Genomic DNA, 144,179 nt, shown 5'->3' with positions numbered 1-144,179 from the left:
GTCATTGGAAAGCAGGTTTAACAAACACATGGGCAGGGTTCTTGTTGAACTTCACAGCTTTCCAAAATTTCCCAAGTTCTCTCAGTGTTCATGGTCGCTGTGCAATAAGTATGAGGCAACGCTGACATGACCGGTGAACCAACTTGGTTCTCTTCCATCAGCAATCTTGTCATAGGATTTGAACACTTTATTTTCTGCACAAAATTAGACATGGTCTGGGGGATACTTTATGCTGCATCGAATAGGCCATTTGTCTGTAGCATTGGCCTCTCATCACGAAGCTGTGTCCGAAGTAAGAATACACCCAACCTCTGTATGACGCTATGTCTATGTGAGGGCAGGAGGCCGATGCAGATCTTGGTATCTTCTATTGAGTTTTGCTATGAACGTAAAATTTCTTTAAAAAACAAAAATCTTAAAAATAAAAAGAATATATCAGGGTCACTATTGTTGTGATAAAAGTGGATGCTGGTGGCCCCAGTCTGAGCTCTTGTTTCCACTTTGCTATTCAGTTTCTTTTTTTCAAATGAGGCCAAAAAGAGTTGTTTAATGCCAAGTGAATAACTGCCTATGCTGAAAATCCTGGAGTCAGCTGGGAAAAATTCTCAGCTCCTTGGAAATGACCACATTATATAAGTTGAAGGTTCATTTGAAACCAATATTGTCTGTTGATCCTGAGGGGGTGGGGGCCTCTTCCTAGAGGGAGAGATGAGGGAATTTCTTATTGGGACCCTACCATATTCACAATAAGTTTAGGGACAAAGATTCATAGGCATAGCTTTCTTCCCAAACAAAGACTTCTAAGGCAGCATGCTGGCAAGGTTTGTTGTTGCATTTTCTGTGGGAGCAAGGTCGGGGTTCCTGGGTCTCAAGTATTGACTTCAAGGTTCGAAGAGTCTTCCTTGGGATGGAGGAATGGAAGGAACTGCTATTTCTTGAGCTCCTATAATATGTCGGACCACTACTGCAATCAGTGCTTCCTGTATATTATCTGAGAGGCGTAGATAACATCATCCTTACCTGTGCTGCCCAAAATTCCTCCAAGAAAAGACCAGATTTTGTTGGTTTGTTTCGGGGGGAGTTGTTTTTTGGTTTTCTTTTTTCTTTCTCCATGTTGTCACATTTTGGTCCATATCCCATTCAATGAGACGAGCCGAGGATCCCATGTTTGGGTGCTCCAGCAATAGCCAATGGCTAAACAGTTTCTAAACACGTGCTCCCCATTTTTCTACTCACTTCATCGGGAGAGTTCTACGTCAGCATAGTCTGTGCAGCACGCTTCTTTGAGCAGCAGGACATGCACATCTCTGCGAAACTATGCCCCCTGCCAGTGGAAACTTCAGGGTAACTCCAGGACCTCGGGTTTACATACAGAAACTATTAAAAAGTCTGTGACAGTAATTATGTCAAAGTTACTAGATCTCAAATGAGTTATCCATGAAAAGAGAACTGAAGGAAGGATAACCCTTCACTTCCCTAAGTTCTCCTCTACTGGTTCTACTCAAACTACTCAGGCCGTTTAGCCCCAACCCCTCCAGGACAAACCTGAACTCGCGGTGATGGTCTTTCTCACTTCGTTCCCATCCTGTTCCCTGCTGCAGCTGCCCCTTACTCACCCCTTCCCAGTTACTCCCTTAGTTTAGAGCATGGAATTCAGGGGGTGAGGAGAGGAGCAGCATCAGAACAATGAAATAAATTAAAGAGTCCAAGAGCCCTCAGGAATCCAAACACTGCAAAATTATTATGTTTAATGTAAAAATTGAACTTAAAATAATTCTGCTCTGTGTTTAATAACAACAGGTATGGCTAAACGAAGCCAAGTTAGCTAGGTCCTCTCAGCCAGGCAGCCTGGCTTCTCTTAGCGAAAAGATAAAGCAAATGAGAGCTCTTGAAGGTTAATAGAATCTATCACCTCCTAAAGAATGCAAACTGTATAAATATTCAGGTTTTAAAATAAAATCCCCCCAAAGCCAGCATTGCAAAATGAGGTCAGCTTGGTCTGGCAGGGCCTGTTAGCTGTCTTTCGTGCAGTGTGGCGGTGTGTCGTGTGACCAGAACGTCCATGACATATAGACACAGTCTTTGCCTCTAGATTGTATACTGAAACCGTGAAAGCAGAACTCCCATAGCTCAAGTTTATAGAAATACATGACAATGTTTGAAATAGCTTAGCTGAGACTCAAACAGTCTGACATCACAACCAGTGGGGAAGATGATGGAAATTTCTTAATTTCTTTGGAAAATTGAAAAAAATAAAAGCAAATTCTTTTCAGGTGTTCAATTGGCCACCCAAGTGCTGCTCTTGGGCTGCCATTCTTTTTTGGTATTATAAAATTCACACAGAACTACAGAGACTCTGCTTAACATGTCAGCCATGTCTTATAATTCTGTGTATCAGACTGTGCTGATTATTTTCCATTTGCTGCCCCCTGTTCCAATTCATTCTCTGTCATTGTCTGCTTTGCCCTGTGCCCTAGGAGACTGACCCCAAAGGACTGTATACCTGGGCTCCCCTCTGACTTCCCACTGAATTTGGCCAAGGGGATCCACCAGCAGGAGACCTGAGGGCAGGAAGAGGGAGCGGTCAGGTTCTCTTCCCCATAGGTAGTCCTCTTCCATGCTTCCAGCGCTCTCCACGTTCTGCCTCACAATTCTCTCCTACTGTCCCTTTTTGGCCAAGGGCCAGCCTCTGGCCCATGGGCGACTCATCTTCTCATTCTCTTAATCCTGCCCAGGGTCCCATCTGTTTCTGATTGGTCCCTGTATGATAATCAGACCTGCCTCTTAACTTTAAACTCCAAGAGCTTCTCAGTTGGGTTATCACAACACTGTAGTGACTATGTGGAGAATAAATGAGGCAAGTTCATACCATTAAGATTAAAAAACTGATACTTTCCATCTTTCAAGAGTTTTTTTTTCTTATTGCTTCCCATCACCTTTTGATGGTAAACGGAAACAGTGCTTTGTTATTTATTTTCTTTTTCCTTTTTCTGGACTAATTTACCTTTAATCTTCATCATCTCACTTGTTTTTCATAGCAAAGTCCAACATTTATAACCTATATGTCACATGTTCAAGCACATACTGTATAGGTGGATCGATAAGTGTTTCCTGAGTTCCTAAGGCCACTGTTGGGTTTGGGGGACTTGGGCAGCTTTTTCATTTACAGCAGGCTCTCTTGGGGAGATGCTGTCTTTCAGGGTTTCCCTGCCCATGTCCTTGTACCACCTTCACCATTCTCCTCTAGTGCAGGTAATATAGGAGGATAATGGGACGTTTATGTGTCCTCATGGCAGTGCTTCAAGAGACCTCGGATCCACAGTGGTCTCTGCCCTGGGCTGACTGAGCTGGTCAGCACCCACATCCCAGTGGCCACTCGTGTAGGTCCAATCCCATCTGGCCTTTTGGGACAGTATGCTGCACTTATTGTTGACATTATGGGTTTGGCCTTTGGTCATAAACTTTCTGTATTCTGTTCTGGCCGCTCTGCTGATCTACTAGAATTTTCAGCTCCTGTCCCCTAATCAGAACTTACAGGACTTCTAACACACACCACACCATATTCCTATATGGAAAGACCAAAGTCTACCTGGAGCTCATTTGCAGAAATGCCTACTGCAGGTCATGGGCTCCAATTTGGTCTGGCACCCAATTAAACATTTAAACAACTATTTGAAAGGGAGCTTAAAATGGCCCCAGTGTGTGGCTAGAGAAATGAGAAACAAGCTACCCTGCAATGGGGTAAGCCCAACATTCATCTTTTTTTTTTTTTTTCGTATTAATACTGACAAGGATTTTGAACTCAAAGGAATGGTCAAGACTCATGTTCCTGACTTCTTGTTCCTCTCCTTCCCTTTCCAACTCTTCCACCTGTGCCCAGGTTCATTCTTTACTTCCTCCAGAGGCAGAGGGGGAACCTCTCTCATAGAGTATTGAGTTTTATCTACATATGAGTTACAGTACAACTTCATATTTGAATTTCCAAAGTCTTCTTTGAATAAGTCAGAGAAACTTTTGGCAGTCAGTAATCCTTCTTATTTTTCAACAAAGACTGGCTTTCAAGATGATCATTTCTCTAGGAAGCAGAACTTACAGCTGTGTTTCTTAGTTCTTCCCTCCTTCCCTCCCCACTTCTCCTTCTTTCTTTCTTTCTTTCTTTCTTTCTTTCTTTCTTTCTTTCTTTCTTTCTTTCTTTCTTTCTTTCTTTCTTTCTTTCTTTCTTTCTTTCTTTCCTTTCTTTCTTTCTTTCTCTCTTTCTTTCTCTCTTTCTAAGATTTTAATTGAAAATATAGTTATCATACAATATTATATTAGTTTCAATTGTACACAATAGTTATTCAGCATTTATATACCTAAAGAAATGATCACCAGCAACCATTTGACACCACACCGTGCTATCACAATATTATTGACCACATTCCCTGTGCTATACATTACATCCTCATGGCTTCTTTGGTTTGTACCTGGAAATTTAGACCACATATTGCCCTTCACCTCCCCCCCCTTTTAATTTTTCATTATTGACATTCAATATCATTTGATATTTATTTCTGATGTACAGCATGTAGTTAGACATTTATATAATTTAAGAAGTAATACCCCAGACTAAACTAATACCCACCTGGCACTATACATAGTTATTACCATATTATTGACTATATTTCCTATGCTTTACTTTATATCCCCATGATTATTTTGTATCAACTTGTATTTCTTAATCCCTTCGCCTTTTTTACCCTGCCCCCAACCTTCCTCCCATCTATCACTCTGATGAATCCAGTACCCACCTGAGACCATACGTGGTTATTACATTATTATTGACTATATTCTTTATGCTATACCCTGAATCCCCATGACTACTGTGTAACAACCAACTTGTACTTCTTAATCTCTTCCCTTTTTCCATTCATCCTCAACTCCCCTCTCATCTGATAACCATCAATATGTTCTCTGTATCTGTGAGTCTGTTTCTGATTTGTTTGTTTATTTTGTTCTTTAAATTTCACATATAAGTGAAATCACATTGCATCTGTCTTTCTCTGTCTGACACACTCCACCCAGCACAATACCTTCCAGGTACATCCCTGCCCCTGCAGATGGCAAGAGCCCATTCCCCTCCATGGTTGAGCAATATTCCATTGTATATATGTACTATCTCCTCTTTATCCATTCTTCCATTGACAGATACCCAGGCTGCCTTCACACCTTAGCCATTGTAAACAATGCTGCAAAGAACATATGGATACAAACATCTCCTGAAGTAGTGTTTTGGGTTTTTTTGGATAAATACCCTGAAGTGGGATTACTGGGTCCTTATTTGTCTCTTGTTATAGCCTTTGTTTTAAAGTATGTTTTGTCTGGTATAAGTATTGATACCCCAGATTTTTTTGTTTCCATTTTCATGAAATATCTTTTCCCATCCCTTTAATTTCCGTTTCTGTGTGTGTCTTTCAATCTGAAGTGAGTCTCTTGTAGGCAGCATATGTACAGGTTTTGTTTTCTTATCCATTCAGTCACCCTATGTGTTTGACTGGAGCATTTAATCCACTCACATTGAAAGCAATTGTTGATAGATATGTAGTTATTGCTATTTTATCATTCATATGTTTGGTCTTTTTTTTTCCATCTTAAAGAAGTACCTTTAACATTTCTTGTAAACTGGTTTGGTGGTAATGAACTTCTTTAGCTTTTTCTTGTCTGGGAAGCTCTTTATCTCTCCTTCAATTCTAAATGATAGCTTTGCTGGGTAGAATAATTTTGATTATTGGTCCTTGATTTTAATCACTTTGAATATTTCTTGCCAATCCCTTCTGGCCTGCAAAGTTTCTATTGAGCAATCAGCTGATGGTCTTATGGGACTCCCTCATAGGTAACTAACTGCTTTTTTCTTGCTGCTTTTAGGATTCTTTCTTTGTCTTTAACCATTGACGTTTTAATTATGATGTGTCTTGGTATGGGCCTGTTTGGAGTCAACTTTTTTGGTACTCCCTGTGCTTCCTGGGCTTATATGTCTATTTCCTTCAGCAGATTAGGAACGTTTTCAGTCATTATTTCTTCAAATAGATTCTCAATCCCTTCCTTTCTCTCTTCTCCTTCTGTACCCCTATGATGTGAATGCTGTTATGCTTGATGTTGTCCCAGAGGCCTCTTAAACTATCTTCATTTTTTAAGATATTCTTTTTCTTTTCACTGTTCCAGTTGGGTGTTTTCTGCTACCTTCTCTTCCAAATCGCTGCTTCAATCCTCTGCGTCATCTAGTGTGCTGGTGTTTTCTTCCACTGTATGTTTCATTTCAGTTATTGTATTCTTCAATTCTGACAGGTTCTTTTTTTATGGTACCTATGTCCTTTTTTTGCTGCTGTCTCTTTGTTGAAGTTCTCACTAAGTTCCTTGAGCATCCTTATAACCATTGTTTTGAACTCTATCTGGTAGGTTGCTTGCCTCCATTTTGTTAAGTTCTTTTTCTGGAGTTTTCTCCTGTTCTTTCATTTGGGACATATTTCTTTGTTTTCTCATTTTGTATGCCTCTCTGTGTTTGTTTCTCTGTATTAGGTTGGGCTATTATGTCTCCCAGTCTTGCCAGGTGACCCAGTGTTGCAATCTCTCTGATAACCTGCACCAAATGCTCCAGGAGTGTCCCTTGTGTGCGTTGTGTGTGCCGTCCTATTATAGTTGAGACTTGATTGCTGTTGGTATGTCAGTAGGTGGGATTGACTCTTAGGCTGACTGGCTGTGGGGTTTGGCCATGTCCACAGCTTACAGACTGCTGTTTAGGAGGTTTAACCCATGGAACTTGATTCTCCCTAGCATGCTCTGGTGCCTGCTGAGACTACTGTTTGTGTGTGTCACTTGAGCTAGTTGGGCTGTGCTCTGCTGTGGTCTGAAGCCAACTTCCAAGTTTGTTGGTTCTGGGGCCTCTGGGAGGGGATTCAGTGCAGGCCCAGGTCATCGACTGCCTGTGACTGGACAGAGAGTACCTGGTAGGAGTTACAACGTGATTCACAGTTGGTCACTCCCTGTGCTGTACCTGGAGGCATGTGGGAAAGACCACACTGCAAAACAAGGCCTGCTGCCACCTACTGGCTTCCATAAGTTTCAGCCTCTGATAAAGCCTAATGTGGTAGGCGAGTTGGGTGAGGCAAGGTCTCAGTAAATCAGCAGAGTGGAGCAGCAGAGCTTCACCAGGCCAATGAGATTTAGAATTGGAAATAAGCTAGGCTCAACACAGGAAAGATGGTGCCCGCCTGCCGGCTGTGTGGGAGAAGGGCCCTGCACAGAGAAAATTGGGACTGTCCCTATAGTCCTCATCCAGAAGTTACAAAACTTTAAGTCTCTCCCTATATGTCTCTGGTGCCCCCAGTGTCAGCATCCCTCCACCAGAGTTCAGGGTGAGCACCTGCACAGGCCTTTAAGAGGATGTCTGGCTTTCTTGCTGTTTTCCATCCCAACTGAACGGACAAAATCCCCAGTTTTTCACAGCCAGAAATTATGGGGGTTCCTCTTCCTGGCACCAGTACTCCAGGCTTCTTTCCTTCCTTCCTTCCTTCCTTCCTTCCTTCCTTCCTTCCTTCCTTCCTTCCTTCCTTCCTTCCTCCTCTTTCTTTCTTCCCCCTCATTCTTTTCCCCTTTCTGTCTTCTCTCTCTCTCTCTCTCTCTCTCTCTCTCTCTCTCTCTCTCTCTCTCTCTCAGATGTTGATTGAATGCCCACTACACCCACTCTATGCCTATTTCATTTGCAGTAGAAAATAGTGTCCATTGTAGAAGTTAGAAATTGGCCTTACACATATGCTGGGTGTATTCCACCAAAATTGAAACTACTGTCAGAAGTTTTATAGGATTTTCTTTTTCTTATAGACCCAGATCCTGTGTTTTACTCAATCACTACTTATAGTCACTGTGTTTCCCCTAAATTGGATTTGGATTTGATTGCTATGTTTGTTTAGCTAGTTGGTTAGAAGCCAAAGTCATAGTTTTCATTCAACTTTAATTGGAGCTTATAAATGTTTTCATTATATATAGACACACAGATTTTAAAAATGTGTGTTTAGGTCCAAGAGATGAAAGAAGAGATGATCATTAGAATCTTCTGGGGTGGGGAGGAACAATATAAATATAGAATGTTATGGCAGTAAATTTGTGTGTCATCATCATAGAAAAGTGACAGCACTGCTCATTGTTTTGGTGGTGAATTGATAGCCTTCCCCCTTCCTCTTCTTCCTTTGGCTACTGCTGGATTTCAGACCCTCAATCTCTTACCTGCCTCCTTACTTCTCCCTCTGCCATCCTCCTATCATTCCCTGCCAATCTATGTTCTGCTGTGCAATGAAAATCATCTGGGGAGGAGGATGGACCTAATTTTAGAATTTATTTTGGCTCTTAGAAGTAGCAATTTGAAAACTCCAACCACATTTTTTGAAGCTAAGGGGGTCGCTGTTAGAGATTGGTGACTCAGTAATGAAGCATTTCTTTTTCCATGTAATTCTTCAGGGATACAATATAAAGGGGGTAAAGGGGGTGAGGAAAAAGATAAGCAAAGGACTTTTCTTGTTCTGCGCAATGATAAAGAAGACTAACCCCATCATGAGTGATATAGCCTTGGAAACTAAAGAGCACGTAGGAAAATATGTCTTCACACTTTCAGATTAAACAAGTGCTGAAAAATTCAGCTGCTCACAGGGGCCAGACAGGTAAAGTGAGGAAGTGTTGTGGGCTGTTTGTAGGAGATGATGGAGATAGGCAGACTAGGAAGAGCCTGACGTATCCAAAGAGAACGCCACTATTCAGCTCCAGCCAATGGAAATTTTCCACTTTTTCCCCCTCAAAAGCTAGAAATATAAATTTTTATGTGAAACCTGATAATTTTTGCATTCTAAATTCTGTGTGTTGGATTAGCCCTGCGATTTCCAGGTTATGACTTCTGACACAGACTGTATTATACCTGAGATGTGGTGGTACTGGTGGTGGATGAGTGTGTGTGTGTGTGTGTGTGTGTGTGTGTGTGTGTGTGTGATTAAATAGCTACCTTCTGGATAATTAGAGGGTTATAAGAAAATCTGTAAGTCACATTGGAGATGAAAAGACTAGAAATGCTCCCTCTATTTCTAAATACTCCTTGGAAAAGTTCCTTCATCCCTGCCCATTCCCCTCCCCCACATATATACACACATCAAGGACAGACTATTCTGTGGGACATGGAATGTCAAGTCTGTGGGATGTCCTGCTCCCACCCCCTTAGGGCACTTTCTAGGTTATGTAACTCAGGTTTGGAGAAATGTACCACTGGAGAGCAGGCCATGATTTCTGGGTTATAACTAACTCAGGTGGACATAGGGTGGTGTTTCTGGAAAGCGTGATATAAAGTTTCACATTGGAGATTAGAATAAGGAATTATTTTTGCAGAGAACGGTCCACATGAGGATTGAGGAGCAAGGGCAGGAAATAAAGCCTCAGGAAGCTTCTCATTTGGGTTACAAAAAAACCCTCATATAAACATACATTTTTATAGTTTTAGTCTAACTGGGGGGAGACCAATACTTAAAAAACAATTTCCCCAATGAATGAAATAACTGCAGAATGAGGGCCTAAGATTGTGTGTGGACAAAAGAGAGTGACCTAGACTGGGGTTTGGAGGGCAGGCATCAGAGAAGGCCTCCCCATGTGGTGGAAGGAGATCTAAAGGATGGGTGGGACAGCCCTGGGACAGGGGAAGAGGCCGTGGGAAAGTATTCCAGGTGGAGGGACCACCAAGTGCAAAGCTTGTGCTGTGAGGAAACCTGGGTATTCCAGGAACTGATCGATTGGAGTGGAGTGGGTGATGAGTCAGGAGCAAGGTGGAGCCCAGAAAGAGATGAACTTGAGAGAAGGCAGAAGTTCATGGGGCAGGGATTTTCATCCCCTCAACACAAAGAGAAGTCCAGGAGAGGTTTTTAAGTAAGGCGGGCTCATAGTCAAAACTGCTATTAGAAAAGATCATCTTGGCTTCAGTGCAGAAAACAGATTAGAGCAGGAATAGTGTGGATAGATTGAAGACTTAGAAAGTTTCTTTAGGCTAATATTTTTTGAATTCTTATCATGTGACAGACACTGTTCTAAATTATTTGCAGCATCAATATATTAAATCCTCACAAAGCTCTGTGAGGTAGATATTATTATCACCTGCATTTTACAGATGAAGAAACTAAGGCACTAAAAGAGTAACTTTCCCAAGGTCACACAGCCGGTTAAATGCTTGGATTAGGGGAGTATCAGTGGAGAAGTTGAGAAGGGAGCACACCTGAGAGATAGATATTCAGGACCTAAGATCTGTAGGATTTGATGAATGGGAAGTGGAGTATGCATACCGGGCATTACCAATTAGGATTCTGGGTTCCTGGCTTATGCTGGTGCATGGATGGTAGAAACATTACTTAAAATTGAATAACCGAAGAGGCCCAGGTCACACAGGTAAGAGAAAGAGGCAGACTCTAATCTGGGTATTGTAATTTCAGGGTCTGTGCTTTTAACACTACAATATACTGCATCTTTTTCTAACTATGTTGCAAGCAAACAGCATAATTATAATCCTTGTTAGAAAAATGTTTTTCTCCCAAAGTCATCTTGGACCACCAGCTGCGAGTCATTGCTTTCTGTGTGATAGTGTAAGACTTTATTAATAATATAGCTCTCACAAAGGGCTAATATGGGCCCACGTTTACCTGGCCATTGGATGTGTGACTTTGAACTTAACTCTCCTCTATGCCTAAGTTTCCTCATCTCTATATAATTTTACCTTCCTCTGGGATTTTTGTAAGGATTAATTGAATTTATCATCTATCTATCTATCTGTCTGTCTATCTTTCTATCTATCTTTCTATCACCTATCTAAATATGTCTTAAATAAGATCTGGTATATAGTAAATGCTATGTAAGTGCTTGCTATTATTATTTCTGTTGTTATTATTGTTAATAATATTAACAATTTTTTACTCTGGTTGTGGTGGTTTCTTTAATACCACTCCCTCCCCATCTTTCATTTCCCAAGAATTATGTTAACATTTGTTCCTTGTACTCCCTCCCCCTCAACTCTGGATATTGTTTGTAAACTTCTGTGAGATTGCTTGTAAACTTCTGCATGTTGGTCATCAACAGTCTAAATGCCCTGAGGGAGGTCTTACGTTGTGGCTGCAGTTCACATCTAATTTGTTAAGCTATTTCAAGTGCCTTGAATCTGTCTTCACTTAGAATCTAAGGGAATGGTCATTTCTCCCTGGTTTCAGAATTAATGCGAATATGGGGCTGTTACATCAGTTTTATCCATTAAGTTCTGGATAAATGTCTCCTCTTTTGTGTCTTTTAATCATAAATCCATTTGTTTATTGATTCAATAGGTGAAATCAAGCAGCATTCTTTATATGTAAGCACGAGGCCCTGTATTGGGCAGATTAGAGGTGGGTCAAGATACAATCCTAAATCTCATTGACACAATAATACTGTACACACATGGAGAACATGAAGAAATACTTCAGAATAAAAGAACAAGGATGACACTTTTCTCCACATCCTCGCCAAAACTTGTTGTTTGTTGATGTATTGATGATGGCCATTCTGACAGGTGTGAGGTGGTATCTCATTGTGGTTTTAACTTGCATTTCTCTGAGGAGTAGTGACGTTGAGCATCTTTTCATATATCTATTGCCCATCTGTATGTCTTTTTTGGAGAAAAGTCTCTTCAAGTCCTCTGCCCACTTGCTAATGGGTTTGTTTGGCTTTTTGGTGTTGAGTTGTATGAGTTTTTAGAGATTGTTAGATATTAATCCCTTATCAGATATATCATTGGTGAATATCTTCTTGCATTCAGTAGGATGTCTTTTCGTTTTGTTGATGGTTTCCTTTGCTATGCAAAACCTTTTTGGTAACACTTGTACACTGTTGGTGGGGGATTGCGAACTGGTGCAGCCATTATGGAAAGCAGTATGGAAGTTCCTCAAAAAATTAAAAACAAAGCTACTTTATGACCCAGCAATTCTACTCCTGAGTATTTATCCAAAGAAATCTAAAACACTAATTTGATATATGCACCCCTATGTTCACTGAAGCACTATTTACAATAGCGAAGATATGGAAATAACTCAAATACCCATCAATAGGCAATTGGATAAAGAAGATGTGGTACATATATAAAATGGAATATTACTCAGCCATAAAAAAGAATGAAATCTTACCATTTGTGACAACATGGATGGACCTAGAGGGTATTATGCTAAGTGATATAAGTCAGACTGAGAAAGAAAAATACTGTATGATCTCACTTATATGTGGAATCTAAAGAATAAAATAAATGAACAAACAAAATAGAAAAAGACCCACAGATAAAGAGAACAACTGATGGTTACTAGATGGAAGGGGGTTTGGAGGCTGGGTGAGAAAGATGAAGGGATTAAGAAATACAAATTGGTACTTATAAAAGAGTCATAGGGATGTAAAGTACAGTATGGGGAATATAGTCAATAATATTGCCAAAACCATGTGTGGTATTAGATGGGTAGTAGACTTACTGGGGACCACTTCATAAATTATATAAATAACTGTCTAACTGCTACATTGTACACCTGAAACTGTTATAAAATAACATTGAATGTCAACTATAATTTTAAAAAGTAGTCATATGGATATATAGTATAGCATTAAGGATTATAGTTAATAATATTCTAATAACTATGTACAGTTTCAGATGAGTAATAGACTTTTTAGGATTATTACTTTGTAAAGTATATAAATGTCTAATCACTGTGTTGTTTTGTACACCTGAAACTAATAAGTAAAAGGAAAATTTAAAAGTTAAAAAGGGTGATATCTGATAAGCAGAAGATTTAAAAAATTGACAAAGTTCAATTTTAAAATTTTTCTTATGGTTCATACTTATTGTGTCATTACTAATAAATATTGATCTATCTCAAGGTAAAAAAAACCACAAAAAACAAAAAAGAACAAGGATGTCACAATTTGAAACATTTGTCTCTTCCTTTTGGTTTTTCAAATACAGAATTAGAATAAGAATAATAATTAGCTGGCATCTCTTGGGATCCCTCTGTGTCAGGCAGTATGATAAATTCTTTGCATATGTTATCTAATTAGACTCCCTCCCTCAAATAAAGGGCTATGATGTAGACATTTTTATTATCCCCACTCTACAGCTGAGAAAACAAGGCTTACAGATATTAAGGGGCTTTTCCAAGGTTGCATGGTGTTGGAATAATTGAAGCATGAATTTGAATATCATCTTTGAAGCCAGCAAAGTTGTTTTTGTCACTTTTTGTTTCTTTTCCCTCCCTGCCTCTCTCCCTTCCTTCCTTCCTTCCTTCCTTCCTTCCTTCCTTCCTTCCTTCCTTCCTTCCTTCCTTCCTTCCTTATTCCTTCCTCCCTCCCTCCCTCCCTCCCTCCCTCCCTCCCTCCCTCCCTCCCTCCCTTTCTCCCTTCCTTCCTTCCTTCCTTCCTTCCTTCCTTCCTTCCTTCCTTCCTTCCTTCCTTCCTTCCTTCTTTCCTTTTTTCTCTCTTTCTCTCTTTCTTTCTTTTGTTTCAGGCATACAGAACAACATAGTGATCAGACATTTATATAACTCACAAAATGCTAACCCCAGCAAGTCTAGAACCCACCCGACACTGTACATAGTCATTAGAACATTATTGATTATATTCCCCATGCCGTGCTACTCATCCCAGTGACTATTTTTTTTTTTAAATATGGTTGACATTCAATATTATTTTATATTAGTTTCAGGTGTATAGCATAGTGGTTAGACATTTATATAATTTATGAAGTGATTCCCCCAGTAAATCTAGTATCCATCTGACACTATACACATTTTTACTTTCTTTATTACTACTCTTCTCTATCACCAATTCACCAATGGTGAATTTCTTTGACAGCTTCTATTTTAGTTCTCTCAGGGTATCTTTTATTTTCACAATACTTGTTTCTCCATAAAATGATTTCTTCACCATTCAATTATTTAACATATATTCATTACATATTTACTCTGAGTGAATAAGTTTCTAAGAGTTCATCTGTTTATTAGAAATGATCTAAATAGGTAGGTAAAAGTCCTTTGATTTACTTAATTTAAATGAATTCTGGTAACTGCTAGGAAAATGTGGCTGCTTAGAAACAGTGTTGCAAACTTTCCTCTCCCATTCCAATAAAAGAGCAAAACATAAGTTTTTGAAAATAGGAAAAAAATACTCTTTTCATTTTTCAAATGAAAGAGTGATTATAGTCTTACATCCATAATCTTGGAAAGTGTCATCTAGAAACAGAGAAATGGACCACTGTAAGAATCATCACATGACATCAACACCTTAACCATTTTTTGCCAAAAATTCTACAACAAATTCTTCTCTCTCAAAGGATTTAAAGTAGACAAGAAACCCAGGAAGCAAGGGAGAATGTGAGAAACAATGTGAGAAAACAAGATGAAATGAAAAATGAAAACTTCAAAATTAAGGAAACACATGGAGAATCCAAAAAAAAAAAAAAGAGGCCACTAGAAAATAATAATTAGATGACAGCCAGAAAAAAAAATATACATAGCTAAAATTGATTGAGTAAAATGAAGAAAAGTCTTGAAATAATGACACAAAATATGAAAAGAGATAAAAATTAGACACTAGATAATAAATGTGTAGGACAGATGATGATTTAACATATGGAGAATAGAAAAATGCACTATGAAAATATTCATAGATATAAGGAAAAGTATTGAAGTTGAAAGGTTTAAATCTACACATGAAAGGGCATACTATGTTCTAAGGGAAAAAATTTAAAACAATTACTAATGAAACAGCCTAAGAATTTTCTGAACTTCAAGGATAGAGAAAGAATTCTGTTAAGTATCCAGCCACAAGAAGTAAGTCACTTTATGAAGGAAAAAGGAAAAAAATACCCGTGCGGTCTCATAATCTTTGTAAAAATAGTCACTATCAGGTGATAGTGGAACCACATCTGTATGATTCTAAATAAAAAATAGAAGAGGGTTGGAATTTGGAAGCCCAGCTAAGTTGCCATTCAAACATAAAAGGCAATTCTTGCATGTCCACATAATCAGGGACTCAGAGAATACAATTCACACATATTGCATGGAATGTACTTATACTAGAAAACTATTCGTTTATCTAAAATTCAAATTTCACTGGGAGCTTTGTATTTTTGTTTGCTAAATCTGGCAACCTTAATATGAATCCTATTTGAACAATCTGTCTTATGAGGACATTTGGCCCTTTAAGTGCTAAATCTAAGAAAGGAAAAGGAAATAAAAACATAAATCTGGTCTATGAAAGCACTAGTATGAACACTCACTCTACTCAAATATAGATTTAAGGGGGAAAAGGTGAGAATTACGGTTTCAGAAAAAAAAATATAAACATTACTAACCTTGAAAGAAAATATACTCTACATATATATGAGTATATGCATACATATGTTAAAATTCTCAGCTGTTCTGACAGAAATTGAGAGGAGGAGGAATGAAGCTGTGAGAAATAGTAAATGAACGAATTTCCTTATCTTACATGGTAAAAAGCTAATAGAGGCTGCTCTATTTTAAAGTTGATAAATAAAGAGTTGGAGTTTGAGGGAAGTCACATCTTATGATTGGGTTGGGTTCCTCAGCCAGCACAAGTACAGACATGACTTTGGCTGCAGAAAATCAAGCCAAGTTCAATCTGACTTCAACAATGAATGAGACTTGTTGACTCACATAACTGCAGGGTCAGACTTTGTGTGCATTGTGACTGGCTTGACTCAGGGGCTCAACTATGTTTTCAAGGACTGTGCCTTCCTTCTTTGACATCTGCTTCATAAGGCAGTGGAGAGATGCAGGGCATGGCTGCAAAATGCCTGCCAACAGCATCTGAGATAATCTGCTTCCTTCCTTACCCAAAACTAAAGCTCTAGAGAGAATGTCATTCCTTTCAGTTCTTTCAAAAAGAGTGAGGAACTGTTTTTCCTCCAGAAACTCTCAGAAAAACAACAACAAAAACCCTCTTTGTATCTAATTTGCATCAATTGGGTTATGTGTACCATTTCTCATAATGAAAGGGACTGTTGATACTGATCGTTTTAGGTGTAAATCACATGGCCTACTCCTAGAACGAGGAGTGGAGACAACTTTCCCCAGACCTGAACTGTGTTGAGAGTGGGTTCACAAATGAAAATTAAGATTGTTGCTATGAGAATGGGAAACACACTTTAAGGAAACAGCCACAATGTCCACTGTAATCGCCCATAATCAAGATTGTTTTGAAAATCTGCAAGGAAGGTATCTTGTTGGAAATCAAACTATTGTATCCTGATAAGTTCATCTCAGCAAATTTTCTCACCAGCCTTAAAATATGATTTTTTTTTCTTTCTTAACATCTAAGTGGGGTTGTTTGCCCGCTTTTAGTGACCATGTTATGTAAACAATGCATACACAAAAATACTAGCCCCAATTCCTGCGTGATGGGAACAGTAGATTGTCATCTCCTATTTCATGTGCCTTCTGGAGCATATGATCACTGAGTACAAGAGTGGGAAGAATGACTTTCACTATCTAAATGATTATTCATCTTTCTCTCTTCTAAGAGCATGCCTAATAAAAAATATTTAAGGTGAACACACTGAAAATATATTTGCTAACTAAAGTTATAACCACCACAGGAACTAGGGGGGAAAAAGAGTATAAACCTTACAAATTATCAGAAAGGAAGGTTTGTTTGTTTTATTTGTTTGTTTTTACAAAAGAAAAAACAGAGAACACAAAGCAAAAAGATACTAAATTAAGAAAAAAAAGTAAGAAAACATTAAAACCAAGGTTGAATGTGAAGTAAAAAATGTAAAGTAACAAAAAGAGTGGTACTTTATCATGACAGCTGTCATAAATCCAAATGCCACAGGACAACATACATAGGCAACACCTGCAGAAAGAAAAGGAGCAACAGAAACACATAATAACACATAGTAACTTTCCCTCACCCCCTTCAACACATGACATAGCTTTAGACAGAGAAGGAAGTGTATAATCTGAACAACGTAACAAGGGTAATGTAATAAATGTAGAACAAACTCCAGACCCTGATAAAACAGAAAATAGACAATTTTTTTCCAGTACCATGATGATATAATAAGACATTAAAAAACTCAACAAATTCTAATAAGTAGGAATGATATTATCAGAAACTTATTAAGTAATAGGTCTCTAACAATATTAAAGAGACCTCATTCTCTTTACATTTCAATAAAGCATAAAAGAGCAAAAATAGAGTCAAGCAAAACAAAAATTCCAAGTACTTGGAAATACAAAGAAAAAGTAAAGAAAAAAACTCTTAAGCTACTTTTGGGTCAATGAGAAAATTGAATTATATGTATATATCATAATTATAAATTTTTAAATAAAATAACTACAAAAACTAGGGGAGACAATAGTATCATGGAAAAAACATTAACAGTCTTGAGTATATCATAAAAAAATAGAATGATAATAAGTAAATTAGGCATCCAGATCATGGAATTGAGGGAAAAATCTGGGTCTAATACAATCTATGGCAGGCAGTTAAAAAATTAACCAGATAAATCTATATTAATTAAGGAAAATGAGAGAAAGCACAAACAGGCAAACTTAGAAATGAGACAGTGAAACAAATACAGATAAAGACAATGTTAATAAAAACATAAGAAGATACGTTTTCAACCACAGGCAAAATTTTAAAACCTGAAATAAATAATTATTTTTTCTCTAGGAAAATATAAATGACCAAAATTGACACCAGAAGAGAGAGAAAACGCAAATAGAATCAATATTCACAGAAAATTTAAAAGTTTTCAAAATTAAAATGTTGCGTCAAGCTCAGATGGTTTCACAAGGGAATTCTCTGTAACTTTCAATGAATAGAAAAAAACGGTGCTCTTATTGTTTCAGAACATAGAGAATAGAACAAAGAGAACAAAGAAAAATATAGGTTAAATATTTTTTTTAAAAGACATCATGACATGATAAACACACAATCTCTAGAAGTAATATCAATTATGTTGAAGCAAAATTCTAATAATATATTAACAAATATAACTCACTAATAAATTCATAGAATATCACAACCAAGTGCATTTTATTCTAGGAAAATAAGGATGTTTCCATATTAGAGAATTCATTGCACAGAATCAGCATTTTAACTGGTCAATGGGGAAAAACATATGAGTAATCAATGCCTAAAACATATTTGATAAGGTCTACATATATTTTTAACAAAGCTTTTTAGTAAAATAACAGTAGAGGGATAATGTTTTGTCATTACACACACACACACACACACACACACACACACACACACACACAGAGGCACGCATGCACACATGCTGAAATTCAGCCAAATGCTTAACAGAAAAGCTGTAGAAATATGTCCGTTTTCATGGAGTTTGAGGTCAAGAACAGAAATGAGACTTTCACTTTTACTCCCTTTTCTTAGCATTGCTCCAGAAACTCTAGCCAATAAAATTAAACAAGAAATCGAAAGCATGAGGAGACACTTGGAAAGAAGAAAACAAAGCTGCTATTTGAAAACTGGATACCTGGAAAACACAAAGAAAATCAAAATATTAAATATTTTTATTATTATGAATATTAAGACAATTTGGATATATCCAAATCAAAGATTTTCCTTTATGCATATGATAGCTTTTTAGAAGATATACAGATTTTAATTACAATGACAGTAACAAAGCAAGAACAGTCTTTCCTATGTTCAAGTGGACTTTGAAGATGATCACATCCTTTCTCTGGCAATCACCTTTCTGTTCTCTAGCTATGAGCTTGTTATTATTTCTTAGATTCTACATAAAAATGAGATCATGTGCTATTTGTCTTTTTCTGTCTGACTTATTTCACTAAGCATGATACCCTCAAGGTCTGTCCGTGTTGTTACAAATGGCAAGACTTCCTTAATTTTTATGGCTGAATAATATTACATTGCAGATATATACCACATTTTCTAATTCATTTGTGCATTGATAAACACTTAAGTTGCTTCTGTATCTTGGCTACAGTAAATAGTGCTGCAATGAACATGGGAGTGTATATATATTTTCAAGCTAGTGTTTTCATTTTTTTTCAGATAAATACCCATAAGTAGAGTTGCTGGATCATATGATAGTTCTATTTTAAAATTTTTGAGAAACCTGCATGCTATTTTCCATGGAGGCTGTACCAATTTACATTCCCACCAACAGTACACAAGGGTTACCTTTTCTTCACATCCTCACCAGGATTTATTTTTCTTTTTTATAATAGCCATTCTAACAGATTACTATAGCTTTGTAATATAGTTTGAAACCAGGGAGTGTGGTTCCTCCAGTTTCAGGTATGAGGTGATATCTCACTGTGGTTTTGATTTGTATTTCCCTGATGATTAGGGAAAGACAAACCAAAACCACAATGAGTATCCTTTCATGTACCTATTGGCCATGTCTTCTTTGGAAAAATGTGTATTGAAATATATCTTCTGCCCATTTTTAATTTTTTTTGTTACTGAGTGGTATGAGTTCTTTATATATTTTGGGTATTAACCCCTTATTAGATATATTATTTGAATGTATTTCCTACTATTCAGTAGGATGCATTTTCAATTTTTTGATCATTTCCTTTGCTATGAAGAAGCTTTTTAGTTTGATTTAGTCCCACTTCTTTAATATTGCCTTTGGTTTTTTTTTGTGTGTGTGTTTTTTGTTTGTTTGTTTGTTTGTTTGCTTGCTTGCTTGCTTTTAGTGTCAAATCAAAAAAGTCACTGCCAAGACTGGTTGGCAAGAAGCTTACTGGCTATGTTTTCTTCTAGAAGTTTTGTGGTTTTAGGTGTCACATTCCAGTCTTTAATCCATTTTGAGTTCATTTTTGTGCATGGTGACAGATAGTGGTCTAATTTCATTCTTTTGCATGTGGCTGTCGGTTTTCCCATCATCATTTATTGAAGAGAATTTCTTGCCCCATAGTATATTCTTGGCTCCTTTGTCATAAATTTATTTACCATGTATGTATGGGTTTAATTTGGTCCCTCTAATCTATTCCATTGATATATGTGTCTATTTTTATGCCAACACCAGTGTCATACTGTTTTGATTACTAAGCTTTGTAATATAGTTTGAAACCAGGGAGTGTGGTTCCTCCAGTTTCTTTTTCTTTCTTTCTTTCCTTCTTTCCTTCTTTCTTTCTTTCTTTCTTTCTTTCTTTCTTTCTTTCTTTCTTTCTTTCTTTCTTTCTTTCTTTCTTTCTTTCTTTCTTTCTTTCTTTCTTTCTTTCTTTCTTTCTTTCTTTCTTTCCTTCCTTCCTTCCTTCCTTCCTTCCTTCCTTCCTTCCTTCCTTCCTTCCTTCCTTCCTTCCTTCCTTCCTTCCTTCCTTCTTTCTTCTCTCTCTCTCTCTCTCTCTCTCTCTCTCTCTCTCTCTCTCTCTCTCTCTCTCTCTCTCTCTCATTGACGAACATTAGGGAAGAGTGTGTTTTTCCACGGCCCATCAGCTCCAAATCAAGTCATAGTCCTTCAATCTAGTTGTGGAGGACACAGCTCAGCTTTAAGTCCAGTCGCTGTTTTCAATCTTAGTTGCAGGAGGCGCAGCCCACCATCCCATGTCGGAATTGAACCAGCAACCTTGTTGTTGAGAGCTCGTGCTCTAACCACCTGAGCTATCCAGCTGCCTCCGTACTTCTTTCTTAAGATTGCTTTGGCTATTTGGGGTCTTTTGTGGTTCCATACCAGATTTTAGGATTATTTGTTCGATTTCAGTGAAAAATGCTATTAGAATTTTGACACAGATTCCATTGAATCTGTAGATTGCTTTTAGTAGTATGGATATTTTAACAATATTAGTTCTAAAAAAAAAAACAACAAAAAAAACCAATATTAGTTCTTCCAACGCTTGAGCATGGAGTCTCTTTCCATTTATTTGTGTCTTCTTCCATTTCTTTCATTAGTGTTTCATAATTTTCAGTGTACAGGGCTTTTATTTCCTTGGTTAAATTTATTCCTAGGTATTTTAATCTTTTTGATACAATTGTAAGTGAGATTGTTTTCTTAATTTCTCTTTCTTAATTTTCTAAATTTCTGTCTCTTTCATTACTAGTGTACAGAAATGCAACAGATTTTTGTAAATTGATTTTGTTTCCTGCACTTTTAGTGACTTTGTTTATTAGTTCTAACCGTTTTTTAGTGAAGTCTTTAGGGTTTTCTATATATAATATCATGTCATCTGCAAATAGTGACAGTTTTACTTTCTCCTTTCTGATTTGGATATCTTTTATTTCTTTTTCTTGCTTCATTGCTGTGGCTTCCAATACTATGTTAAATAAAAGTGATGGAGTGAACATTCTTGTCTTGCTCCTCATCTTAGAGGAAAAGTTTTCATTTTTTTACTGTTGCATATAATGTTAACTGTGGCTTGTCATATGTGACCTATGTTATGTTGAGGTATATTCCCTCTATTCTGACTTTGTTGAGAGTTTTTATCATAAATGGTTGTTAAATTTTGTCAAATGTTTTTTCTGTATCTATTGAGATAATTGTATGATTTTTGTTAATGTGATTTATCAATTGTGGATGTTAAATCATCCTTGCATTCCTGGAATAAACTCCACTTAACCATGGTATATGAGCCTTTTACTGCACTGATGAGTTTGGCTTGCTAATATTTGTTGAGGATTTTTGCATCTATGTTTGTCAGGAACATTGGCTTGTAATTTTTTTGTCTTGTGGTGTCCTTGTCTGGTTTCGGCATCAGTGTAATGCTGGCCTCACAAAATGAGTTTGGAAATGTTCCTGTTCTTCAGTTTTTTGAAAGAATTTGAGAAGGGTTGGTATTAATTATTTTTAAAGGTAGAACTCACCAGTGAAGCTGTCTGGTCCTAGATTTTTGTTTTTTGGAAAGCTCTTGATTACTGGTTCATTCTCCTTATATTAATTTAGATTTTCAATTTCCTTATAGTAATTCAGATATTCTATTTCTTCATGAGTCATTCTTGGTATGTTGTGAGCTTCTAGGAATTTATCTTTTTCTTGTAGGTTGTCAAATTTGTTGATGTAGAATTTTTCATAGTAGTCTCTTATGATTCTTTGTATTTCTGTGGTATCAGTTGTAATGTCTCTTCTTCATTTTTTTATTTTCTATTTGATTCCTCTCTCTTTTTTTTTTCTTGGTGAGTCCAGCTAAAGTTTGTCAGTTTTATTTATCTTTTCAAAGAAACAGCTCTTAGTTTTATTGATCTTTTGTATTGTCTTTTAGTCTTTATTTCATTTATTTCTACTCAGATCTTTGTAATTTCTTTTTTTCTACTAACTTTGGGCTTTGTTTATTCTTCTTTTTCTAGTTCCTTGAGGTGTAAAGTTAGGTTGTTTGAGATTTTTCTTCATGTAGGTATTGATTGCTATGAAATTTCCTTTTAGAACTGCTTTTGCTGCTTCCCATAATTTAGATGTCTTGTATTTACTTTTTTTTTTTTTTTTGGCTCACGGTACTTTTTATTTCAATTTTGATTTCTTTGTTGACCCATTGGTTATTCAATAGCATGTGGTTTATCTCCACATATTTTTTAATTTTCCAGTTTTCTTCTTGTAATTGATTTGTAGTTTCACACCAGTGCAATAGAAAAATATGCTTGATACAATTTCAGTCTTCCTAAATTTATTAAGGTTTGTTTTATGGCCTAACATATGATCTATCCTGGAAAATGTTCCTTCTGCACTTGAGAAAAATGTGTTACATTGCTGTTGGGTGGACTGCTCTGTATATATCTGTTAAATGTATCCAGTCTAGCGTGTCATGTAAGGCTAATGTTTCCTTGTTGATTTTCTGTCTGGATGAGCTATGATATACATTGATGTCAGTCCCCTAGTATTACTGTTGCCATATATTTCTTGAGCATATTTTCGTATGATTTTTTGCCATCTGTATATGTTATTTGGTGAGGTGTCTATTAAAGTCTTTGATCCATTTTTTAGTCATGTGGCTTGTTTTCTCATTGTTGAGTTTTAACAGTTTTTTTAATATATATTTTAAGTAACAGTCCTTTTTTCAGATATGCCTTTTGAAAATATTTTCTTCCAGTCTGTGGTTTGTCTTTTCATTCTCTTGACACTGTCTCACAGAGTAGAATTTTTAAAATTTTAATAAAGTCCAGCTAATCAATTCTTTCTTCTATGGACTATGGCTTTGGTGTTGTATCTGAAAAGTCATCACCAAACCCAAGGTCATCTAGATTTTGTCCTGTGTTATCTTCTGGGAGGTTTGTAGTTTTACATTCAGGTTTGGTTCACTTTGAATTTATTTTTTTCTAAAAAGTTTAAGGTTTGTGTCCAGGCTCATATTATTTTATTTTATTTTACTTCATGTAGGTGTATAGTTTTTTTCCAGAACTATTATCAAAAAGACTATATTTTCTTCATTGCATTGCTTTGACTCTGTTATGAAAGATCAGTTTAATATGTTTATGTTGGTCTATTTCTGGGCTCTCTATTCTATTCCATTTATTTGTCTCTACTTTCACCACTACCACACCTGTCCTTATTACTATAGCTGTCTAGTAAGTCTTGAAGTCAGGTATTTTCAGTCTTCCAACATTGTTCTTTTCTTTACATATTGTGTTGGCTGTTCTGGATCTTTTGTATCTCTAAATAAACTTCAGAATCAGTTTGTGATTTTATGAGTATCAATACTTATAAAATAACTTGCTGAATTTTGATTGGGATCATGTTGAATCTACAGATCAAGGTGTGTAGAACTGACATACTAACAATATTGATTCTTCCTAGTCATGAATGTGAGATAGTTGTCCATTTATTTAGTTCTTTAATTTTCTTCATCAGAGTTTTATGGTTTTCTCATATAGATATCATACATATTTCGTTAGATTTATAATGAAGTATTTCATTTTAGGGATGCTAATTGTGTTTTTATTTTTAAATTTCATGCATTGATTGCTCGTATATGGGAAAATGATTGACTTGTACATTAACCTTGATACTATAACCTTACTATAATTACTTACTAGTTCCAAAAGTTTTTGTCAATTCTTCTGGATTTTCTACACAGACAACTATGTCATCAGTGAACAAAGACCATTTTATTTTTCCCATCCCAATAAAAAGTAATGATATGCAATGACCTACAACCAAGATTACTCTAACTTGCAAAGCTATCATGGAGAATGGAAGGACAGATAAAGGAACTTCCCAGAAAAGAAAAAGCTAAAGGAGTTCATTATCACCAAACCAGTATTACAGGAAATGTTAGAGGGATTTTTTAAAGATTAAAACAAAGGTAAAAAATATGAATTATAAAATGGCAATAATTACATACCTATCAACAGTTACTTTAAATATAAATGGATTAATGTTCCAATCAAAAGATAGGGTGGCTGGATGAATAAGAAAATAAGACCTTTATATGTGCTGCCTGCAAGAGACTCACTTCTGATCAAAAGACACACACTGAAATTATACAGATAGAAAAAGACATTTCATGCAAATGGAAACAAAGAAACAAAAAAGCTAGAGTAGTAATACTTATACCAGACAAAATGGACTTTAAAACAAAGGCTATAATGAGAGACAAAGAAGGACCCAGTATTCTCACTTCTGGATATTTATCTGAAGAAACCCAAAACACTACTTTGAAGGGACACATGCATCCATATGTTCATTGTAACATTGTTTACAATGGCCAAGATATGGAGGCAACATGAGTGTCCATCAATAGATGAATGGATAAAGAAGAGGTGGTACATATATACAATGCAATATCACTCAATCACAAAAAGGAATGAAATCTTGCCATCTGCAACAACATAGATTGGTCTAGAGGGTCTGATGAGTGGAGTAAGTCAGACAGAGAAAGACAAACACCATATGATTTCAGTTATATGTGGAATCTAAATCATAAAATAAATGAATAAACAAAACAGAAACAAACGCATAGATAGAGAACATCTTGATGTTGCCCACTGGTAGTGGTGTTGGAAGGGTGGGTGAAAAGGGGAAAGGGATTAAGAAGTAGAATTTATAGTTACAAAGTAGTTATAGAGTTGTAAAGCATAGCTTAAGGAATATAGTTAATAATATTGTGATAACTATGTATGTTGTCAGATGAGTACTAGATTCATTGGTGTGATCACTTTGTAAGTTATATAAATATCTAGTCACCATGTTGTACACCTGAAACTAATATAATATTGTATGTCAACTGTAATTGAAAAAAAAAAAAAAACACACATATGCTCTCTCTCTCTCTCTCTCTCTCTCTCTCTCTCTCTCTCTCTCACACACACACACACACACACACAAACACACACACACACACAAATGGTTTGTACATGCTACTGGTGGCATTTTGCAACAACGCAGTGGACCTCTGAGCTGGGAACAAGTTTATACTGAAGACGTGAATGCCACCTACTTCCCTAGAAGAACCAGAATAACTAAAACTGGGCAAAGGAGAAGCTCATTTGGGAATCTGACTCATGAAAACTGTCCTCCTCTGACGTACGCAATAATCCTATTACACTGTGTTGGTTGATATTTAATGCAAGTTTTGTTTACTTTTCATATCTGGTTGTTATTACCACTCATGGAATTATCAATAACATACTTTCACTAAAGTGCTACAGAAATCTTCGTGCTTTAACCCATTTATTTTACAGACAATTAAATAGAACCTTCGAGGGACAAAGATTTGGCTCAAAGTGCCTTAATCTTTTATTTTCAATGGGCTTAGACTATAGTCAGATGTAAATTTGCCATCCTTCCAAATAGCCCTGATTTGAAGCAAAGTGATAAGAGAAATCAGAGACCAGCAGAGAGAAAAACAGCCACAGCAGGGTATAGGCAAGGAGTTAGAGAATTTAGTGTTTTATAAACTTTAGATTCCCAGCAGCTACACTATAATTCTGTCTTGGGAGTCCATTCTAAGGAAGTCATTTTGGTGACTTGGACGAGATCCATGGGAGATGTGCCTTGACATCTAATTTGTAAGTGTGTTATAGTGAGATGCCATTAAGTTTCTCACAGCCTCTGGAATGTGGGGAGGGAGGATGTGTTTATTTTATAATTCCACAGTTAATGCTTCTGGTGGCTAGAGGCTTCCATTTATTCATTCACTCATTCATTCAAACATATTTGATGAATGTCCATATCCGTTTTGTACAACACACTGTGTTAGATGTTTTGCATTTAAAATTGAATAATTCAAGCCTTGCATTAAAACATTAAGGTAAAGAAATACGTTATTGACTGTGAACTAAGGAGGATTGCTTTTTAAACTGGCTTGTTTCACACTGATTTAGAACCCCAGCAAACTGGAAAAAAAAAAGTGTTGTTTTGCCTAGAAATTCAGTACCCACTTACAATCATCGAGAAAGAACTTTAATCTAGCAATTCCTTTTCCAGGGATTTATCCTAAGGTTATACTTGCATATGTCCAAAAAGATATATGTACAGGATTGTTTTTTCACCATTGCTTTTATTAAAAATATTAAAGATAACTGAAATATTAAGTAATAGAGAACAGGTCAAATAATGGATACACAATGAAAAAAAATAGGCAGATGTGAAAGAGAATCAGCATACTTCTTATGTATGATAGGGAGTTATCCCTAAAAGATATAGATACTATCTATCTTCTCTAACTTTACATATTGAACATTTTCAAATAGAAAAGTTATAGGAATATGAAAATATATGTATAATTTTTATTTAGACTCAGCAATTGTTAATTACAGGCATTTTGTGTGGAATCACTTGAAAATAAATTGTAGACATCAAGATATTCATTCCTGAATACAAAGCCACACCACCAAACACCTGAGAAATTTAGCATTGAAACAATAGTCTCATCTAATATCCTATTCACATTGTCTTGGTAATCATAAAAATATTCTTTATGGCCTTTTTGGGGGATCCAGTGTTTACAATTTGGTTTGCATGTCTCTTTTGCTTCTATTTACCTGTTAGGTCTACTTGCCTTTTGTTTTTCATGACAATGATATTTTTTGAAGAATGCTAGTCAGTTGTCTTGTAGAAATTGTTGTAATCTGGATTTATCTGATTGTTTCCTCTCAATGAGATTCAGATGAAACATTTTTGTCAAGAAGAGGCTCTTTTTTTTTAATGGACAATATCTTTATTTTTTTAAATAGTTTTATTTTATTTTATTTTATTTTTACATCCCTCACACCGTGAACCACCCTCCCCCTATCCACCACCACCCCGACCTCACACCGAGCCATCACATTATACACATAAAATTGTAGTTGGCATTCATTAATGTCCAGCCTCTGGTGTACAATGCCATGACCAGGCATCCACAGCATCCCTGATGTGGTCTCCCAAACAGGACACATGTCCATCGGACACCCAACAAAATCCCCAAACACTATTGAATAAGTTCCCCAAAGTAATTCTCAAAAAACCCTGAGGCCATCCTGTGGTCACCAGCCGCCCCCCAATCCCTTCACCCTTCCCCCCATCCCCAAACCTCTCCCCCTCGCCCATCTAACAACTCTCGGTTTTTTGTGTCCCCAAAACTGTTTCTGATTAGTTCATACATATATTCTTTCCTTTAGATTCCGCATATAAGTGAGATCATATGGTACTTGTCTTTCTCTGTCTGACTTATTTCACTTAACATAATGCTCTTAATGATGCTGAGTTTGCTCCCTTGGTTCAGGTAGTGGCTGCCACTTCTCCCTTGTAGTTCTTTTTGTATTTAAGAACATATCTGTTATGGGCTGAATTGTGGTCCCCCAAAATTCATATGCTGAAGCCCTAACCCAAGCACCTCAGAATGTGAGTGTGTTTATAGACAGGGTCTTTAAAAAGGTAATGAAAGATAAATCAAGTCCTATGGGTAGACTCTAATCCAATCTGACCTGTATCTTTACAAGAAGAAAAAATGTGAACACGTAAAGAGATACCAAGGGCATATCTGCACAGAGAGAAGCTCACATAAAGATGCAGCAAGAAGGTGGCTGTCTGCAAACCAAGGAGAGAGGCTGTCACATGGGGGCTAAGGCCTCAACATATGATTTGGGGGGCACAAACAGTCCACCATATCATTTTAATCCAACAGCACAAGATTCATTCTCATTCTTCTCATAGTTTTATCTCCCTCTCTCACATGAGAACCCATGATTCTCAGCTACATCAATTTGTTTATTTTTCTTTATTCTACAGTACACTCAAAATAGTTTCAGAATAACTACCCCTGCACCACTACCAAACACAAATAAACTAAGTAAATTCAGATTTTTTTTTTTACAGTTCTTTTCGTCTCTAAAACATATCCCCCTAAGTGTGCAGAGTCAGAATATACTGGGTTCAAAAGGTACTGAAATGCCTTCTGTTTCACTTTCTCTGTACTTACATAATAACAATTTGAAATGGAGTTATTTCGTTGGTTTTTTTATGTGTTTAATTTTAAAAGATTTGCTTTCAAGCTCTATTTGAAGGTGCAGACTAGTTTGAACAGTAGGTTAGTATCTGAATTAAAAGGAGGAAAATTAAAATATTTATTTATGTGCATTTCCAAAATAAGTATGTATAGCAGAATATGCTAGGAATTGATCATTGATTCTGGGAAGGGGAATTGGGTGGTTGAGGCAGGAACTGGGTGAGATTTTTCACTGTGTACTGCTTTGTACTTTTACAATTTTGAGTGCAAAAACTAATCTACCCTTTTTTCTTCCATCCATTTCCGTCACGCACCGTCACCCAAATGCCTTGGTGTCTTCTTGTAGGCACAACACATAGGATTCCATAGGATCCCAAGAAAGTCCCAATGACACTTACCTTGAGTCCCTAACTGTCTCTTCAATCAGTGAATCACCCAAACGCAGAGGCTGCATTTCCCAACCCATTTGAATCACCTCCCCAGGACGTTTCCATGAGCCACCAGGACACATACTTGAGCAGTGTCTCGATGTACTTGTTAAGTCCCTTAGGAATTTTTTTAATGATTCAGTGCATTCTCTCTCTGAGCTGCATTTTGTCACTTTCAACATTCAACAGATGTATCTGGCTCATGTGCAGGTTTTGATTCTCATAGATGAAAAATTCTTCATTATTTTTTGTTCTGCCTGGTACTAGGGAGATTTTCAGTTAATCTCTCTCTCTCTCTCTCTCTCTCTCTCTCTCTCTCTCTCTCTCACTCACTTTTTATTTCTCTAATCTTCTGTGTTGCCCAGTTGAACCCCAGGTGCCACAGTAATCTCTTCAGGACGGTAACACCTCTGGAAGCTTGGTGTCACTGACTAAGTGGAGCAAAATTCAAAATAATAACAATCTGTGGGCATCATTATTGCAACGGCTTCCTTGGTCACAGGTTCTTAGTTAAAATGATGTGAATTATTTTTTCCTTTAACTACCCTGTGTAGTCACTGCTCTAATGAGAACTTGTTAGTTTTTGTGTGTCTGTGCACCTGCTTGTGTGGTACTGTAATGGTGATTGCTTACTACTTGCCATTCTAGAACTCAGGTATCCAAGTTATTTTAGAAACACAGAGAAGTAAAAGCCAGAAACCTTTCAGGGGGTGAAAGATAATTGCTAGTAGCCTGGATGGAAGCAGAGGTGGCAGAAGAACTGGGTAGTGGTGTGATGTAAACAGAAAGAACCCTTTATCAAGAATCAGGTCACCTTTATTTGCCACCTGGCTTTCATCATTTTACTTTTTCATTAATTCACACGTACCTTCACTCCATTGTTCAACAAATATTTATTATCTACTATGTGCAAAACCCTCTTTTGCATGACCTTACCCAAGCCACTTAACCTCTAAGACATGTGTTCATTTTTAAAAACAAAATTGATTTTTAGAGCAGTTTTAGGTTCACAGGAAAATTAAGTCAAAAGATACAGGATTTTTCATGGATCCCCTGCTCCCTCCCCAAACCTCCCCCATTATCAACGTCCCCCAAATGTTGGTATATTGGAACTTACACGGTCACGTTATTATCACTCAAAGTGCATAGTTTACTTCACGGTTCCCTTTTTGTGTTGTATAGTCTATGGATTTGGAAAAATGTATAATAATATTTTTCAACTGTTATAGTATCATACAGAGTAGTTTCTCTGCCTTAAACATCCTTTATGCTCCACCTATTCATTCTTTTCACCCCATCCCTAACCCCTGGCAACCAATGATCATTTCATTTCCATAATTTTGCCTTTATCAGAATGTCATATAGCTGGAGCCATACAATATGAGCCTTTTCATACTAGCTTTTTCATTTAGTAATATGCATTTAAGGTTTCTCCATGTGTTTTCATGATATAATAGCTCATTTCTTTTAGTGATGAATATTATTCCCTTATCTTGATATACCACAGTTTATTTATGCCTTCATTTACTGAAGGACACCTTGGTTGCTTCCAAGATTTGGAAATTATGCATAAAGCTGCTATAATCATCCGTGTGTAGGTTTTTGCATCAACATTTGGGTAAATACCAAGTTTTCAGCTTATTTGGGTAAATAACAAGGAGTGCAATCGCAGGATCGCATGGTAACCGTATGTATAGTTTTATGAGAACCTGCACAACTGTCTTCCAAGCAGCTGTTCTAGATTGCATCCCCACTAGCAATGGACAAGACTGCCTCGTTAGCATTTTGTTGTGTTTGAATTTTGACCATTCTAATGGCATGTGCGCTACATATCTCGTTGTTGTTTTAATTTGCTGTTCCCTAATGACATATGATGTTTAGCATCTTTTCACATGTTTATTTGCTATCTGTATACCTTCTTTGTGAGTATCTTTTAAGGTCTTTGGCTTGTTGTTTAATTAAGTTGTTTGCTTTTTTATTTTTGAGTTTTAAGAGTTCTTTGTATATTTCAGGTAACAGTTCTTTTTTAGGTTTGTCTTTTGCAAATATTTTCTTTCAGTCTGTGGCTTGTCTCTCATTATCTTGAAAGTGTCCTTTGTATAGCAGAAAATTTGAATTTGAATTAAATTCAGCTTACCAATTTTTTCTTTTGTGGACATGTATTTATTTTTTTAATGAGGCCAGTATTACTTAGTATGTCTGACAGATGTGTGATAGCTGTAGTATGAAAGTGTTTTATTTATTCTTTAAGACACATGGTGGTGGTGCATGTTTCTACCCTCTCAAATTTTAGCATGGGTATATGCTTTATTTTAGTCACTGAAGTATGATATGCTGTTGTCCAGTATGCGTTTCAAAGACCAACATGCATTTCTCTTTTCTTTCTGTCATAGATACTGGCAATATGCCATAGAGTGGATGCTGCTTGAGTTTGGGTCTCAGAGTAAGAAAGATCTTGAAACATCTACAATGGATATATAGCATGGGCAAGAAATCAACTTGCTATTTTAGGTCACTGAGAATTTCTAGATGTTTGTTACCGCCACACCCCAACCTATCCAGTCTGCTACAAAGTGTCAGGAAGATATGATAACTTCAAAGCTCGTTGCATACTGTCAAGTGAGGGAGGGAGACTCAGTTCACAAGTAAATTAAGCTTGGGCCCATGTTAGTAGACAAAGACTAACACTGCAGCATCGCTCACTCCTGACACAAGATAAGTAGCACAAAGGAAAAGGAATAGGACTGGGGTCATCTGGGGCTGTCTCCGAATGGTGGTCCTGACAATTTGGGTCATCTCAGTGTATATAGATAATACTGACTTCCTTGGGTGGTTCACAATCTAATGCCTTAGGGCATGATATAGCATGGAAATAAACTGGTTCCAAGAGAAAAGGTTCGTGGAAGTTCTGTTTTTTTCTATCTTTAGAAATGGGATGTTTTTCATCCCAAAGAGGCTCTGTCAAGCTTGAGTAAGTGAAAATGAAGAACCATGGCCTGAAACTACCTTTACTGTGTTGCAGGTTCCAAGGAGCTCACTGTTGGGCAGGTGTGTTTCTGAGAGTAATGAGGATAGGAAGAGAGAACATATTCATCAAGCACATATTATGTGCCAGGCATCATAATAGGAGATGCCATTTATACATACACACATACACACACACACACACACACACACAAACACCCACACCCACACACCACATATTCTTGTATCTTAATACTAAACCCTTCAGTTCTTAGGAAAATGAGACTCAACACAGTTAAACACTTGTTACAAGTCTTATCTAGTAAACTATCATGTAAGATTCAAATCCAAGTCTGAGTGATTCTAATTCCTGAGCTGTTTGCATTATCCCATTCTTCCTTCCATATGAGTTGTTTAATTGGGCCTAAAAAGTGAGGGTACTAAAATGGAAATTTAAATCATTAGGAGAGGCCCAGAGAAATTAATTCCTCAAAGTTTAAATAATTAATATACTGCTTTCCAGGACATTGTTTCGATTCCGAATCTAGGGGTTAGAATTTGCCTCCCCAGAACTGAATGCTAAACAAGGATGACAGCATTGGAACCAGCCTCCAGATGTTGTAGAGAAACTCCTGGCAAACTGAAGTATGATAATGAGTAGGACAAACGTGTACACGACTTTTGGGTGGTTTTTCTGCAGTGTGTGAAGTTATTTTCTGTGACCTCTAGGGACCATGATGGTTGAGGAACACCCAATCAAAGTTAAGACTGGCTCTCCTATTTCTTGGGAGACTATGTATGACCATATTATTTAACAAAAAAGGGACTAGACTAAACTGTATTCACTCATAAAGATAATCATACAAACTTCTGCTACACTTCTTGGACAGTGTGCCAGTAAGCATTCTTCAGGGTCAGGTTGGTTCAACAAAGTGTTGCCTGATTTAAAAAATAATAAAATTGAGAGGTGGGGGAAAGGGCCTGCTGATAGTAAATTCATTTGTTAGGCCAATAAGCAAATCCATTAAACAAAATAACAACAACTGGGCAGACTCATAAGTTTGGAGCCTCTGAGTGGCTTCTAACTTCTCAGTGTTATGTAAATGCTCATCAGTTAAACTGAGGGCTGAGAGATAGAAACCAACAACCACAAACAGAAACCTTTTGGAAGAGCTTAAAGATTTAGCAGTGGCACATCTCCAATTTTCCATCTTTTATTCAACTCCTTTGAACTCCCACTAATTTCCAGGCAACACTTTGGAATTCCATTTTTAGCTTCGCCTCTTGAATTATTATTTTTTTCCCCTTTAGTGTACAAATCTGTGCATGGAGATAGCCTCTCTTTTTCATTAATTTTTTTTTTATTATTGAATCATATTCACTGCCAAAATGATTTAAAAATAAAGACTGATTTGAAGAAGAAAATGAAAGTAATCTCTAACCCCATCATTCAGGGAGACAATCACTGTTGAGGTTTTGGTGTATTTCCAGTCAGGATTTTTTCTAAATGTGTACTTTTTTTCTTCTTTTTGTTTTTACATGGCTGGGAGTGTGCTGCTCTGAGAATGAGTCTCCTGGGGCGGGGGCAGTCAGGAGCACAGACTTCTCGGATGGGCCTGCATTCATGATCTGGCTCTGTCACTTAGCGATTTATGGGGCACAGGGCAAATTAGCTATAAGGCTCTGTTTCCTCAATAGTGTATCAGGGATAATATTGGTACTGACTGCTTATCTGTATTTGGAGAGATAAATGATACAACATAGCTCAAATCTTTAGATAAGTGACTGGCACTTACTAAATATTGAATAAGTGTTAGCTAATGTCACTTTTTTGCTTTTTGGCCTTAATGTTATATTGTAAACATTTTTTCATGTTATTATTTTTTTTCACAATCATAATTTTTAGTGGTTGCTTGAAATTATATTTTAAGGATATACTATAATTTAATTATTCCTCTCTTATTGAATATATTTTAAATTTTTCTTGGAGTTCTGCTTATTATACTGCAATGAAAATCCTAATAGACAAATCATTCTTTGCCGGTACCATTTATCATGTTCTTAAGATTGTTTCCTGTAAGTGGAATAACAAGGGGGGAGGAATTGAACAATTTCAAGGTTATTAATACTTATTGAGGAGTTACACCTGTTTGCACTCTCACCATGGCTCTGTTAGTAGGGCCACCTCACTCTCAAGGTCAATCTTGAGTATTATCACGCAACTTCATTTTTTTTTTTTAAATTCAGACTATATGTTAAACCGTCTTTACATTTTATATATTTTGAGTTTTGTAGAGGAGGTTCTATTTAATTTGCAGTCACATTTATTTATATTTAGATGAATTTTTATATAGTGGCTATTGGTGCACATCATTCAATCTTTTATACTCTGATTTTACCATCTTTGGGCTCTTTAATTTTCTTTGTCACTCAAACAGTTAAGCTGTGTCTTCAAGTTTTTTTCCAAAAAGGTTTTATAGATGGTATTATTTTCTAAGCATGTTGTTGTTTCCTTGCCTGAAAGAAAACTTGAGTGGGCATAAAGTTCAAGGGCTGGAACCACCCAAAATAAGGTAGAAACAGAAAGAGAAAAAAAGAAAACGTATAAGCAAATAGTTTTTTGTCTTTTGTTTTTCTTCTCAAGAGCTAACAGAATCTATAGAACTCTAGAATAGAATGCTCCACTTCCTAGAGTGGAGGAACTGTTCTAGAGTCTGCACTGTCCAATATGGCAGCCACCAGCCTCCAGCTACTGAGCACTTAAAATACGGCTAATGCAACCACAGAACTGAATTTGAATTTTTTTATGTGAAATCAATTTAAATGTAAGTACACATGGCTAGTGGCGTCTGTATTGGGCAGCACAATTCTAAAAATACAGAGCAGAAGGAAACCTTAGAGGCTCACACCAATTTTGCGGCCTTAGCACATCTTGGTCTCAGTTTCCCCACCTATGAAATGACATAATTTTCTCAGGGCTACGTAATAAGTTAATGTCAGAGATTATACCAGAATTTCAAGTAATTCTCAGCTTAGTGTTGTTTCCTTCATGTCTTGGTGAAGTTGAATACGGTGATACCTTGGTTCTCAAACATAAGTTGCTCCGGAAGACCATTTGAGTTCTGAAACATTGGAAAACAGCCGACAGCTAGGCCTCAAGATCTTGCACTCAGTGGAAGCCTTGTGACATGTTGGAGTTCCGGAGGCGTGTTCCAAAACTGAAACATTTACTTCCGGGTTTATGGCGTTCGTAAATCGAAATGTTCGTCAACGGAGATGTTCAAAAACCGAAGTACTACTGTAGTTTAAACTTTGAGCTATGCTACCCAAGATGGTAAGTTAAATTAATTGTTTTTACCTGATTCCCATGCCTTTTAAGCTAATAGCTTTGGTTTACCTAACACCCCTACATAAAATAGCATTCTAATTGTTGCTTATTCCTATATCCTGCTTAATTTCTCTTTTCTTATCACTACCTGAAATTATGTAAAATATTTATGTGATCACACATTTATTTGTCTCCCCTCTAGGAGGTCAGTTCCATGGAAGCAGGCATTTTGCTTATCACTGTGTCATAGTCTAAAAAGGGCTCTATGCATGGTAGTTACTCAGTACCTCTTTGTTGAGTGAGTGGTTGAGTGAAAAGAAATCTATTGAAATTCAATAGATTTGAATTTGAGTGGGGGAGATTTGCAGTTGAGTGGAAGGAGAGGAGGAGGAAGCTGCTTTATCCAATCACATAGATTTTTTTAGTTTTCGGTTAACCATGTAGTTTAAATTGAGATTCTATCTTTTTGAGCTCTGTACTGTTGGGTAGGCATGCTGTTATGCAAAGACATTTCCACCCCAATTAAATTACTAGTTCTAGAGAACAGCTGCACTCTTATTGTTTTATTGCTCCCACTACACTTGGCTCAACCTTCAGAGAAGGTTAATGTGTTCATCTTAAGGGATAACCAAGGCCCGGTCCAGCCCAGAAAGACCTTTCATTTCCTGAAACAATTTATATGAATCTATAAAATGGAGAAGTACTACCTGCACCATAGTATTGACACGAGACTATCAGAGATAACACAGGAAAACCATCCAGTATAATGCCTGTCAATATGCATTGCCTTCTCTCCTCCCCATTCTAACCCTAAAATGTTAGACTCATGTAAATGGAGGAACAGTGCTTCAAATCCAGATTTTCTGTCTCAAAATACTGTGCTCTTTTGATCACACCAGGCTTAGTCCCCAGCCTGTCTGCCTGTTGGTTACCCAACATAACTGAGTTGTGTGTGTGTGTGTGTGTGTGTGTGTGTGTGTGTGTGTGTGCATGGTGGTGGTGGTGGTGGCGGTGTGTAGAGGAGAGGTTGAAGATTGATGACATTGATGTTCAAGGACTGCCCCAGGCCAAGTCTTCCGAATCCTGTCCAGCTTGCCTGGATGCGTGCAGGTCAAGCGGTCCTGAGTAGGCAGGCTGTGATCAGCCCGACCCAGCACCTTGCCTCATCTAGCTGCATATCTACTCTGAGAGTGTATCAGTGCCGCGGAGGCCTTACAATGAAACCCTTCACAATGGAGTGCCTGGATTTTATTGAGAAAAGCCAATCCCCTCCCATCTGTCATTTGGCACTTAGCACTGTAGTTATTCTAGATGAGTGAACTCTTGTGTTATATTTTCCAATAGCAAAACTGGGGTCACCAAGCTGCCTGCTGTTTTAGCCGAATCCAGATGGGGTTTTCCTATAAACAAGTGCACATGGAATATTTATGCCGCCCGTGGCACCTGACGCCTTAATACTTAGGACTTCTATGTAGTAGCTACTCTTCCTATAAGTCACTTTAGCACACTAAGTAAATATTTTAATATAGCCATGTCACTGTTTATTATAGAATGGCTTGGACCCAGATCTTGCCTAATGCTTGGTTAAAAAGTCAGTTTATACCATCCTTTAAAGTGAATCAAAGAATGCATAAACGCCACGTTTTTGTTACTCAGAACTCTGTTTACTTTACTTTTCTGTAAACCTTGTGAAATGCTTGCTTACAAAAAGCTGACAGATGCCAGATTTGCTCATTAACTGTAGGTGTTTTCCAAGTCAGGAAGGTGAGGTGTGAATGTGGGAGGTGGGATTTCTTCTCCAAGGCCATCTCCCAGTGTCCACTGCCCAGGAGGCCTGCTCTCTTGCCTGGGGATCTTGACCCGTACGTACCAGGCAGTGAATGGAAGAAAAACCAAGTCAGATCCTTGGCTCCTAAATCAAGCCTGCCCTCTGCCTTGGAACAATAAAGGCCACGGGAGCCGCCTGAGACTTGGAAGGACTTTAAATAACTAGAGTCCGATCCTCCACCTTAATGAGGCACCTATTTAAAACAAGTGATAATATACCTTGTGTGAAAACCTTGTGATATTTACCAGTTCTTAGTAGCATTTAATTTCTAAGCGTCACCCTGAAGCTTGGGACATTTCTTACAGGCTTGGCTTTTTTGATAGGTGCTTTTAGTTGCCTGAGAGGTTTAATGTTTATGGTCTTGGTTAAATAGAAAAGTGTGTAATAGATAAATCAGTGCATGATATAAAGTCAATTGTAATTTTTATATTAAAAATCAATGTTTCATGAAATAAAATTATGAATCAGTTAGCAACTTGGTCTAAGAAATGAACAGAGACACACTCTCCAGCAAAGTTTAAAGGAATAAAACCTTTTAAGAATGAAGTAGTGACTCCTTCTCAGTGTGTTGTCAATCATTTCCTTGAGACAGGGTCTATCCCAAGAGCTATTCATAAAAGGTTCCATGAGGCTTCTCTGGATTAATGGAAGAGCAGATATATCCTGGTGGTAAATTCCACTGGATACTTGATTTTTTTCAGTACAAGATGTCATTGTTGACTTGTTAAACTCTTTTCATGAACACTTAAAATACATCTTCATGGAAGTTCTGTTTATATAGAAATAATGTTTATTGCTTGATAGCATTTGAGTAGTCAGAATAATGATGTCCCCCCAAAGATGTCCAGGTCTTAATGCCCCAAATCTGTGAGTATGTTAAATTACATGACCCAGATGAATTATAGTTGCAGATGGAATTAAGGTTGCTCATCGGTTGACCTTAAAACAGGGAGATTGTCCTGGATTATCTAGCTATATTTCTCTGGAAATAAGACCTAGCTGAACAATCAGCATTAACGTGTCTTTTGGAGCAAAAAATTAATATAAGACCCGGACTTATTTTACTATAAGACCTGGTCTTATACAACATATTATATTATATTATAAATCAATTATATTATAATATGTAATATAATATATTATTATAATAATATAATATAATAGTGGGTCTTATATTAATTTTTGCTCCAAATGATGCATTAAAGCTGATTGTCTGGCTAAGTCTTATTTTCGGGGAAACACAGTAGGTGGGCCCAGTGCAATCACAAATGTCCCTAAGTGGAAGAGTGAGGCAGAAATCAGAGATTGGAGTGATGCAATGTGAGAAGGACTCAACCTATTGTTGATGGCTTTGAAGATGGAGGAGGGGGACACAAGCCAATCAATGTAGGTGTCCTCTTGATGGTGGAAAAGATAAGAAAACAAATTCTTCCCTGGAGCCTCTAGAAAGGAACTGCACCCTTCCCAGCATTTTGATTTTAGCCAAGTAAGACGCATGTAGGACTTCCATTCTAGAGAACTATAAGATGATGAATTTATGTTAAGTTGCTAAATTTGTGGAAATTTGTTACAGCAGCAATAAAATACTAATACACCATATTAGGAATAGCCATGCAAAAAATTTTTTTTTAAATATCAAAATGTATGCAAAATGAAATAAAAATTACCTTTTTTGACCATGCACAGAGACTTAATATACCTCTAATTCTGTTTTACATTGCACAAATTATTTTGAAGAATATAGAATCACATTGTTACCTCATCTGCTTTTATCACTTAGCATTATCTTGTGAGCATCTTTCCATACCTTTAAGTGTTATAGAAAACATATTCCATTTTATAGATATCCCACAATTTACCTAACAATCACCTACATTTTGTTTCTGTGACAAGCACATTTGTATATCTCTGATTATTTTCTTAGTAAAAATTCCTGGAATTAAAATTACTGCATCAAAAATGTATGAATGTTAGTTTTTAAAATATGTTACTATATTGTTCTCCAGAAAGATTACATTAATTTACATCTCACAAGCAAAATTTGATTATATCTGCTTTTCCTCCTCTTAACAAAAACTAGATATTATCAATTTTTTAAATTGCTGTGCTGAAAGCTGAAAAAGATTCTTTAATTTGCATTTCTTTGAGACAGTTGAAGCTGAACTGTTTCTATATCATAAGCTATTTGTGTTCCTTATTTTATAAATTGCCTGCTTATGTCTTTTTGTTTTGAGGAAGTTGAGTTTTCATATTGATTCATAAAAGCTATTTATTAAAGATATTAACCCATTGCCTCTACTATATAGTAAAAATAATTTTTTCCTGACTGTTATTTTCCTTTTATTCACTGATGTTATTTGATCTTTGTATATGTGCACACATACCTAAATATATACATATATTATGTACATACACACTTTCATAAATATGTTACTGGAAATCCCACACCACAATCCTAGAGAAAACCACTGTTATTTTTTGATATCTATTTGAACAGATTTTTTCCCCCACAAAATAATATATGTATATATTTATGTAAAATACAATCATATTATATATACTGCTCAGTGATCTGTTTTTAACACTGGACACTCTGGTTTTTAATGTAAATATACCTTGATCATTATTTCTGACAATTGTATTATATTCAAATGTATGAATATGACTTATTAGCATTAACAAATCCTACCTTAAAAAACATTTAGGCTACCTTTGATTTTGTAAGATTATTAACAATAAAGAAGCTCTCAGCACACTGGGGTAAGCAGAGAAGAGAAACAGCAAGTAATAAGAGCTAATGTGTAGGTGCCAGGCACACATCTTAGCACTTTATATATACTCAGCCATTTAATCCTCTACACATCCCATTCTGTTATTTGGATGGGGCAAGAACCATATCTTCCTCCTCAGATAAGTAAGCAAAAGCACAGACAGGTAAAGTAACTTGTCCAAGATGTCTCTGGGTGGCAGAGAAAGCCCCCTGTGTTTCCATTCCTCGACTTACTCTAGAAGAACAATAAGTCCCAGATGTCTATGCTCTTAGCCTTGAACTTGAATTGCCCCAGTAAGAAACGTCCTAGGGCAGAGGACTACCATAGCCCTCGAATACAACATCGGATATTCAGCATTAGGTTCTTCCCTGCTCTGTGCTCTAATTACCTTCAAATAGCCTCAAGCAGTCAGTAAAATAAATCCATACAACAGTTTACATGAGTGGTGTACCGTAGAAAAATGAGATGGTGTGTTCTTATTTGGGGGAGAAAGAAAGCAGAGGTTGTTGCTACAGTATGGAAATGTAGCTGGGGATGGGGGAGGGCACGAAGGGGTATCAGCAAGGGACTGTAGGCAACACACCTACTCCAGGTTATCTGGATATTTAAAATTCAGATAAAGAGCACAGAATATTGGAAGATGTGAAGTACTGAGAAAATCATTGCAATGGGGCATACAGAAGTTTCCTCCTGGTGATCTTTGGAGCTATAAAAGTGATACATGCTTCCTTGACACCTTCAGACAACATGCTCATAATTAAACCACCTTAGATCCTGATCATTAGATCCATCTGTTCTTCCACATTACCTGCATAGGGCCTCAGATAAAACTAGGGTGATACCAGCTGAGGTAATAGATTTTAATTTTATCTTCTTGGTTTTTTTTTTCCTTCCTTTGTATACAGCCCCTCTTTAGCTCATGCATATCACTTTTCATCTCTTGTTTTTATATTTTCACTTCAGTCTATTATCTCCTTCTGGTTGTTGACCTTTTTACATGGAAGCCATGTGTCCTTGTTCTCTTTTGAGTTGGGGAGATAGAATATTGGTGGCAAAAAGAGCAATCATTTTCCTGCCTCAACAGTACATTGTCCCAGGGCTCCAGAATTGGCTGTACAGTTCTCTAGCTGCAACGACAAATTTCACTTATGAAGCTTAAGCTTCGAGGCCCTCAATCGCACCAGCTCGTTCCATGGTCCTGGAGAAGGCATTAGAAGACTGTTCACATTCTCATGTTTTTGTAAAATTTGCACGAGTGTGATATTTAGATGACGATCAGTTACGACTCACCATCACTTTCCATTCCAACTTATCATGTATCATTGCATGTAGGGTGGCCATGGCATTGCCACTGGAATTTGGAGATTTGGGGAGGGGGAGTTATTTAGTTTGAATTTAATAGCATGTGTTGACGTGTTCTTCAGTCCGTTCTATGAGTTAAGTTACTGCTAGCTGTCTTGGTGTAGGAGTGGTGTCTAAGGAAACTGCTATGGCCACTGTGACTACTCACTCTTGCTTGAGACAGCTGGGTTCAGGGCCAGAGAGCACCTCACAGCACAATATGACTACGTTACCTAGAACCTGAAGATTTAAATGTATGGAACCAGAGCTAGTCTGTGGAAAGTTCCTCTATATCTTACAATGTGAAGGACAGACGTCACATAGATTTCCCAAATTTACAATAATGCTCGCTATTTACATGGTATTACCAAATGTTCCTGGGGAGCTAAAAGAACGTTTCACTTGTCATTATTTGAACAGGTGATTAAAGAGAGCACAGACAAGAAATGTAGAGAAAGTACTATGGAATAATATTAGGCAGTTGATTATTAAAAGTACTATGCAACAATTGGATTTGGGTGATGTTTATTGTATTTCTCAGTTTTTTAAATTTCCTGTGATTTGTTTTCTCTCTCTACCAAAATCTCATTTGTATCTAATTTTGTAATCTTTTACCTAATGAGGGTCCAAAAAGTATGTAAGTTCTGGCCCTGAGAAAATCTAGATCTTCTCTTATTTAGTGGGTTGAGTTCTTCCATCTCTGAGTCAGGACCACATTTTGTGGGATTTCCAATTCTCTCATATCCTTTTGAGTTACACTCAGATTCATAAAGCAAAGTTAAGTTACACTCTAAAATGAGGCCTGCACAAGTTTTTCTCAACCCAGCGCCATCTGTCTTGTAATAAATCCAATTCCTCCCGTATCTTGGCATTAAATTCTCTATTTGTTTTCTTTGTCAACATTACTGTGAAGTTTTTTTGTGTGTTTGAGTCTTGTTGCAATTTTAGTGAAAAGCTCAGAGATGCTGCATGGGAGGATGTTACTTAGATATCCTTTGAAACCAGAAGCCTCAGTGAACTCTTAAATTTTAGTTGAAACATGCCTAGACATCTTTGAAAGTTGTGTCCAGTGTCTGGTAGCAACAGTGTTTCATAGGAAGACATTTGTTCTGATTACCCAGATTGTTCTCTTAATTTGGCCTGTGGTATCCTTTTCATATATCTGGTTGTTTTCTTGTCAACCTGATAAAGCATGGAAGCTGGGAAGGAACACATGCTTATCCCATATGGGACTTTGAAACAAATTCTTTCAGAGGCTGATGTGACTTCTGGTTAAATAGTTCTGGTCCAGATGGAACAACAAAGGAAAGTTATAGGTTTAGGACAGTTTAGGATTCAGGTTTGTGATAGTTTTGACTTCACTAATTCAGAGACCTAGCAACCTGGAGGAGAATGAAGGTTGCCAAAGCCGTGGAAAGCTTCTCAGGAAGTTTTACCTCTCTTCCAGAGAATCACTTTCTTGCATTTGCTGAGGTGGTCACAAGTTTCCTGGGACAGAGATCCAACCTTTGCTAGGTAAGCATAGTCTCTCTTTTTCTGGCATGTCAACCAGGGTTAAGAGTAAGGAGAGATAAGTAGCATTATGAGCTTTCCAATCAGGGTCACCTTCAGTGCCGGGTAACTGGCGATATATCCCAGATGTGTCCCTTGGCTGTCCCCTAGTTACACTTGGCCTTCAGCACACGCCCTCCAAGTCATGACGCTTTCAGTATTTCTGCCGTGGTCTCTCCCCTTGTCTTTCATAAATGCAGCAGGAGTTTATGTGTCAGATTGGCTTTTGTTTCAATATAGTCTCGTACTCACCAAGCTTCTAATAGCAATTCCTCAAAGTTTCTGCCATGTATTGAGATTTCCTTCATTTCCAGTGCTTATTCTCTGAGTTATTCATTTGAAAAGCTTTTATTGAGCACCTACTATGTACCAGCCTCTTGTTAAAATGCTTGGGATGCAGAGATAAAGTAAAAGGGGAAAATAAGTTCTTGCCATCCTTATATGCTAGTAGAGAAAAGAGACAACAAACAGTAAGTGTTTACTGTATTTATTCATCCTAAGATATTTTTACATTTAAACATCTCTGAAATTGGGATGTATTTTACAACAGACAAAATGGTGTAACTGCTGCCTGAGAGCTCTCACTGCCTGTGTAACTACTCACTGCCTAGTGTAACTACTGCCTGCTGTAGCTCTCACTGCCTACATGAGTGCAAATTTGGCCCACACTATTGTATTGCATCAGTTCAACTGACTTATCAGTCAGCATGTTTGCTGGTGCTACACGTATTGAATTTAATTATCTTTTAAAACATCTTCAAAATATTACATTTCAATTTGGCTTTGAAACAAAATTATTGTGTGAATCTAGTGGCATAGTGATGGAGCATACATTTGGCATTAGAGAAGCAAATATTCGTTGTTGGAGAACTGGATGCAATTCCATCTTGCAAACAATAACTCACTTTACAGAGCCTAAAGAAAAAACATGTCCATAAGTAGATGATGCCTAGTGTAAAGTCAAACAATGCTACTGAATGCAGGAGAAATTGCCAAATCCTCCAACACAAATGAAAATTTCCCCAGCAATGCAAGTCTTGTGCAATGGATTCTTATATTTTTCATGACTCCCTTTGAAACATGACGCCATCATTCATTGCCAGTGGGTTTTACAATTTTTCCTTATTAGAGGTATGTAAATTAACGGTGCTTTAGATTTGATGATGTTTTACATCTGATGTAGTTCAGTAATAAGATGTCAGGTAGTGACAGCTGCTATAAAGAAAAGCAGAAAAAGACAGAGAAAGAAGTTGTGAGAACATCGAGGGGCATGGCCATTTTAGATGGAGCAGTAAAGGAATCCTCTTTGAGATGACCTGAGAATAGAGATTGGCATAGATTAGGGAAGAAGTCATGGATCAATCTTAGAAAAAAGGATTCAGTATAAGACTAAAGTAAGAACACAGTTGGAATGTTCAAGGAAGAGCAGAAAGGTCTCCTGGGAATGACTTGGAGAGAATTCAGAGATGAGGTTGGGGTAAGGAGGTAGATCACATGGGGCCCAGAAAGCCGTGATGGGGAGTCTGGATTTTATTCTGAGTGTAGTGGGAAACCACTTAAGAATTTTGAGCAGGAGAGTGACATTATTAGATACATGTTTAAAAAACAGTGCTGGCTGCCATTAAAAATTGACTGTAGGAGGGCAGGGTGGACTCACAGTTACAAGTTAGAAGAGGATTCAAGAAAAAATAGAAGGTGAGAAAGTGGAGACAGATTTTGTATCTCAAACTCAGCAATGAACTTGAACAGACATGGGTCAGTAGCACAAGCAGGGCATGGAGTCTAGAGATGGATGGTTTGGGTTTTCTTTTTTAGATTACTCTTTTGAGATGGTAGGCATCAAGGTGAAGGTGGATGCCGTGGATGGTGACAGTTGTGTCATGCTTCATACAGGAGGAATTGCAGATTGGTGTCGTCCTCCCTGTGTACCATGGGGTCTTTTCACTCGAAATAGGAAAGGGTTTTGGAAGGCATCTGGGATTCTATTTCTTTTTTTAGGATGCAAGAGCAATGTATATATTTCAAGCAGCTGGCTTGCCCCTGCTCTAATTTCTCTCTTTAAGGACCCACATGGCTCTAAAATGTGGTGCCATTAAGCGTAGGACTATGGTTGTCTCCATGTTTAATCCCATTTATCTTCAGCTCATTAAGCCAAGCAATAAACATTTCATTTATGTGGAAAGTGAGTTCTAAAGAAACAGAATTTTATAGTTTTGCAGGTGGCAAAATATCACATTTTCATCAGGCTTTATAGCTTCCTTTTATGTAGCACCATGGTCTCTGGGCTTCTCAAAAATGCTTAACACTTTTCTCTTTTGGATAGTTCAAATATATCGAAGCAGTCAGAATAGTTAGTTAATGTACAGAGCAGATTTTTCTCACAGATATTCTCTGAGGAAAAGGCAGTCTAACTTTTATCTTAAAATCCTTCTGCTGAGATCAAAGTTGAGGTTAAAATGTACTGAGCTATGGAATGTTCAGCCTGTCCATCTTTTCTTTTTCATCAGCCTGAAGTCACCTCTTCTTTCTCTGCCCTTTTCCTCACTCTCCCTCCTTCAGTCTCCTCCAGGTCCTTTCTCCTTCTGCACTTTCCACCACCATTTCTCTTCTCTCTGAGTATGTTGAAGAATCTGGCAGTCTTTCATAAGAACCCTTCCCAAGCTGCCACACCTCTCTCCATTTTAGCTTCTCTGTCCTGTGTCCCATCCCTTCGTGTCAATGATCTTTGTTAAGACACAGGTGTGTTCGGTGCTGACATACAAGGGATTTTAACATATTGCTTTTCTCTTCTTTTCTTGTCCTTCTATTCCTGCCAATATACCTTTTTCTAGAAACAGAAAGCTATATTCGGAGGGAGTGCATCTGTGAAATGTGAGAGACGGGAGCACAGATAGGTGTCTCAACTAATAATAGGAATATTTGTCAAATACATGGTGATGGAAGGAGAACTGACTCTGGGTGGTGAACACACAATGGGATTTATAGATGATGTAATACAGAATTGTACACCTGAAATCTATGTAAATTTACTAACAATTGTCACCCCAATAAATTTAATTTTAAAAAAAGAGGAAAAAATATATTTGTATGTGTGTATGTATCTAGATACAATGTTTATATGATGAGAATAAATAATAAATATTAAATATTTATTATGCAAATTATAAATATATTGCTCATACGTGGTAAACGTATTATTGTTTATTATTAAAATCTCATTCAGGGGGAAAATGTGTATACATTCTCATTATATAATGAGTGACTGTGTGTATATGCATATTCTCATTTGCTTGCATATGTATATATTAATCTATATAGAGAGAACACATATATGTAGAGAGAACATATAGAAAGAAAATGTATATATGTACATATACAATGAGAATATGTACATTTGTATATAATGAGAATGTTGATGCATTTGCCCTCTGAATGAAGTTTTAGTACCAGGTTGACTTCATCACAATTTTGGCTGCGAATCCAGGCTTTCTATTTCTTGAGTGGGTGGTATAAAGAAAGGTTGGGATGGTTATCTCATATGCAGGTACCTTGCTTATTTCACAACTTAGAAGCTGCCTGCTGTTCCCCAGCTCCCTTGCAGTTCCTTAATCCACAGCAGATAGTTAACTGGGCGATGTGCACGGTCCTCGCAACCCTCCCCTCGCAGCACTATTGTGCTAATGACTCCCTCTAAGCCAAGAGAATGTGTTACTTGGCATAAAACAGATGCCTCCTTCCAACTAAACCGTTCTCAAAACATGCTGCCAAACAAGATCATCAAGTTCTTTCATCACTATTTCAGGCAGAAAGGGAAGTGCCAGGCTCACGCCATGTGCAGAACGACTGCTGGAGCTCTGAGGGCACTGAGGGCAGAGCGGGTCTCATTCTGACTTAGGAACACTGGAGGAGTCTGCATTTAGAGCCTGAAGTCACCTCTCCTTCCTCTGCCCTTTTCCTCACTTTCCCTTTTAGTCTCCTCCAGCCTTGCAGGGTCCTTACTCCTTCTGCACTTTCCACCACCATTTCTCTTCTCTCTGAGTATGTTGAAGAATTTGGCAGTCTTTTATAAGAACCCTTCCCAAGCTGCCACACCTCCCCCATCTCCCCATTTTAGCTTCTCTGTCCTGTGTCCCATCCCTTCGTGTCAATGATCTTTGTTAAGACACAGGTGTGTTCTGTGCTGACATACAGGGGATTTTAACAGTGGGTTTCTCTAGAAAACAAATGAAGCCATATTTTCTATCTCAATTCTCTTGAGCCATATACAATGCTGACCTCTACTTGAATAGTGGTTAAAAGGGTGTCTCAGGGACTGGGCCATGCTTTGATGGACCTCTCCAATGTAGTGGATCCTGAGCCACTATCTTCAGTCATTTATTTACTCCACAGAGAATTTTTGAACATGGGCTCTGTGTGAGTCTGCCTACCCACTGTGCATTCAGGACTTCACAAAACAAAGTCCCTGCTCTTACATGTCATATATGCTATGGGGAGAAGGACAATTAGACAAAAACTCATAGCAGTTAAAAATTCTTCTTGATTTTGCTTTTGCATGTGTTAAATGTGGATAATAATATTTCCACCCTAGTGATGTGGTAGGCATCTAATGAGAGTGCAATACATTACATTAGGTAAATAAATACTGTTATATTAGGTAAAAATAGTTCTCTGCAGTAACAGCAGTCACTATTCAGTGATTCTCTTCAGGGAACTTTGAGGATTGGTGGTAGCTATTTGTATGTCCAGTAAGTTTTCTCATCTCTTCTTCTAATAATAGAATCTATCCCCACCTTTGCTTGTGACCTAGTGTTTCGTCCTTTGCTTGTGATCCAGTATTTCGTCCTTTTAGCAACTGTCTTTGGTTCAAGAGGTGAATGCATGACTCAAAAAGAACCAGTATGAGTCCTTCTCCTGGATCTCCATGTGAACTGTGAGCGAAAGAAGCTCTTTCTTTTTTGTGAATTCTTAACTGGAGCTACTTAGGAATCTGTGATATGGAGATGGTCTGTCTGTAGGACAGAATGAGATCAACCTGCAAAGGAAAGCAGAAGTGAGAAGCAGAGATGCATTAATAATATTATAATTTCACATCAAGCATACATTTTATTCTCTTAATAACCCTTGAAGTAACTACTATTATCATCTCCATTTTAAAAATGAAGAAACTAGATACAGAAAGGTTAAGTAACTGCCCCAAATCACAAGTTAATAATAAGTAACAGGAACCAGGTTCTCTGGCTCCAGAATCTGTACATATGACCAGTATCCCTCCCTTCTCTTGCTGTTTAGAGTCTGGGGTTACATCTCTGTCCTGGTTCCCTTAGCCCTTTTTTGATTCTATGAGTGATAACAAAATCCTTCCGAGGTTTTTGAGATTATCTGTATCTAATTTATATCATCTATATTTTTATCTACATCTCTGTTTATCTCATGTATTTTTAATTTCTGAAGCTGGTTTGAGTTGAATTTCTGTTACCTTGCAAATGAATGATTCAGCTACCTGAAAACTATATGAGAACATTATGAAATATGTGTGTTGTTTGAAAGAAATCCCCTAGGCCAATTCTAGTATGCCCGCCTCCTCGCCCCCACATTACACTGCTCCACTAATCTCTATTTGAGAATTACCATCTTAAAATAATTTTATTTCTATAAGTAGTTTTTTTCTTATAGAGTCAATGCTTAGAGATAAGTGTGGGTAATTGGAATTCACCTAGAACTACATTCTGAGTTCACTTTGACTTTGACCTGTATGGTACCATGACCTTGGACTATCTAGCTGAGTTCCTCACATAGAAACGATCCTGAAACTGAAGACCATGAAAAGATTTTATTATATTGATAGTTATTTAGCATTAATGCTATTTATAGAACATTGTTTAAAATCTGTGCTAATACAAAATTTTCTGTATAAACTTACCTATGGGACTAATTCATCAACTGGATCCATATATACAATTCAATTTTAAACCCAAGAACTCACATGCATTCCTGAGAATTCTTCACAGGGATTTGCATTGTCCAAAAACCTCAGTCCAAAGGCATAACTTCTGCTTCCAAATGAGAAGCACAGAGAATACTTCAAGTTTCTGACAGCTGTGGTCTATTGTTTCTTTTCATCCTACTGGGAAACTACATCGGAAACAGGTTCTGTATTATTTGATGGTTTATTGTCCCCTTTGGAATGTCAGTTTGCTGGTTCAGATCCATATACCAGTTTTAAAATGGTTTTTCCTTGTGTAAGTTCCCCAGGTTATGGTCTCCTTTAATCGCTTGTGTATAATCCAGTCTTTGTTCCCAGGACAGTCAAGTCATTGCCAAGGTAGTTGGTTCCAAAGCAGCTTCATTCAGAATCAGACATACTTGGTCATTGATGAGACTCGGTGTCCTTTACTGCCAAGGGACCTCAGTTTACTCAAGTTAGGGCTATCAGAAGGGGGAACTATAAAATCTATTGCCCATTTAGAGACTCAAGCTAAATGGAAATCTGAGGAAATGTGGCAGCTACTATGTTTGTCACATCAGTAGATTAGCATTAGATCCCACTTACTTGGTATGAAAGTAGAAGTGCTAGTAATAAAAGAAATATTGCTGTATTCATGCAAAGACACTGATATAAGAAAAGTAATTGGGACACACTGGAAAGGAATCCCATATCCTTGAAGGTATCCATAAAGGTCTTTGCCCATGCTTTACAGTTCTAGAACCTATGAAGATCCTATCATTGCAGGGTCTATGGATGACCTATAGAAGGAGGAACACTTGTCCCAGCACCCAGGGACTCCTACTGAGAGAGCTGTGTATAAACCCTTTGGGTAAAATGAGAAGGGGCCTGTATTTCTCAGACAGCAAGAAGTGACAGACAAGCAAGACCTGCCAAGACTCATTAATCCTTCAGCTGCAGCTGAATCAAATGTGAATGAATAAATGCCCCATCTAAAAGGACTGAAAGGCATTTCTTGCCATGGTGAACATGCAGGTAGGAAAATGGAAGCTCCTCTGTACACCCAGGATATTGCCAATATAAAGAAGTGAATTGCTGCTAAATGACTTAGATATTCAGAAAAGATGCAAAGTGGTATTAGTAACAGAAGTCTCTGCCAACGTTCAGTGATTTCAAAAGGCTTATTCAGAGAGCATTTTCTAAGAGGCACAAAGACTAATGTTGCTGTGCAAAAAAGAAGAAAAACACTCGTATAAAAATGCAGAATTCTTAGGGGGATAGTAATGCAAAGGTTGTATTGCTGTCTTACTTCACTTAGCATGTTGTTTGTACTCAACACGTTGCATGTGAATATAATATGGGACTCCGATAGGCACAGGATCTCTGATCTCAGCCTACAGAGCCCCAGGCAAGCAGTGTGGGAAAGGACAATATGTTCCAGCAGATTCAGCTGTATAAAGGGATCAAATAGATGATGGAAAGAGAACTGACTGGGTGGTGAACACACATTGTGATATATAGATGATGTATTACAAAATTGTACACCGGAAACCTATGTAACATTACTAACAATTGTCACCCCAATAAACTTTTATTTTAGAAAAAATAAATAAATAAAGCACAGGCATATATTTGCAATCTGAAAGCCATTTTTAAATACTTGATAAGACTCATTTTATTTAAAAGTATAATGTTTTTGATAAGAATCAGATTCAATAGAGGGGAGAAACTGAGTTGCATGCTATGGTTTTCAAAGGCATACTCATTCATTTGCTTAGTTTAAGAAAATATTAAGCAACAACCAAGCTCCAGTCACTATGCCAAATGCCAGGGATTAATGTGAAAAAACATTGGCTCTTTCCTCTAAACAATTCAAAATCAAATGGAAGAGATTCACGTAAGTAGAGTGTTATAATGGGAAGTCATATGGCAAAAGAATAAAGAAAGAAGTAAACTAATTTTTGAGATATACTGTGAATTGCATGGCCAGACCAAGGCGATGCAAACACAATTTGCAAAATTGACACAAAGTATTGTCATGATGGAGACACCTCTGTGCTACTGGTAAACATCACATTTAGTCAGAAAGCTGAATACTTAATACATTTTTCCCATTTTAATAATTGTGGATATATATATATATATATATATATATATATATGTATATATATGTGATAAAATTTACCATCTTAGCCATTTTTAAGTGTACAGTTCAGTGGTATTACTAATAAATACATTTATATTGTTCAACCATCATCACCATCCATCTCCATTGCTCATTTAGAGACTCAAGCTTGCAAAACTGAAATCCTGTACCCATTAAACAATAACTCCCCATTTACTCCTCCCCTGAGCCCCTGGAAAGCACCACTCTACACTTTGTCTCTAAATTTGACTACCGTAAGTATCTGATATAGGTGGAATCATACAGTACTTGTGTTTTTGTGACTGGCTTATTTCACTCAGCATAATATTTTCAAGGTTCATCCCTGTTGTAGAATATGTCAGAATTTTCTCCCTTTTTAAGGCTGAATAATATTCCTTTGTACATATATACCACATTTTTCATATTCATTTATCCGTCAATGGAATACTTGGATTGTTTCCACATTTTAGCTATTGTGAATAATGCTACTATGGGTACACATGGGTACACATATATCTTTTTGAGACCCTGCTTTTCAATTCTTTTGCGTACATACCTAGAAGTGGAATTGCTGGATCAGATCGTAAATCAATTTTTAATTTTTTCTTTCTTTTTTTCTTTTTATAAGATTTGTATTAAAAATATAACTAACATACAATATTATATTTGTTTCAAGCGTACACCATTGTTATTCAACATTTATGTACCTAATTTTTAATTTTTGAGAAACCATGATAGCATTTTCTGTAGCAGTTGTGACATTTTTCATTTCCACAATTAGTGCACAAGGGTTCCAACCTAATCCATTTTTGAACTGTGTTTCTGACACTAAGGATGTAAAGTTTATAAAAGTAATTCAGTTTATAAATATTTACTAAAAACACTATGTTTAAATTTCTGTCCTACATAGTCTAACATAGGAGAATCTAATTTTTAACAAGGAAAAAGTAATTGTCAATATGAAAGTCACAGATCATATTAGGAAAACAGAGATCATTTGTAAAAATTCCTAATATTATACAAATAATATATTTCTTCATTTATAATCTATCCTAAGTACCATTGATTTCAAAAGTTGAGGGAGAAAATGGAGAGGATTCATTTCTGGGTACACAGGGCAAAGGATATCACTCACACTTAATAATTTATTTTTGTTTATAGTTCACCTCGAGAAAGGTTTTGAGACAATTTACAAGAACAGATTTACTGAAATGAAAATAGAAAATTAGAACCATGGAAATAAGGACACAAAAGTACCAAACATAAGTTAACCCATGTGTTATAGTTACACTTCAAATATAGGTCTTTTTTTCCGCCTGGTGAAAAAGAAGACACAATTTGTTACCTAGTTCTTTTTATCGGATGTCAGAGGAATGTTAAACTCTAAAACTTGGTAGCTCAGCATTAGCACAATGGGAAGATTGTTAGAAATGAAAAATACCAAGTTGACCCCAGATCTACTGAAACAGAATTTGCATTGTAACAAGATCCCAGGTGATTTATATGTACATTAAAATTTAAGAAGCACTGTTCTAAAAGATATCCTTTACCTGGGATTTTATGCGGAAGATCCTGAGTGATATAGCAGGCAATGTATCTCTGGGATTTCTTTTACAACAAATGCAATAAATAATGGAATATACCTGTTTCTTATAGAAATCTTTGAAATGATAAAGGTTATAATAATAAAGCTAAACCCACATCAGAGAGTTCTTGACATGACACCAAAAGCACAATTCATTAAACAAAAATTTGGTAAGTTGGACTTCATCAAAATTGAAAACTTTTGCTCTGAGAAAGACCCTGTTCAAAGGATGAAAAGACAAGCTATAGACTTGGAGAAAATATTTGCATGCTACATATCTAAGAACTTTTATTTCAAATATATAAAGAACTCTTCAACCCAGCAGTAAAACAAATAAATAATTGAATTAGAAAATAAGCTAAAGACATTGTTATGGGCCAAATTGTGGTCCCTCACAATTCATATGTTGAGACCCTGACCCCAGTACTTTACAATGTAATTGTATTTGGAGATAAGATCTTTAAAGAGATGATTAAGTTAAAATGGGGCCATTAGGGTGGGTCCTGCTCAAATCTGATTGGTGTTCTTAAAAGAAAAGGAAATTCGGACACACAGAGAGACATCAGACATTGGTACATACAGAAGAAAGACAGCGTGAGAACTCAAGCCAAGGAGAGAAACCTCAAGAGAAAACAAAGCTGCTGATATCCTGATCTTGGACTTGGAGCCTCCAGAACTGTGAAAAAAATCAATTTCTGTTGTTGAAGCTGCTCAGTCTGTGTTATTGTGTTATGGTTCCCCAAGCAAACACATACAGCCATGAACAGACATTTCACCAAAGACCATAAACAAGCACTTTTAAATAAGTGCATGAAAAGGTGTTCAACATCACTAGCCATTGGGGAAATGCAGGTTCCAACAATTAAAAGAATAGCTGAAAGAAAAAGTAGTGATAATACAAAATGCTGGTAAGGACAGAGAGTCTGAATCTCTCACACATTGCTGGTGGGAATGTAAAATGGTACAGCCACTAAGGAAAATAGTTTGGCCATTTCTAATCAGAGTAAACGTGCACTTACCATACAACCCAGCAATTGCACTCCGAGATATTTACCCCCAGAGAACCGAAAACTTATATTTACTCAAGAACTTGTACATGTTCATAGCAGCTTAATTCGTAATATTCAAACAGTGGAAACAACATAAATGTCTTTCAACAAGTGAATGGGCAAATAAACTGGTATAAATATATATAATATGTATTATATATATTTATATTAAAGATTTTTATTATTGGGGAAGGAGAACAGGACTTTATTGGGGAACAGTGTACACTTCCAGGACTTTTTTCCAATCTGTTGTTCTTTCAATCTTAGTTGTGGAGGGTGCAGTTCAGCTCCAGGTCCAGTTGCCATTGTTAGTTGCAGGGGACTCAGCCCACCATCCCTTGCGGAAGTCGAGTAGTCAAACTGGCGACTTTGTAGTTGAGAGCCCACTGGCCCATGTGGGAATCGAACCGGCAGCCTTCGGCATTAGGAGCCAGGAGTTCCAACCACCTGAGCTACTGGGCTGGCCCAGCTCTGGTATATTTTTATAATGGAATACTACCCACCAATAAAAAGAAAGGGACTACAAATATACACAGTTTAGATGGATCTCAAGGGCATTAGGCTTAGTGAAAAAGGCCAATCTCAAAAGGTTACATATTTTCTGATTTCATTTATGTAACATTCTCTAAAGGACAAAACTCTAAAGATGGATATCATGTGTGGTTTCCAAGAGGCAGGGTAACAGAGTGAGTGTGACCATAAAGGAATTGCATGACAGTTCCTTTGTGGTGATTGAACAGTTCTATATCTTAATTATGGTGGTGGTTCCACAAATCTGCACATGGGATCACACTTCATAGACACACACACACACACACACACACACACACACACACACACACACACACGAGAGCATAAGAAGTGGTGATAACTGAGTAAGAACTGCAGTCCAGTTAACAGTATTGTATGGATGTCAATTTCCTGGTTTCAATAATGAACCACAGTCATATAAGATGTCACAGTTGAGTGAAGCTGGGTGAAAAGTATATGGGACTTTCTGTACTATTTTGGCAATTTCCTTTGGGTATATAATAAATAAAAAATAAACATTTTCTTATAATGAAGCATCAGGATATTCTAGAGTGATAATGGAACTTGTAACCAAGTTATCGTGATAAGTGCATACTTCAGTTTTTCAATTGTCTTTAGAAGCAACACTAACAATAAAAGATGGCACTAGGCAATACAGAAGGGGAGAGTGTGAGCTTACAAAAATTTAGTTCAGAACCAGGCACCACATAGAAACTTGTGAAGACTGACAACAGAACTAAGCATCAGAAAATATATTCAGTATTCAAAGGGATGTATCTGAGACAAGACCAGGGTATGGCTAGCTGAAACAGCATGACAGCCATTCTAGTTGGCATTTCATGGCCCTATTCATAGGTGGTAGCTCTACCCTGGGGGCATCTTAAAATCACAGTGCAGCCTAATGACCTGAGAAAGAAGGGAATAATAAGAAAAGGTTCTTTCATGTATCTGCGGATTCTACCTTCAGAAAATGCTTACTTAAAAAAATATTAAACTGTAAGGAAAAAATAACACACTGATAAGCAGGCTAAGTTTAGCTGTCCTACTGAAAAATAGTCATATATTTTAGATATTAGCCTCTTATCGGAGGTGTTGTTTGCACAAATCATCTCCCATTTGGTTGGTTGCCTCTTTATTTTGTCGATGGTTTCTTTTGCTGTGCAGGTACTTTTTAGTTTGATATAGTCCCATTCATTTGTTTTAGCTTTTCCTTCCCTTGCCTTTGAGGTCTCCACAGCCTGTCCAACACTTGTTACTATTTGTCTTGTTGATGAAAGCCATTCTGACTGGGGTGAGGTGATATCTCATTGTGGTTTTTATTTGCATTTCTCTGATGATTAGTGATGTTGAGCATTTTTTCATATGTCTATTTGCCATTTGTAAGTCCTCTTTGGAGAAATGTCTCTTCAGGTCCTCTGCCCGTTTTTCAATTGGGTTGTTTGTTTTTTTGTTGTTGAGCTTCATGAGTTCCTTGCATATTTTGGATATTAGCCTCTTATCGGAGGCACTGTTTGCAAAAATCTTCTCCTATTCAGTTGGTTGCTTCTTTATTTTGTCAATGGTTTCTTTTGCTGTGCAGAAGCTTTTAAGTTTGATTTAGTCCCCATTCATTTGTTTTAGCTTTTACTTCCATTGCCTTTGGAGTCAAATTCATAAAATGCTCTTTGAACCCAAGGTCCATAAGTTTAGTACCTATGTTTTCTTCTATGCAGTTTATTGCTTCAGGTCTGATGCTTAGGTCTTCGATCCATTTTGAGTTAATTTTGGTACATGGTGACAAATAGCAATCTAGTTTCATTCTTTTGCACATGGCTGTCCAATTCTCCGTTTATTGAAGAGGCTGTATTTTCTCCATTGTATGTTTTTGAGTCCTTTGTCAAAAATATTTGTCCATGTTTATGTGGGTTTATTTCTGGGCTTTCAATTCTGTTCCATTGGTCTGTGTGTCTGTTTTTCTTCCAATACCATGATGTTTTGATTATTGTTTCTCTGTAGTACGAGCTGAAGTCAGGGAGTGTGATACCTCCCTGAAAAAAGAACAGAATTGTTCTTTTTTCTTAGGATTGCTTTGGCTTACCCCAATAAACTTTAATTTAAAAAAGAAAGAAAGAAAGAAAGAAATGGTCTAATGGAATAAGGATACAGCCCATTAGACATTTAACATTATAGTGGAATCATTAACACATTGCTGGTAGGAATGTAATTATGGTACAACCACTCTGGAAAATAGTTTGGAATTTCCAAAAACCTAACACACACTCACTATACAATCCAGCAATAGTACTCTTGGGTGATTCCATGAAAAAAATAATAGAGAAAAATCGCATAGAAGAAAAATGATGCTAAAACAAAGCACAGTATTTTTCGAAAGCTGTTCAGAATGTATTGCATTATATTTAAAGCTGTTCCCAATTATATGAGGCATAGCATTGAAATAAATGTTGAAGAAAATAATTTCATTTCTAAGTAAAACACTTTCACATCTTTATTTGTAAGTGTGGATTTAGGCTCATCTGAATGTTCCTTCTTACTGACAGGGCACATATGCCTACAGTGTGGGAGAGTTGTTTTCTATAATTGCTTTCTCTACAAGTAAATCCATGCCTCAGTGTCAAAGAATTTGAAATTGCCTCGGTATTTTGATAATCCCATGATTAGAGATAAAGCACTGTAATAAATTCATTAACCTATTTCCCAACATTCAGGTTTGGTAAACAACTGATTAACACACAGTTTTCTTCACATTTCAGTGTAAAGCTTGAGAAATTATGAAATAGTAATCTCAGTCCTTGGCCTGCAGGTGCCTTCAAAAGCCACATTTTCCATGTGGGTGACAATATGCAGCTTCCTTTTAATAAATGTTTCCCTGAGGTCTAATACACAGAATTTATGTGAAAATTTACTGTAAACCCACAGTGGGGAGACGTGGCTCTGGGCCCCTCTCCTAAAGCCCCTTTCTGAGGTCTGTTTGCCTAGGATTCTTGTCACATGAGGTGACATGTGGAGTTTCTAGTCCCGCTCCCCACATAAGAACGCAGGATATGGTGAGGCCAAAAAGAAACACCCACGGAGCCATAGATAGGGGAGTCATACCACTATAGTCTCACTGGTGGCTGGGTTGGAGACACAGGAAGTAGGAGACACACAATCTGCAACCCAATGTCCACTAGTCTCTGCCAACCAACCTCACTTGCTAGCTGCAACCCACCTCTGTGCAATCCTCAATCCACACTCTGCCACGCTATGCCACTACACCACCACACCACCACACTTTGCTAGTTTGGCTACTGCAGTTGTATCGGTGGCTAATGGCTAAACAGTAACAGCCAATGGCCAACTAGTCACAGCTGATGACCATCTACTACCTGAGCCAGCACCTTTCTATGTGAGGCCGAAATCCTGGAAACTGCTCTCTGGGGCTCTGTCCCCACAGTTCTACTGCACAAAGTGCCTGTTTATTTGAAACTGGTCTCTGGACCTACTCACTTGGATGCCCTTACTGGCCTGGCAGATTTTACCAGGTGGAAGTGAATGGATTTTTCATAATGCAAGATCTGGTCACAGCATTCCAGTTCAGGAATCTCATTGTTTAACCAATACCTGAAGTCACAACCTTTTGGAAGATAAATATTTAATCTTTCGTCTCTCTATCACAAACTATCAAGCACTACCCAGCAATCTCCCCCAGTCTTGCTAAAAATAGATGCACTGTATACTGGTAGAACTGGACAGATATCAAATAATGAGTGAGCTTTTTCACTTCTCTACTTTAAATACCTGAAAAAGACCAGGTCATGTAACTGGCAGCTATAATGAACGTTCCAGACTATTCTCTTTGGCTGCATTTTGTAAACCGTGTTGTGCAAGGTAAATACTGAGCTAAATCTTAGACTACATGAGTTCTAGTGACAAGTTCTGCTCAGCCATATCACCATAGTAATGCATATAACGTTTCCTGTTTCTCAGTATTCATTAAGGAAGGTATAATTTTATTTAAATTAGATACCTGCTTAACTGTAATCACCTTGAAATAAAAATGTGCTGATATGTGTCATCTATTTCTCCCTCTTTCTTTTCTTGCCTCCATCTCTCTCTTCTGTCCTCTTCCCCTCCCTCCTTACGTCTCTCCTCTCTCTAGTTTAAGAAGAACAGTTTGATGTTCTTCATAGAGCTTTGTTTTATTTATCTTTCACTTGTAGGACAGGAAAAGTTTGTAAAGGTTATGCTTCAAGACATGGTTTCCTGCATTTGTAGGGTTTGCAATCTCATGGATTTTTAAAAAAAATTTTGAGGTGAAGTTCATGTAACTTAAAAGTTACCATTTTAAAGTGAATAAGTCAGTGGCATTTAGTACATGTACAGTGTTGTGCAACCACCTCTATCTTGTTCCAAAACGTTTTTATCATTCCAAAATAAAACCCCGTAGCCATTGAACAGTTTCTCCCAATTCCCCCTCTTTACAGCCCCAAACAACCACTAATCTGCTTTGTATTTCAATGGATATAGCTGTTTAAAAATATTTTATCTAAAGGGCATCATACAAGATGTGACTTTTGTGATGGGTTTCTTTCATTTTAGCATAAAGTTTTCAAGGTTCTTCCATGTTGTAGCATGTGTCAGTACTTCATTCCTTTTCTATGGGTGAATATTTCATTTTTTTTATATATGAAATTTGGTTATCCATTCATCTATTGATAGACTTTTTGGGCTGTTTCTACCTTTTAGATATTGTAATTAGAGCTGCAATAAATATACATGTACATGTATTTTTCTGAGTACCTGTTTTCAATTCTGTTGGGTATATACCTAGAAGTAGAATTGCTGGGTCATATGGTAATTCTATGTTTAACTTTTTGAGGAACTGACAAAAGATTTGCCACAATAGCTGCACCATTTTACGTTCCCACCAGTAATGAACAAGAGTATCAATCTCCCTCACATTTTGGATTTTGCTATTATTACTACTACTACCATGACTATTGCTATCCTATTGTGTATGTGACATGGTACCTTGTGATTTTGAACCCTGTAACTTTGCTAAATTAGTAGTTAGTAGCTCTAGTAGTATTTATTTATTTATTGTGTGTGTGTGTGTGTGTGTGTGTGTGTATTTTGGAATTTTCTGTATATAGGCTCATATCATTTGTGAATAGAAATAGTTTAACTCCTTCCTTCCTTTGCCTTTTGGATGCCTTTCATTTATTTTTTTCTTGCCTATTTGCTCTTCTGGTACGATGTTAAATAGCACTGATAACAGTTGACATACTTGTCTTGTTACTGGCCTTAGAGGAAAAACTTTTAGTCTTTCACATTGAGTATGGATTTCTCGTAAATACCTTTATCATATTGAGGAAGTTTTCTCTTATTCCTAGTTCTGAGTGTTTTTATAAATGAAAGGATGTTGTAGTTTGTCAAGTGTTTTTTCTATTTACATAATCATGTGGTTTTGCTTCCTTTATTCTATTAATTTGGTGTCTTATATTATTTTTTTTCGTGTTGAGCCACCCTTGAATTTCCAGTATATTTCTCAGTCATTGTATATATTCCTTTTAAAATGCTTTTGGATTCAGTTTTGCAATATTTTTTTGAGAATTTTTGCATCTATATTCATAAGGGAAATTGGTCTGTAATTTTTTTTTTTCTTGTAGTGTATTTGTCGGATTTGGTATTAGACTGTATTAGTGTCCTAGAGCTGCCAGAACAAAATGTTACAGACCAGGTGGCTTAAACAACACAAATTTATGCCCTCACAGTTCTGGAGACTGGAAGTCCAAGATCAAGGTCCAGCAGGATTTGTTTCTTCTGAGGCCTTCTCTTTGCCTTGCAAATGGTCACCCTCTTGCAGTCTTTTCATGTGGTCTTTTCTCTGTGAATGCACATCCCTAGTGTCTCTTCCCCTTTTTATAGGAACACCAATCATATTGGATTAGGACCCCACCCTAATGACTTCATTTTCACTTAATTACCTCTTTAAAAACATTATTTCCAAATATGGTTGCATTCTTAAGTACTAGAGAGTGGGAATTCAACATATTTTGAGAAGACACGATTCAGCCTATTATACAGGGTAATACTAACCTCATAGAATGAGTTCCATAGTTTTTTCTACTTTTCTATTTTCTTAAAGAGTTTGAAAAACATTGGCATTGATCGTTTGTAGAATGCAGCAGTGAAGCTACCTGATACTGGACTTTTGTTGGGAAGTTTTGGATTACAGATGCAATATTTTTATTTGTTATAGAGTTGTTTAGATTTATCTATATTTCCTTTAATCAGTTTTGGTAACATGTTTCTAGAATTTGTCAATTTAATTTAGATTAATTTAGATAATTAATTTAGATAATTTAGATTATCTAAAATGTTGGTGTGCCATTGTGTAAAGTATTCTCTTACAATTCTTTTTATTTCTGTAAGGTCTGTAATAATGTCTCCAATTTCATATATGATTTTAGTTATTTGTGTCTTCCTTTTGTGTGTGTTTGTCAGACAAGCTAAAAATTTGTAAATTTTGTTGATCTTTTCAAGGAACAAAAATAAAAATAAACAACTATTACTTTTCTATTTTCATTTTCACTTTTTTCCAATCTAATTTTTATTATTTTGCTTGCTCTGCTATCTTTGGGTTTAGTTTTTTTCCCCCTCAAGATTTACAATTAACTTATTGAGTTGGGATATTTCTTCCTTTTAAATGTAGGTGTTTACAGCTATAAATTTCCGGAACACTGCTTTCACTGCATGCCATAAGTTTGGTGTGTTGAATTTTGTTTTTATTTGTCTCAAGATGTTTTACAATTTCTTTTGTGATTTCTTTGATTCATTTTGATAAGAATGTATTGTTTAATCTCCATGTATTTGTGAATATTCCAATTTTCCTTCTGTTGATGATTTCTAACTTCATTCTATTGTGGTGAGATAAAATACTCTGTATGATTTCAAAATTTTTAAATTTATTGACTTGTTTTATAGCCTAACATATGGTTTATCCTAGAAAATGTTCCATGAATACTTAAGAAGAATGTGTATTCTGCTATAGTAAAGTGGAGTATTCAATATATGTCTGTTAGGTGTAATTGATTTATAATGTTGTTTAAATACCCTATTTCTTTATTGATTGTCTGTCTAAATGTTCTCCCTCTACTTGAAAGTCATCTATTAAAATCTCCAACTATTATTTTAGAACTATTTGTCCCATTAATACTGCAAGTTTGCTTTACACATTTTGGGGCTCATTTGTTTTGTTCATATGATTATAATTGTTTGATCTAAATAAATTGGTCCTTTTATCTATAAAATGTCCTTATTTATTTCTTGCAATAATTTTTGACTTAAAGTATATTTCTCTGATACTAGCATAGCCATTCCAGCTTTCTTTCTCTTTTTAAAAGACTTTTTACTAAAAACATAGCTACCATACAATATTATAATATATTAGTTTCAGGGGTACACCACAGTTATTCAACATTTATATACCTAAAGAAATGATCACCATGGTAAGTCCACCAACCATCTGACATCATACTATTCTATCACAATATTATTGACTATATTCTCCATGCTGTACACTACATCCCTATGACTTATTTGTTTTATGCCAGAAAATTTGGACCTCTTATTCCCCTTTCTACCCCTTTTTAAATTTTATCAATTACAGTAGACATTCAATATTATTTTATATTTATTTCAGGTGTGCATCATAGTGGTTAGACATTTGTATAATTTAACATATGATCCCCCTGACTGGTCTAGTATCCACATAGCACTATACATAGTTATTACCATATCATTGACTGTATAACCTATTCTTTACTTTACATCCCCATGCCTATTTTGTAACTGCTAATTTGTACTTTTTAATCCTTTCACCTTTATTATCCTGTCCCCCAACCCCATCCCATTTATTACCCCCAAAATTCTAGTACCCATCTGACACCATACATAATTATTACAATATTATTGACTATACTCCATATGCTATATTCTACATTGCCATAACTACTTTGTAACAACCAATTTGTACTTCTTAATCCCTTTCCCTTCTTTTAGCCAACCCCAAACACCCTCCAATCTGGCAACCATCAGTATGTTTCCTGTATTTATGAGTTTCTGTTTTGTTAATTTTGTTCTTAGATTCCACATACAAGGGAAATCACATTGCATCTGTCTTTCACTGTCTGACACTCCACTCAGCACAATACCCTCCAGGTCCATCCATGTCACCGCAGATGTCAAGAACCCATTCCCTTCCATGGTTAAGCAATATTCCTTTGTATATATGTACCACTTATTCTTGATCCACTCTCCCATCAATGGGCACCCAGGTGACTTCCATATCCTGTCCATTGTAAACAATGCTGCAATGAACATATGGATGTACACCTGTCCTCAAAGTAGCATTGGGGTTTCTTCAGATAAATATCTGGAGATGGAATTACTGGGTCCTTAATTGTCTCTTTTCATAGCCTTTGTTTTAATGTCTATTTTGTCTGGTATAAGTATTGTGCTCCAGCTTTCTTTTATTTCATTTCCGTTTCATGACATACCTTTTTCCATCCCTTTACTTTCAGTCTGTGTGTGTCTTTCAATCTGAAATGAGTCTCTTGTAGGTAGCACATGTAAGGGTTTGTTTTCTTATCCATTCAGTTCTCCTATGTGTTTTTTTTTTTAATTACAGTTTATTCGGGTGACTATTGTTAGTAACGTTACATAGGTTTCAGGTGTACAATTCTGTAATACACCATCTATATGTCACATTGTGAGTTCACCCAGAGTCAATTCTCCTTCCATCACCATATATCTGATCACATTTACCCTCATCTAACACCACCTCCCCTTAGCCTCTGGAAACCACTAAACTATTGTCTATATCTATTAGTTTTTGTTTCTTCATTTTTTGTTTGTCTTGTTCCTTTGTGTTTTCAGCTTTATACACCACATATCAGTGAAATCATATGGTTCTTTACTTTTCCTGTCTGATTTATTTTGCTTAGGATTATAATCTCAAGATCCATCCACGTTGTCTCAAATAGCATTATTTCATCTTTTCTTATGGCATTATAGTATTCCATTGTGTATACATACCACCATTTATTTATCTAATCATCTATTGAAGAACACTTTGGTTGTTTCCATGTCTTGGTCACCATAAATGAAGCTTCAGTGAACATCAGAGCACATATATCTTTACAGATAAATGTTTTCAGATTTTTTGGGTGGATAAACAGGAGAGGGATTGCTGGGTGATATGGTAATTCTATTGTTAATTTTTTGAGGAACTTCCACACTGCCTTCCACAGTGGCCACACCAATCTGCATTCCCACCAACAGTGTATGAGGGTTCCTTTTTCTCCACAGCCTCTCCAACACTTGTTACTATTTGTCTTGTTGATGATAGCCATTCTGACTGGGATGAGGTGATATCTCATTGTGGTTTTCATTTGCATTTCTCTGATAATTAGTGATGTTGAGCACTTGTGAAAGAGCTATACACTGAAAACTATAAGACATTTTTAAAAGGAATTGAAGAAGACATAAAGAAATGGAAAGACATTCCATGTTCATGGATTGGAAGAATCAACATAGTTAAGATGGCCATACTACCCAAAGCAATATACAGATGTAATGCAATACCCATCAAAACTCATGGCATTTTTTAAAGAAATAGAACAAAATATCTTAATATTTGTATAGAACAACAAAACATCCTGTATAGCCAAAGCAATCCTAAGAATAAAGAACAATGCTAGATGTATCACACTCCCTGACTTTAGCTTGTACTACAGGGCAACAATAATCAGAACAATATTGTACTGGCAGAAAAACAGACACACAGGCCAATGGAATAGAATCAAGAACCCAGAAATAAACCCACATAAATATGAACGGATAATTTTCTACAAAGAAACCAAAAACATACAATGGAGAAAAAGCGGCCTCTTCAATAAATGGTGCTGGGAGAATTGGATAGCCATGTGCAAAAGAATGAAACTAGATTGCTGTCTGTCACCATGTACCAAAATTAACTCAAAATAGATCAAAGGGGGCCGGCCCGGTGGCTCAGGCGGTTAGAGCTCCATGCTCCTAACTCCAAAGACTGCCGGTTCGATTCCCACATGGGCCAGTGGGCTCTCAACCACAAGATTGCCAGTTCGATTCCTCGACTCCCGCAAGGGATGGTGGGCTGTGCCCCTGCAACTAGAAAATGACAACTGGACCTGGAGCTGAGCTGCGCCCTCCACAACTAAGATTAAAAGGACGACAACACGACTTGGAAAAAAGGCCTGGAAGTACACACTGTTCCCCAGTAAAGTCCTGTTCCCCTTCCCCAATAAAATCTTTAAAATAAAAATAGATCCAAGACCTAAACATAAGACCTAAAACAATAAACTGCATAGAAGAAAACATAGGTACTCAACTTATGCACCTTGGGTTCAAAGAGGATTTTATGAATTTCAAAGGCAAGGGAAGTAAAAGCTAAAATAAATTAATGGGACTATATCAAACTAAAAATCTTCTGCACAGCCAAAACAAACAAACAAACAAACAACTATCAACAAAATAAAGAGGCAACCAACCAAATGAAAGAAGATTTTTGGAAATGCTTCCAATAAGGGGCTAATATCCAAAATATATCAGAAATGCATACAACTCAACAACAACACAAAACTCAAAACTCAAAACAACACAAAACTCAAAACTCAAAACAAACAATCCAATGGAAAAAGGGGTAGAGAACTTGAATAGATATTTCTCAAAAGAGGACATAAAAATCTGCTGTGTTTTGAGTGAAATATTTAATCCAGTTACACTGAAAGTAATTCTTGATGGGTATGTAGCTATTGCCATTTTATTATTCATAATTTTGATTTTTTCCATCTTAAAGAAGTCCCTCTAAGGTTTCTGATGAACATAGATGCAAAAATCCTCAACAAAATATTAGCAAACTGAGTTCAGCAATACATTACAAAGATCATACATCATCCCACAATAAGTGGGATTTATTCCTGGGATGCAAGCCAATTAATGTGATACACCATATAAACAAAATGAAGATAAAAATTATTTGATCATATCAATAGATGCAGAAAAAGTGGTTGACCAAATCCAGTATCCATTTATGATTAAAAACTCTCAGTGAAGTGAGAATAGAGCAAACATACCTCAACATAATAAAAGCCATATATGACAAGCACACAGCTAACATCATATTTACTGGGTTAAAGCTAAAAACGTTTTCCTTAACATCAGGAACAAGACAAGGGTGTCCACTTTCACCAATTGCATTTAACATAGTATTGCCAGTCCTAGCCATAACAATCAGACAAGAAAAAGAAATAAAATGCATCTAAATTGGAAAGGAAGACGTAAAACTGTCATTATTTGCAGATAATATGATACTATAATAGAGAACCTCAAAGATTCCACCAGAAAACTATTAGAACTGATAAATGAATTTAGTAAAGTAGCAGGATACAAAATTAATATTCAAAAATTGGTTGCATTTTTATATACCAATAATGAACTGTCAGAATGAAAAATTAAGAAAACAATCCCATTTACAATTGCATCAAAAAAAATACCTAGGAATAAATTTAACCAAGGAGGTAAAAGACTTGTAGTCAGAAAACTATGACACTAAAGAGAGAAATTGAAGAAGATACAAATAAGAGAAAGATTATACCATGCTCATGGATAGGAAGAACTAACATCATTAAAATTCCCATACTACCCAAAGCAATCTATAGATTCAATGTAATTGCTATCAAAATACCAATCACATTTTTCACAGAACTAGAACAAATAATATTAAAATGTATATGAGACCACAAAAGACCCCAAATAACCACAGCAATCTTGAGAAAGAACAAAGTTGAAGGCATCACAATACCTGATATCAAACTATACTACAAGACCATAGTAATCAAAACAGCATTGTACTGGCATAAAAATAGACACATAGATTAATGGAAAAGAATAGAAAGACCAGAAATAAACCCACACCTATATCATCGTTAAATCTATAATAAAGGAGAGGAAAATATACAATGGGGAAGAGACATTCTATTTGATTGTTCAAAAAGAAAAAAAAATGAAACTACACCACCTTTTATATCATATACAAGAATAAACTCAAAATGGATTAAAGATTTAATGTAAGACCTCAAACCATAAAACTCCTAGATAAAAACATAGGCAGTAAACTCTCTGACACTGATTTTAGTAATACTTTTTCTGATCTATCTCTTCAGACAATGGAAACAAACAAACAAGAAATGGGACTACATCAAACTAAAAGTTTTGCTCAGCAAAGGAAACCATCAAGAAAACAAAAAGACAGCCTACTGAATGGGAGGAGATATTTGCCAAATGTACATCTGATAAGGGGTTAATATTTAAAATTTATAAACTCATGCAAATTAACACCAAACAAACTAACAATTCAATTAAAAGCTAGGCAGAGGACCTCAACAGACATTTCTTCGAAGAATACATACAGATGGTCAATAGACATATGAAAAGGTGCTCAACATCACTAATCACCAGAGAAATGCAAATTAAAACCCCAATGAGATATCATCTCACACCTGTCAGAATAGCTATTATCAATAAATCAATAAACAACAAGTGTTGGCAAGGATGCGGAGAAAAGGGAACCCTCATGCACTGTTGGTGGGATTGCAAATTGGTGCAGCCACTCTGGAAAACGGTTTGGAGGTTCCTCAAAAATTAAAAATAGAACTACCTTATGACCCAGCAATTCTGCTTCTGGATGTTTACCCAAAGAAACCCAAAAACAATGATTCAAAAAGATATATGTACCCCTATGTTCATTGTAGCACTATTTACAATAGCCAAGATATGAAAGCAACATTTTATATATATGCTAATCAATAGATGATTGGATAAAAAGGTGGTAATATATACAATGGAATTATTACTCAGCCATAAAAAAGAATGAAATCTTACCACTTGTGACAACATGGATGGACTTAGAAGGTATTATGCCTTGTGAAAAAAGTCAGAAAAACACTAATGCCATATGGTCTCACTTATATGTGAAATCTAAAGAACAAAATAAATGAGCAAATAAAACAGAAACAGGCTCACAGATGGAGGGAACAAGCTGATGTTTCATAGGTGGGAGGGGGTTGGGAGCGGGGTGAAAAATGTGAAGGGATTAAGAAGTATAAATTGATAGTTATGAAATAGTCATGAAGATGGAAAGCAAAGCATATGGAACATAGTCAATAATATAGTAATAAATATGTATAATGCCAGGTGGGTACTAGACTAGTCAGTGGGATCACTACCAGAAACTTAGGAATGAGTCTCTGGGGAAAGACCTGGAGTTCTGAGATGGGAAGATGACTTTCATTTTATAATGTTGATTTCTGTGTTATTTTAATATTATTAAGTATGTGGATGAGAAAAACTGGCTTTTAAAAATAGTATGAAATCCAGAGTAAATTAGCCATAAACTAAGTGCCTAAAGGGTCTTGGACAATTAAAGTACAAGAAAGTATGAAATCTCTTTTGCCTATATATGACGCTGTGTTCACTATTTTAAAATTTCTGGATTTTTTTGTTTGTTTGCTTATTCTGGTTCTTGGCTATGTTCCAAATAGTTGAACTCATCACAGGGCATTTCAGGTAACTATGTAATTATTTTATGTTGCACAGTATGACACGTTTTAAGGTACATGTTTTCAGAAGATTTAGTCATTCATTTATCCAATAATTATTACTGAGAACCTACCATGTTCCAGCCAGTGTTCTCTAGGCACGGGGATAGACCAGAGAACAAACTTGAGGTGGAGTCAAGCGTCTCTTCAGACTGAGGTAAGATGTTTCTCAGAGTGGTGTATATGCGTGCTTTAGGAGTCTTTGCTTAACAAGACAGGATATATGGAATGCAGTTAATGAAGCATGTATTTTTTTAAATGCATCCACAATATTTATTAAGTACAAACTTAGAGGTGGAAACTTATTGCAATTAGGCATTAAAGAGGAGGTATGATTTTATATCCAAGTTTTGGCATTTTAAAATATCTTGATTCAGACTTGTTAAACAGGTGTTGGTGAGCATGTGGAGCACCTGAACCACGTGGCTAAAGGGAGTGCGAAATGGTGCAGCCACTTTGGAGATTTCTTTGGCAGTTTCTATAAAGTTAAATATACTGTCACGGTAGGACCCAGTAATTCTACTCCTATGCATTTACCTAAAGGAATTTTAAACAGTCCATTAAAAAAAAAACAAAAAACACACATGGAAGCAAATATTCTTAGCAGCTTTACCCAGACCCAAACTGGAAACAATCCAAACATTCATCTACAGGTGAAAGAATAAACAAATTATGTTATATTAATCCAGTTGAATACAATTTAGCAATAAAAAGAAACTACTTATAAATGCATATTAATAGATGAATCTCCAAAACACTACATTCAGTGAAAGAAGTCAGATACGAAGAATGCACACTGTATGATTCTGTTTATAGGATACTCTAGAAAAGAAAAATCTGCTCTATAGTGACAACAAAGAAACCATGGTTACCTTCGAAGGGATTCTGGGAAATTTCTAGGGGTGATGGAAATGTTCCAAAGCTTGATTGTGGTAGCATTTTCCTGGGTCTATACATTTGTCATAATTCATCAGACTGGACACTATATGAGTACATTTTATTGTATGTGAATGATACCTTGGTAAGTTTGATTTAAAAATAAAAACATAAACCAAGTAGGAAAAAAAGTAACCATATGCAATTTTCTATTTTGGATGACGTAATGAAAACAACTCAAAGTCCTGGCATATCTACCAAGAGAAAAATACTTAAAAACCACCCAAGAAAAGCAAGTACAAATTTCAAGTGGTAAAATTGGAAATGACCAGAAAATAAAATGCATACATAGAAATGGCCTGATATTCCAGGAGTACTCAAGGAGCTGAAAGGAAGATGAAACACATCTGGTATAAATTCCTCCAGGGCTGTGACTTGCTCTTCTAGCTCCAATGTGGAGGACTTTGGCCTCTCGGAGGCCCTGTGCGCACGTGGGGAGAGAGGAATTCTTTATAGAATACAGAGACCCCAGACACAAAACCCTCCGTTGTGACTGTGTGCAGAGGAAGAGAATCGGGGCCTGATGTATGCGTCCATCTGCTCAGAGCTGGCAAGAGCCTTAGTGAAGAGCTCTACCCAGCAGCCTGACTGTGCTTATGATTTGTAAATAAAACAAAGTCAAACAACTGCAAGCAAACAGTATGTGGTGTGTCTTGTGCCCAAATTCAACCACAGAATCAGTGAAGGCCGGGTATGTTCAGAAAGCAAACGTATCTGAGGTCAGCACAGTATGCTCGTTAAGAAATCAAGGATTCTGCTCTTCACTTTGAAAATGAAACTGCTCCATGTGCAAAAATGGACTTAACATAAATAACGCAGCAGCCTTGCAGAGCGGCCCCTCCAAGGCTGGTGGTCCCCGAATACTCACTGTCTGGCATTTCATGTTACAGTTCAAAACCAGAATCATTATAAGTCACATAAATCTGTCACTTCAGTTGAATTTTTGCATCACCAAATCCCTCACAATGTTTCAAAGATGATCCTCTGCCCAAATGAAATCTAGGCTCTCTGATCCGTGGGCTTCCCTGAGTTGTCATATCACCCATGTCACAGCTTGTATTTTTATTATGTGAATGAAAATTCTCCAGGCATGTAGGACAGAGTCCAGTGTTGCTAATACTTCATAGAATATTTAGGAAACCAAATTATATTGGCTGTGGCTGTAAAACTCCTTTCCTGCAAATCCACCAAAAGGAAGGCATGTTTGTCCCATAGCTGTTGTCACTGTTACCTTAATTAAAATTACATTCCTACCCTCTACTTCCATTTGTGGGCCTCTCTCCACACTTCTCCCTGGAAACTCAGATTTCCTTTACTTCCTTCAGGATATACATGAATCTCAGGCCCATCTGTTCAATTTTCCCCACTTTGCTTTCTCCTCACTCGAGTTACAAGTCTCAGTTCCCTGGATTCTGATATCGGTTATTTTATTTTCAAAATGAATTATGCTATTAAATTATTTTAGTAAAACATTGCATACTAAATACATCAACATTCTAAAAAAACTGTTTAATTTTTAAAGGGAAAGGAGAAATTGTCCAGTGCTTCCCGTCTACTTTTTTGGATCTCCTCCCATGACCTTCCTATCACTATACCTATTACTCCTTCGGTAACCTGACTAGAAATAAAGACCTTTTATAAACTCATATTCAACTCTTTCTTCCTGACATCTTTTTATCCACACAGACTTCAGATTCCAGAAAATCCATCTCAAGTATATTACGGTGGTGTCTCTCATATGTTTTCGTAAGTAAGTAAACTGTTTTATTAGTTACCATCTGGAGCTTGCATTTTCTTTCCATTCTCTCCTCCAGCCCCATCTGTCTGCCTGCCTTTGCTACCAGGCACTTCTATGTCCCATTAAGTTCATTATCTTCTGTGCATCATCTACTGAATGTCACTAATTCTGTTAGGCACGCTTGCAGTGTCTGCTGTCCTACTATGCACAAGTATCTCCTGCCAAGCTCCACTTTCACCCTCTTCAAGTATCAACTCTGACCAGAATATGTAATAAAATGAGTGGAAGGTCTATCTTCTTCGTATTACACTCTGTAGGAAGGGACCTGATCTAATGCTACCTGTGTTCCATTCTCTTAAAAGGTTTTATTTGACTGGCCCATTCTGTTTTCATTTATTATCCTCTCTTCATGGAACTAATGGCGTACTTAGCTTGGCTGAGTGATAGAGATTCTACTAAACTCAGATCAGCCCTGCTATTCTGTAATGACTTGGACATTTAAAAAATGTATTCAAGTGAGCCGATCTCCCTGCTTCTCTTTTCTTTAGAATAAACTCTCACTTAAAAGGTTCCTTCTTTGCTCAGGCAAATTGACATCAGGTTGTCCCACAAGAGAATATTCTGACACACATGGACTCTAGGACTCAGCGAAAGCTAAAACCAAGACAGCCACTGTACCTCTGATCAATGAGATTTGTAAACTTTATAACTTTTCAACTCAAACATTTTATGAAATTATGTTGACATAAAGGTAAGTGATGTGCTGTTTTCTAAATGCATTTAACAATTTTTAAGTTTGAATATTGAGATTCATTCCAGAATTTTAGTACAAATATTTGACAATTTTATTTAGAGAAATTTCAAGGCTCTTTTTTCTTTCTTTTTCCTAAGATTGATAAGAAGTCGTTGAAATGTCTTAGGCATGAGGTTAACAATGTCAGATTGAGAGTTTATAATGGGCTCTCTGGCTGCTGTGTGGTGATCTGATTGGAGAGGAGATAGGCAAAGGTGGGAGACCAGTTAGAAAGTGTTTGCAGTTGTCCAGGAGGGATGATGAAAAGCTGGATAAGAGGGTAATAGTGGAAGGAAGAAAAGATGTTAGAAATTTAAAAGAGATTTTGGAGACATGAAGTAGACTTTCTATGTGCAAGTGATTAGTCAACTCAGCTGCCATATCAGAGACTGTATGGCTTAAATAACAGAAATTTCTTTTCTCATAGTTCTGCAGGTTATAAGTCCAAGATCAGGATGTCAGCATGGTTGAGTTCTGGTGGGAGCCATCTTCCTGGATTGCAGATGGCCACTTTCTCATTGTGTCATCACATGACAGAGAGAAAGAGACGGAAAGGGAGAGGGGGAAAAAAGGGAGGGAGAGAGAAAGAGAGAGAGAGAGAGAGAGCTCTGTAGTGTCTCTTTATATAATAGCATTAATCTGATCATGACCTCATGAATCTTATCATGACCCACCCTCTAAACCTAATTACCTCCCAGAGTTCCCATTTTCAAATACTATCATATTGAGAGAGCTTTAACATATGACTTTGGGGATGGCACAATTCAGTGCACTGTAGCATATGTACACACACACACACACACACACACACACACACACACGGAATCCAGATCTGGAGTCTTGGTGATAGAAGTGATCATAAATTCTTCACTCATGTAGATGTGGGAGAAGTTGTTCTGTAGGTTTGACAATCACCCAGATGATCTGTGGCTGGTAAAAGTGATAGATTCACACATAACGAGCAAGCTAAGTCTCAGTTTTCTCACCAGCCGAATGAGATTAATAAAATGTATTTTAAAGAACTTTAAAAGTTGAAGGTAGAGGATAGTGAGGGCCTGGTTGAGAGCTTGATATATTGTAACATATAAATGGTTATCATATTATGACGCTGATGTGCTTCATGTTTTCTAGAAAAACGGAGAGTCAGAGAATAAGAATTTATTAGTGTCGACCCAACATTCTCTTCAAGTCACTAGATGTGAGTCACTAGAAATGTGCTCTGCGTTTAAACATGGATAGTGCCCATAACTTCAATTTTAAAAATGGCCCAAACTACTAATTTTGTCATAAGCCACATAGATTGATGACCAGCTCTGTGCTGAACACTGCGCTGAGGACATGGGATTGTAGTGAAATAAAAGGCCTGGACTCAGCCTTCATGGAGCTTCTAGTGTACTTGTAAACATAGATTTTGAATTAGTAGCTACAAATAGGAAGAATGCTATGAAAAAGGAAAGAAGAGGCAGATGGGAGTTTATAATGGGGAGTTAAACAAATCTAGAGGGTTAGGTAAGTCACCTTTGAAGAAGCAACCATTGGGTGAAAGTTGAATAATGAACAAAAATGATATAGGTGAAAACTGGAAAGAGGAGGATTCCAGGCAAAGAGAGTAGTATTTCTTAAATGTTTGGAGACACTGAGTATGGCTCCATAGAGGAAGCAATAGAAAAACAGTGTGACTAGATAGCAGAGTGGGAAGGGGAACGTGATTCAGGATGAGGCCGGGGAGGTGAACAGAGAACAGAACATACAGGGTCTTGTAAACCCTACTAAGAATGTTGGTAAATGTCTAACTATTACATTGTTTTGTACACTTTAAACTAATAATAATGAAAAAAAGAATGTTGGACTTTTCTGAGGGCAATAAGTAGGAAGCTAATGAAAAGCTACAAGCTTGGGATGTCACATACAGATTTCCTGACCTTCAGTCAAGAAATGATTGTGACAAGACTGTGGTAGAATAAAGAGCACCCAAGGATATCACAAAGCCTGGTGACCACCTTGAGCCATGAGTTTTGAATTAAACATACTTCTGGGCAGTGACTCAAAGAGGCAGCTCCTAAGAGATACTGAGAGGAGGTTCTATTCAGAGGTAAAGACATTTTTAGGCCTACAAATGAATAACACAAAATCCTATGACACTAAATGGATTGAAATTTGGTTAGAAACCTCTATGTTGCAGGTAACAGAAAACCCAGTACTCAAACTGTTTTAAAAAATTGTTAAAATAATTACTTCAAGTAATTGTAAGTCCAGAAATAAGGCAGTGTCGAAGGTCAGCTGCATCTATGGATTCCAGCTCTAGTTCTCTGCCTTTCTCTTAGCTGTACCTTTCTCTGTGCTGGCTATGTGTCTTCCTGGCTTTCCTCCTGGTGGAAAAATAGCTACAGGGCTGCAAACAATACCATCCAGGATAGGACAGAGTGTTTCTTCCATAGGTCTCAATTAAAAGCAGAGGGATGTATTTTCCCCAAATCTGGAGCAATCTCTTTCTCATATGATTTTAATTGGGTTACATGCCCATTTTTGAAACAATTCCCATGGTTAGGGGATTTCCATGTACTGATTGTCTTAGACCTGAGATCTTGTTCCAATTGTTGTGGCAAGCTTGATGGGACAACCTTTGGACCAGTCAGAGATGGGGGAAGGTGAGCATTCCTTGGAACACCTGGGCTGCATGGCAGAGAGATGGAAACAGAGAGCAATCCAAATCCTACTAGGAAAGAGAAAGAGAGGAACACAGTCTAGATAGAAACCAACAATCACACAAGGGGGTGGCACACTTTTTCTGTAACTGGACAGATAGTACATACTTTAAGTTTTGTAGGCCATATGGTCTCTGTTGTAACTGCTCAACTCTGCCGTTGTAGTGGGAAAGCAGCCATACATCATATGTAAATGAGTGGACATGGCTATGTTCCTATAAAGCTGTTTACAAAAGTGGATCAGATTTGGCCTTTGGGTCATAGTTCTTTGACTCCTGTCCTAAACTACCTCATATTAATCCTTACACTTTAGCCTTCTCTAGAGTATTTTCCATCTGTAAATTTCCCTTTATGTTAATTTTTTACCTTATTTTATTCATCCATAAAAATGCAGGAGTCAGGTACGTGTGGCAGTGAGCAGAAGAGAGTTATAAGATAGCAAGAAAAACAGTCTATTTTCCTCCTAGGTCCTTCGCCCCATGGGTAGGTTCCCTCCCATAGGGATGGCTGCTTTGTCATGCTATGACATTTTCAGATGGTGTTATTTGAAAAGCTTTAAACTTAATCCAAATAAAGAATGTAGACCTCATTTCATATTCATTGCCTTGCACACTAACAAAGCTTTGGATATTTTGCTAAATGTGGAATTGGACATGAGTCATATAATTTTTACTAGTGGAGTCATAGCTAAGTTAGAAAGACAAGACATAAAGACATTAAGGGGACATTAAAGGTGATAAATATGATATGTTACTGAGGATGGATGTCCAACATTTGCATGTTCCTCCTGATCTTTTTCTGTTTTGAAATAGAGATTGGGGAATTAAGCTCAAAGAGAAGAAGGAGATGGATTTACTTTCAAGTTACAAGAAGTAAAGAAAGGGTAAATGCTTTCTCACTGAGCACAAAAGTGCTCATTTTCTGGCACTGCGTCTGACAAGAAGTGATTTCTGACTCACTTGCTTATTTCCTTCAGATTTCGACTGAAAAAGGCTTGGAGAAAATCAGGGCTAGCAAAATGGATGTTCAGAATCAAAACAACATCTCAATCCAGGAGGCAGAACAGGGTAGGAAAAAAAGGAAACTTAAGGCAGAGAACAAGTATTAGAAAAGCAATGTTACATGTAAAATGTTATAAATATGTTACATATAAAATGAGAGATTCAATAACACTGATCAATCATGAGACATCATCACTGGGTGAAAAGAAATAGGGTGAGATGTGTCACTTCAAATTGAATATTTGAATATGAAAAGTATCAATGAAGAATGGAGAAATAAACCACATTTGCTATAATTAAGAAAAGATATTATTGTTTGTCTCAACCAATTGACACATTTAGGCTAGAAAAAAAAATCCATAGATGTTCCTTTTGACCAGATAGCAGTGATGAGGTGCTATCAATCCAAGTTTCACTGACCAAGTTTTTGTTCATACCTGCTGGCATTACAAAGGTTTCCTTTTTCCCCCTTTTTAATACAACCAAGAATTCGATATTAGGTATGAGTCCCCAAAGAGTTTTCTTTGTGCTCGTGTCAAATTCAAATTTTTACTAAACTATCTCACAAACTGAAAATGGTGGGAAGCTGGACAGCTTCTGTGAATACCTGGATAAAGGTAATAATTCAGAGTAACACTGAAAGTTAAAATAGACAAGAGGAAAAGATACCAAAATCTGGTATCAACTAACCTAATTATAAAGCATAGGGAGCCAGAATGAGTAAAACCCTATCCAGACTTTGGCTCATGGAAACCCAGACTTATGAAACACAATGTTATCTTTACCAAAAAAGTAAGAAATTGCTTTTATTTGTCTCTCTCTTCCCACTCCCTGCACTGTCTCAGGGACCTATGACCTATCCTAGTGAGTAAATAGCATGCATCCCTCCGACACTTTTAAGTGTGTTCTAGGGGGCAAGAAAATTTCACCTCCATCATATGTCCCTGTAAAGATTATTTATTTATTTATTTATTAGTATTTTTTTTGTTTGTTTAGGAAAACAGCAGGGCTGCACAGGAAGGCGTGGGAGTGGCCCTATCTAAGAGTGAAGTGGTCAAAGTAGAGATGCAACCAGAAAAAATCTCAAAGATTGTACATTTGGGGAATTTTTGTTTTGCAAGTTCTGCCTCAGTAAAAATCCAATAACAAAGAAAAAATGGGGAAAAGAAGAAAAAAATACCCCCATTTAAGAACAGGAAAAAAAAAAAAGTGTGAAAATCCCCCAGAAGCAGGAATTAGACTGGAGCATCAAAGAATTTTCCAAACTCTAGACCTGGAAATGGATTTGCCATCACACAACATACAGACAACGAGACCTGGGTCCATGTACTCACCTAATGCTCAGGTGAAAATTGAGTCTGGACAGGTTTTATCTTGTGCAAGGACGTGAAATGAGCAACAGTTCTTCCACAAGTTTGAAAATGGGGTGTATTAAAAGAGACTCTAGAACAATATGCAAGTATATCACTCAGACAACAAAGGGGAAGCAGTCTGAAGATTATCTAATGTAGAATCCATGTGAAAATTCCAGAAAACTCTTTAGCTTTCTCAACTTGGTTCATGAAGAGAAAATAGGCTGAGATAAAAGAGGACTTGAGTTTGAGCAATGAAATTCAAGAAAGAGAAGAAGATGGAATTGCTTTCAAATGTGGAAGCTGGGATATAGAAGGTCTGCAAGAAATTAAAAACATAGTAGTAGGATTAAAATTAGCCTCAAAGGCAGTAAAGAACAAAATAAAACAATGTCATGGTAGCCAAATTTCCCAGAAAGGGCACAATTTGACTCCAACCTTTTTCTTTAGCCTTACTTTTAATCATTTATCCCTAGCTCCATATTCTTCAGTCACAGATGTTGTTGTCTTACCTGAAATTCCCCAATCTCTTCTCTTTCCCAGAGTGAATTGTTTCTTCTGCCTAAAATGCATGCATTCTTTCCTGCTCTTCAGTTGGTTGTGTTCAAATCCCAGCTCAGGCAATGTACTTGACATCTTGGAGACTCAATCTCCTCATCAATAAACCTAATTAATCACAGAATCGTCTTCACTCTGCTGTCATGCAAATTAAACAAGACAATAAATATAAACAGCTTAATACAGAGTCTGGTATGCAGTAAATGTTGAACACATGTTGGGTGGTAATAACACCAGTAGTGGGATGGTAGAAGCATACTCCTCTAATGAGTGTCTCACTCACTCGATTAATAATTAGCTCCATGAAAACAAAGATTTTGCCTTTTTTGTTTGTCCTTCTGTACTCTGCCCTTAAAAGACATAGAAAAAGGTAAGAAAGTTAACATTGAAACTATAATAGAAGGACATTTCTTGAGTCCAAGAAAGTTGCTTGTATTGAATAAAGCTCACTGTTTTTCACTCAAATTTACACCAAGACATAGTCTAGAAAACTTTTCAACTACATAGAAGAAAACAATTTTTCAAGCTTCTATACAAGGAAATAATAAGAAAAAAAGTAACCCATGAATAAATAAGAATTAGGCTGGTGTTAAACTTAACCCTAAATGCAGAAGACAAAAGGGGCCTCAAACCAATTTTGAGAGGAAAATGTTGTGATCCAGGAATGTTAGATCTTTTCAGGTTGTCTTATATATGTGAAGGCAATAGACATGCATTCTCAAATGAAAGGACTCAGAAAATATTAGGCATTATGCTTCATGGAAAAAAGTTCCTTGAAGAAGTATTACAACAAAATTAAATGTTTGAAGCTGGAAAAATAATCATAAAGGTATCGGAAATGTGCATTGAAACAAGTTAAGATTGAGAGATATTCAAATAATTGTAAACTTTTCATAACGTTGTCACAAACAAAACTTGTCCTCACAAAAGAAGATAAATTATTTTAATGCAAAGTGATATAAATAATCTAGATCAATAAATAAAGAAAAACAAGTGTTGGCGAGGATGCAGATAAAAGGCAATCCTCGTGCACTGTTGGGATTGCAAATTGATGCAGCCACTATGGAAAACAGTATGAAGGTTCCTCAAAAAATTAAAAATAGAACTACCTGATGACACAGCAATTCCAATTTTGGGTATTTACCGGAGGAAATCTAAAACACTAATTTGAAAAGATATATACACCCCTATGTTCATTGCAGCATTATTTACAATAGCCAAGCTATGGAAGCAACCGAACTGCCTATCAATAAAGAATTGGATAAAGAAGATATGGTCATATATACAATGGAATATTACTCAGCCATGAAAAGAATATCTTACCATTTGCAACAACATGGATGGACCTGGAAGGTATTATGCTAAGTGAAATAAGTCAGAGAGAGAGAAAGAAATACAATATGATCTCACATGTGGAATTTAAAAAACAAAATAAACAAACAAAAACACAAACAAACAAAACAGAAACAGAGTCATAGATAAATATGGTTACCAAATGGGAGGAAGTTGGGAGTCTGAGTGAAAAAGGTGAAAGGATTAAGAAATACAAATTGGTAGTTTCAAAATAGTCATGGGGATGTAAAGTACAACATACAGAATATAGTGTCAATAATAATGTTACAACAACCATGTACAGTGACAGGTAGGTACTAGACTAATCGGGGGGGGGTCACTTCTTAAGTTATACAAGTGTCTAACCACCATGCTGTGTACCTGAAATTAATATAAAATAATATTGAATATCAGCTGTAACAAAAAAATGAATAATTTTTAAAAATTAAAAAATTCAAAGAAAGCCATATATATACATATATTTATTGGGAAATTTGTAGAAGCATGCCTATCTCAAAGTAATTCAAGAATAAGCAATTATTTAAAAATATTAATAAAATAAATAATTATACTTAAAGGTACATCTTTTACTACATATTCTACAGAGAGAATGCCTTTTTCCAGGGACTATAGAACTTTAAAAAAAGTATTATATATTAAGCCACAAATAAAATCTTGAGTTTTAGAACATATAAATAAAAATAAATATAGAACAAAAGGCAATAGCTTTCCCTATTTACCACCAAAGAACATTTAGAAAATACTGTGGAAAAAGATCCTAATCACTAAAACAATTTCAAATATAAACTGCCTGAGAATAAGCTTCAAAATAAAAATACACATGAAGAAAAACCATAAAAAACTTAGAATGAGGTTTAAGTAAATAGACAAGTATATCCTGTTTGAAAGATAGTATGACCCAGTAATGAGAAGATACTAGTTATCCCTTCAATAACCTATAAACTCAATACAATGTCAACAAAATAGGAATGATATTTAGGGGGAACTTAGATTTATTCTTTGGGAAGAAAATGAGAAAACAGCCCAAAACAATCTGAAATGAAGAGTAACATGCTTCCGTATATTCATTGCAGCATTATTTACAACAGCCAAGACGTGGAAACAACCAAAGTGTCCATCAATAGATGAATGGATAAAGAAGATGTGGTGTATATACACAATGGAATATTATACAGTAATAAAAAAGAATGAAATCTGTCCAATTGTGACAACATGGATGGACCTAGATGGTATTATGCTAAGTGAAATAAATCAGATAGAGAAAGAAAATACTGCATGGTTTTGCTTTTATGTGGAGTCTGAAAAAAACAAAACAAAACAAACAAAAGCCAGGCTCATAGAAACAGAGACCAAATGGATGGTTACCGGGGAGATGAGTGAAAAAGGTGAAGGGGAATATAGTCAATAATATTGTGAAAAGTTTGCATAGTGAGAGATGATTACCAGAATTAGAGGGGTGATCACATTTTAAGGTACACCTGAAACTAATATAACTAATGTAATATTATATGCCAACTATACTTGAATTTTTTAAATAATAATAATTTAAAAAGAGTAATTAGAAAGGCATAATGTGAGTGAAGAACATCTGAGGAAAACTTAAAAAGTATTTCTTCAGTGGACATCATGGCAAAAGCCAACAAAGATGTTTAATGGAATTTTCAAGAAACACAATCTGGTGTTTTATAAGTGTGATCCTGAGACCAGCAGCAATAGCATCACATTGGAACTTGTTAGAAAAGCAGATTCTCAGGTCCCACCCCAGATCTACTGAATGTGAAGCTCGAAGTGGAGCCCAGGAATCTGTTCAATGTACCCTTCAGGACACCACTAATATTGTGTGTGTGTGTGTTTGTGTGTGTGTGTGTGTGTGTGTGTTAGAAATGATTAATTGCACAGTTATTATGATACAAAAGAATTAAGAAAATAAATATATTCTTTTCTGTGTGACAGAATCAAGAAGGTGGTAGATTTCGCCTTCTTGGAGGACCTCATATAAGAACAGACTAAAAATTTTAGGGCAGAAAAGTTACTTAATAGGAGTCCTAGTTCTGAGTCCTTATCTTGTTACAACACAGCAGGGTGAACTTGGACTAGTACCTTCATGCTTCATTTCACTGAGGCCCAGATACCTTAGATTCCTTGTCTTTGTGATGCTGGGATGAAACTTGGTGACATGGGGAGTTCTTTCCATCCTAAAATGCTTCTGAATATAGGATAAAATAGTATATTCATGAAACTCAACTGGAGATGTGCTAATAGACAACTTTGTTTTTTCTGTAATTTAACTTAGTTTCTATCTCAATACCTCATCTTTCCTGACAGAAAACAGAACTCAGTTAATTCTCAGAAAGCCCATTTCAGTATAAATCAATTCTGGCTTTCACACTCTCTCCCTCCCTAAGGTGTCCCTGAAGTTGAGGGCTATACCTAGAGCACAGTGTGGGGATAGGGTGGGAAATCATCCAGTCCGTATCCTTCATGTCTCTTAGTGGCAGATGGCATCCACTCAGATGCTCTATGATATCCGGTCCTTATGAGTGGTCATCTCCCCACATACGTGTCTGATGAGGTTCTTATGATCCCAACCATCCTTCAGTGACACAGTCCTTCTGCTCCTTTTTCTGTTATAGCCCATCCTCCTCCTGGTGATGAGACTCCCTCAGATCCACTGCCTCTTATTAAGTTCAGTGTCCTCCCATTCCATTCTGGGACCACTAAAGCCCTGAGAGGCTATCTGAGATACTCTCTGTTCCTTGCATCCCCCAAGGCCATTTGTCCCCACTCTGCTCTCTCTCATGGTGGTTGGCGATGTCTGAGAGACTGCATTTGCTTGGTGCTGATCAGTTTCTGATCCACATAGGTGTTTATGTGGATTTCAAACACTTGTATATTTTGTCTCCCAAGTCTCTTCTAAAAGTTCTAGAAATTAAAAAAAATATATTTAAAATTAAAAACTCAATAGATAAGTTCTAGACTTGACACAACTGAAGAATTACTGAATTAGAAGATGATACTAAAGAAATCACCTAGAATACAGCATGAAAATCATTTAAAAACGAGGATTAAAGTTACAAGGAATGGAAGATAGACAGCATTCTAACATATACCTAACAAGAATTATGATATGAGGAATAGACAGGATGGCTGAGAAGTACGTTTAAATGAAACATACTTTATTGGCCAGCAAATGGTAAATGTGAAAGCTCTGTGTGTAATCTATAAGGGTGTGTGTCCTGCAGTTGCTAGAGACAATGTCCTGTATATGTCCTCTAAATCAGATTTGCTGGTAGAGCCATTCAAAGATTCTACATCCTTATTAACTCTTGCCATGCTTGTTCTAGGGCAGTGAGGCAGGTTTGTTTATATTCCACTGCGATAGTGAATTTGTGTATTTTTCATTATATTCTTGCCAATGTCTACTTTATTTTTTTGTTATCTTATTAGACACACAGACATTTAGAAATTTATCTTTCTGGTTAATTGAAATGTTTATTACAAATTGTATCTTTCTATCTCTAAAAATATTTTTTGTATAAAAAAAAGGTCTGATGTTACTAGAGCTACACCAGCTTTCTTCTGGTTAGTGCTTTGCGTGACATGTCTTCTCCCATTCTTTTTTCTCCTTCTTTTTTTGTTTTTGTTTAATTAAAGTTTATTGGGGTGACAATGGTTAGTAAAGGTTTCAAATGCACAATTCTGGAATACATCATTTATATATAACATTGTGTGTTCCCATTTTTTCTTCAAAACTTCCTGTGTCCTGTGATTTGTTTAATTTCATCTAGCTTTTATATAACATAACAATCTTTGACTTTCAGTTGGACAGTTAGTCGATTTACATTAAATGTGGTTAAATGTAATAACCACACTAATTGGTAGTTTTAAATTCAGTAGCTTTAAAAAAACTACTGAATAATTTTTAAAAACTAATAGTTTTAAAAAACTACCACATTAAATGGTAGTTTTGAATTCAGATATTGAATTTACTGACATATCTGATACTGATATATCTCAATTTAAAACTACCATCTCAATATTACTAATCATCAGAAGAATGCATATCAGAGTTACAATGGCGTATTATCTCACACGTCTTGGAATGGCTATCATCAAGAAGACAAGGGCTGGCGAGGACTTAGAGAAAGGGAACCCTTGTGCACTGTTGGTGGGAATGCAAATTGGTGCAGCCTCTATGGAAAACAGTGTGGAAGTTCTTCAAACAATTAAAAATAGAACTACCATATGATCCAGCAATTCCACTCTTGGTATATACCCAAAGGATATAAAAACAGGATATTTAAGAGATATAAGCACTCCTATGCAGTACTATTGACAAAAGTCAAGATATTGTGACAACCTAAGTGCCAGTGAACGGTTGAACAGATAAAGCAGATGTGATATGTATATGTGTATATATATATATATATATGTATATATATATATATGTTTATATAATATGTATATATATGTGATATGTATATATATATATACATATATATATATGCAATGGAATGTTACTTAAACATGAGAAGAAGGAAGTACTGCATTTGTGATAACATGGATAGACTTTGAGGACATTATTAGAAGTAAGATAATCAGACAGAAAAAGACAAATACGTATGTAACTTATACGTGAAATGTAAAAAAAGTTGAACTCATGAAAACAGAGTAAAATGATGGTTACCAGGGTCTGGGGAGCTGAGGGAATAGGAGAGATGGTGTTTAAGGACACAAATTTGCAACCATAGATAAATAAATCCTGGAGATCTAATGCACAGTATAGTGACTATAGACAACAATGTATTATAAGCATCAAACTTGCTAAGAGATTAGATCTTAATTATTCCCACCACACACATACACAAAATTATCATTAGGTGACATGATAGAAGTGTTAGCTAATGCTACAATTCCAATTATATTGCAATATATAAATATATCAAGTCAACATGTATACCTTAAACTTATACATTTGTTCTGTCGATTAAATTTGTGAAATCCTAGAAAAAGTGCTACAAACCTCATTGCTGAATATCCCTACGGTCACCTTTGAAGTACTCCCCTTGGGAAGCTATGCACTGACGCCAGAGCCTAGACCACCCTTCAAAGCAATTTTGGAACTCTTTTTCTGCAATTGCCATCAGAGCTATTGTCATATTACCCTTGATGTCCTGAATATCATCAAAATATCTTCCTTTCAATATTTTCTTTATCTTCGGGTAAAGAAAGAAGACATTGGGGACCAGATCAGGTGAGTAGGGAGGGTGTTCCAATACAGTTATTTGTTTACTGGCTGGAAACTCCCTCACAGACAGTGCCATGTGAGCTGGGCATTGATGCAAGAGCCATGAATTGTTGGCGAAAATTTCAGGTGGTCTAACTTTTTCATGCAGCTTTTTCAGCACTTTCAAATAGTAAACTTAGATAACTGTTTGTCCAGTTGGTATAAATTCATAATCAACAATTCCTCTGATATCAAAAAAGGTTAGCAACATCATTACAACAAGTTTGCGAACTTAATTGTCAGACCTCAAGTATTTCAATAAAAAAATTAAAATAATAACACTAACATGTTACTGTGTGCTTTCTGTTTGTACTGTCTATTCTATTTTTTTCATTCTTTCTTCTTGCCTTCTTTCAGATTAGTTTTTACTATTCCTTTTAATCCTTTTTTATCTTGGAGATAAGATAAGAGAACATGTCTTAGAGAACATATCATATATTTGTAATGTACCAATACCTAATATTAATTTATATTTTCACCCTCTTCCTCAACAAGGCAAAAACCATAGAACCATTTAACTACTTTTGCCTCTGACTTATATTTCATTGTTGATTCTTCTATTGTTCATTCCATTCCATCTTGATTCCGTGTTTTAAAACTCACCAAGATATTATTTGCTTATAGTTGATGTTTATATAAATTTACCCATATATTTACATATTTTATCTTTAAAAAGTTTTCCCTATTTATGAACGTTCAAATATCAACAGACCAAAGTTTTACATTTCTTTGGGGTAAATGGGTGAGGAAAAGAGTGACTTTGCAATTTTAACAGTGTTTCGTAATCCTTTGGACTTCCTGCCTAGTCACTGTAAGAATATCCCGAACAAAAATTCAGAAGCCCGGAGTCTGACACATGGTGTAGCAAAAGGCCACCAAAGTAGCAATTAAAATAACTCAGAAAATCAAGCATGAAGGATGGTTTCATCTGAAACTGTTTGATTTTGTTTTAACAGGATCCTACCCTCCACCACTTCTATATCCTAATTAAATTCCTAAATTAAAATAAGTGTTTTTAAGGATTTTTTTAAATCACTGCTTTGAAATGCCTGGAAACATTTTAAATATGACAAATCCAAGGGAACAGATCACATAAATGAGACAAGCCGGTGAGCTCGTATACCTGAGTGAAATGTAACATCCTGCCCGGACTCTAAGTGCCATAACCTGCTCAAATTCAGCGAAGGGGTAAAAAAGCAGATTGGTAATAAAGAAGCTATTTGAAGGTGCAAGATGGCCCATCTGTGAAGGCAAAGAAGCTTTTCTGATCTTAGGCAAGGTACGTGAGCTAATGCCTCTCAACCAGTAGTCCTTCTGGAATCTCAGACTGGGAACCCAAGGGTAAAGTTCTCCTTTATTAGATAAATATCAGTACGTTGGATATTTGGGATGTGCCCTTTCACTTGGCATTTAGAGAGCTGTATGAGGGTTCCTGGGCTCAGTGTGTCCATCAACACAGAACAGGTTGTTTCTCCACCTCCACTCTAAGTTGACATAGGTGTTCTCCCCACTTTCCTTGTTTCAATCTTAGAATGGGAACATACGTTGTGGCATGAAGAATCCAAGTGAATTATTTAGATCTTGATATCTTGTCAAATGTGATATTTGCTCTGCAGAGACAATCCGTTGGCCATTCCCAGACCAGTTGGCCATTGTGAGGAGACCAGAAGAACACGGTGCATATCAATATTTGTGAATTTCTTTTCCTCCTTCTTTCAGAATAGGTTTCATGGCAGTTTAAGCCTGCCTTTGGGTTTGATCCTCCAGGTCCAATAGCTGACTGCTACTGAAAACCCATCTCTACAGGAAGACATGACTTTTACCCATGATAGCCTGTGGACTAAGAGAAAAGTCGTAAGTGCAGAAATATAAACTGTACTCCTTCCTCTGCCTCCTTTCATCGATAAACTGCACAGCAACTAAACAGAACTCAGATCTCATCCAGAAGTAAAAACAGCAGTACAAAGGCAAGGTGTGCATTATTTATTTACTAAAGAAAATAGCAAGTTCTATGCACATCCTCAGACCCTTGTAGAACTTGGCAGGGTTCTTCCAAGAGAAGGGACTTCTCTCCTCTTTGATTGTCTATAGCCTTAGCTTCTTGGGATTGCCAGAATTAGCCAATGAAAACACAGGACATTCTCTTATTGTATGGGACATTCTTATACTAAACAAATTATTTATCTGAAATTTTAAATTTAATTGGGCTCTCTGTATTTGATCTAATAACCCTACCAAAGCTTATTTTGGTGTCTTATTACTCTGCTTTCCATTGCTCACTATTTGTTGTGTGTCATATGTTTATCTTTACAACACTGCAAGCTCTTGGGAATCACCTCATGTCCTGATTCAAATCTGAAATTGTAATATGACTGAATTAACATAAGTTTAATTTGGTTTGACATGAACTCCACATCAGTCTAGACAACAGGCTTGAAGCTGTCAAGCGTATTAGCTCAGGGGATTTAAAGATGCCGCTTGGTATCTGATGCCGCTTGGTATCTGATGCCGTTTGGTATCTGTAAGAACGGCCTGTCCCTTTAAGCTAGCAGGAATAGGTGCATGGTTTATATCAGTGTAACCCAACAGAAAGATAATGTGAGCCTCAGATATAATTTAAAATTTTCTAGTAGCCACATTTAAAAAGTAAAAAAGAAATAGATGGAATAAATTCTAGACGTGTATTTCATTGAACTCGATTTATCCAAAATATTGCCATTTCAACAGGGACTTAATGTTAAGACATTTTTGATGAAATAGTTTACTTTTCTTCTTCATACTGAGTCTTCAAAATCCTATGTATAGTAGACATTTATCACACCTGCATATCTGTTTGAGGGCTAAATTTTCTCAGAAATACTTAATGTGTGTTTCATAAAATCAGTGGTTGAAAAGTAGATTCACAGACCAAATTTGTATCGAATGTACTTAAATGTTCCAGTAACTGAATTGAATAGAGTTTTTTCAATTTAAATTAACGTTAAATAAAATGAAAAATTAAATTCCTCATTGCCAACTAGTCACATTTCAAGTACTCAGTAGCTACAGCACAGGCCTGGAAAGACTTTGGAGCATCTTCTAAAATGTTCTTAATCCAACCAAGAAAGGCAAATAAAACAAAACTACAACCGATGATATCTCCCCATGGCCTGGGACCAACAAAGTGCATAGATTCCCTGCAATTCCCAATAATTCACCTTGGCTGCCGCAGCAAATCTCTCCTAAGTCACTTTTTTACCCCGTGATGAAAACCAGATGATGTGATTTTACCTGAAAACCACAGAATGAACTAACACCATCCTTGCTGTGTGAGTCTCTTGATTTTGCAGGTCACTTTATGGATGATGTTTTTATTAAAGAAGCCCATTTGGACATCTTCCTGAAGACCTATTACATCCTCGGCCATCTGAAGCCATCTAAACCAGTCTGAAAATGGGAACACCACAGCCTCCCCCGCAGTCCAAACAATTTGTGGACTATGTCTAAATAGTCTGGTGTGCTAACCACAACTGAGGAATTTATTAGAGCATTAAAATACTGTAACAAAAATGTTGTCATTCAAAGGCTTGGGGGAGGAGTGTAATATTATTCCTAAGGCCAGACGCTGGGGCTCTGGCAAGACAACAGGCAGAGTGTCAGGATCCCGGGATCAAAAGGTGACTGAGAGGCATCTAACTGAGGAGTGCAGCTCTGATATTTGTGGTTTCCTTTCCAGCAGCGGAATTTGGTCCAACCCTTTGAACAGCTCCACCAGCTCTGGGGCCTGCAGGAAGGAGGGGCGAATTCCTGGAAGTTTCAAGTAATGGGCATTAGGCCCTTGTCTGCATTACTCTAGGACCAGACTCATCATTTTTAAAAAGATTTTTATTAAAATACAACTAACATGCAGCATTTTATTAGTTTCAGATGTACACCATAGTTATTCAACATTTATAAAGCTAAAGAAGTGATCACCATGATAAGTCCAGCAACCATCTGACACTATACCTTGCTATCACAATATTATTGACTATATTCCGTATGCTGCACATTACATCCCCATGACTTATTTGTTTTATACCTGGAAATTTGGACCTCTCATTTCCCTTCACCATTCCCCCCCTTTTTAATTTTTCAATTACAGTGGACATTTAATATTACTTTATATTAATTTCAGGTGTACACTATAGTGGTTAGGCATTTGTATAATTTCAGAAAAGGTTCCCCTGACTAGTCTAGAATTCACCTCGCACTATACATAGTTATTACCATATTATTGACTATATTCCCTATGCTTTACTTTACATCCCCATGAGTATTTTGTAACTGCCAATTTGTACTTCTTACTCCCTTCACCTTTTACACCCTGACCCCAACCCCCTCCCATTTATCACCCCAACAAAGCTAGTACCCATCTGACACCATACACAATTATTATAATATTACTGACTATATTCCTTATGAAATACCCTACATTCCCATGATTACTGTGTAACAACCAATTTGTACTTCTTAATCCCTACCCCTTTTTTACCCATCCCAAGCACCCCTCCCATCTGGCAACCATCAAAATGTTCTATGTATCTATGAGTTTGTTTCTGTTTTGTTTATTTATTTTGTTCTTTAGATTTCACATACCTATAAGCGAAATCTCATTGCATCTGTCTTTCTCTATCTGACATACCCACTCAGCACAATACCCCCCAGGTCCATCCATGTCCCTGCAGATGGCAAGAACCCATTTTCTTCCATGGTCAAGCAGTGTTCCATTGTATATGTGTACCACCTCCTCTTTATCCATTCATCCATTGACAGACACCCAGGCTGTCTTCACATGTTGGCCATTGTAAACACTGCTGCAATGAACATATGGATGCAAATGTCTCCTGAATTAGTGGTTTGGATTTCTTTGGATAAATACCCAGAAGTGGGATTACTGGGTCATTTTTGGTCTCTTGTTATAGCCTTGTTTTAAAGTTAAAGTCTATTTTGTCTGGTATAAGTATTGCTACTCTAGATTTTTTTTTTTTTTTTTTTTTAGTTTTCTCATTTCTGTTTTCATGAATATCTTTTTCCATCCTTTTATTTTCAGTCTGTGTGTGTCTATTGATCTGAAGTGAGTCTCGCATGCAGCATATGTAAGAGTATTATTTTCTTATCCAGTCAGTCTTCCTATGTCTTTTGAGTGGAGCATTTAATACAGTTACATTGAAAGTAATTGATGATATGTAGCTATTGCCATTTTATTATTCATAATTTTTTTTTATTTTAAAGAAGTTTCTCTAACATTTCTTGTAATGCTGGTTTGATGGTGATGAATTCCTTTAGCTTTTTCTTGTCTGGGAAGCTCTTTATCTCTCCTTTAATTCTAAATGATAGCTTTGCTGGGTAGAGTAATTTTGATTATTCATCCTCAATTTTCATCACTTTGAATATTTCTTGCCAATCCCTTCTGGCCTACAAAGTTTCTGTTCAGAAATCAGCTGATGGTTTTATGGGAGCTTCCTTATAGGTAACTAATTGCTTTTCTTTTGCTACTTTTAGAATTCTGTCTTTGTCTTTAACCTTTAGCATTTTAATTATAATGTGTCTTGGTGTGGAGCTTTTTGGAGTCATTTTGTTCAGGACTCTCTGCACTTTCTGGGTTTGTATGTCTATTTCTTTCACCAGGTTAGGATAGTTTTCAGTCATTATTCCTTCAAATAGATTCTTATTCTCTTGCTTTCCCTCTTCTCCTTCTGGTACCCCTATGATGCAAATGTTGTTACACTTGATGTTGTCCCAGAGGTTTCTTAAACTATCCTCATTTTTTGGATTCTTTTTTCTTTTCTGCTGTTTTGACTGGGTGTTTTCTGCTACCTTGCCTTCCAAATTGTTGATTCGATCCTCTGCTTCATCTAGTCTGCTGGTGATTCCTTACAGTGCATTTTTCATTTCAGTTATTATATCCTTCACTTCTGACTGGTTCTTTTTTATGGTTTTTATGCCCATTTTTTATTTGTTGAAGTTTTCACTAAGGTTTTTGAGCATCCTTATAACCATTGTTTTGAATTCTGTATCTGGTTGATTGCTTGACTCATTTTGTTTAGTCCTTTTTTTTGGAGTTTTCACCTGTTCTTTCTTTTGGGACATATTTCTTTGTTTCCTCATTTTGGCTGCCTCTGTTTGTTTCTATATATTAGGGGGATCTGCTATGCCCCCCAGGCTTGGCCAGGTAGCATTATGTAGTAAGTTCCCTGTGGTGCCCAGTGGCACAGTCTCCCTGGTCACCTACACCAGGTGCTCCAGGAGTGTGCCTTGTGTGGGTTGTGTGTGTTTTCCTGTTACAGTTGAGCCTTGGTTGCTATTGGCATGTTAGTGGGTGGGATTGACCCTCAGGCTGATTGGCTGTGGGGTTTGGCCACATCCACAGCTTACAAACTGTGGTGCGGGGGTGGCTTACCCCACTGAGTGGTATTCACCCCAGCAGACTCTGGTGCCTGTTGAGATGGCCTTTTGTGTGTGCCCCTTGTGGGGCTAATTGGGTAGTGCTCTACTGTGGTCTGAAGCCAACTTCCTATGTTGGTTCTGTGAGGGGCTCCAGTGGAGGCCCACTGCCTGTGACTGGACAGGGGCTACCTGGTAGGAGGTACAAAGAATCCTGCTGTTTTTCACAGCCTGTGCTAACCCTGGAGGCCCATGGGTGAGGCCACACTTTGAAACGAGGATGTCTGCCACCAGTACCAGGCCTGGTGTAGCTCCACAGAAAGCCAGGGCACCCTGGGGCCTGATGTCACCTGCCAGCTCCCTTAAGTTTCAACCACTGATAAAGCCTCATGCAGTATACCATTTGGGTGAGGCAGGGTCTCAAAGAGTCTCTGGAGTGGGAAGAGATGTTGTCACCAGGTTAAGGTAAATTCTGGTTTGGTGCCAGTGCTAAGCCTGAAGTTATTCAGTAAAAGTTTCAGAGCACACCGAGGCCAGTTGCCACCCTACTCTTGAGTTCTCAAAAAAAAAAAAAAAGAAAGAAATGCCAGCAGGGCTGGCTGCTTATGAGAAAGTACCTCCAGCATTGATGGAATTGGGTGGGGCAGGGTCTCAGTGAGTCAGCAGGGCAGAGCTGTAGAGCTCACCAGACCAACCGGATTCAGATTTGAATGTAAGCATAAGGGGCAGGCTCAACACAGGAAAGATGGTGTCCACTTGCTGATTGCACAGAAGAGGGACCACTCACAGAGAAAATGCTGATTGTACTCCAGCTTTTGTCCAGAGGCCACACAACTCAATCTACTCCCTGTATGTCTCTCGCACCCCCCAAATTACTGTCCATCCGCTAGAGCCCAAGGTAAGTGCCTGGGAGTGAAAAGTCTGTAGTCAGGCCCTTTAAGAGGACTCCTGGGTTTCTTGCTGCCTTGCATCCCACCCTGATTGAAATACCCACTGTTTTTCACAGCCAGATGTTGTGGGGGCTCTTCTTCCTGGCCCCAGTACTCTGAACTAGAGAGGCTGGTGTAGGGCTGGGGTCCTTCTCTCCTCTGGGGAGAACCTCTGCGGCTAAGATATCCCTCCTGGTTCTCAACTGCTACAGGGAGGTTAGGGGCCAGCCAGTTCCATGTCTTTGCTCATCCTACCAGTCTTGACTTGGTTTCTTTACATCTTTAGTTATAAAACTTCTGTTCAGCCAGACTTCAGATGGTTCTAGGTTGATTGTTCCATAATTTAGTTATAATTTTAATTTTCTCATGGAAGGAAGCAGGCACAGTGTTTATCTTCTCCACTATTTTGGATCTCCCTCCAGACTCATCATTTTTAACCAGTAGCTCATATCTTCCATTGAAATTCAGTTTATGCCTAAGGATGATGCAAATGCTCATGTAATTAAAATAAGAAGAAAAACAAACAAAAAGAGAGGAAGACAAAAGTGCACACATGGAAAGAGATAACTGCAAGATGCTATATAAGTGTATTTCTCGCCCAAATAATTTTATGTACTGCTTGTGTGGTTGGTCATTTTTTTATGCCTTATGCAAATATTTTTTCTTAAGCCTGTCCTTGCACTTGATTAATTTCCCCAGAGACGTAATATTTTTCACTCTTTATTTTCAGATCTTTAACATTATGCATACAGATGGCAGAACAAGGAACAAGAAAAGAAGAGATAAAGTGGCTTAATTCTCTCCTTCACACGTTTTAATACAAGCACTTAATATGTGTGGGACACTGTGGGGAGTACAAAATAATGGGAGGTGGTTATCATTTGATAGAAACTCCAGCTTCATCAACTTTTATGACCTTGGGCCAATTATTTACATTTTTTAAGGCTCAGTTTTCTCAATTTTAAAATGCAGATAATAATGAGAAATGATAAAGAGAGAACATATGTAGATTATGCAATGAATGGTGTCTATTATAATCCTTATTATTAATGATGAGTCAATACCCCTCAATATCTAGTGGACTTTTCTTTGGTTTTGCCAAAGTTGTTTGTCAAAAAGATGTGCTTAGAAAACAGGTTATAGTCACTTCGATTTGGAATGGATTGTTCATTGGCTAGCTCCCTACTTGCCCTTCCTAAGGTTAAATTGCCTGAATTTCTTGGCCTAATTAAAAAAACAGTCCTATAGGAAGAAAGATACCTTTATATATACAAGGGAAGAAGGTAGTGTGACTCAGGAAAGCCTTTCTTGTTGGAAAATTACCATTTTTATATGAAGGACAAAAAAATCTACCTGCAAATTCTAAAAGTAGAGAAACCGGATGGAAGTTGACATGATTTGGAATGAAATAGCTAGATAGTTTGGGGTTACTTCAGGTTTCTTGACAATCTGACACCCCAAGTCCCTTTGAAATTCAAATACACTTAATTTTATTTAAATATTTTTTCTACATTGAGAGATTTTATCTTTTTTTTACTACTATAATTTCCCTTCAAACTACAAATGCGACGCATATTTATTGCAATAAGCTAATCTCCTCAGAGATGCACAATAAAAAGGCTGATTATCATTCTCCAAATGCTCATCCCTCCCATTCCAAATTCATATCCAGCTACCTTACCAAATTCTCTTATGAATTCTGAAATATTCTTATGTCTTCAACATATATAATTATGTCATCTGCAAATACATATAATGATGACTTTATCTTTTCATTTTTAATATGTAGTCTGTCGTCATGGTTTTCTAATCTTAATCCATTAAAGCTCCTCCAACCATTGCTTATTCTTAGTTTGCATTGCAATATCTATATACATAATGATTTTATACTATATATATACTATATAACTAGGTAAATAGTTATCAATTTGAAGAGCTTTGTATTCAAATTGTATTCAAATGTTACTTTTCTTAGCATTTTTATTAGGAATGAGACTTGACAAGAATTATCAACATTATTGGCTTTACAAAACCAGCTTTTGGTTTTACTTTTAATCTCTAATGAGTTTTTTATATATCATTAATTTTGTCTTTATCCCTATTAATTCTTCTTTCCAACTTTCTTTAGTTTCATCTTTATTTTTTGTAAGTTTTATTGAGATGTAATTCACAAATCATATAATTCATGCACTTAAAATATATAATTTAATGTTTTTTAGTATATTCACAGATATGTTCAACCATCACCACAGTCAAATGCAGAACATTTTTATCCCTTAAAAAAAATCCCACACCATTTAGCTATAACCTCCAAGCCCTCATATCCTCCTACCCCTGAAAAATCATTAATCTACTTTCTATCTATAGATTTGCCTATTCTGGACATTTCAATGGAATCATATAATATGCTGTCTTTTGTGGCTAGCTTCTTTCACTTTGCATAATGTTTTCAAGATTGATTTATACATGTATCAGTATTTCATTCTTTTTTATGGTCAAATAATATTCTGTTGTATGGATATGCAATATCTGTTTATCCATTCTTCAGTTGAGGAATATTAGCATTGTGGTCACCTTTTGGCTCCTATAAAAAATGCTGCTATATTCATATACAAGTTCTTATGTGAATGTATGTTGTCTTTTTTTTTTTTTGGTTTTGTAAATACAAGGAGTGGAATTGCTAAGTCATATATGTTTGACTGTTTCAGGAACCGCAATACTGGTTTCTAAAGCGGCTGCATCATTTTGCATTCCTACTAGTCTAGTATTCACCTGCACTATACGTACTTATTATCATATTATTGACTATATTCTCTATGCTTTACTTTATATCCCCAAGACTATTTTGTAGCTACCAATTTGTACTTTTTAATCCCTTCACTTTTTTCACCCTGTTTCCAATTCCTGCTCCCTCTATCACCCTGATAAATCTAGTACCCATCTGACATCAGACATAATTATTAGAATATTATCTTATAGTTTTTTTCTTTAGTGTGGCAGGTTGGTGATACATTTTCTCATTTTGGTCTTATTTGAATACATAAATACAGACTCTATTATTAAAAATAGTTTTCACTTTGCAGAAAATTCCAAAAGGGCAGTTATATTCTTTTTAAATTGTGAGATAAATTTCGACTAATTTTTGGCTGCTATTGTTTAGATCGACAAATCTGCTATTTATATAATTGTTTTACCTTTAAAGATAATCTTTTTTATTGCTTCTAAGATATTTCTCCTTGTTTTGTATTTTCAACCCTATGATGTTCCTGCTATTGAATTTCTTTTAGTTTTGATCTTTGTGGTGCATGGAGAACTTTTTAAATATCTAACTTGTCTCATCAGTTTTGGAAAAATCTCACCCACTCTCTCTTTAAATATTACTTCTACCTCCTTCCCTGTCTTTCTTCTCCTTGGATGTTAACAACACGTTTGACTTTTTTTTTTTAACTCTATTCCCTACCCTATTTTCTGTATTTTTCTTTTCTTTTTTATACTCCATTCTGGCTATTTTCTTCTAACTTCTCTTTCTGTTCTCTGATTTAAATTTATCATTAAACTCATCTATAAGTTCTTAATTTTGATTTCTATATATTTTTTTGGTTCAAGAATTTCCATTTATTTTTCTATTGTTTTTAGTTCTCTGATGAAATCTTCAATTTTACCTTGTATTTCCTTGGTCACATTAAGAATAGCTAGTTTAACATCTGTATCTGATTACTTCATTATCTAGATCTCTGCATATTGTTTGCTGGTATTTTCTGTTTTTTCCAAACTCCTCCCCAAGGTAGATCATGGATTCCATTTTTGTTTTTCTAGTTCCAAGAAGCTGACAAAAATAATGCTAAGCTCCTCAGTTTCTCATCCATCACTTCTAAATAATCACATAACTTCTAAATGATAAGGCATTCACTTCCCTATTCCTTCTAATCCCAGTTATTTATCCTACAATTATTTCCTACCTCTTAACTCTTAAACCTTCAAGCAGATTTTTTGTATGGTTTGGTTTTGTAGTTTATTTGTATTTTCTGGTTATTCTTGGTGTGAAGACTGATGTGAATTTTAGCATCCACCACTACATTGCTTTGCTTTTTATGTGCTATTTTTTTTCTCCTTTCTTGCTTTTTTTTTATTGATTAAGGGATTTTCCCCTTAGATTTCTCATTACAATTTTTACTCAGCTGGTTTATAGTTTTATATATCCTTTACTTTCTTTTAGTCATGACTTGAAATTTTATTATACACATTTAACTTAAGAAAGTCTAAAATTAAACCATATTTTAACTCTATAAAAACATAAGGAATTCAACAATTTTAATTTGATAATCCTTTTCCAACAGGCATGGTTTTTTTTGTTCAGTAATTTATTTCTCTTAAGTCTTCAAATACATGTATGATAAATATTACTATTTTTACATAAATATCTTTATGTTCATTCACCCTTATTCTTGAAGGTAAATTTTCTTGGCAACCAATTCTAGGTTAGTAGTTTTTTTTCTTCCTGCTTTGCAGTTTCATTGGTATGTCTAGGTATTTATTTTTTTAATTTACTTAATTTGGGGGAATACTTTGCATTTCCTGCATTTCTGGGTTTATGTTTTTTATTATTTCAAAAAGATTCACCACCATTTTCCCTTCAAATAATGTCTTCCCTCCATTCTTTAATTGCTTCTTTGGGATACCCATAAGACGTATTCTAGAAATTAAAAAAGAAAAAAGTTAAAACAAAAAACAAATTCAATGTTGGATTACACAATAGACAAAAAATAACTGAAAAAAAAATGTGTGAAGTGAAAAATATTTCCAAAGAAACTGCACAGATTGCAGCACAAGGAAATAGGGAGCTGGAAAATATGTAATAGATATTAAGGAATATGAATGACAGAATAAGTTAAAGGAGATTGGTAAGAGAGTGCAAAACCAAGAAATTACGCTGACCCCACCATTCCCCTTTCAGTGTGATATCGCCCAGAAGAGCAAAACACATTCTGTTTTTTCCATGTGGGTTAATATATTATTTTATGACCAATTCCTCCTTAAGCATTTGTAGGACTCAAGTGTGCACTAGGAAATTTTATCAGGCTAAGATGAAGAGTGTTTATTCACCAAGGTAAACTGGCTGTGGAATTTGTTGAATCATACTTGAGTAGAACTTTCACTAGTTTTAATGAGTGTTTACACACGTTAGCTCAGTTGATACTCATAATAATCCTAAGAGATGTGTAAGCAAGCATTCTTCTATTGAAGATAAGACAAATGGCTTGTCCAAGCATCTTAGTCCATTCAGGCTGCTATACCAAAATACCACAGCCTGGGTAGCTTATAAACAACAGTAATTTCTCATAGCTTTCAGGACAGGAAGTCTGATGTCAGGGTGCCAGCATGGTCAGGTGATGACCCTTTTTTAGATCGCAGACTTCTCATTGTGTCCTCTTATGGTGGAAGGGTCTAGGGAGCTCTGTGGAATCTCTTTTATAAGAACATTAATCTCATTAATGAGGGCTCTACTCTCATGACCTAATCAAATCTCAAAGGCCCCACCTCCTAATACCATCAATTTAGGCATTAGGAGTTCAGCATATGAATTTAGGGGGGGACACAAACATTCAGACCATAGGACCAAGTTTACCAGCCATGTAGTAAGTGGCAGAGCCAGAAGTGAATCTAGGTTTTCTGAGTCAAAGGCCAGTTTATTCTTCTAATAGAGAAGACATTACGTGAACCCCAGTAATAATATTTCATAATGGCAATATATTCCCAGGGTTTTTTTCAAAAGTGGAATAAAATTAAAAGCTGGAGACCAGCACTCCCTCTAAAACTGTGGTGGTCATCGGGCATATCGTTAGGCTTGTGAAAAGAAGTAGCTATGCTCTCTGTGTGATGGAATCTCTCTGTCATCATCAAAGAACATCAACAGCAATTCTCATGTGTGTGTCCTTGTGTCAAATGTTGGATTCAGACTGACTAGCATACTTAAAGGAAATCTTCAAATGGAGACGTTACTCATATTCAGAGGTTAGAAGTAAAGTTATCTAAATTAAAAGTACAGTATGCAGTCAGGACAAAGTAATAAAGTTTTGCTTCTCACTGCATGAAAAGAATTCTCTCCTCAGACATTCTTACAAAGATCTATGTAATTTAAAGACTCAGAAGTGTGGTATAAGAATGAATATGCCCAAAAAAAGTGTAACGTAAAAACTGATTGTCAAATATTTTTAAAATGGCAAAAAAAAGAAAAAGAAAAAGAAAAAGAAAAAGAAAAAGAAAAATAAAGACAACTAAGGAACTCTCTCTCACTTCCAACTAGTCACAGATTTCCAGAGTGGATAAAATGTTTCCTTTTTGAGTAAATTCAAGCTTATGTGATAATATTAATATGTGATTCTTAATCCAAAGTAGCTCTCAAACTAGGTTTTTATAATCTCATTTTGTGACTACAAATGAGCTTTGTTTGGCCAAAACTGCAATGGTCTTGACCCATTTTCTAGGTGTAATGTATGTGGTCATGATAAAACTTACACAGAAAACATAGATACAGAATTTCTTAATGCTGGCATCTCCCCCTTATTTAGATTTTCCTCATTTCTTGTAAGAACTCCCCAATTGGTTGATCTGTCTCCTGTCTCTTCCATCTTCAGCCGTCCTCAATATTTCCACTGAACACCTTTCTAAAATAGTGAATTTAATCGTTGTCATCTCCTGCTTGAAAATCATTGATACCTATTCAGTCTCTCTAAGAGAAAGCAGACATGTAAGCCAGTGCACTGACTTCTCATTCTCCTTTCTGAACCTCACCTGCCACTACTTCATATGCCAAACCCGATGTGTATGGTTCAAAAGTATCCATGGGGATCTATGCAGGCCCAGAAAAATACAATAATTCATTATTATAAAATTTGTCTATAAAGACTTTTTCAGCAGCCAGCGTACGCTCATTTTGTGGGAAATGGAGTAAGTAAAATATAAAATCAATTTTGTTGGGGTGAAATATGGATTATAAAAAGAATAGAAGAGAGAGTTGGGTGTCATGAATGTTGAATTAGGCTGTTGGAAACAAAATACTTTGGATTCTATGGCTTTCGAGCTGAGTTCTTATATGCAAAATTATTTTTTCCCTAATAGAAATTTGTAGAGGTCAGTAAAGGATGTGCATATTTCTTATTGGCTGAACAATTAAAATGGTGATCAAGGGGGAGCATGCGCTGTTGCACTTTAATATCACCAGAGTGTGGTGGGACAGGTTAAGAAATACACATTGAAAGAAAAGTCCCTGGCACTGTACCACTGTGGCCTGAATCCTGCTTCATCCAGACAGTTGCTACTTCAAACTCAGAGGAACGAAGTTAACACATATAATCTTTTGGTGAATTTTTTTTCATGCAATTTTTGTATGAATGTGAGAAAATAAATGTATATATTTTTCCATCTCTGATATAAATATATGTTATGGTAAAAAAAAATGCTGTAGAGTGAGGAACCATCAATTTTAAAAGTTATGGGTAAGAAAATAAAAGGATTAAAAATGAGATCAGATCAAATAGAAGAAGCCAGACACAAAAAGCCACACAGTATATCATTCTATTCATATGAAGTTTCTGAATAGGTAAATCCATAGAAATAGAAAATAAATTAGTAGTTGCTAGCAACTGAGGGAAGAGGGAATAAGGTGCATCTGCTAATGGGAACAGGGTTTCGTTTTGGGGTAACGAAAATGTTCTAGAATTAAACAGTGGTGATGGTTGCACAATTCTATGGACATACTAACAACCACTTGAGTGGACACTTTAAAATGGTAAATTTAATGGTATGTGAAGTATATATCCATAATAACAAAGATATGAAAATCTTCACAGACATTATTAAAGTCATAAGGTAAAGACAGAAGCTAGAAAGCAATCATGAAAAGCTTCCCCTGAAAGGTTACCTAGAGAAGAAAGGGTGGTGGCAGCATCAAAAAGAAAATAAAACACATTAAGAAGACACCAGAGGAGACATAACAGAGAGTAGAATGATTGAAAAAAAAATTTCTTAGGGGCTTACACTGGTGAAAGACATATGAAAACAAGGTTATATGAAGGTGCAAATAAATGGATAGAGGAAAAAAGGATTAAAATGTGGGATTCACAGCAAATCCTCTTCACAATTGCCCTCTGGGTTAGGCAGATGAAATAGTAGAGGTCTATAGTATTGTACAGGGGTAACCCCAGTCTGAACCGTTGCTCTCCCACTTATTTCCTATGTGACTTTGAGATGGTCAGTTAATCACTCTGATTTGCCAGTTTTCCTTTTTTAAATGTTGTAATAATAGTACCTATTTCATAGGGTCTCTGTAGAGATTATATGAGAGAGAGAAATAGAGGATATCTCTATCTGGAAAGCAATGCTGAACACAGTGCCTAATATATTATGAGCATTTAATCACTTGCAGTAGTGATTAGAATTATTATTATTATTATTATTATTATTATTATTATTATTATTTTATGTGTAGTAGGAATGGTGGTGGTAGGTACTGATGCTTTTCCATTTTTTAAATCTCACTATTCCCCAGGTTATGAGGTCTGTTTCAGCCCCATTAGTCTGTACACGTGTCTCTAATACATCTTGTACTTTTTATTGCTTGGTTCCTACTGCCTTGATTCAAGCCACGTGTTTGAGGTAACACACATACTAAGAGGTAGCATTGAGATCTGCTTGAAGGTGATAATCATGAATTTAAATTGCAGCCAGTGAATTTGTGCATATTTCCCCAGACATGTTCAGCTTGTGTAGAGCAGCAGGAGAGAAAGAATGTTTTTAACTAAGGTCCTGCTTTTGCTGAGTGAGGATGATAAAGATAGAGAAGAGCAAAGGAGCTAAAGGCATGCACCAGGAATAATTGTAATAATTTGTCATGGAATTTCAGCTGGGTGAGAAGGAAATTGAACATGAAAAGGGTGAGAAACGTGAATTGGAAGTCCTACTGAATTGGAGGTCCTGATGATGTTGAAAAAAATGTGGAGATCAAGATATCAGGTGCCCTGAGTAGATACATCAGAGCTAGGGGGGCTGGTAGTTATTGGTGATAAAAAGTGTAGGTTATGGGCAACTGAGGTATATGAACTCATATTTTCATCATGTTTCTAATTGCTTTATCATCTTTACCTTTCCTCCCTACTTTCATTGTCATTATTTCAGTCCTTTCCAATGTGCTAGTAATTAAATATTCACAATGTCAATTTCTGGTCTTTCTACTGAATTTGTTAATTCTGCATTTGTGCTCTTTGGGCACTCAATTTATTCGCTGAAATTATTTTGTTTTCATGTTATTCTCTTTTTTGAGAATAAAATGTATCCTTTTTGATGTTTTATGTCATTGAATTTATGTTCTCTTTACATTCTTCTAAAGCTCTCATAATTTGTGCCAACTTTTAAAAAATAAAATATAATTCACGTACAGTAAAATGCATATAATTTCAATCTCTTTTGACCAATGTATACACCTAAGTGACCCTTTCTCCTATCAAGACATTGTTTTATTTTATTCCAGAAAATCCCTAGTACCCCTTCCCAGTCATTCATATCTAGAAGCAGCCATTCATCTGGCTCTTCACTTGGCATAATGTTTTCAAGATTCATACAGGTTGTAACATATATCAATAGTTTGTTCCTTCTTACAGCTGGGTAATGTTCCATTGTATGATGCACCCATTCTTCAATTGATGTTGATGAGCTATTTGCAGTCTGGGGCTACGATGAATAAAGTTGCTCTGAATATCCTTGTACAAGTCTTCTTGTAGACATACATTTCCATTTCTTTTGGTAAATACCTAGAAATGGGATTTCCGGGTCACAGGATAGAGGTATATCTTTAAGAAACTTCCACACAATTTTCAAAGTTATTGCACAGTTTCATTCTCCCACCAGCAATATCTGAGAATTCCAGTTGCTCCACATCTTCTTCAGTATTTAGTGTACTCAATCATTTTCATTTTAACCATTCTAGGAAGTGTGCACTACAAGCTTGTGGTTTAACTTGCATTTTCCAAATCGCTGCCAGTAATGAGAGAACTTCTTCATGCACCTTTTATCCATTCTTATGTCTTCTTTTGTTCAGTATCTCTTCAAATCTTTTGCCCATTTTTATTAGATCATTTATCTTTTATTAGTCAGTTGTAAAAGTTTTTATATATAGTGGATACAGGCCCTTAATGAAATATATGTCTTGTGAATATGTTCTTCCAATTTGTAGCTTGTCCATTAATTTTCTTAATGGTTTCTTTGATGAGCCGAAGTTTTAAATTTTGATGAAATCCAATTCATCATTTTTTAATGGTTAGTGTTTTCTATGTTCTCTCTGAGAAATCTTTCTATCTCTAGGTTGAGATTTTTTTCCCTCATGTTTTCTTCTAGAAGCTTTATAGTTCCATTTTTTTACATTTAGATCTGTGATGCATCTCAAATTAATTTGTGATATGTTGTGAGATAGGGATTGAGGTTCTTTTTTTTCCATATAAAGTTTCAGTTCTTTCAACATCACTTGTTGAAGAGACTTTCCTTTTTTTTCTGTTGAATTGCTTTGGCATTTTTGTCAAAATTTATTTGACTGTGTATTTGTGGGTCTATTTGTGGGCTCTCTATTCTGTTCCAATGTTCTATTTGTCTGTCCTTTGGCCAATACCATGCTATCTTTACTATAGTCATTTAAGAGTAAATCTTGAAGAATGGAATAAATGTTCCAACTTTGCTTTATTTCTTTTTCATAGCTGTTTTGGGTTACTTGCCATGTCTATATAAGTTTTAGAATAGTCTTTTCAATTTCTAGTGTCCCCTCACCCCCGACACACACACACAAAAAGCCTGCTTGAATCTATAGATCAAATTTGGGGAAATTGCCATGTGAACAATATTCAGTCTTCCAATTTATGAATGCAGCATATTTTTCTAGTTATGTAGGTTATCTTTAATGTTTTTCAGAAATATCTTATAGTTTTCCAGGTAGAGATCTAACAGATGTTTTTGGATTTCCGGGTCACAGGATAGAGGTATATAATCATGTTTATATGTATTCATCTGTATCTATATTACAGTAAAATTGAGTTCATAACTACGCTTCCAACTCTAATTCAGAACAACTTGCTTCATTCTAGTTTTCCTCTTTTGCTTTTCTATAATTTCCCTCTCCAACAGTGAAAAACTGGCTCCTCCATCCACCATACATTCACTTACTTGTCCAACCCAGTATACACGTAAAATAGTTTCAGAATTTTAACCAGTATTTCCTTGAGAAACATTACCAACTAGAGTGCAGTATTTATGTACATTTGTTTTTGTTTTAGCCTTCTAGGTTTCAGTCAGAATACTGTTTTCCGAAGTCATGAAGTTACATAGGTCAACTCCCTTTATTCCCTCATTCCCTTCAGGGAGGTATGCCATACATTTGTAACACAGTTTCTTTTGTCACAGTCGGTATTCCATCGTGGGATTCTCTGACTTCTAGTTGTTGTTGTTTACTTTTTACTTTACTTAAAGTTCACTTTTTTTGCGCTGTAAAATTTTATGGGTTTTGACAAATACATAGTGTCATTTATTTACCACTCCTGTACTATATATAATGATTCCACCACCTTAAAAATTCTCTTATGTAACTGTTTTGTAATCAGATATTCCCCCTCACCAAGGCCTGGCAACCACTGATACAGTTTTCTATCTCTGTAGTTTTGCTTTTTCCACAATGCCATCTGAATGAAATCATTCTATAGGTGGCCCTGGAGTCTGGTTTGTTTCTCTTAGCAGCACCAGAGAAGTAGGCATATCTTTGGATAGGCCACATATCTATGGATGAGTGACCCTGTAAAGAAAATTTGTGACAGATGAAGAAAGAAAAGACTTTAAATTCTTTCTTACACTTGTAAAATACTTATAGTTTCAAAGTGCTTATTCTTGTTAGTATACTGTTTATTTGATTCCCACAGCTATCCTATGGGTTGTGGAGCCACTTTTCCAAAGAAGAATCTGAGGTTCAGAGAATTGAGGTGTCTTTTCCACAGCCTCACTGTTGGTAAGAACCTTCTGCTACTTGAACTTAGATTTTTTTTGACTGATTTATTTTTTAATTTCTCAATTACAGTTGATATTCAATATTATTTTATATTAATTTCAGGTGTACAGCATAGTGGCTAGAAATGTATATAATTTATGAAGTGATCCCCCAAACTAGTCTAGCTACCTGGCACTGTACATAGTTATTACCATATTATTGACTATATTCCCCATACTGTATTTCACATCCCCATGACTATTTTGTAACTACCAATCTGTACTTCTCAATCTCTTCATCTTTTTGCCCTGCCTCCAACCCCTTCCCTTCTGGCAACCATCAGTTTATTCTCTGTATCTATGTCTGTTTCTGTTTTGTTTTGTTTGCTGTTGTTTATTTTGTTGAACTTAGATTTTCAATGTTCAGGCCAGTGTTATTTGCACCCAATGCTTCTCCACTGTGTCTTCAAGCCTGTGGTGCTGCAAATCTTTTTCAGTGGGCCACCAAATCTTGATAAAGCCAATTTGAGGACAGTGGATATATACTTTACATGCATTCCACCACATGCACCTCAGTGGGGTGGCGTCAGGGGAGTAATGCTACCAGAGAAGGGGAGACAAAGAATGTAAATAATGCAAGTATGTCAGCCTGCCATTGCCCTCAGAGAATGGCCGCCAAGGAGTGCAAACTGCTGCACTCTCTTGTCTCAGCTTCCGCCTGTGTCTCTCAGTGTGGGCATACATCATTCTTAAGCATGAGTCCAGAGTTTAAAAGTGCAAATGTTTGGTCCAACATGTCCCATAAGAGCAGGACAACCATGTCATCAGGGGCCCAACAAAAGTAACTGAGGTCCATTGCAACCCTGGAAGAAAACTGACAGTGCTAGTCTTATTTCAAGAGAATACATCAGTATTTTACAGGAGGGTTAATAAATTTTTCAAGGCAATTTTGTCTATATGGACTTTTCCCTTACTTGCTGACATTATACCTTTATGCCTCACGAAAAACACAACTCTGTTATTTGCCGGGTACAAAGAAGAGTGCACTCCGTACAGAGGCAATGGCATTTGCAAAGCACAGGAGAATCAGTATGGGACACTGCCCCGAGGCTGAGCAAGTTACTTTGTAAAACAGCCCTTTCAGTTAAGCTCACTTATCAATATGGTATGAGTGGGGTCTTTTCACGTTCATAAAAGTTGTCAGTCACAATTAAACCAAGAAACTCTTAGATTTTTGTGGCATGGCAGAAAAGCAATGGGCTAGAAGTCAGGAGACCTATATGTACTTCCTGGCTTTGCAGCCAATTAGGAGGTGACATTGTCACTCACTTAACCTGACATTAATAAAAATGGTCAGGATCACAGGAGGATTAAATAAATTAATATACTTTGAGGGGAAAAAATAACAGATGTTAAAAACATGTATGAAGTACAGTTGCTGGCTACTGTGTTCCGGCCGATTCATGTAAGGTAGCTAATTACAGCAGAGAAAAACTGGGGGGTAGATGATTGGGTAGATACGCAAATTGTATGCAAATCGCTACAGCTTGCTCAGTTATCTTTGCTAATTCCCTCCCGCTTACTGAACAACTGTTAAACAGTCAGAGTAGGATGAGTTTTCCTTGGGCATTGGTATGGTGTTTTTATTCTGGAGCATTCAATCTGACTTCTTACCTACTCTTTTCTTACTGCTGAGGGTATCTGGCCACAGAGCTCAGTTCTCTTTATTTTCCCCGTTTCAATCATTTTTCATGGATTTTGCCCACCAGTCTGCTTCATGGGAATCAATTAACGCCTGGCTCCTCGTGCTAAGTGTCTATCTATGATCTCTCAGCTCCAAACCCATCCTTCTTGCTAGCTGACGTCTTGTTTAGTTCTGCCCATAGGTGGCGCTAGGGAGAGAACGGACTCCGAAGGTGAGAAAGGAAGCTTCCAGGTTTTACCCTAGTCAGTGTTGCTCTGGCAGAGGCAGCTGGTGGTAGCCACCAGTCTTTTTCAGAATTTCCAAAATATTCTTTTGCCTCTTTAGAGGCCATCAGCAGTGGTCATGCCCCATCCTCAAAGATCTGAGCATCAGTGCCTCAGAAATTCACATCTTTTTTTCTTTTGTTGCATTAGCTTAGGAGTGGTACCTGCTCCCTTAACGTTTCTTTTTCTCTTTCAGTCTTCTAACAACTGAGTAACCAATTTCTTATTAAATCCCCTGTTTTAAATTCCTAGTGTGGTTTCTGTTTTCCTTACTGGATCATGACTGATGAAACCAGTTAAAAGTTCACTCTTCTCCAAATCCTGTGATATGTTATTCCTTTAGAAGATGCCTCATTCAACACTTCCCAAGATTCTATATTTTAAGAAGAGCCTTCATGAAACTTGTTACATTTATAAAACCCTTAGTGCCTAAGGTTTGGACCCCACACTTTACCACAGGGTAAGCATGTCTGCCGCTTTACGGGGTGAGGCAGGGCACAAAGGAAAGGTGGCTAATTTCTTACTCTGAAATGAAGTTCGTTTCATTTAATAACTAAAGCTCAGTCACTTTCACAAATAAAATTATATACTATTAAACAGTATATGCTAAATGTGCATCATTATAAACTGCCTCAAATTTTCCTCTAAAACGTGGCAGAATATAAGAAAATAAATAGACATGGATTAAAACATACATGTTTGTATGTGCACATACACCATTTATAAATTCTTGGCTCCATCATTTCTTCTGTTCTATGAATTACATATATATTTATAAATATACATAAATATAAATATATAAATACTCATATATATATTATGCATACCTTGGAGATATTGCATGTTTGGTTTCAGACCACTGCAATAAAGCAAGTATCACAATAAAGCGAATTGTAAGTTTTTGCTGGTGGAGGGTCTTTCTTGCCTTTAATTTGTAAAAAAATATGACATCCGTGAAGTGTGATAAATTGAAGTATATTAAAACAAGGTATGCCTGTATAATTATCATTATTTTGTATATATATTTGTATATATATGTACATATGTACATACATATACATATATATGTATGTGTGTGTGTGTGTGTGTATATATATATATATATATATATATATATATACTCACACATTACCAACAAGTGAACAACAGCAAATTAAAAACAACAGTAACAACCAAACAAGAATATTTCTATTTCCAGCTACTCCAGTCTCTGGTGTGCTTGGGGACTAGGGCTCTAAGTTATCAGCATGTACACGTGACGTTTACAAAAAGGCTCAAAGGTATCAGTGAGTTGCCTAGTTTACTTGACTAGCCAGTGGCAGATCAGCCAGCTTTACTTTCCATTACCGCACACACCGCTTTCCTGAAGCCTAACGGCACCCCTCCCCCTCACTTCACAGATCTCTGAGGTATGTAGCATCCTTGAAAGAATGGGGCTGCCCTTGACAGCCTGGAACAGAGAGTTCAGCCTCTGACTTAGGAACTCAGCCCTTTGACTATGAGTCTTGCTCTCTCTTCTTTGACTTTCCCCTCCCCTAAAGAGGAAAGTTATTTTCAAACCTCCATCTGTTTTGTGTTTAACGTGCAGAAAGGTTGCACATTTTCAGGGACCTTGTTCATAAGCAGTAGATTGTACAACAGTTTATTACACAAGTGGAGGTTTTTATTGCTGGCCTTTGTTGAGTTGCCAACTGGGAGAAAGAACATAACGTGCTCAGCGGTCCCTATCAGGAAAAATGAGAAAGCATTAAATACCAGTCAAATCGTCGAGCATTGAAAAGTGGGTAATCAAATCCAGAAATCCCTGGAACATGGCTGGTGAGAAGGATTTTTCTCATTAATAATGTTTATATGTCCATAATTGTTTCTCACATCACTTATGTCACAGGCAGCGTTATGGAGGACTATGTGAGACATGTAACAATGGTGAAGTAAATTTTGGACTTAGAAAGACTCATATCCACTCCAAAATCTGACCTTAGTCAATGCAGGGCATCAAACTGAAACCCTGGGAATAGTTTTATATATATATATATATATATATATATATATATATATATATAAATTTTGGTAAATGGGTTTTATATATATATATATATTTTATATATATATATAAATATGTATATATATACATATATATATATATATATATATATATATATAATTGACCCTTGAACAATATTGGTCTGAACAGTGCAGGTCGACTTACATGCAATATTTTTCAGTAAGCACTCTAAATGAATTTCTCTTCCTTATGATTTTCTTAATAACGTTTTCTTTTCTCTAGTTGACGTTATAGAATATAGTGTATAATACATACAACACACAACGTATGTGTTAATCTACTGTTTGTTATCACTAAGGCTTCCAGTCAGCAGTAAGCTATTAGTAAAGTTTCGGGGGAGTCAGTAATATGCAGATTTTCCACTGCACAGGAGCTCAGTACCCCAACCCCGCTGTTGTTCAAGGGTCAGCTGTATATTTTAAATCACATCACAACGTTGGGGACATCAACGATGCAATGAAGTGTTCAGGGCTTACTAAGCACTTTTCCTAATCCTTAACTATACACACTCTGTACTCCTAGAAGAAAATGAGTCCAAAATCATGTATTTTACTACCGGTTTGTCTTCAGCCACATGACAAGGTATAGAAAACTTCCACAGAGGATCTTAGGAAACACTGTATCAGAACAATCCCAACTGGAACAGGCCAGTGACAATGGTAATGGGTTATTCTTACTCGTTCCATTTCCATTTTCCCAAAAGCTCAGACCATCACAGAAGCTGCTGGATAGAAGTTGATGGAAACCTCAGAAATGGTCCAGGCTCAGAGTTCTCAGCTCAGGCGGCACATCAGAATCACTTGGAGGACCCCACCCTGGACCAATTAAATGAATCTCCTTGGTGGGCTAGGACCTCGGTATGCTTTCAGAGTTGTCCAGGTGATGGTTGTGTACAGTTTGGGCTGAGAACTGCAGGTCTAATCCAGCTGCCTTGTTTTACTGGTAGAGGAAATTGAGCTCAGAGAAGTTACTGTCCCAAACAATTGATTGACAGTACTTTGGGGGCTGTCTTTTCCAGCAAGGTGTTTTCTCACCGCAACATGACTTCACTTCATGTCCCAAATTTCATAAGCCCTTTATTTCTAAAAGTGACACATTGAAACCTGTTCTACTCCTCTGTTTCATTGCAAGCAAACAGATGTGCCAACACTTATATTGGCAACAGCAGCTCAAAGGTAACCCAGAATTCAGAAGCGGGGTGGTCTTGTCAGGACCATGAGAAAACGTGACTAAACACCTCCCTTCTTTCTTTAGGTGGTGCATGGAGAAGAGAATCAGGAAGCTGCTTTTACACAAAGGAGATGGAACCTCATTCTCCATGATCTGTCCATTAGAATCTTCACCTGTTTGAACAAAACAGCCCCAGTTTATGCCTGAGTCCTGGCATAAATATTAAAGATTCTCCCGTATCACTTCCAAAAATGTTTCAAATTGAACATTAAATGAGCGGATCACCTTACTCTAGATTACTTCTACCAAAAGTCCTGTCCATGCTTTCTTTGAGAGATCCTTTTTCAGGCGGAGAATGCCAAGCCTTTTCGCAAAACCAGAGGTCTGATAAACAATGTACTCAATCTGATAGCTAATACCCAGGGGGACATTGGTCAGTAGCCTTAGGCTTCTCAGCGTAATCACCCTAGCTTTAATGCCACTTAAATCACAATGTAAGCACTGAAGGAATTTCAGGAATCCGATGATATAAATTGTATTTTTAGAGCCGTGAATGACTAGAGCGAGTGAAACAGTGCAGGGACTAAAGATAGTTCTCTTTAGTTTTCCCATGATTTATCACAGGCGAGTTCACAGCAGGTTAAAATAATTGGATGCTGTGATAGCATATGTATTGGAGTGGTTTTATGAGGACTCATTCATAACATATTTGTCACAAAGCATAATTTCCATGATAGACCTCTGATCTGCATGCAATTTTGTTTTCTTTTTTTTTCTTCTCAGTAATGACACCGTTGAAATAACTCCTTCATGGAGGCTGGCTACATTTTCACAGTATACGGCCCCAAGTTAGAGCTTCAGGGAGAAGGATCAAGGAAATGACGAGTCTGCCAAATAAAATGTAAATATATCCTGACAAAGTGCTGTTACCGGAGTATAAAGAGAAATATTCTTTTTTGAATGGTTATAACTTAGGGGCTCTGCTTTGCAGACCCTACCTACCTCTTACTACGTTTGTTTTCTTTTTCCTTCATTGTTTATTTTCCACTTTTCTCCTGGTGTATGTTTTCCTTCACTTATTAGCTGTGTCCCCTGGGCAAGTATTTTTTCCACTCTGTAATCAAATACAGAATATGCAGATAATAAACAATGACTGGAGGGTCACTGCAGACCAGAGATAATGAATGTGTAGTAGGTACACAGAGACCTAAGTCCGGCTGTGTAAGAAATGAAATTTTCCTTAGTTTTCTATAAATCCACGTCACTTCTATCTTGAGCCCTGATTTGGCTTATGGGAACATAATGGCTCACGGAAACATAATCTCGGTCAAATCAGGATGTCCTTATCCAAACCCAAGGGAGGACATAGGACCCATGTGCTTTTCCATCTTCGGTCCTATCTGTTGCCCAATCTTGCCCCACATGGGGGTAGCTGGGCTGCAGGGCAGGTGGAAAATGCTCAGGGCTTCTTCCCAGGGATCCCCTCATATTGGCTTCCTTGGCTTCTCTGGCACTCCTCCTCCCCAAATTTGAATAGTCTTATCTGGTCTAGAGAAAGTTTCCCAGCTTTTTCATCTAATCTTCCAAATCTTTGGTTTATGCCTAGAGCCTGGGATTTGGGACTCAAAAGCTAAAAATATGACTCCTCTATTATCTATATTTTGCTGGTTTTTCCTTCCCTGAAGCATGAAAGACAGAGAGTCTAGCTGCCTAGTGTTGAGAAAACAGGGAATACCAGGGAAAACCTATGGCCAAATACTCCCAGTAATTTCCCACCACACATACAAAGCACTAAGAAGAAGCCCTGGCATACAGCAGCCAGTCAACAAATGTAACTGATATCTTTTATGCATGGCAGCTTAAAGAAGAGTTTAAGAATACAGGTTTGATAACCAGGCTACAGAAATTCGCAGTCTGGCTTCATGGTTTCCTGGCTCTGTATCCTTGGACAAGTTACCTAACCTTTCTGTGCCTCAGTTTCCCAATCTACAAAATGGAGATAATAATAGTGTCTACCTCATAAGGTCATATATATTGGTCATTGAATTAATTATGCTATTATTATTACTATTATTACCATAGTACAATAATGGTAATATTACTATTCCAAACTTCTGTCCCTTAAAGCCATTAACTTAAAGCCATTAGTGACCATGATTGTGTTGACATTGTTGACACACACAAGTATTTCACACCACAGAGAAGGTGAGCATATTACATCTAGCATTTCATAGAGAAAAAAGGAGCAACTGCTCCCAGTAGTGAGGCTCGGCTGAGTTCCTTAGAAATGCAGCCCTCTGGGTAAAATATGGGTAGCAATTGTCCTAAGGGTTGGGTTAAGAAGGACTCAGCTGAAAACAAAATAAACAAAGAAAACAAAACAGAAATAGACTCACAAATACAGAGAACAAACTGATGGTTGCCAGAGGGAAAGGGGGTAAAAGGTGAAGGGGAATAAGAGGTACAAACTTCCAGTTATAAAATAAGTAAGTCATGGGGAAGTAATGTACAGCATAGGAAAATAGTAAATATTATAATAACTTTGTATGGTGACAGATGGTTACTAGACTTATTGTAGTGCTCTCATTATAAGGTATATAAATGTTTAATCATCATTTTGTACACCAAAAACTAATATCATAAGTATGTCAACTATACTTAAATTTTTTTTAAAAAAAATAAACAAATAAATAAATCAGCTGACTCAATTAAGGCAGTGTTGAGTTGCTGGCGTGGAGAGGCAGATTCTTGAGGAGCTAGAGTTGGAATTGGAAGCCAGATCCATGCTTCTAATCCAGGGGACAAGAAAGAGACAGAAAAGGAGAATGAGAAGCAAAGTTAGAGAAAGGCTGGCCAAGTCAGTTTGGGAAACATGCCTGGCTGACCACTGCTGGCAGTTGTTGCAAAATAGAACATGCACAGGGCCTCTTCTGAGATGTGAGTCACATGTGGGCTTTTGCTGAGGGAGGTGCCTCTTCTGTGAGCAGGGAAAGAAAAGGAAAACTGAGCGAGAGACAATGGTCCACCGATTCCCCATGTTGCATAAATCTCATTCTCCAGCCTGCCATATTGATGATTATGAGAATGAGAATATAGGGACTTTGACCTCAACACCTGCCCACCCCTTCTATCCCAGAGCTAACCTGGTCAGCGTTCCCCCTCAACTCACACTCAGTCAGGATGAACAAGCCTTTAGAAATAGAGGAAAGAGCATCACATCAGGAGTCAGGACACCTGGATTCGAGACATAATCCCTTCATCTTTGACTTACGGCCCTCCATGAGGAGGTGGGAGCAGAGAGAGGCAGCTTCTTTTGGGGAAAGCAATGTGGCATACGTAGGAGTGTAGGTTTTGCAGCCAGAGAGACATCAATATAAATTCTCTTTGCCATTTATTGTATGTAAATATAGGGCAATTAACTTATTTAAAATCTAACTTCCACTTCCCTCATGTATAAAAATGGAGATAATAATAGCATACTTCTCACAGGATTATTTTGAAGATTAAATTCAGGAGTGTGTGTGCAGTGTTCAGCACAGCACTGCTGAAACACTCTAAGTACTTGATCGATTGTTGCCAATATCACTATAATGATTATTTATTGGAACCCTGGGGCACCAGCCGATCAAGGGCTACTAAATTTGTTATGCAGGAGAATTCAAGACAGTGGACTCTGCTTCATCTAGACCAGAAGTGTCCAAACTGCGGTCCACGGGCTAACTGCGGCCCGTGATCCATTGTGAATTGGCCCACGCAAATTCCAAAAATATATTTAGTTTACTTAAATAAACCAGGTGAGACAATACGTACTTCACCTCGAGTGAGTGGCCCGGCTGTTGGTGTATTTTACCGCATATGGCCCTTGATGAAAAACGTTGAGAAAAGTTTGGACACCCCTGGACTAGAGCATCTTTGTTTTCATATCTGTTTTACATAAGTTTTTTTCCCCCAAATAAAATAAGTGAATAAGTGACCCATACTAAACAACAATAATAATAATAATAATAATAATAATAATAATAATAATGTTCCAAATCACTGGACTAGACCAAGTGTTGTCAGTTTTTTCTGTTGAGGGCCAGATAGTACTTTAAGCTTTGTGGGCCACACATGGTCTCCACTGCTTAGTCTTCTAGTTTCATTAGAGTTAGCGTGAGGGTTAGAATGAGGGTCAGGCTTAGATAGAGAGTCAGAATATTTGTTAGAACAGGGTAATGGTCGTGACACAGAACTCCCATCTGTGTATCACTAACATCTCAGTGGCTGAATATAATGAAGATTTATTTCTTATGTCACAGGAAAAATGTGAGTTGGGGGTTGGGGAGTCTACACCACAAAGTTTTTGGGGGACCAAAAATCCTTCCATTTATTGGGTTCTCCATCCACCTGGAGCCCTTCTCTGAATGGAAAGGAAAAAGAGATAGTTCCACAGTCAAGAGCTCTTTAAAAATGTGAAAACCATTCCTAGCCAGGGGCTGTACAGTGATAGACTGTGGCCAGATTCTGGCCTCTTAGGCCACATGGTGCTCACTCCTCAGTTAGAGAAGCTCTTATGTTGCTTCTGAAGATGAACCAAACTTCTCTCTGACAAACATGTTTTCCTCCATCGAAGTAGCCTGACTACCCACTATCAGTTCTCATTCTATCTTTCATGTGATAATCTTGTTCATATTTATAACAGTTGTCAGATTAAGTGTTTTCATTAAAATTTTATATGTAATATTACACAGAGTTCTCTTGTGGACAGTTTTCATAAAGATGGTCTGTTAGTTCCCTCAGGCTGCTGTAACAAAGTACCGCAAACTGGGTGGCTTAAAACAACAGAAAGGTCTTCTGTCCAAGTTCTGGAGGCCAAAAGTCCAAAACCAGAGTGTTGGCAACACGGACTCCTTCTGAGGGCTGTGAGGGAGAATCTGATCCATGCCTTTCTCCCAGCTTCTGATAACGGTCAGCAACCCTTAGTGTTCCCTGACTTGTAGATGTATAACTCCGATAGCTGCCATCATTGTCACGTGGTGTTCCCCCTGTGTTTCTGGGTCTTCACCTGACCATTTTATCGGATTGAGATTCACCCTGATGACCTCATCTTAACTTGACTGAATCTGCAGACCCTATTTCCAAATAACGCCATGTTCACAGATACTGGGGGTTAGAACTTCAACATTTCTCTTTAGAGGACACAGGTCGGCCCATAACGGGTGGCAAGCGGCACAGCGTTGGCTTTGTAAGAGCTGTGAAATATTAGAAGTGATGAGGATTGTCAGGACTGCGCCATGTTATAACAGAGATGGTAAGATAGACGAGGTGACTAAAGAGCTTAATTTTTACGCTTCATTGTAAATCGTGGAGACAACAGTACTATTACAGCTGCTATCTTGAAGAATGTAGAATTTTCCTTTTTAAAGTGTTTTTTTTTACGGACATGGAACAATGAACTAGAAAATGTTGCACATTCTGTACCCTTCTTCTATTTTCAACTTATAAAGGCTGTATTCAAAATACCAGAACAGTGTGACTGGTGGTTACTAACAAAATTAAAAATAAAAGCAAACGCTTCATAGCATGCATGTCCCCCTGTGAGGGAAATGCAGCCTGGTGCCCTAGACAAGAAATGGACTTTCTGGTAAATTTTCACCCCTTTCTGCAGAGGTCGTGATTTGAAAATTATAACCAGCTGGTTATAATTCCGTCCTATTTTGAAATAGATGACTTAACTGCTGAACCATAACTGGGGCTAAGATTTATTTCCCCCTACTTGCTCTAAGTTACAAAGACACAATTTTCAAAGTAGAGAAAAGGGGAAAACTATTTTCTTGGTGACACCACCCCCAACCCCACCAGAAGAAAACCTACCTATATGCCACAACTGGCCCATAGAAATTGGCCCATGCCAATCATCTCTATATGCCAAAGCAATACTTAATCTCTCTTTCAAAGTTCCTTGGCACCTTTTGTCTTTGCTCCTCTTCAGGGACACTTATGACAGTCTGCCATATTTACAACTCACATCCCTTTTCCTAAAGTGCAAGCTCTTTGAAATGTTGGTCTTACGACTTAGGTGGGGTGGAAGTAACCAGGGGGAAAGGGAAACTTGAGACTCTGGGGAGGAAGGAGAGATTTGGAAGTGAATCCTTCAGGAACTAGGAAGGAGAAGACAAAGGGCCCCAGTGGAATGGCTTCTGGCCTACACTGGAACACCAGGCAGTGGGGAATTTCATTTACACCTTCCTGGAAGCCAGCTAATCCCTTCTATTTAGAACACAACATCAGACCTAGAATTCAAGTGTACACCTAAGGATAACTCTGCCCAAAGCTATCAGCATAAGCAAGTCACTTAACTTCTACCTGCTTTAGGCTTCTCACCTGTATGATGAGCTAAATAATAGTATTGACTTCAAAAAATTGTTTCAGTGACCAAATCCAATAATAGATGAAAAGCACTTAGCATATAACCAGCCTAGCACACTAGTCTCCAAACTCTCCCAATTTACCCCCTGAGAATTTTGATATAGTAGACTTGGGTTGAAGTCTGAGAATCTGTATATTTACCAAGCACAGAAATTCTTATTTTTAGGAAAATGTGGGAAACTATACTGTAGCAATACTAACAGCTCAATAAAGAGTACCTATTTTTATTATACTACTTCCATCATCATTAACATCATTATCATCATCATGGGAAGTTCTTTTTGTTTTAACAAACAAGTTTATCTTTGTTACATATATATGAAGGCATAAATAAACTTAATCCTTAAGAATTGTTTTGGATTTAAGAGTACATACATCATGGATTCTTATTTTGGCTCTACCTGAGAGATCAGTCAGACCTTCAAAATATTTAATACCTATGCCTCAGTTTATTCATCTGTAAAATAGGTTGTTGTTGCTGGTAGCGGTTGTAGTAATGGTTATGTAAGATAATGGATATAAAGTAGCCGACACACAGTAGGTCCTTAATCTATGACTGATTTTCCTTCTCTTATGCAATGGCTTAAGTACTTCTTAAAACAATTTTTCTAAACTCTTTTCCCCAATTAGATCTTACATAGAGGGCCATCATATAAACAGATAAATCAGGGTTTTTGAAAAATAACTTGGGGAACGTAATCAATAATGTTCTAAAGATTTTGTAGGGTATCTGATGGACACGTGTCCCATTTGGGAGACCACCTCAGGGAAGATGTAGATGCTTGATCAATGTACTGTACACCTGAAGCTGAAGAATAATGAATGTCAACTATAATTTTATATATATATAATGTGATGGCTCGGTGCCATGTTGGAGGGATAGTGGATGGGGGGATGGGTGGAGGGGAGTCCACAGTGTGAGGGATATAAATGATGAACGTCTAAGTATTACCTTGTCTTGTGCACCTGAAACTAATAAAAAAATAAAAAATAAAAAATAAAAAAATAAAATAAAACATATAACTATTTTGATTCGCAATTAGATGGGGATCTTTCTCTCTCCCTACTGAACTCCCCTATTGGCCCTCAAGTTACTTCCACAGAGCTCTGTGTAATGTTAAAAGAAAAAAAAAAAAAAACACGAAAAAAAACCTTTGTCCTAAATAACACAAATGTTAACTGATCTTTAACGTTATGATTTCTTGAGTTGATAAAGTGTGCCTTTTGGAGACTATAAAGGTGTCTTATGTAGTATAAAGCAACATCTTAATGCTATCTAAAAAGTATTTACATGATAGGGAATTCTTCTTGAAGATAATGTCAGGGGCAGGATTTAGCTGTATTGCAAATTTGTAATATAATTCTATCTAGTTTTCTTCAATGCAGTCTGATATAGAGATGGTTTCAATGTTTGCAGAACTGGTAGGCTTGTACCCAAATCCGAACCACTCCCAGCTTGATGCTCAAGGCCATTACTTCAATTTTATACTTATTTACCATGTTTCCCCGAAAATAAGACTGGGTCTTATATTAATTTTAGCTCTAAAAGATGCATTAGGGCTTATGTTCAGGGGACGGCATCTCGAAAAATCATGCTAGGGCTTACTTTCCGGTTAGGTCTTTTTTTCAGGAAACACGGTAGGTGAGGAGGGACCTTAACCTAGAACAAGCACTTGGCTCAATAAATTCAATGGCTATAAATCTAACCCATGATTCATTCCCATGATTCCATTGGGGATGAGAAACAAGAAACAGTCTACCAAGTGCTAGTCACCACATTCTGACTAGGGCACCCACAAAAAGGAAAGAAAGGGAAGTGAAAAGTCTCATTGTCCAATATTTCCACATAGGAACTTGTGCACCTTTTAAGTATTCCAACTACTATTTATCCATTCTTCTTAGACATCCAAGGGCAAAGCTTTTTATAAACTCTTCTCTGAGTTTGACTTCTTTAATGGTTCTCAAACTTCTTACAATTAGTAACACGTATTTTGTTTTCTGTTTTCTGTGATGTAATTTTCTTGGCTTTTCCCAATACCCACATTTCACGCCTAGAGAGAAGAAACCAAACTATATAATTCATTATACTTACTCCAGTATGTAACATAGAAATTTCTTACTAATATATCAGTGAGAAGATTCATGAACTAATTGTATCTAATTACAGTGTCTTCATTTAAAATCCTTTATGTGGAGCATACCTGTTTAATCATTTGACTATCACATGTTTACTTCTCTACACGTTCATTGTTAAAAACACAATAATAATAGATTGCTTTAAGGGCCTGCCACATTAGGATGGCATTTAGTGCTGGGGGCCTTGAAATAACTCAAAAACCCAGCATCTGTCTTTACTTCATGTCCAGCACTAGTGTAAGCACCTTACAAGTGTTACTTCTTTCATTTCTCTAGCATCTGTGAAGCAGGTCTTGTTACTATTATTTTCTGTATTGTACAGCCTTGGAAACTGAAACACAAAGAGGTTAGGTAACTTGTCCAAGGTCACACAACCATAAACAGGGCCAGAATTCTAACCAAAAAAAGAACAAGGTCTCAGCCACTACATTCAACAGCTTTGGTGCCAAAAGCCGAACATCCCCTAAGAGTACTTAAGTGAGAAACATAGATAAGCATGATTTTGTACTCAATTATTGTTTTTTCTATCAAAAATAGAACTTTTAAGTTTATTTAAACAAGCAAAGCATAACACTACTGTTACCATGGCATTACATTTTAAAAAGATTTAGAGCAAGATATAAAAATATAAGTTTCTGGATACAAGTAAGCACCTTTTCCTTTAATCTTAACAAGATATCTTAACCCTTTCCTTCTGTACTTTATCCTGATTTAAAACAAGAACCTCTCATTCACTTTCTCATCGATGGTACTCTTTAATCCTTTTGCTCTTTAGATTTTCTTTTACTGAATGGAAACTTACAGAATTACATTTCTGAAAAATCTCAGAAAATGATTTACCTTCTTTATTCCCATCTTCTGCCAATATCCTCTTAAATATGGAATATTACTTGTAAAATTTTCTTTTTCCAAGAAAAAAATAATCACAGCACATGTGTGTGCCTTATATAGTCTCATTATTTTTCCTTTCCATTCAAAATAATTTCCTCGAACTGTCCAGTTATTCTTACTTTCATTATGTCTCTATGTCATTTGAGATGCAAAGATTTCATATTCCCTATTTTCTAGTGTGGTGGCGAGGATATGCAGTGTGAGGTTGAATACCAGTGGTGAGGACATCACTTGCTTTGCTCCAAATCTTCTGGGGGAAAGCATTAAGTGTTTCACAATTAATTATGATGTTAGTTGTAAGGGTTTTATTCAGGTACTCTTTATCAAACTGAGGAAATTCCCTTCTATTCCTAGTTTGCTGGGAGTTGAGATCATGAACGAACTTTGAATTTTGTCAGATGGTTTTTCTGTATCAGTTGATAGAATCATGTGGAATTCATTCTATTTTAGAGTGCTATTTTGGTAGATGATATCGATTGATTTGTGAATATTGAATTAGGCTTACATTCCCAACATAAATTCCGTACAGTTGTGGTGCTTTCTTCGTTGTATACATTGTTGGATACAATTTGCTTTTTTTTTTCCCCATTGAATATTTTTGCAGATATATTCATGAGAAATTTTAGGCTATGGTTTTCTTTCTTTCTTTTTGTACTGGTTCTGTCTGGTTTTAGAATCAGAGTAATGGTGACCTCATTAATTGAGCTGGGAAATGTTTTCCTCTTTCTACTTTTGGGGAGAGATATAACATTGGTGTTATTTTTTTAAAAAATATTTGATAAAATTTTCAAGTGAAATCATCTGAGCCTGGAGAATTTTCTTAGACAGTCATCAGCTACTAATTCAATTTCCTTAAAAGTTATAGGGCTATTCAAGTTATCTATTACATTTTGATGAATATACCTAATTTATGGTCTTTTCAAAAAATTATATTGAAACAATTCAGCATTCACATGCTAGAAAATAAACCTCTATCTAAATCTCACACCTTATAAAAAATTGATTGACATGCATCCTGCATCTAAATGTAAAATTATAAAATTTTTAGAAGAAAATATTCATGATTTTGGCTAAGTGAAGAGCTCTTAGATAGAACACCAAAACCATCATCCATAAAACAAATAAAAAAGATATATTAGAATTTATCAAAATTAAAATTTTGCTCCAAAAAACTTAACAGCATGAAAAGACAAGCTAAAAACTTGAATTTTAAATTATATATAACAAAGAGTTTGTATCTCAACTGTATAAAGAACAATCAAAACTTAGTAGTAGAAAACATTCAAGCCAAGTAAAAACAATGATCGAAATATTTGAATGGATACTTCACCAAAGTGTATACATAAGGGAAATATAAGCATGTGAAAAGATGTTCAGCATCATTAGCCATTAGGAAAATGCCAAATGAAACCGAGGTATTTAGATTTAAATGTTATACCACATTAGAATTCCACTTATGGAGAAAATCATTATTATCAATAAGTATTGAAATATTGGACATGGGCATTGAATTGTTAATTCATTAAGAGAAGCAGACAAACTCAAAGTTGGTTACTCCAAGAGGGGACCTGTGTTGGCAGCATCTTTAACTCTGGAGGGCAAACTCAGAAGGTCATATTGGGAGTCCAGCCAAAATGCCTAAGAACCAGGATTCAGCATCTAAGCAAGAGGTCTGAGTACCAGTCAGGGGGCTTTCCAACAAAAATAGATTTTTTATAAAATGTTGTCACTCTGAGGCCAAGCTTTCCATTGATGTCTGCCAGGGTCTCAGATGGTGGGTGACTTGAGCTACATGTAAATAGGAACAAACAGACTCAGCTGTCTGAAGGAGGTGACTGATTGAGAAATGGAGATCCCAATAAGTTCTGACACATCTACTGCACGGCTGAATATCAAGATATAGGAAGTTAAAAACGAAAAAAAATAGATAAAAGAGAGTTCATGATTTGTAAATGCGTTGTTGGGTATGTTTCTATTTTCTCACCTATATTTATCAGGAAAGTTAAACATTTTGTACTTGTATAAACCTACTGGTCTAGGAATATCTGCAGTCATAAAACTCTTAGACAAATATTACCAATAATTACCTATTGCAATCTATGGATTGTTATGTGGTTTTTTTTGTTTGTTTTTCTTTGTGGTTTTTTTTAAATTTATTTATTGGGGTGACAATTGTTAATGAAATTACATAATTTCAGGTGTACAATTCTGTATTACATCATCTATAAATCCCATTGTGTGTTCACCACCCAGAGTCAGTTCTCCTTCCATCACCATATATTTGATCCCCCTTACCCTCATCTCCCTCCCTGGATTGTTATGTTTTTATGCTATGTTTAAATAGTGTCATAGTTAACAGTGAATTCTGTGGAATCAGATAGGCTGGAATGAAATACAAACTCTATCACTTCCTAGTTATGTGACTGTGGCCACATTATTTGATCTCTCTTTTTTCGTTAATTATAATAGAAATAATAATAGCGATCTCATGGTTTAATTGTTATAAAGTGCCTGAAGCAATTTCTAATATGTACTAAGTATTCAATAAGCTATATCATCATCATTATCATCAGAACATAATTATAATTATGTCATCAGTAGAGACTTTTGCATAGCCCTTGGCTATAATTTGTTAACACCCGCATAGAGACACGTTAGGTGAGTGAGAGGCAGATATCATCCACAAAATTAATTCTCCAACCTGATAACTTTGAAGAAGACAGAAAAAAATGCTTCACTTTCTTAATTGTAGTTATGATGAAAACCTTCTTACTACCTAGGAAAAATAAATTTCTCCCTCTTCTTTCCATCTTTGTAGGTCTGAATGAAACTGATTCCATGTCCTTATTAAACCTTAAAGGGTAAGTACCTCCTGCAATTGAGTGTTTTCTTTGATAACTCGTATTTACTATCATTCATCTGAAGAGCAGCCATTTAGTTTGACAAGACCCAGCCTCTGTGTGTGCTGGCTGCTGACATACAAAGTTTCTGAATGTGCCACACACAAAACCCTCCATTTTTTTAAGGCAGTTAAAATATTTGTAATACACATAGAGACTAACTGACAGCAAATAAAAGGAACAATGACATTTATTCCATTATTTCAATTTTTCTTTGTGCTTTGAGGTCTTTGTGGGTAAGAAAACACAGGTAAGTTTTGAAATCATCAGACTATAAATGTCACTTGTATGACTTTGGGCAATTACTTAACTAGGGTGAATTTTAGTTTCAGTATCTTCAAGTATTTCACATCATAGGGTGTACAGGCCTTGCATAATGTCTTACGCAAAGATATCCTCGTCCTAATCCCTGGAAGGTGTGAATGTTAATTTATTTGGCAAAAAAAAAAAAAAGACTTTGCAGCTATGACTGAATTAAAGATTTCAAGGTGGGGATATTATCGTGGATTATATGATTGGACCCTAAATGCCATGCCCTCACATGTATCCTTATAAGAGGAAAGCAGAGAGAGACTACACCACAGAAGAGATGACAGTTTGAAGACAAAGGCAGACATTGAAGTGAAGCTGCTACACACCGAAGAATGCTGGCAGCTGCCAAATGCTAGAAGGGACGAGGAACAGATTCTTCCTCAGAATTCAGTGATACTGATTTCAGACTTTGGGCCTCCACAACTGTAAGAGAATAAATTTCTGTTTTAAGTCACCAAGTTTGTGGTAATTTGTTATGGCAGCTACAAGAAACTAATTCACATATGTTATATACAAAATATATACATATATACACAAATATACATATACATACAAGTATGCACAAAGTACCTTTTAGGATCTGACATACAGGACTTCAGTTATTAATAGCCTTGTAATCTCTCATTCATATTTATCTGAAATGTAGCAGTTTGCCTACCTGGTTGGCATCATCCTATGATATTAAAGCTAAAAAAATAAACTTTTCTTTAGATCTTATTGATTCCTAGGGTTTTCTAAGAATAAACCATAGGCATAATACCACCCCTTTTATTTATTTACACAAATGGAAATAGTTGTGTTACTATTTTGTTTATTAAACTACCCTGAAAATGTTCAACTTTAATATTCGGCATTAGTAAAACATTATCACACACCAATAATTTATTTTCTACTATATTGTAATATATAGCATGTTATATTTACATCAATAAAATAATATGCTTCCTCCCTAATTTCACACACACACGCGCACGCTTGGATGCTGTTGAAGAGGCACATACCAAAGGAGTGGCAGAACTGGTATCCTGGGAGTGACTGACTAACAAGTTTAAGAAGAATCATGGTCAGTGATCAGACCCTGAATTCATGATGACAGAGCTATCGTCGTAGGGCGCAGCCATGCACATGGGTGGCCTCAGTGGCCTGAGGATAACAAGGTCACAGAGAAGATTCTGGAATATTGGGTCAGACCACCCAATGGACGTTGAAGTCACCTAGAACTTCTGCAGAACTGAAATAGCAGGAAGACTCTAGCCAAAGTCTTGAGTGAATCGATGGGAGTGAGCAGGGAGTCAGCAAGTGAGAGCAAGAAGAGAAGAAGGTGGTATAGCTATTTAGCATCAAAGGAGAACATCACAGGGAACGGGAGTCGCCATCCAGGAGCAGCTGTGACGAGCGGTGAAGACACAGCCTCACTTTTGGATCTCGAGCTATGAGAGGTGTGGGAGAATGAGCAGTATCAAGGGGAAGAGCGTTTTGGGGGTAGATCTGGTCTTACTTAAGACGACGATGGATGGGAATATTAGTGAAGAGGGTGATGTAGAAAAGCTTGTTAGTCAGGAGAGGTATTGTTTTCATTGTTCTTTTCACAGAAGACAGGATGAAAAGTAGTATCTGACTATATTGCTTATGGTTTGGGAGAGAGCAGTGAGGTAAGAGGTTGGCAAGAGAAGGAGCCACAGAGAATGTGGAAAGGACCCATAGATGGCAACAGGGACATGGCTGGAGATCCCCGGAACAATGGAGCAGGAGGGGCTCAGTTCCCACAAGATGGATGAGCCTGGTTGGCAGGTCAGGAAGTGCTTTCTTCTTCCTTGTACCCAGGGAAATGGACAAGAGTGGAAGTGAGAATAGCTGACATTCAAGAGGAGGTGGAACCCAAGATCAGGGGGCTTGGCTGGTCCTATCCAGTGTCTAGCTGAGCTGTTGCCTGCTTTTACCTACATCTCCATAATGGTCTCCTTAATTCCTCTCTCCATCCTTCCTTGCTCTATCCCTCTCACCCTCAGCGGTATCTTCCTAGTCAGTAAATCAAGTCATATTACTAAAACCCTCTGCCTACCCTACCCTCCTTCAAGCAGTGGATCCTAAATCATTCATGGGTGCTGAACCCATTTCTATGTGTATTTCTCAGGTTGCTGGCTTTTATTTTCTGCACAGACTTTGTACATTTGGACCTTGTACCTATAATAATATGTCAGACATGGCATTCACCTTCTCACAGGAGAATTTTTATTTTTTTCCATCTGAGGCATCACATTGAAAGTGAGCCTTCCCTCCATCTTCCTGAGCTAGTGAGCACAGCCACAGGCCGCTCCTACACACTGTACTTTGTTCGGAGTCCATTCTATCTCTCTTGCCTCCTCAGTGTGGAAGTGGGCAGAACTGGGAGGGTCTGCCGGCAGAGGAGGCAGCAGCCAGGGCTGCGGAGGGGGTAGCAAGAAGGAAGGATTCTCTGTCATTTGGGAGCTTCCAGTTAGCACTCAAGGACTGAGGGTGCCAATTGGCAGTGGCCTGGGTGCTTGAAGTGAGTGACTTCAGGTCTGTAACTCCACCTTGTTAGAGGGCTTTTTAAAAAATATGAAGTTGCGTTGGCGCATGAGAGCAAATTACTGCTCAGAGACAAGTGCTGAAAATTGAGCAAGACTTTATATTTCTCTCTGTTTCGGAGAGCCTGTTAAACTACTACCTTTTCTCTACTGACTTTGAAAAGTTTTGAGGTTTGAAAGAGACATCTTTATAATTAATACAGCATGGGCACAGCCACCACAGAGAACTCTGTTAGGATGGGTCTATCCAGTCAAAATGGTCAGCTGAGGGGCCCTGTGGTGGCCCCAGGGGAGGGGACACACAGACACAGCAATGGATGAACCGACTGAAAAACATCCACTTGATTAGTAAAGGCACTGATCACACGCGGCAGCAAGCGGAGCATCTGACCACCACTGTTAAACCTGGTGATAACTGGAAAAAAACTTTAAAATTCCCTCCAGAGGATCAAAGAATCAAAACTTCAGAGGTGACCTCCACGAAAGGAAATGAGTTTGAAGATGATTGTTTGCAACAGGAGTTACTGATGGGAATTTTTGAATGTGGCTGGAAAACGCCTTCTCCTGTTCAGGAGGAGAGCATTCCCATTGCTTTATCTGGTATGGATATTTTAGCTAGAGCAAAAAAAAAAAAAAAAATGGAACAGGCAAGAGCGGTGCCTCCTTCATTCCCTTACTTGAATGGCTGGACCTGAAAAAGGATGATATACTAGCAATGGTGACTGTTTGCACTAGAGAACTTGCTCTACAGAACAGTCAAATTGGCGTCCTGCGTCCAGGTCAGAAAACACAAGGGAGGGGCCAAAGAGATGATGACTACAGAAGGAACAAATTTAGGGATGACATCATGAGTCTTAATAACTGTGCACGTGGTGATAGCTACTCCTGGGAGAATCCTGGATCTTACCGAGAAAGGAGCAGCAAAGGTTCATCATGTCCACATGATAGTATTGGATGAGGCAAGTAAGTTGCTATAACAGGATTTTGTGTGGAGAATGGAGGATATTAGTCTCATGCTACCTAAAACCAGACAGTTTTTATCATATTCCACTACTTTCCTTCTTAGCATACAGAAGTTCTTGAATTCCCATTTGCAGAAACCCTGGGAGATGATCCTGATGGAGGAACTAACTTTGAAGGGAGGGAACCAGTACTACTATGCCTATGTAGGTAGCTGAGCGCCAAAAAGTACGCTTTTCTTCAGGCTTCAGATAAACCAGTCCATCATTCGCTGTAACTCCTCTCAGCGAGTTCAATTGCTAGCCAAGAAGATTTCTTAACAGGGTTATTCTTGCTTCTAGATCCATTTTAAATGAGGCAGGAACATCGAAGTTGTGTGTTTCATGATTTCCAAAGTGGCTCATGCTGCAGGATTGTTTGCCCTCACTGTCCCCTCTCCCCAAGGTACTGATATATAGGCTGGGGGTGTGGTAATAAACGTTGATTTCCCAAAGCTGGCGGAGACTTATCTCCATCGTATTGGGAGATCAGGTCGCGTTGGTCGTGTTGGCTGAGGCATCAGCTGGGCCACATGTGATGATCTCTTCAGCCTGAAAAGTATTGAGGAGCAGCTGGGAACAGAAATTAAACTTATTCCACGCAACACTGACAAGAGCCTATAGGAGCCAGAACACTACAGTGAGCCTGGGGAAGATGAGAAGAAACCTTGACAAGCATGCTTTGACAGGCTACAGAAGGCTCCTTCAGATCTGTGACATCGAGTTGGGGGGATGCTCTTCCCTTTGTAGGGTTTTCATCTTTTATTTTGGAACTATGAAGATTTAAAAGAGCTCAGACATTTTCTTTCTTTCTTTCTTTTTAACTGGTAAAGAGATAAAAGCTGAAGAAAAGAAATTTAACTTTTTTGTTCCATTTGCACTATGTGCTGACTACTAGTTGCACTAACTGCTGTTTTTTTTTAAAAAAAAATGTTTTCTGAGGAAGGAGGACAAGGAAGAAGGAGAAAGGTGAAAGGGGAGAAATCCTAAAAAGAGAAGAATCTTGATGAACACACAAGTTTGTCTACGATATCACAATTCCCCAACAGCTGACTCTTGAGTACATTTCAACTTCTCCCTGATGACTCATCCAATTTTTTAAGGCTGAAGAGTTTATTATTTATTTGTGTGAAGTGCCTTATGCTATGAGACCATTTAGAATATCATCTTTTAGACACACAGCCCAAGGGATCAACAATAGAAATTCTTTCTTTCCTTTTTATTTTTTGATTTTTGTCTTTTCATTTTGCTCTCAAATTGAAGTCTTTTTCCTTTATACCCTATACTCAAGCCCAGGGCTGGAGGATGAAATGTATCGGTAATGTTACACACCATTTTCTTTTTCTTTATGTGCAGGAGTTGATATGAAACTGTAGTTCATCTGCAGTTTTTAAAAATGAAACAATCCCAAGTAAAAACTTCTTCATCCAGGCTGAGTCTACGCACTATTGTCTCTCCCAAAGGGAAGACATGACAGACCTTTGGGTTCCAGAACAGAACACTGAAGACTGGTTTACATACAGCTCCATTAGCAGTTATGGCACTTGACGTGTAGAAATGTGAACCGTGACCCTCTTTCCTATGTGGCAAATTGTGTCCCATAGAAAATTGGGTGTGTATACTTGTGTCAACTTTGTAAATAAGTTTTTTATTCTGGATATATATACACGCATACACATATATATATATATATGTATATATGAGGTCTGACAATTAAGTTCGTGAACTTTCCACTACGCACTTAAACATGTGTATATATGTATGTGTATGTGTATATATATGAAGGTTGCTGGGATTAAAGGGATTAGAGTGATTATAAGAGCAGCTAAAGATGAGAGGATCTCAGTTTTCCACAACACTAAATTCTAAAAAGTACTCTGGCCTCTTACTGTAGAGAGTAGACCTTAGTGGGGACCCTATGTCGGAAAAGGGACCCAGTAGTCTGGGATTCACTGTTTGCTGCCACACCGTCTCATCTAACACCTTTGGAGGAAGCCTGCCAGAGGGAGCAAAGAAGTTTCAAAAACCTGTAATTATAGGTGTTATTTTTGAGAAGCTCTCTGATTTTGCTTCTCCCCTCTTTTTAAAAGTTTAAGGAACTTTTCAAGTTCAGCAACAGGAGACAAAAGTTAATCTGCCTTGCAGTGTGGGAATCCAATTGAGTGGTAGTGTCTGAGGAGCACAGGAGGTCGGACAGTTAAGTTCGTGAACTCATCCTAGAAAAAGTGCTACATACCTCATTGCTGAATATCACTATGGTCACCTCCAAAGTACTCCCCTTGGGAAGCTATGCACTGATGGCAGTGCCTAGTCCACCCTTCAAAGCAATTCTGGAACTCTTTCTCTAGAATGGCCATCAGAGCTGTCGTTGTATTACCCTTGATGTCCTGAATGTCAACAAAATATCTACCTTTCAATATTTCCTTTATCTTTGGGTAAAGAAAGAAGTCATTGGGGGCCAGATCAGGTGAGTTATTTGTTTACTGGCTAAGAACTCCCTCACAGACAGTGCCGTGTGAGCTGGTGCATTGTCATGATGCGAGCCATGAATTATTGACAAAAAGTTTAGGTCGTCTAACTTTGTCACGCAACCTTTCAGCACTTCCAAATAGTTAACTTGGTTAACTGTCCAGTTGGTACAAATTCATAATGAATATTCCCTTTGATATCAAAAAAGGTTAGCAACAGTGTTGCAATAAATTCAAGATCTTAATTGTCAGAACTCGTATGTATACAGCATGGATTTGCATTTTAAAATATCAGCCAGTTCCAGCTTTGGTAAGGTTAGCAATTCTGGGGCTTACTTTCTGTGGGTCATCTCCTGTACTGTGTAAGTGTATTGCCCTCTGACACCTTGATACATAAACTTGCAGGAATGGGCAACCCCTCAGAGATGTTAACATTCATGCTGCAGAAATCTGCTTGCCATCCCCTTTGTTACAAGAATTATTTGTCATTTGGCATTGTAAATTGCTGGCAAATGCTTTACAGTCAATAGAGTTGTTTTAAATTGTGCCCCTCCCAACATGCTTGATCTGCAGGCAAAAGGAATGAGAGGAATCTAAACCAGTGAACTTTAAAAAAAAAAAAAAAAAAAAAAGTTTTTAAATTTCCTTTTAATTCGGTGTTTAAAAGGAGGTGTTATATTAACAAGGAGGCATCTAGGGTAATAAATAAATAAATAAAATTAAACTTTGTTTAATTTCCATATCCATTATCCCTAAAATATTACAAGATAAATCCTGCATATGCTTTCATACTTAACTCATCTGGATAATGTAATCAATTATTCAAGGTTGCTTTTTTTGACTGTGTAGGTGTAAGCAAAAAGTGTTTGTACTCACCCAAAATTCCTTGAGGATCAAAATCCTGCAGATGCCTCTTGATCAGACATAGTCTTAACTCCTTAATAACTATAGCCGGAGCTGCACAGTACAAACCCCCAAAGAGAATAAACTCGTTTATTTGGTGTCCAAGCCACACAGGTTCTTCTATCCAGACGATGTTGGCTACTAAATACAAGCCCCAATTAAGGAAGTAACTTTTTCCAGGGAGGGGAAGAGAATTTAAAAGGCATCACTTTTGACCAAAAAGTCTTGCCATTGTACTGATGCCACTCTATCTCTTTCTCTCTCACCTCTGGCAAGATAAGAGGAATCATTCATTATAGAAGAAAAGCAAGAAAGGCATATAAGTGCAACTTTGAGCGTGGGTGGCTAAACAAACAGCGCAGTCCTCACTGCCATCCTCAGGCTATGTCTGCTTGGTGTCACATGCCTGAGGGTCCCTCTGAAAGCACAGACTTTAAACTGAAAATATTACTGAAATACAGCGTCTGATGAGGAGGGTCCCTGAAGCTGTTTGGGATACAGCTATTGGACAGCCTTATACTGGTGGCTGTCCAGTTTGGGGCTTGACTCTTGAATAGGAACTGTTAAATGGAAAGGTGTTCTAAGGACTAGGTCAAAGCCTAATCTTTTTCCCACTCTTTTTTTTTTTTTAATCCCCCCTCCCTATAAGGAGCATTTGCTACTGTTGGAAATTGTTTTCGTGTTTTTCCAGTGTTGGGTGTTTATTTTAAGTAATGGTAATATTTTTTCCAGTGGTTCACTTAGATGAAAATGATTCCCTATTTTTAATATTTAAATAGCATCCAGTTCATGGTTTAGCCTGTGGTTGGTTGTATAGTTGTGTAATAGGTTATGGACTGTTGTTACACATCTTGCTGCTTCTAGGCCTATTTTGTCTTTCTCTTCCCATACATTCTGATGGAGAAACTTTCTTGCCTTTCCCTGAGGAATGGAATAAATTTATTCCAAAATGGTCTTCCATGGGAAGAAGTAAGGGAGAAGGAAACCTAAATATGTCTCTAAATTATTTGCAAGTTGGCCCTGCATCATAATATTGGTTGGCCCAAAGGCTGGGAGGAGGGGAAGCAACTGGTTATCAATATTTATTTTCAGAATGAGATGGAAGAATCTTTCCTTTGCCATCTGCTTTGAGTTTGTTGCCATCATGCTTGTATTAGAACCAGACAACCCAGCACAAAGCCTTGAGTATAAATTGTTGGAATCAAAACATCTCACTCTGATTACTTGTTTTAATACTTTTTTCGTTTTTCTTTCTTTGTTTTTTAATAGGGGTGGGAGGGAGGTAATTGTGCCCCAGAAGGGAGGGTGTCTGCATTAAGGATTTAAAAAAAAACTTTGGAAGCTCATCACCTCATCAGAAACTGCCCTTAGGCACCTCCTGACCTCATAGGTGAGAAACAAAAGGTGACAGAAATCCTTGGGAATTAAGCCATGTTATTCTAATTTGCTACTTTTTTCAACATTCTATGTATCTTAAAAATTGTTATTGTCGAGTCATTTTCTGGCAAAATACCTTTGTCAAGCAAAACATTGGCCTCATGGGAGCTGAAGTCAGTCAACTTTTTGGTGAATTTAAGTGGATTTTGGTAAGCTTATATTATAGTTCAACTTTTTATCCTTCAAGGTAGATTTTTAAAACTGTCAAAGAAAATCCACTCTCCTGATCTAAAAACTTGTCTTTGGGGTAAAGTGACCAAAGAAAAGTTCGTGATCAAGGGCAGCTAGCCTGACTCTAGGGCTCTGCCTTGCCACAGCTGACAGATTCCAACAGAATTGTATTGAAATTCTCCAGTAGACAATACTAGGCAGGGCAGGGAGGGGGCAGGGATAGGTTATTAAGATGCAGGCTACTGTATTTTAATCAATGATTGTGGGGCGGGGGGTAGGCACCTGGAGAAAACAAAGTCACTGCTCCCTTTTTTGAAACAAAAGTAAAATTTGAAAACATTTTTTGTTCAATAAAAATGGGATAGGATTTCAATGTCGCTTGTCACCAAGTTCCACTGAGAAGCGAACAGTGGGGACTCAATATTTTGAAAACATTTTGGGAAAGGAACAATTGGCTATCTGTTAATTGGAAAGTGTCCCCATGGGCTCTGTCTTTGTGGGAATATGTTACGTTTTACGTACACATATGGACCGGAGTCTCTGATGAGTTTATAAAGTTCAGAAAAGATGCCTGATGAAAGCTTGATTTTTGTTAATTTATCTCAAATGCCCACTGGAACTCCAAAAAAAAAACACACTGTTTTTATATTTTATGCAGCATTTTTATTATTTATATTAAAGGAAGGGCCTTCATATCTGTTGGGGCCACTAATTCACCAAGTGCCAATGTTCCCCAGACATAGTTTTAGCATCCCATTTTTGGTAATTCCCTCCTCATTTTTGTGAGTCTGTCTCCCTTCACAAGCTTCTATAGGCTTGATACCATGGCTTGTTTATCTTTGTATCCCTCGTACCTAATACAACACATGGAAGACCCTCATGAAATTGTTGAATGAGTGGGAGAATGAGAGAGGGATAACTGAATATGAGTTAGCCTCAAAGAAGTGAACTTTTTTTTTTGAGCCACACGAATAAAAGGGTATTACTGTTTGTTGAATATGAGATAGAGTCAGATCAGTGAACTTAGTTTAGAGGTAAAAACAGCTCATATCTGACGATATTACTAATTAAATGCAGGAGCTTCAAGAACTGCAAAAAGCCAAACAGTAAATCCTCTAAGGACAGCATCGTTTTAAATTCATGTTTACAACTGAAGTCAGCCACACCTCTTTGGGCAGACCCTAAAATAATTCTTTTCTCAAAAAGTCACAGTATCCTGGCACTTGACAATAACACAAGCGCCCTGAGCCCCTATCTGTTTTGATAGGAGCTGAATCAATTCTTTTTTAATGAACACAAAGCTCTCCATAGGTCTGGGGGTTTTATTCCGCTGTTTTCTGAATCTCTCAAAACTCACCTTATGAAATTTTGGTGAGACCTGTTCCACTCCGTCCTTGGCCTGGACACCTCCTTCAGCTTTCTGTGCACCCTCTCTGACCTCAGACAGACAGACAGAGGGGCCTTGCTAACCAGGGAGCTTGGCTTCCTTTCACTTGCTTTGTATCCCAGGGCAGAGGTGTGCTGGACCGGCGCCCACATTCATGTACTGGAAACAACACACAACTCTCACAGGCCAGTCCCTGTCTAATAGGACTTGAATTCTGAGGCAATAACAGCAGCTGAAGCACAGCAGGGCCTGGAGACCCTCGATTTGTTTCCTGAAGTGTGGCAGACATTTAACCACTCCCTCCACTGCAAGAAGGAGCAGGCAGCGGAGGGATGATGGCAGAGAAGGTGGCCCCTCCCAGCTCCGGGGTGAGTGGGTCCTGAACTGGTACAGTGCATCAGGTTGGCACCAAGCCATAACCTCCATACTCAGTCCTCTCCAGGTGACCCTGAGATGCTGCTTTCCTGGCCAAGAAACCTGGCGTATCAGCCGGGCAGCTGGCAAATGGATACCAAGGCTGTCACTGGCAGAGAACTTGAAAAGATGCAACCAGTGCTTTGTGATTGCCACCTGGATCAGATGTACCTGTACCTACCTACCTGCACTCCTGGGCCCATTTGCTCAACTATACCAGAGATTATAGAGAAAAGTAGAGAGGAGAGTGGGTTCCTTCCTCTCTGGCAGATTTCAGTACATGAGATGGATGATGATAAATGGACCAGGAATGTTGAAATCACCCCTACCACCCCGATCCCCTATGTGTTCAATGCTCTAGGCACAAAGTCAAAAAAATTAAGAGGTGTGGCTTTTCCTCCACAAACTCTAGAACTCTGAATATTGAGATCATCTGATTCATAAGAGCCTCATGCTTCCTGAGCATTCCAAAAGAAAGGCATAATTTCTGATACTGTGTTTCCCCGAAAATAAGACCTAGCTGGACCATCAGCTCTAATGCATCTTTTGGAGCCAAAAATAACATAAGACTGGGTATTATATTATATTACATTATATTATATTACATTATAAAGACCAGGTATTATAATAAAATAAGACCGCATCTTATATTAATTTTTGCTCCAAAAGACGCATTAGAGCTGATTGTCCAGGTCTTATTTTCGGGGAAATACAGTAATATGCAAATTACTCACCCTGGGACCAGTTCAATCCAATGGTTCACCATTATGTTTCTGCCAGCCATGGGCTGAGTGAGGCAAGGAGCTGTGTCTTTACTCACTTTTCTATCCCTGGAACTTGATATAGTATCAAGCAGCGTGTGCTTAACAGACACCTGAAACTCAATTCCTCAAAATTGAGTCTGGAACTCAATAGGGGCTTTCAGGGAAGGTGGAAACCCCCACTGCCACATGAGGCCCCTCCATCTTGAAGTGGGTCACCCTACAGTATTGGGAGAAGAGTCTCCTCCCTGCCATAGGTCCACAAGGAATGCTGGAGGGTAAGCCCGCAACAGGCACAGACCCCTGGCTCAATCGGAAATGTTTCTTTATTCATTCAACACACGTGAGCAGAGCCCTTGTGCTGGGCGAGGGACTCCGTGGGCTCTGGAGCAGGTGGGGCGGGGGGGGGGCAAGCCTGAACGTGGCAGCCCTGGGCATCTCATCAGTTCTGGCACCTTAGCAGCTGGGCTTGCACTGAAAGGCTTATTTGCACGTAAACAAACCACAGCTCTTCCTGCACAGACTTCTGGGTGAAGAGCTCTTTCAACAGAAGCCGGAAGGCACACTGCCCCTCTACAGGGGCCCAAGTCAGCACAGAGCTCTCTCCTACCTGTGTCCCCACTTCTTAACAATGAGGGTCTCTGTGGTTGCTTGTTTAAGTCACAGAAGACCACTAACCAAAGGCCACACCATGCCAAAAGCAACACAAAAATTCAACTGCACCAAGCTTATTAAAATATTCAGACGCACACAAGCCCTAAAGCACATGAGACCCCCCATGAGGCAAGTTCTGAGTGCAATTAGACTTAAAAGCCAGAGATTAAGTTCTAATTCAGGCTCCTCTGATTAGATAGAGCAAGACCCAAACCTCACTGAGCTTCAGGTTCCTCCTGTGTGAAACGGAGATGACAGAAGGAGATAATTTCTGTCTAGGGTTGCCAATCAACATACAGGATTCCCAGTTAAACTTGAATTTCAAATAAATGTGAGTAATTTTTTAAGGTCCCATGTGTCATGCAGGGTGTCATGTATGGTCTCTGGTCCCGCTCCCCACATAGGAACGCAGGACCTGGTGAGGCCAAAAAGGAACACCCACGGAGCCATAGATAGGAGAGTCATACCACTATAGTCTCACTGGCAGCTGGGTTGGAGACACAAGAAGCAGGAGCCACACAATCCGCAATCTGCCATCCGCTTCTCTGCAATCTGCAATTCACACTCCACAGTGCTAATTGCAATCCATGCTTGCCAGCCACCACCCTCTTGCTAGCCACCATTTGCTGCTAGCGTAGCCACAGCAGTTATATTAGTGGCCAATGCCTCACTGGTTACAGCTGATGGCCAACTAGCCACAGCTGATGGCCATCCAATCACAGTTGATGGCCATTTACTACCCGAGTGAGCACCTTTCCACGTGAGGGAGAGAGTCTGGAAACTGCACTCTTGGCTCTGTCCCCACACCATGCAACCTGTGTACCATGAGGTATTTTCACTTGCTAAATTTGGCAACCTTAGTGCTACAGGAGCTGAAGTTACCAATTATAAGGGAGATAATATGAGATGACCTTTGTAAATAGTGGTGTAGTGTTGTCTAGGACTTGACAGGCCTTTCCTACTTGCTTGCCACTCCTGGAGGCAGGGCCTGTGTCCTACTGAATGGTAACTCCACAGTTCCCAATGCCCAGCATATGGGCATACGGCAAGTGAATGGGACGTTGAATTAGCTGCAATGGTTAAATGATAGTTAGGTGGCATTTTTAGTACAGCATTTGGGGAAGGTGGCTGCAAAGAACCTGCAGCATCTGCAGCCTGAACGAGCTGCTCTGGGTTGTTCCCTGCCAACAAGAGAAGCGCTCAGCTGAAATCAGTAATAGCAGCAAAATTGACCGCAGGTTGTCAGAGCAGAGGAGTGGGGGAAGTTCATGATAGATAATTAGTGATTAAGAGACAATGTGGCAATATTACTGATGTGACATTTTCCCCAGATTATAAACATAATTTATGTATGTTTGAAAATTGAAAACAACACAGAAAAATATTAAGAAGATTGCATTTATTCATAACCTCACAACCCACAGATAACCATAATTAATATTTAATTTTATACTCATAGTATTTCTGATAAAAAAATACATATTTATCTTAGATATGTATATAATATTATATTTAGAAAATAAACCCATATTTAACTTCATTTATAATTTTGTATCTAGCTTTTCTGAAGTATTTTATTGTGAGCATTACCTTGTGTCTTCAAATAGTCTTTGAGTGCATGGTTCTAATGTCTGCCTATTATCAACTTCTAGATGGCCATAATTTCTTATACCAATCCCTAAATGTTCAAAATTTAACTTGTTTTTAGTTCCTTGGCATTCTAAAAAAAGCTGTTATTTAATTGCACAAATCTATTTACCTATCTCTGTTTATGTTCTCAGGGCATTAGAGTGAAAGCACTACAAGTAGCTTCCCAAGGGGAGTACTTCGAAGGTGACCGTGGTGATATTCAACAATGAGGTGTGTAGCACTTTTTCTAGGATGAGTTCGTGAACTTAATTGTCAGATCTTGTATATATTTTTTGTGTGTGTATATACATATATACTTTTAGTGTTTGTGTATATATATTTCTATGTTGAGGATGTAAATATTGACCTTTTGGTTATCAGAAATATTGTGTTAATCCCAATGTGGTTTTGCCATTTAATTTTATAGTGCTATTGATGTCTTTAAATTTTGCATACCCCAAATAATTTTTAATTCCTTATTTTATTCAAGAATTGCTTAGTTTTATTTAAGAATTGCTTCTTTAATCATCACATTTTCTTTTAGCTCTGTTATAATTTTATTTTTCATTCAAATATTAGATCCATTTGAAATTTCTTTTATTGTTGTTTTGCTATTAATATATAACTGATTTTTAAAACCAATAGCCAAGTTTCCCAATAATATTTACTAATTGATGCATCATTTTTCCAATTATATAAAAATAACCTTTCTATTCTGTTCCATTGCTCTCTTTATCTATCTTAGGACATTGCCACACTGTTTTGATTATTGTAATTTTACTAACATTTTAGCAATGTCTGTATCATTCCCCTTTTAAAGAAAATTGCCTATCCTTGTTCCTTTATATTTTTGGATAATATTCAGCATAATTTTTCACATTACAAAATAATATCATTGTGAAATTTATTGCAAATACCTTAAACTTACCTATTATTTGGGGAAGAATTACATTTATAAAATAATGTATTTTCTTCAGGAATAAAACTTACTGTACTTTTGTTCCTTGATAGTTTTGTAGTAGTCTTTTACATACATGCTAAATATTTCTTTTTTTAGTTTATTCATAGCTATTTTGTATATTTTTATTAGTTTGAATAAATCTCTATTTTTAAAAAAATGCTATTTGTTTTTTATTTTTGAAATGTCCAAAAGAGTCATTGAGGCTTTTGTGGTAGTTGTAGTAGGTAGGTACTTATTTATTTCGTTTTAACCAAATTTCTGTGTAACATGAATTTGAATAGATTTTTAGTAGATTCTTTTGGTTTTCCAAGGAGAAAAATCATCTATCACTTGAAAATGCAAACTTTGTCTTATTGCCATTAACTCCCTCTCTTTTTTGTTATTTGTTTTATTGCTTTGGATAGAACTTCTAAAACATATTGTATAATTGTGTGATGGCAGATGTGTACCTGATTCCAATGAAAACTCCTCTGGTGTTTCATCATTGCATGTAATCTTCAAGGACTTAAAACACGTCCTTTTTTCTCATGTCAAGAATTACTCTTTTTTCAATGTGCTACTATTGATATTTGATTTTATCTAATACGTTTTTATTATAATGCTTATATGATTTTTTTCTCTGGCCTGTTTATATATTTTAATAGTAGCTTTCCTAATATAAATTGTTCTTTCATTCTTTATAAAGAAATGCAACTTGGCCGTGGAACATGATTTCTTAATGTAGTATTAGATTCAAATCTTAATATTTTCTTTGTGACTGTACAATGGGAAAAGAGTTTGTATTTTTCTTCTCTTGTGCTATGATTGTCAAGTTTTAGCACCAGGGTTATGGTAGCTTTATAAAACTAACTAGGAAGCTTTGGATCTTCTTCTATTCTTTCAAACAGTTTACAGAGTAGGAGAATTATCTGTTCTTTAAAGTTGGAAAAAATTGCTCATAAAAACATTTGAGCCAGAGCCTTTTTTGGAGGTAAGCCTTTGACAACACGTTCAATTTCTTTCCTAGTTATTTTTTTCTATTTAGGTAGTCTGCTTCATCCCAAGTCAATTTTGGTCATTTATATTTTCCTAGAAAATCATCAATTTCATTGAGATTTTTTAATTTAATGGCATACAATGGTACATAGTATTCTTACAACGCTTTTAAACTCTCATCTACAGCATCATTCTCTTGAAACTAATTTTGTACATTTGTGTTTTCTTTTTTGTTTGTACATTTTGTTATATTATTGGTTCAGTTATGATACTAATAAGGTCCAAATATCACACATTTAAAATTAATTTAAATTTTTCTCTTTCATCATGAATTTCTGTTTTTTCTTCATTATTTTTCTCATTTCTTCTTTCCTAAAGCTTATTTTGCTACTCTTTTCACATATCTTGGTTGAATGTTTAACTATTTTATATTTATCTTTTCTTGATAACAATAAAAATATGACTGTGCAATTGCCCTGCGTGTAACTGTAGCTTCTCATTCACAGCTTTCTCATCAATATTTCAAAGTAATTCACAATTATAGTTTTTCACCTCATAAGTACAAAAGTTATTTATATAGTATTTTGTCTTAATTTTATGCGAGTGGGTTTGTTTCATTTAAACTGACATTAGTAATTTATAGTTTTTGTTTTTACATAGTGTGTTTAAATCATGCTGTTATACAATTTCTGCTTTGGAGAGTATACATACAAAGTTGATTTTGTAAATAAGTATGTGATCAGTTTGTATTAACATATAAATTTGGTACATATCTATTATAGTATTAGCTTTTGTACTTAAATTCATCATAATCTTAATAATTTGTGATTTTCTGCATCTATTAAAGACCAAGAATGGTATATTAAAGTATATTATTCTGTTCCACAGAGGCTGTACCAATTTGCAATCTTGCACGAGTGCACGAGGGCTCTCTTTTCTCTGCATTCTAGACAACACTTGGTGTTTGTTGATTTATTGATGATAGCTATTCTGATAGATGTGAGGTGATAACCTCATTGTGGATTTAATTCGCATTTCTCTCTTCATTAGTGACATCTTTTCATATGTCTATTGGCCATGTCTTTGGAGAAATGTCTACTTAGGTCCTCTGCACAATTTTTAATTGGATTGTTTGGGGTTTTTTTGGTGTTGAGTTATATGAGGTTTTAAAAAAATAAATTTTAGATATTAACTCTTTATCAGATGTATCATTGGCAAATATCTTCTCCCATTCAGTAGGCTGTCTTTCGTTTCATTGATGGTTTCCAATGCTGTGCAAAACTTTTTAGTTTGATGTAGTCCATTCATTTGTTTTCTTTTGTTTCCCTTTCCTGAGGTGATAGATCAGAAAAAAATATTACTAAGAGCGATATCAGAGAGTTTACTTCCCATGTTTTCTTGTAGGGTTTTATGATTTCGAGTCTTACATTTAAGTGTTTAATCCATTTTGAGTTTATTCTTGTATATGATGTAAGAAGTTGTTCTAGTTTTATTTTTTCACATGTATCTGTCCAGTTTTCCCAACACCATATATTAAACAGACTGTCTTTATCCCACTATATACTCTTGCCTCCTTCGTCACAGATTAATTGACCATACACATGTGGGTTTAACTCTCTATACTGTTCCATTGATCTATTTGTCTGTTTTTATGCCAGTATCATGTTGTTTTGATTACGATAGTCTTGTAGTATAGTTTAATATCAGGTAGCATGATACCACCAACTTTGTTCTTTTTTCTCAAGATTGCTGTGGCTCTTCAGGGTCTTTTGTGGTTCCATATAAATTTTAGGATTATTTGTTCTAGTTCTGTGAAAAATGCCACTGATATTTTGATAAGGATTGCATTGAATCTAGAGATTGCTTTGGGTAGTATGGACATTTTAATAATCTTAATTCTGTCTATCCATGAGCACGGCATATGCTTCCATTTATTTGTATCTTCCTTAATTTCTTTCTCAATATCTTATAAATTTCCAAGTACAAGTCTTTTACCTCTTTGGTTAAATTAATTCCTAGGCATTTTATTTTAATTTAATGATGCTATTATAAATGGGATTATTTTCTTAGTTTCTCTTTCTGATAATTATTGGTGTATAAAAATGCAACTGATTTCTGAATATTAATTTTGTATCCTGTCACTTTGCTAAATAGTATGGAGCTTCCTCAAAAAATTAAAAAATATAACTACCTTATGACTGAGCCATTCTACTTCTCGGTATTTATCTGAAGAAACCCCAAGTACTAATTCAAAAAGATATATGCACCCCTATGTTCACTGCAGCACTATTTACGGTAGCCAAATTATGGAAGCAACCTTAGTGCTCATCGATACAGGACTGGATAAAGAAGATGTGGTACATATATACAATGGAATATTACTCAGTCATAAAAAAAGAATGAAATCTGGCCATTTAGGACAATGTGATTGGACCTACCACATTGTGGTTGGGCATTATGCTAATGAAATAAGTCAGACAGAGAAAGACAAATACCATAGGATTTCACTTATACATGTATGTGGAACCTAAAGATCAAAATAAATGAATAAGCAAAATAGAAACAGATTCATAGACACAGAGAACAAACTGATGGTTGCCAGAGGAGAGGGAAATTGGAGGGCTGGTGAAAAGGGTAAAAGGATTAAAAAGTTCAAATTGGTAATTACCAAATAATCACAGGGATGTAAAATACGGCATAGGGAATATAGTCAATAATATTGTAATAACTATGTATAGTGCCAGGTGGGTACTGACTTATTGGGGGGATCACTTTGTAAATTGTATAAATGTCTAACCATTATGCTGTTTAACTGAAACTAATATAAAATGATATTGAATGTCAACTGTAATTGAAATATTTTTTAAAAAGAAAATTAAACCACTTCAAATTTTTAAAAACTGAAGTATATTATTATGTTTCTGTTCATTTTTTCTTAAATTTTTATATGGTATTCTTTATGTACTTTGATACAGTTTTCAGTTGTGTGTATAAATTATATTTTCATGATGGAGTATGGCTTTTGATATATAATATGACATAATACAACTGACTTTTTTCTGTGTAATGTATTGTGTCTTTCATTTTAATTTAATATAAATATTTTCACTCATCTTTCCTTGATTGTCAGTTTATGAGTAGATCTTTAACTATCAATTTTACTTTTAGCTTATCTGAGTAATTTCAGTTAAGGTGTGTTGTCTTTAACGAAACAGACCAAAAATACCTACTACCTCTTAAAGCTGTTTAAAGGATTAAATTAGATAATACAATTAAAATAATTAGTGTTATATTTGGCATATAGAAAATGCTCATTAAGTACCAACTAATAATAATATTAAACAGCATGCACTGAATTTTTAAAACAAAATTATAGCTCAAGAATTGTAATTAAAGACTATATAGCTTATTTGCTTTCACAGTCACGTTATATTTTAGGCATTATTCTTGACAGCTTGTTTCATACTTTCTATGTTTTATGTGCCTTTCTTTGCTCTTTCCTTGTTTGTTTACTTTCTAATGTGTGGGTCAGACACTGATAAGTGCTATGGTGCTGTAGTGAGCTAAAGTACACTTGGTCTGATCTCAAGGGGCTTACATTCTAGCAGGCAGACACAAATCAGATCGTTACTCACACAATTAAACCACGACAATTTGTACAATTAAACCATAATAATCACGATGTATGTTATTAAGGGAAAATCACAGCTACCAACTTGGATTCACATAAACATTGGCAAAACACTTTTCATACATTATGTCATATGAGGAGAATTACAGTGGCATAAGAGGTGTCCCTCAATAGCATATAATTAAAGAGTGGATGGTTAATTCGCTCATGATCAACATTTCTTGCATAAAATGTCACAGACAACTCACATTGGAATCTCTCATACTGAAAATACAGAGAAATGTTGTCCTCTGATGGGATTCAACATTTTCAGGGGACAAAATCAACAAAACATTTCTTAGGTAAAATATCCAAGATCCTAGGCTGTAACTTTACCACATTAGAGGGGAAAAACAAAACACCTTACTGAGTCATTAGATATTCAATAACATGTATTGTGTGTCTTCAATGTGCTAAGTATTGTGTTAAGCAATACAGGTACAATGAAAATAAGACATGGTTGCTGACCCAAGGGACTGCTAGCTGTATGAGAAGCACAACAGAGGACTCAGGAGTTGGACATCAGGCTGGGGGTAACGGTAGCCCTCTCCGAATACTGAAATGAAGAAAGCTACAGTATCTTTTCCCCTGTCAGAACTCTCTAAAGATAGAATGAGTTTTCTCAAGAGAAAATAGGCTTTTTCCCCCCACCAGTTCTATGAACTTGTCCTTCAGCTTCTTTATCTCACCTATTATGTCAATTCTAGTTGACCCATATGCATGACTTTTTAAAATGTTTGGTGTAGGAATTTTCAAAGATTCAGAAAGGTACTAAAAATCATATAATAATTATCCATGAACGCAACCCCCAATTTTATTAAATGTGAACATATTTGAAAATCTGCTTTAGATGTCTTAAATTAAGAGGTAAAAATGTACAGATTGAAAGCCACCTTTGTCCCCTACTGACCCAATCCCCTTCCTCCAACCTCAGAGTTTGCCCTGCAGACATCAACTGATCTTACCGGTCTTTCCCATCATGTTCTTACATACATACATACATACATACATGAATACATACATCTGATTTTTTTTTTAACTTTTACCCTAATCCACTTTCTTTCTCAGAACTCCTCAGTGGCTCCCCACTGCCTATCCCAATTGTTCTCTAGTCATGTTTGTCTTCTGAATCCCCTTTAGAGTTTCAAAATTATGTAAAGAGATTCCAGAGTTGTCCTTGTTGAACTTCCCACTTTTTCAGGCTTTCTGGCCCTTGGAATTGCTGATGCTTGGGGCTGCACAGTCCGTTGTTGTAGGGGCTCCCTGTGCACTGTAGAATATTTAACAGCACTGCTGGCCTCTACTCACTAGATGGCAATAGCACCCACCCCTCCCCAGTGGTAACAACCAAAAATGTCTCCAGACATTGCTGTGTCAACCTTGTTTTTTCATTTTCTGTAGTTCTGATGCTTTGACATCTGGGGCCTTCCTGACCCTGGAGGGATTGCCCCTCCCAGGGTTCGCCAATTCCTAGAAATAGCAAGCAACTTGTCTGCAAGCATGCTTTTCGATTACAAACCAACCAAACCAGAGCACACACTGCAACCACTTCCTTTATGGAGTTCTCATACTCAGGGCCACCATCCACTTACACTAAGCATGCCAGGGCCAGGTACCAAACAACTAGGGACAGGCCCTGTGCCTCAGAGCCTGCTGAAATGATTCAAACTAGCCAATCTTAAGCTTGCTCACTCTGCTTCATCTGTTCTTTCCCCTGGAAACACAGTAAAGGCTCATGTCCATAGTTCCCCCTTGTCCTTTTGGCTTCTGACCAACCCTGGTGCTTCCCTCTGTGGCCCTCCCTGTAAGGCGGGCTGCTTCTTCTTGGGAACGGTCAGTGGGAAACTATGCTTCCTATGACAGTCATTTCCTGATCTGTTGGCCTTATTATATTTCAAATTTTCTATTAATGCACAATGCCATGTTGTCCTGAAAAATAAGACCTAGCTGGACAATCAGCTCGAAGGCATCTTTTGGAGCAAAAATTAATATGAAACCTGGTATTATTTTACTATAATGTAAGACCAGGTCTTATATGATATAATGTGATATGATATGATATGATATGATATATGATATGATACCTGGTCTTATATTGATTTTTGCTCCAAAAGATGCATTAGAGCTGATTGTCCGGCTAGGTCTTATTTTCGGGGAAACACGGTAGTATTTTTAAAGCAGTTGCCGAGTGTCTTCAGTTGCAACATTGCCCCTGGTCCAGCATGACTGGGTTAACCTGAAACCTAACCTGGGTTAACCAGACATCTGTATTTAAAAAAAACCAAAAAAACAACTATCTAGGTAATGTGAGATCAACAAGTTTGCGGAACTGTAAACTTTAGACTTTATGCACAAAGACTTGAATCTGACCTTCAAGGCGTTATACAATCCAACCCATCCAGCATGAATTCCTCCTCCTCTCCTGCACAACACTTTGGTGCTTTAGTCCTCTTATTCTGCAGCCTGACCTTTGGCTACATCCTGATCCCTCTCACTTCCAAACCTTTGTTCCAAATGCAGACTCAGGCTTTTCTAACGACCTCTCAGACTTCTAATCTCATATGTATTTTTAAAAATAATCAGTGTTTGTTTATTGAAGGAATTAACTCACCACGTCTTAATCATAACACATCTAAAACACTACTTTGGGGCCATAAAGCTTTACAAACCCTCATGCAAATGTGAGACAGTAATTGCAAGTTTATACTCTTGTAACACATGTCAAGGCACTTCTCGCAGTTTAATTTTATGTCTGTTTCTATGGTTATTGGAGTCCTGTCTCTCTCTTGCCCTAGACTGAAGACTTGACAAGGTCAGAAAGCAAGTCTATTTTTGCTCATCATAATATCTGAATTACTTAACATAGTGTCTGGCAATAAACATTTGGTGAATAAATGAATAATTGATTAGTTAATTAACTAATTAATTACTACTTTAGCTTGTCTTTCAACTTGATGTCAAGCTCCTACAGATTATTTCTTTGTTTCTATGTTTCCTTCCAAACTTACGAATATAGTTATATTTAAACAGTACATATAAAAACAATAAATGATAACTATTATTTGTATTACATTAGTGTTATCAGTTGTACTTTATGGAGACTGGGCTACAGAGGCCAAGTACTCATTTGTTTTATTTTTAAAAATGGGCAAACTCCCTTTGAATAAAAAAACAATTGCATTTGAAAAGAAATACAAATGTTATTTGTGGCAATTATGTCATCATGTATCCAGAAAGGACAGGTTTAATTAAAACTGAGTATTTACTCCTAAATCCAAAAACTATAATTGCATCTGATAAAATGTCATTGTTGTCAGGCTACTTTCAAAAATTTAATACGATTAGCAGAAAGTGCTCTCTGCCATTTTAATTTCTGTTTCAGATGCCGAGATGTCCTACAGCCTGAAGGGAAACAACAAGCATGTTTTCCCATGTCGATCTTTTCGCGCCTCAGCATCTTCATTTCTTACTTATATAGAGAAAAACACCCTCTCAAATTCTGGGATTTTTTTTTTTTCTTTCTGAGTGATAATTCTGTGCGGGCTTTAAATGTGCTGACTTGACAGTTCCCTGTGAGAATTCCCACCTCCAACCCTCTCCCATAGGAGAGGTGGTGCCCCTGGGATCCTCACAGACTCTGCAAGACTCAGGGGGCTTCTGAGAGTTACGGGCAGGTGTGTAGTCAACAGGCTTGTTTCCAAAAGCTCCCTTACTATTTGCTCCACCTCCATTGTTTTAATGCAGTTAAGACCTACTTATTTCCCAAAATTTGCATTTAATTTGTATCCAAAGGGCTTGAACACCTAAAATAAAATGTTGAATTACAAAGGTAATTTATAAAGCCTACAGGCATTATAAAATGTGGCTAACCAACTCTCTTAAAGGATAAATATGAGACATCCTGACAGCTCTTGAGTGTCAAAAGGATTTTTCGACCATAGTTTGTACAGTAACTGCCAGCACTGAGATCCCCAAAACTCTCTGTTCTTTCTTAGATGTACAAACCTTCGAACTTCTTTGAGAAAATAAATCTGCACTTCAAAATTTATATTCCAAGGTTGGAAAACAAAAGCATACTGGCTGTTTCTCAAAACAGAAGAGACTTGTTCGAAATGGCTCCAGAGGTGATGGCTGTCCAAAAGGCAAGATAAAAACTGACCACGTCTTCTCCACCACTCTGACACAGAAGCAGGTTACTCCAGATAACAAGACCATCTCAAGTCCACTCACTGGTCCTTGCCCTTTCTTTCTTTCCTGTTTCTTGTCCCACGGCCCCATCCATTCCCACCTCTCCTTCCATTGTCTCTGTCCCTTCCCACCCTGTGATGCCATCCCATTTCCTTACCTTGTGTCTGCCTGTCTCCCTCCCTCTCTCTCCTCTTTGCCCCAGCCCTGCTTTTCTGAGCCATGTCATGAATCCTTTTTCTTCTTTTCCTCTTTCCTAATTTAGAACTGTCTGCTTCCCTGTTTAAGATTTGCATCTGCCATAGATCCCTACAAAATTAGATGCGCTAAAAATAGATTCACAGAGCCACCTCGGAGCCAAAGTTAGAGGAATCCAACTCTTTGTGTCATGATATTTGAGACTTCAATGTTAATAACAGCTGCTTAAACACCTGAGAATGACTCTACCATGTTTTGAGAACTATCTGATAATAGGACTTGCTGGGCTCTAATAACCAAGATACTACTGCCCCATCAGCCCATT

The 144,179-nt window shown here is 36.9% G+C and overlaps 1 pseudogene across 1 annotated transcript; it reads left to right on the top strand.

The window, feature by feature from the left end:
* Window positions 1–123,247: 123,247 nt before the first annotated feature.
* On the top strand, window positions 123,248–124,713 carry LOC308489278 (putative ATP-dependent RNA helicase DDX6; annotated as a pseudogene). Its single transcript has 2 exons — window positions 123,248–124,124; window positions 124,248–124,713. The product of its transcript is annotated as a putative ATP-dependent RNA helicase DDX6 (transcript).
* The last annotated feature ends 19,466 nt before the right edge of the window (window positions 124,714–144,179 follow it).

This window comes from Rhinolophus hipposideros (assembly GCF_964194185.1).
Source record: "Rhinolophus hipposideros genome assembly, chromosome: 20".
In the NCBI taxonomy this organism is placed as follows: domain Eukaryota; kingdom Metazoa; phylum Chordata; class Mammalia; order Chiroptera; family Rhinolophidae; genus Rhinolophus; species Rhinolophus hipposideros.
This window is presented reverse-complemented; position numbering and strand designations above follow the sequence as displayed.